This window comes from Mustela lutreola, chromosome 2, assembly GCF_030435805.1.
Source record: "Mustela lutreola isolate mMusLut2 chromosome 2, mMusLut2.pri, whole genome shotgun sequence".
NCBI classification, from domain to species: Eukaryota; Metazoa; Chordata; class Mammalia; order Carnivora; family Mustelidae; genus Mustela; species Mustela lutreola.
In genome coordinates this window covers 130660945-130780324 of record NC_081291.1, presented here as the reverse complement: position 1 = coordinate 130780324, position 119380 = coordinate 130660945, and the positions used below count along the sequence as shown (strand labels likewise).

The following is a 119380-nucleotide window of genomic DNA, read 5'->3' as shown; positions in this document are numbered from 1 at the left end:
CCTGTTGTCTCCTGAGCATTCTTTGTATTACAAGTTATTTAATTTTCCATTAGTTCTCCCCTTCAGATTGCAAATTCCCCTAAACGCCAAGAGACCATATATCACTCATACTATGCATAGTTGGTGTCACGCTTAACACCTGGTAGACTCATAACTATTTCTACTGAAAAGGGTTCCGACAAAATATAAAAGAAATAAGAAAGATGAAATCAAGAACCCAACTCAGCTTTTTCCTGTTATAAAAATAATGATAGTGACTTTATCCACAGATATGATTTTTACAGACGAGAGAAAAGAAGCTAAAGAGGAAACAATGTAATTGGAAAAATCTCGGAAGAAACGAATAAATTCCAGTTGCTGTCCTTTAAAACGAAATCATAAGTAAATATCCTAAAGTCCTGACACTACTTTTTTTTTTTTTTTTTAGTATTTTATTTATTTGGCAGAGAAACAGCCAGGACAGGAACAGGAGCTGGGGGAGTAGAAGAGGGAATGCAGGTTTCCCGCCGGGCAGGAAGCCCGATGCGGAGCTCGATCCCAGGACCCTGGGACCAGGACTTGAGCTGAAGGCAGACGCCTAACGACTGAGTCACCTAGGCGCCCCTGACACAACTTTTAACAAGAAAAAATGAAGTTTTGTTTTTCCGAGGCTTATGACGCCCACCAAAAACTAGGGAAAAATTCACCCTAACATATTAACATATTAACTAACATATTAACGTTTGTATGTTACGCAGATATCTGGCATCCTTTTCCTTCACTGTACAAAATCTGCATCCGATGTAAATCACTATATTAAAATTTTCCTGGTCCAGACGCAGAACCTCTTCCGGTATAAAGCCCACCTTCCTGCAATGTTGCGCGTGCCCAGTGTACCCTACTGCTTTGCTCCGCTTTGCTGCATCTCAGACTTGTAACAGGTAAGGATATCCTGGAAACTAAGCTGCAGTCGGCTGATGCAAACCAAACCCAGGGGGGTCCCAAGAGCTTTCGGGTACGTAAACTGAAAAGGGGTGATCTGTCTCAGCTTGAAAATCTCCCATGGCCAGGAGCCTAAGTACACAAGCTGCCTGCACTCGCGGGGTCCCGAGGAAGGGGAGGATGATGGGAGAAGAAGAGGAACTACAAGCCCCAGCATGCAGTGCACACTCTGGCTCCTGGAAAGAGGGCCTCGGAGAGGTGCAGCCCAACCGCGGGCCGTCGAAGAGATGCCGACGGCCGACCACAATGTTCAGAATGAGGAAGACAAGCGCGGCGCTGTGAAAAAGCCTTAAGTCCCGATTCATGACGTTTGCGGTTTCGCCGGGGGCCCTACTATGCTGAGGAGTGGAATTTCCGGACCACACTGGCCGGTCCTCGCCAGGCTCGGACCTCCACAGTCCCAGAGCCTCCTGCGTTTCCGTGGAATGCCCGGGCCGGATATGATGTCTCCGTAGAGAAAAAAGGAAGAGGCGGAGCGGGGCGCGGTGACGTCCTTCCAAGATGGCGGAGAGAGCGTGAAGAAACTGTTCCCCTTTGGTTTGCTTTAGGTGAGTTCTTTTTTCACCCCTTAGATTGCCAGTCCCACTCTCTAGACCCTGGGCCATCGGAGGGCACTCTTTTTGGAGTTCCAGTTCAGGTCGGGGAGAAGGTATTAACGTGGAAAGCTCGAGGAGGCAGCCCGATGTTGGCCTTGGCCACAACCTCTGCTGTGGGAACTGGAGGTAGTGGGAGCTGGGCGAAGGGCAGTGCGGCACAAGCCGGGAGACGTTGGCTTTGGTTGTCACTCTCCGTTGCGGTCGGGAATGGAGAAGTGGGAAGAAAGGGGGTGTGGCTTCCTCCGGGCGAGTGACGGAACCTTGACAACTCTTGGCTCTGCTCATTCTCCGCGCCTGGGTACCCACTTGGCGTTTTAAAGCAGCTGTGCACTAGGGAAACTAACTGCTTTAGTGATTTGAGAGCAATTTTAAAGAACTCGTACCGTGTTTTTTCGCCATCTGTTCAAAGGGGGTCATTTCTTAGTGGTTTGTTGTCTTTTTTCCCCAGCATGTGCGTGCGAACTGAGCTTGAAAGTCTGAAGGTTCTATTTCTGCAAAAGCGTGAAATTTTGCGGTGCTTTTTTTCAGGTCATGCAAGTGTTTTCATATATCGCCATTTATTTATGTGACCCAAGGATTGTGTTAGTTGTCCAAGATGTAACATAGACAGGAACTTACCCTTCAGCATTTTAAACTATTCTGTTTGATAAGAATTTTCGTTGGGGGAGGCAGTAAATGAGAACTGACTTTGTTTTTGTCCATGTTCTGTCCCATGTCCCTTCTCCCCTTACCAATTGCTTGGGTGAGATGTTTGATGAAAACTTAGGGTTACTGACTTGCTATTTCTTTTTGTCTTTTAGAACAAGGGTAAAATTCCATTCTGATACCAAAATGCAGTATTCGCACCACTGTGAGCACCTTTTAGAGAGACTGAACAAACAGCGGGAAGCAGGTTTTCTTTGTGACTGCACTGTGGTGATTGGGGAATTCCAGTTTAAAGCTCATAGGAATGTGCTTGCCTCATTTAGTGAGTATTTTGGTGCAATCTACAGAAGCACTTCTGAGAACAATGTGTTCCTTGATCAGAGTCAGGTGAAGGCTGATGGATTTCAGAAACTGTTGGAGTTCATATACACAGGAACTTTAAATCTTGACAGGTAAAGTACACATTTTATTTTCACTTATAAAAGCTAGTCAGCATTCTGTGGGGATAAAGTAGACTTGTATTTTTTCCATTCAGTCCCTTAACTTGGAGTCTTCTTATAGTCATGTGTACAATACTATTGTTGTTTTTAATAAAGAAGTCAGTATTACTGATTTGGGGTGAACAGACTGCATTTCTTAAGCACAAAAGGCACAGGCGTTAATAAGATTAAAGCTTTGTTTCTGACACATTTGATTTATCTACTGAAATAAAGCCTGTGATTTCAGTTATGAAAACATGAGGAACATATACAATGAATTCTAAGTGAATTCCAGTTTCTTTGGTCTTTATGTACCTCTGCTCTTTTCCCTCTCTCACTCTATCCCCTACCTCTTATGGTGGTGGAGGTAAGGGAGTATAGATGAAGAAAGAAGGATAAGCCTCTGTTCATTTGGTAATACTCCCATTTCTAACCATAGATAGCAATGTGCAGGACCTCTTCCTGATCTTGTTTCAGGAAAATAATTTCCTTGGAGCGTAAATGGCAGTGGTTCCTGTTATCTCTGTAAAGCTATCAGTGCTAATGCTTAAATCAGATCTGAGGTGCTAGAATGCTTTTTTGAAATGTTTAATGCTCTCACTGCACTAATAAGAAGTAGATTCTGAGGAATTTGATAATGTAGGTGCTGTGTGTCTCCCATGCATAGTGAACTACATAATTAAGTTTAATACTAATGCATTTATTAGTTGTGGAGGGAAATGTGGAGGTGGAAGAGAAACCTATCAAATTACTCCTGTTTTCTTTATCTCTTATGAAAGTGTGAACATGACTAGATCATAATCTGACGTGAAAATATTATGGGCTTTAGAGTTAGGTCTATCCTGTCAGTCACTGTGTCTCTGAGCAAGATACAACCTCTGAAGGCCTCAGTTTCCCCATCTGTAAAAGTGAGATGGTAATAACTACCTTGGTGTTACTGTAAAGATCAAGGATTTACTTGAAGGCCCTCCTCCTGATGAACATTAGTTTCATTTATCTACCCTTTTCTACTCTCCTCTTCCTTTAACTCCACAATTTTTGGAGAATTAGGAAAGAAGCCAAAAGGAAACACCTGAAATTCTGCCACCCACTGATAATCATTGTTAACATTTCGATTAAATATTCATTCATTCTTTTCTAGATGATCTCTCTCTATATATATATACAGTATATATATACACATAACACAGTAAGCAGAATCCCTCTCTCTGTTTTACACTGCAGCTTATTCTTTAAAAAGCTAGAAGCAGGATGTTCCTTAATCCTTTTGAAAAGAAAACATTTGTACTGTTTGGAATTATTTTTAAATTTTGGGGTGATGACATCTTTGAGTCAGTTCTATATGAATTGATTAAAGGAACAGACCAGTGTCATAGATTAACCCACATGACAGATTATTTAAACTTACTGAATAGTTGACTCTACAGGTGCCTCTTACTTAAATATTTAGAATATGTAATATAAAATAACCATAAAACTAGTGAATTTGGGTTGATCTTCAATTTAGTAGTTTCCCTTTCTCAATTAACTTTTCCAGAACAATCTTGAATTGATTTGAACACACTGAAGAGCATCTTACTTTGAGCCTTCATGCAAAGGACCAATGTGAAAAGAGCCAGATTTTTGCTCTTGGCAAATGGATAGAGATCTATAGATATTGTAGTATATGTTTGAAGATCTGAGTGATTTATGACACTAGTTAATTTTTAATTTCAAATTAAGAATTTTTGGTACATACCTTTCCTGGGAACTAGTTGTTTGAGCCCAGCCACAGATGTGAGAAGGCTTACATCAAAAGTAGAAAGTCTGTATATAACTTAGTGATTAAATTTAGTGGAAAAAAAAATAAAGAATTAAGTGGACTCATGAGCCAGATTTCCTTGATCAAATCGTAGTTTTAACACACTGTGATCTTGTACAAGTTAGCTTTTTTGGGACCTCTTAGCCTTCATTTGTATGTAAAATGAATTATTACGGATTGCATAGACATGTCCTAAGAATTAAATGAACTGTTCATGTAAAGTGTTTAGCCATATATCTGGCACTGTGTAGTTAAATGACTTTCAGTGACTGTTTAAAAGATGAAAGCAAGTTTGCAAGCACTGTAACTTCATGCTTGTAAACAAAAGCAGTTATTGATGTGAACAGATGCTGATTGGTTCTCTTAACCGTAACTGAGATTATAGGCTGTCTATGAAATAGATGAATAATTGGTATGAAATACTGTATCAGTACTGAACAATTAATGTGCCAATTTGTATTGGGCTTAAATGCTACCAGACCTTGTTATGTGTTTGGTGGTTCATTTTATGGAACACTAAGTCACAATTATAATTGGAGGCCTTAGTATAATGAGTGATAAATTTGGTTTTGTTCTAGTGGTATTTCTCATTTATTATAATTTAATAATAGACTGTAACAAAATTAATAAACATGCTTAAGGAAAAGCATAACATTTTTAGAAAGTGTTAATGCTATTGTATATGTGGCAAAAACAAAATACTTTGTATAAAAGATGAACAAGATTGTGTTTATATTTGGAGCATTTGTGCTTTATCTTTGCAAATAAAGAATTAACTTCATTATAAAGATCATTTGTTATATATTCCAAAATTATAACTGAGGGACATAAGAAGTCTTTAGGTAATGTTTTCTTATCTAGGGAAAAGACTCCATTTGCAAGTAGGTTATATTCCAAGAGTTTATAGTATGTTTAGGAACTCAGGGTATATTTTCCCAGAAAATAAAATGTTCCCTAAACTTGTGATTAGGTTTCCAAACTGGCCTATCAACCTACTTAATCTGTAATGAGCTGAAAAATGATTATATATATAACGAAAGGCAATTTTTAAAAAGCCAGTGTAATGTTAAATTAAAAAAGAAGAAACAGGGACACCCAGGTCCTGGAACCGAGCTCTACATTGGGCTCTTTGCTCAGCAGGGAGCCTGCTTTTGCCTGCCTCTCCTGCTTGTTCTCACTCTCTGACAAATTTCTTAAATAAAAAAAAAAAAGAAGAAACATACAGGTGGCACTTGAAAGAAAGAAGTTTTCATTAGATGATGAGAAAATGGATAGAGATCTATAGATATTGTAGTATATGTTCGAAGACCTGAGTGATTTATGACACTAGTTAATTTTTAATTTCAAATTTTACTCTTTTTTTAAAGATGTATTAATAGCACTATATATTAATCAGCTGTGACTAAAACCGTTTTCTGGTTTATATGTATAATGAAGAGGGGACAGGGAAAATACATTTTTTTTCTGAAGAGTTTAATATTATTTGGGGGAAATGGCAAGTAGTAAGTTTGCTTGGAGGGTGTGTTTCTGTGTGTGTATGTATGTTTATTTGCAGATACTTAAAAGGGTCATATTTTTATATTAGTAGTTACTCAATTCTCAGATTTTTTTTTTTAAGATTTTATTTATTTATTTGACAGAGCTCACAAGCAGGCAGAGAGGCAGGCGGTGGGGGAGGGGGTGGTGAAGCAGGCTTGCCGCTGAGCAAAGAACCCAATGCAGGGCTCAACCCAGGACCCTGGGATCATGACCTGAGTCGAAGGCAGAGGCCTTAACCCACTGAGCCACCCAGGTGCCCCAACTCTCAAATTTTTTTTAAATGAAGGTTTTGTTTATTTATTTGAGGGATGGAAGGAGAGAGCACAGAGGAAGAGGGAGAAGCAGGCTCCCTGCTGAGCAGGGAGCCATATGTGGGGCTCTCTTCCAGGTTTTCAGGATCATGACCTGAGCTGAAGGCAGACATTTAACCAACTGAGCCACCCAGGCACCCCTCAACTCTCAGATTTTATAGCTAAGAAAATCAAAGTGCCTAAATGTCCTGACTTACCGTGATGAATTCACCTTGTAATGCCAGAGCCAGTACTAGAGAAATTAAACAATTTTTCTTTGCAATATAAACTTCTGAAGGGCAGGGACTATCTGATATTTCTAAATATTCCTCTTAGTGGACCACACATGATAGATGCTTAGTAAATATTGACTGGAATGTTGAACTGGGTGAACTTAAGTCTTTTTATATAATTCTAGTAATGACAGACTCTCCAACTAACATGAGTTGAGTCACACACACACACGAGGATTGTTAGAGCTGAGTGCATTCTAAATCCTTGTTCCTTCCAAGTATAATCAGTAAACCAGCAGCATTGGCATCACCAGCAGGTATATTAGAAACGCAGACACTTAGGTCCCACCAGAGACCTCCCCACAGAATCTGAATCTACATTTAACAAGATACCTGGGTGACTCACAGGCATGAGAAAGTTTCAGAAGCACAGTTAAGGTCCCTCACAGGGGAGCATAGAAAGATGACAGGAAGTAATTTTTTAGACTCGCTGTTGTCAGTCCACAAAAGATGGTTGTATCTGAATATGCCTCAGGATGAATGAGAGGAGGCAATAAGTTGCCAACAGCTACTTTTTGTGTTGCCAGTATTTTTTAAAACACACAGTTATTATTTAACATCTTATTTTCTCATAGTGGTACATAATGTAGTATGTAACGAATTGTTTACATCTTTTCAAGTTGCAAAACTGGAGATTTTTGCCTACACGTTATTCTGAATGAGTGAATGAATTTTTGTAAATTTGTTCTTTTAGTTATGCCTTTTTCATCATTTTGCTGCATTAGGTTTTTAAAAGACATTGAAATTTATGTGCAGCTCTGTTTTCACAAGTAGCTTTTCTTTGTTCAGAATATTGTCATTTAGCCTTGTTTCCTTACAGTTGGAATGTTAAAGAAATTCACCAGGCTGCTGACTATCTCAAGGTGGAAGAGGTGGTCACTAAATGTAAAATAAAGATGGAAGATTTTGCTTTTATTGCTAATCCTTCTTCTACAGAGATATCTAGTATTACTGGAAACATTGAATTGAATCAACAGACTTGTCTCCTTACTTTACGAGATTATAACAGTCGGGAAAAATCAGAACTGTCTACAGATTTAGTTCAGGCCAATCCTAAACAAGGGGCTTTAGCAAAGAAGTCATCTCAAACTAAAAAGAAGAAGAAGGCCTTCAACTCCCAGAAAACAGGACAGAATAAAACAGTGCAATATCCCAGTGACATTTTAGAGAACGCGTCTGTTGAATTATTCTTAGATGCAAATAAAGTATCCACACCTGTAATAGATCAAGTTTCACAAAGAAATGATAATTCAGAACTCGAGTTGACGTCAGTTGTGGAAAATACTTTTCCAGCACAAGATATTGTGCAGACTGTTACAGTGAAACGGAAACGTGGAAAATCACAACCCAACTGTGCTCTAAAGGAACACTCTATGTCTAACATAGCCAGTGTCAAGAATTCTTACGAGCTGGAGAGCTCTGGGGAAGAGCTGGATCAGAGGTATTCCAAGGCCAAGCCAATGTGTAACACATGTGGGAAAATGTTCTCAGAAGCCAGCAGCTTGAGAAGGCATATGAGAATACATAAAGGAGTTAAACCTTATGTCTGCCACTTGTGTGGAAAGGCATTTACCCAGTGTAACCAGCTGAAAACGCATGTAAGAACTCATACAGGTAAGACTGGTTTGTGGGAGATAAAATTGCTTTTATATTGAAATAACATCTTTGTACAGAACATATTAATAAGCAGTGTTGACTGTTTTTGACCAACATTTGGTATATACTTGCACTCACAAATGCATGTTAGATTGTTGAAAATTTATTTGTAATTGTGACCAAGTATTTAATGGTTATTTGTTTTATTGCTGCTGATCACTCTGAAGTCCTAATGTTTGAGGTCTTTGTGCCATTTTCTCTCATAGTTACAATAAACACAAACTTGATTCTAGCGTGCTAAGTATTTAACAAACAGATTAAGAGAACTGATAAAAAGTAGTTACAACTCAGGACAATTCTCAGACTTCGCCAACCATCTTACCTTCTGCTTCCTAGAGTGTCGACTTCTGAACATGTTTCTTAGAATTACACACACATTCATTCCTCAGCCCCTGTGTTAACCTTTGTCAGTACACTTAGATTTGTACATTTTAAGATTCAATTCTCTCATTGATCACCTTTCACTATTATGAAATGAGAACACTGATTTCTTTTAATTCTACTAATGTTTTCAATAGACAATCCGGAAAAAAATCCCATTTGTTTTTTTTACTATTAGCAGTTAACATTTTCTGAATACTGAAAATAGTACTGTTGATGAACTCTTTTGAAAGCTTATGTGGTTCAAGCAGCTCAAACAATATCTCCTTTTAAATATAAATTTTATTTGCTTGTTCTTTTAGGTGAGAAGCCATACAAATGTGAATTGTGTGATAAAGGATTTGCTCAGAAATGCCAGCTGGTCTTCCATAGTCGTATGCATCATGGTGAGGAAAAACCTTATAAATGTGATGTATGCAATTTACAGTTTGCAACTTCTAGCAATCTCAAGATTCATGCAAGGTAAAAAACAAAACAATGAGTTGTTTGGTCTTTGAGTCTGTTATTCACCGTAGTCTTTGGAATAGCCTACTTTATTAGCACTCAGGACAGAGTTCTAATTGTGGCTCCACCATTAAATTTTCTTAACATAGTCAAGGAACCAGAAGGAAGCCATAGTGACTGGAGAGGAATAAATAAGGGAGAGACATAAGATTAGAATGGTGATAGGGCATCTAGATTGTATAAGATTTTGTAGGTCATTATAAAGCTTTTACTCTTGAGATTGAAAAGTAAGTAATATATCTTATTTACATTTGACGGATATGACTCTGGCTGCAATATTAGAAAAAGAATGTAAGATTGCAAGAATGGGAGCAAAGTTACCAGTTAAGAAGCTATAGATAAAATCCAAGTCAGAGTGATAATGATACAGGCCAAAGTGGTAACTGTGGAAGAGATAAGTAATTGTCAGATTCTAGACATACCTTTAAAGGTAGAACAACAGATTTTGCTGCAGATTGGATGTTGGGTATGAAAGGAGGAAAGAAGAGTGGAATCAAAGATAATTCTGAGGCTTACAGACCCAAGCCTTAGATAGAATTAATATTAACTGAAATGGAAATTTGTGGCTAGAGCAGTTTAGGAGGGACTGGAGATCCAAACATGTTAAATTTGAGGTGATTATTAGACATCTGAATGGAGATATACATTGGTTATGTAAATCTGTAGCTCAGGGGACTGGTTTGAGCTGAAGGTACAAATTTGGGAGTCTTCAGTGTATTGATAGTATTTAGGGCTATAACATGAATGAGGTCACCAGGGGAATGAATGTGGATAGAAAAGATACCAGAGGACTGAGTCAGAGTCACCCAGAGGTGACTAGGAAGGAACAGCCAGTCTGGGAGGAAAACCAAGAGTAGACTTCCCTGGAATCCAAGTGAAGGAAATTATTCCAGAAGGGAGCAGTCAGCTCTGTCAAATTCTGAGGATAGGGAGGTAAAGACTAAGAATTCAGTTGAATTTAGTAGAGTGAGAGGTCAGCAGTGCTCTTAACAAAAGCAATGTTAGCAGAGACTAGTAGAAAATAGTAGATAAGAAAGTGGAAACAGTTGGAGACTCAAATTTTTGATAAAGGGGAGCAGAGAAATGGAGGAGCAAAAGAGGTCAGGGGTCTTTTTTTTTTTTTTTTTTTAAAGATTGAAGACTTCAGTATATTTATGCTGTGATACAATGGGATGGGAAAACTGAATGGTGGAGGAAAATACAGGAGTGATACTGAGTAGGAATGGGGGATAGGATAGTATCTTCATTATGCAAATAGGAGTAATTGAGTTCAGATGAAGGGTCACCTTCATGTTAGAGTTAAGAAAAGAACAGCAAATACATGAGTACCTCTATAGGTGGAGAGTTGGGATGGTGGAAATTTTCTTCTGATTGCTTAAACTTTCTCAGTAAAACAGGAAGCAAGGACATCGGCTAAGGAAAGAGTTTTAAAGAGTGAGTGAGTGGCGGCTGGACGGTTCAGTTGTTAAGTGATTGCCTTCAGCTCAGGTCATGATCTTGGGGTGCTGGAATTGAGACCTGCTGCTTCTCCCTCTCCCATTCCCCATGCTTGTGTTCCCTCTTTAACTCTGTCAAATAAATAAATAAAATCTATTAAAAAAAAAAAGGCATGAATGGACAAGTGAAAATAATTGCCTGTGGTATTAGGGGCATACTTGACAACCATATAAAGATGATGACAATTTTTTTTTATTAACATATAATGTATTATTTGCCCCAGGGGTACAGGTCTGTGAATCATCAGGCTTACACAATTCACAGCACTCAACATAGCACATACCCTCCCCAATGTCCATAACCCAGCCACCCTATCTGTCCCCCACCCAGTTTGTTTCCTAAGAGTCTCTTATGGTTTGTCTCCCTCCCCGGTCCCATCCTGTTTCATTTTTTTCCCCTCCCTACCCCCCAAGACTCTGCCGTGCCTCTCAAATTCCTTATATCAGGGAGATCATATGATAATTGTCTTTCTTTGATTGACTTATTTTACTTAACATAATACCCTTTAGTTCATCCATGTCGTTGCAAATGGCAGGACTTCAGATTTTTTGATGGCTACAGAGTATTGTGTATATATATATACACCACATCTTCTTTATCCATTCATCTGTTGATGGACATCTAGGCTCTTTTCATAGTTTGGCTATTGTGGACATTGCTGCTATGAACATTTGGGTGCACGTGCCCCTTCGGATAACTACATTTGTATCTTTGGGGTAAATACCCAGTAGTATGATTGCTGGGTCGTAGAGTAGCTCTATTTTCAACTTTTTGAGGAACCTCCATACTGTTTTCCAGAGTGGCTGCACCAGCTTGCATTCCCACCAACAGCGTGGGAGGGTTCCCCTTTATCCGCGTCCTCGCCAACATCTGTTGTTTCCTGACTTGTTAATTTTAGCCATTCTGACTGGTGTGAGGTGATACCTCATTGCTTGGCACAATTTTTGTTAACTAATTTTAGAACAGGTTTTTTGATAACAACCAAAACATTTATTTTTGACAGTTTACATTGAAACTATTAATTTTAAATAATATTTTTGGTCTGTTAAGATGAAATAAAATACTGCGTGAAAACTGTATGAAAGATGTTTATTGCAGAGACTGGCCCAAATTGTTTTACTTACCAGCCTATAACTTTATATTTATTTATGAATAGGAAGCATAGTGGAGAGAAGCCATATGTCTGTGATAGGTGCGGACAGAGATTTGCTCAAGCCAGCACACTGACCTATCATGTTCGTAGGCATACTGGAGAAAAGCCTTATGTGTGTGATACTTGTGGGAAGGCATTTGCTGTCTCTAGTTCTCTTATCACTCATTCTCGAAAACATACAGGTAAGAATTTGACAGATGTTTAAAATAAGGAAAAGCTGTAAATAAAAGAAAGAAAAAGGGAAATTGAGCCCTTAAGGAAAATAGATTATAGACTTTGTGTTGTATATCTGTTGCGTTTGTGCTTGTTGAAGCTTTTTGTGTTTGTGGTTTTCACATAAATACTAGCTATTAAAGCAGATTTATTTTTTAGAGTAATAATGGTGGTTGGAATTGTTTTTATCATTTAACTTGTGTACATTAAAATCAGATAGTTTTGACAGTATATAAACTTGAGTTATATTTTATGACCTTAGAAAAACTCCTTAGCCTCTGTTTTACTTTTCTTGGGTAAAACTGTAGAGTGAAATTATGGGGTGAGGGTGGGTTTAGGTAGAACATAGATTTTTATGACTTCTTAGGACTTTTCCTATGCAGACATTCTATGATTTGCAAATTAAATGGATACTTCAGAGGCAGAGTATCAGTTTTGAAGCAAATCATACTCAAAGTTTATTTTCAGTTTTGATAGGGTACCTTTAAAAACAGATCTTTCCTAAATAATCTTACTCTTCTTAATATAGTAGATAGCAAGAATGAAAGTAATGGATTGATGAATTTTTAATCATATGTTTGTAATCATATAAAAATTGAACTTCTTGCCCAACTCTAGTCTACTGGAAGAATTTTGCAGAAATCAAGTTTTATTATATGAAAAGCATCAGGTTACATGAACAGTGTAAAATAATTACTAATGTTCATCTAAGTAGGTTCACACTGAAGATACCTCTAAAATACAATATATAAAGAGGTTTTAATTTAAATTCAGGTTACTTTAGATTATTGTAATTGATAAATATTATATTGGTATAGTACACCACTTCGCTATCTTTTATTTTCCATCTAGGTGAAAAACCATACATATGTGGTATTTGTGGGAAAAGTTTTATTTCCTCAGGAGAGCTCAACAAACACTTTCGATCCCATACAGGTCTGTGTTTAGGGAGAACGTATTATTTTTGGTTCTCTCTAATTTCTTTTTATGTAAACCTTGACTTTTAAACCATTATGGACTATATGGTATCTAGTCATACTCTACCTATAGTAATGTATAAATATTAACTTTACTTGCTTTGGTTTTTTTTTTTAGTTATTTGAAGTAGTATTAATTAAATTTGGTCTAGAATTGTATAGACTTTCTAATATGCCAGATAATAATAGTTTTTAGATTAATTTGGATTAAGTTGCACAGGTATACCAAAAAATGAAAAGGAATAGATAATATCAAGATAATATATTTTCTTATCAAATAGCGTTCAGTAAGCAGGTTTTCAGAATGAACTTAGCATTGATATGTTTTTTGTAATAGTATTGTGTAGTATGAAGAAAATATGGAACAAATTAACTTAAAGGAAAATGCCATTTTGAAATGAAATCAAAAGTGAAAATATACTGTTGTGATTTTTTATTTTTAAAATTATTCCTCATGATTCCTATCTAGAGTAATGTGAGCACCTAGTAGACATTTAATAAGCATCTATTTTCTCACGCTCTTTGTTTATAAAGCATTGAACAGTTCTTATTTCAGAGGAATTACAATTTTGTAGCATTTTATTCTGTCACCGTTTTTAAAGGATTTTCTAATTTGTAAGCTGCCAGAAAGCAGAAACCATAATTACACTTTTTTCCCTTAGCTGTTCCTCTTAGGGTCTGGCAGATAACTCGCACTCACTAAATGTCTAATAGAATTAAAAGCGTAATTAAATTTCTGTTAATAAACATGCTCCATTTTCCCAGAAATGGGGATGCTTTGTGTAATAAAGTAAAGGAGTGCCTAGTATGTATAGAAGTTTTCATTTCACTGTATTATAACCAAGTGATTAAAAAGATCATTTAAAACTAAATTTAAACAGTATAGTAGTGTTTGCACTTTGTTCATAGGCATTGATATTTTTGTCTTAGCAGCTTCTAAGATATTGAGCTTAAACTTTTTAACTTGCTTTTCAGGAGAAAGGCCATTTATCTGCGAATTATGTGGAAATTCTTACACAGATATTAAAAATTTAAAGAAGCACAAAACAAAAGTCCATTCCGGTAAATGTTTGTGTTTTATAAAAATTTGGTGCTCTCATATTGGTGCTATTCCTAAAATTTTGAGATGCACATTTTGACAGCTTAAATTAGGTATATATTTTTGAAAATTAGGTATACCCATATTAGGAAGGGAGCTTCATAATTTGTAGATAAGTTCACTAAGAATTTCTTTCCAAATTGACTTTCTAATAAACAATACTTGAGATATTTCCTCTTAAAAACCTGATTTATGGAGTTTCAAGAGTGAAAGAATATAAAAAACATATATATATGTATGTATCACTATTCTCCATACTAGAGTCTGGGTTACCTGGGAATAACTATAGTTATGTGAAGAAAAGGGCATCATGAGCCCTAATCCAGAGACCTATAAGAAGGAATATAATAGAAAGATATAAATAGGGGAATAGGTAGCCCCAAATTGTTACATAGAAATGGAAGGATAGACTATAAAACTTTAAGTCTGTTGCTTAAAATAAATCTTTGAAAAAGTTTTACTGTGTTTGTCATGATTAGAAACAAAATACTAGGCTTCTTCAGTGTGTAGAGATGTTAACAAGTCTGATGGTGAATAGAAATATAATAAGGATTAAGTCAGTAACTTCTGAAAACTGCAGTGTTGTTAATTGAACAAACACAAAATGCCTCTACCTCCAAAGTACACATTACTGCAAGATACATGAAGTTGAACAAGGCACATTCTTAGTCCTCAAAGAATTTGCAGTCTAGTGTGGGAGACCAGAAAGCTAAATAACTGTGATTACAAGATAAAATGTAGGGTATTATAGAGATACAAAAGTGTCAAAGAAGAGATAAAGTCTTTCTGTGATAAGTTTTGGAAAGGCTTAATTCTAGGGAACTTGAAGGTTGAAGGATGGAGATAGGAAAAAGAGCATTTGTCTCAGGCAGAGAGAGCATTGTAAGAGGAGTCGTTGGGAAGTGCAGGTTACATTCTTGGCTGGTTGAACTGAAGAGTGGTTTGGCAAGAACAGAGAAGTACAGTTTTATGAAAGTTAATAGGCAGTTTTGTCTAATGAAGACCGGGAGATTGAAATCATGTAAGTACTTTGGAGTGACAGGAGTATGATAAAGCTGATGGAAAATTTGAAGTCAAAAGTGTATCATGGTCAGGGTGATAATCACTCCCTAAGTGGAGCTAAATTTCTCACTTCTGGAAATAAACAAAAGTGCCATACCTCTGAACTTGAACTCAGAGAATAGTATGAACTAATTAATATGTTCAGCAAACAAATTTATTATGTATATAGCACTATTATTAAGTACTTTTAAGGAATTAGGGAAGCATAACTTGATCTATACCCTTAAGGAATTTATAGTCTGGTTGAGAATTCAGGGCATACTGAAGTAGAATGATCAGTAGCAGTAAGAGAGGTATCGCAAGGTGGCACATGAAAAATTGACAAGCGAGTGATAAAATAGATAACAGCTCACCCTAGTCTAGAACAGTTAAGTCCATTTTAATTTCAAGTTTGTGCTTGAACCTAGGCTTGAGGCCCCTATTGGATTTGAATAGATGATGAATGTGAATCAGTGTAAGAGAAACAGCATGAGTAAAAGGTGTGGAGGTTGGAATGCAGTGTTCTGAAATGGTAAGCAGATTTAGTCTGTGGGGTTTTGTTTTGTTTTCAAAGATAGCCTAAATTTGTTTCCCTCTATTTTAGGTGCAGATAAAGTTCTGGATTCTAGTATAGAGGATCATCCCTTGAGTGAACAAGATTCTATACAAAAAAGTCCGTTATCAGAAACATTGGATGTGAAACCTTCTGATATGACTTTACCACTATCTCTTCCACTTGGAACTGAGGACCACCACATCCTTCTGCCTGTCACAGATAATCAGTCTCCTACATCAGATACATTGTTGAGATCAACTGTGAATGGGTATTCAGAACCACAGTTGATTTTTTTACAGCAGTTATACTGACTTTGTGAGGAATATGGAATTGCTAAGACGTCTCTGGTAGTAAACATAAACATCTCTGGTAAGGTGCATATGTTCATATTAAATTACCATTCATTTGAGTTGTGACCATTATTTTTCATTCACTGAAGTAAACACCTGATGCTGCATCGTAACTGCAACGCTTGTTTTGATTTTTAGCTTTTATGTCTAGATTATAAACACAGCGTGTTAAGGAGTGAATTATACTGTAGTAGTACTATTTTGCATGGGTAAGTTATATTTTCTTTTAGAGCTGCCTTAATTCATGTTTATTTTGCATTTTTAAATTGCCTTTCATTTATTGAAGTGGAGTCTTTCCATTTATATGAGTCAGTTTTGACCTGTGGGATTTTTTAGTTTTTTTTTTTTCCCTCAAAATTTTAAGCAAAATCCAGGATAGTATCCGGCCAAGAATGTTGCAGTCACCCAGCCCCATAGATCAATACATAAATTCTGGGGGGGAAGTAAATTTTCATATTTCTACTTAAGAGAGTTTAGGTACTGAAAGACTTGTGCTATTTAATATATTCCATTGGAGGTAACTTTTCTAATGAATTTTAAAAAGTGTTTTTCTTAAAAGCTAGAAAACTGTATGTACGTTTTTGTTCTTTTAGAATTCAGTATTCTGGAGAAAAGCAAGCTTCAGTACTTTCGACTCAATAACTGAGTTATCCTAGACTACTTTTGCAAAATGAGTTTTGAATAGATCATTTGATTTTTTTACCTTGTTAAAAGACAGTTTAAAAATGTGATTCAGGTTATGTTTTAATAGGTTTCTAGATTACTGGCGATGAGGAAAATATACTGAGTTTTGAAAATTTTTGATAAGCCTCTCTTACACCTGTTATAATCTTTTTAAAATACTAAGCTCTAAAAGGAATTTTTTTTTTTTTTTTTTTTTTTTTTTTTTTTTTTTAGATTTTATTTATTTATCAGAGAGAGAGGGGGGAGAGAGCGAGCACAGGCAGACAGAATGGCAGGCAGAGGCAGAGGCAGAAGCAGGCTCCCTGCCGAGCAAGGAGCCCGATGTGGGACTCGATCCCAGGACGCTGGGATCATGACCCGAGCCGAAGGCAGCTGCTCAACCAACTGAGCCACCCAGGCGTCCCTAAAAGGAATTTTTTAAATATAAACTTAATGCATACTCTAAATCACTTGGCCTCTGAATTGACACATAATAATTACAAAGAGAGTTAAGAAACCAGCTTCAATTATAAGTAAACATTTGAGTTACCAGAAAGCCAGTTTATTAACTATTTTATATTTAAGTTTTCTGTGAGTTTTGAGTTTTAAAATTTTATAAATTAAACCATAACATTTGGCTGTTGTCATAATTTCACAGTAGTCTCTTTCCTTCCTGCTGAATGTAGAAAATAGAATATCATTCTAATATTCACTACCAGTCTTCCCCATTCCACTTTTCCCACATAATTGATTTATTTTATTGCCTAATCTTTGGACATTAAATTATCAGTTCCACAGAGTCAATTCCTATACTGCCGATCAAACACCATGGTGACATTATTTCTTATTTCTGCCATTGCTTTAGCTGTGGCTTATTTGTTTTCTGACTTTAAATTACACCTATAATAAATTTAATGTGAGGTTTTGGGTATTGATTTCTTTAATTGTATTTTCTCTGGCATCTTAGTCAGAGGAACCAACTAGAAGAGGATATAGTAAAACTCCTTAATTCTTGTGGAGATTGTGACCATTTCCCAACACAGTCAGCATTTTCACAATGGATTGCCACCAGTGGGACTGACTTAACTGAATAGACTTTGAACTGTTGCCTTTGTATAATAGACATCAAGCTTAGTATTTAATAATTTATCAAAGAAATCTAATTATGCTTGTGTATTAATATACTGGTTTAAATACAATTTACAAAGTTACAAAATGTTCAACTAATCTATTCTGGCTTAAATTCAATAGGAATTTCTTGGAATGTGAAGAAATTAAAGAAAATTAAAAGACTCAGCCTCTTTAAGAAGTCTGCTGAAATGGAGAGGTTATATTTAATTCACATCTTCATTAATCCAAGCATCTAATGAATAAAATTTCAAAATCTACAGTGATTTCAAAATTTTATGAGAGCAGTAGTTACCAAATTTCCACTAATATGATGGTAGTTAGCATTTACATAGACTAGTCTTCAAACTTATTATTTTTAATATTACTGGATTGGAATGGCTAAGGTTGATTTATTGTGCTTTTTCTTCATCACGCTATCTGCTTCATAGCTAAAATAATTCTATTTTAAATTGACATGGCTTGGTGTTCTTCCATAGTTACATATAGTAAGTCTCAAAGGCTGAGGTTCCTGTCTTTTCATTCTTCTCATAATGCTATACTCTTCTTTATCATAATGTGGATATATTTCAGTTGTATCTGGTATCATCCTAACACTCATAATTACCATTTTAATTATGCCCATTTTTAAATATATTTGTTACAATACAGTTTGTGGAAGTCTATTCTTAATTAAATATGACTACATTTTTGAAAGTCTGTTTAGGATGTTGAAGATCTTACTGAGAAATTATTTTCTAAAATAATTTTGTATGTATTAGATTATTTCTACTGTATTGTTAGACTGTAGAATTTTAAAAAAGAAACCATAGATTATATATAAATGATTTTTTGCTGTTTTTAAATGGTATTTGTTTTATGTTTAATTTTATAGATTGATTTTGATAGACAACTTTTAGAAAAAATTTTTTTAAAGAAAAGGTTCCATCTGTTCTCTTGTAAAAGTTTATTACTTCTGTATGTTTCAGTTCTGCTGAAATTGTACAAATGAGAGTAGTTGAAATGTACATTTATAAAGACAATGTACATGTTCTTGTTTTTTAAAATTATCCTAGAATAACTGTTCTGACATTTGATGCATAGCAGAAACATTTTAAAAATAATACTAGCCAAGCCCCACCCCTCCTTAGGCCTTTGGGATGTACATGCTAGAAAATCTCCACGGGTCTTTTAATGTAACCAGATTTTGAGAACTGATAGCCTAAATGTTTCTTGGTTTTCTTTTGGGAAGCATTTAAAATTGAAGCTCTTGATAGAAATTTCCATTTTATACTCAGATTTTTGAGTCTTTAGAATTTACCTAGAAATACCGCCTAGTAAATTCTACATTTTTACTCATTATTTATGAACAGTATGGAGATTTAGTTACTGGAACATTAATTTCTTGAGACAGTGATATGGTTACTCTTTGATTCTCTGCGACCCCTGCTCCATTCATTCAAGAGAGATTTGGTATATTTGCTTAAGGAATTTGGTGATTATCAGGTAGACATAATAACGATCTAGAAATAGGGTGTTTAATTTCAAGAAGAATATACTAAAGTAAACATCATGGATGTGAACATCTATTTGGATTAAAATGTCTGGCCAGTATTTCAGATACTGGAAAATTGAGATCAGGATACATAAACCTAACAAAGATAAGATAAATGCCACCTTTAAGTCAAATGGGAAAGACAGACGTGACTATAATGGCAGTAAAACAAGGCAGAATGTCAAGTGTTAATGGGGGAAGACAAGGAAGGAACTACGGAGCAGTCAGTGAGAGTTGAATGGACAGAAAAAGGACCATTGTTCCCCTGCATAGACAAACCAGAAGAGATGGATGATGGTGATGGGAAGGAATGTGCACACAGCTAACTGAAATAGGCCAAATGAAGAAAGTATGAAACCGGGAGGAGATAGGAGTCAAAGACATATCCAGCGCTATGCCTACACCATCTTACATGAAATAGTCCTCTGTCCTTAACCTGTGCTGAAGGAGTAGGATTGAACAACTAGGTTTGTAACTCCTATAATCTCACACACCCAAGCACAGTTAACTGCTGAAGGGCAGGGATTAGAGGATTAGACAGCCACATTTATAATATATGACTCCATATCAATGTCCAGAGCTTAATTGAACACCTTACCAGGGAGAAACAGTTCTTAAGTCTGACTGAGCTAGTTAGATTCTCAATAATTTGAGCTCTGAAATTCAGAGACTGTTATGTTTTGGCATACGTGTAAGTGAAAAGATAATTTAGAACTGGACCAGTGTGAAGCTAATCGAAATATAAAGGAAATGATGAATAAGCAGAGAAAGCTAATCTATAGAGTGAAGCAAGGGAATGAAATAGGTTCACAGAACCAAGCCACTGATTGCCTGTGAGAGATTGGTGTGGCCTTGGTGTCTGGCTTTGCAGTCCCATTCTTGAGCTGGCATAGCTTTATGCTTTATTTCCTTATCCCCTGGGTGCCAGTTATTTTTTCCTGTTACATCCACACAGTAAATCCCCCTTTTCTTAGACAGTCTTGAATCTGTTTCTTTTCCTTGCGGTTAACCCTGACTTAGACACCTTAAATTTTGTTTTGTTTTGTTTTAACATTTTTATTTGTTTATTTGACAGACAGAGATCACAAGTAGACAGAGAGGCAGGCAGAGGAAGAGTGGAGGAAGCAGGCTCCCCCCGGAGCAGAGAGCCCAATGTGGGGCTCGATTCCAGGACTCTGGGATCATGACCTGAGCCGAAGGCAGAGGGTTTAAAACCCATTGAGCCACCCAGGTGCCCCGAGACACCTTAAGTTTTGATCCTTAATGATTAAGAAGGTGGTGATGCCATTAACTGTGATAGGGAAGATAAGGAAGAGGTTTATGGCAGAGAAGACTTTATTTTAAACCACTGAGCCACCCAGGCGCCCCGAGAAGACTTTATTTTAGATGCACTGAATTTGGTTGGTGGTACAATAGCCTTGTGAAAATGTCTAGCAGTACTTGGAAATGGAGCCCCAAATCTAGGAGAGGTTAAAGCTAGGGATACGGATCTTGTAACATAAGGCTAATAATTACTGCAATAGAAATGATTAAGGCAGCCCTGGGATATGGTAAAGAACAAAAGCTAAAAAAATCTTTGGGGAAATACATTTAAAGAACGAGCAGAAGATAGGAGTGCCTGGGTGGCTCAGTTAAGCATCTCACTTTTGATCTCAGTTCAGGCCTTGATCTCAGGGTTGTAAGTTTTAAGACCCGCTTTGGCTCCACACTGGGTGTGGACCCTCCTTTTAAAAAATGAGCAAAAGATGAAAAAGGAGATTAAAAAGTAGAAGAACACCAGGGTAGTGCAAGTTTTAAGAAGGCAAGTGTTTTGTACTGGTCATACAGTACAGAGAAATGAAATAGGCTGCAAATCAAAGACAACTTTGGGTTGGGTAATGGGGGCATGATGACCCTTGGAGAAGGCAGTTGTATTAATAGCAGGAGTAGAAGTTAGGTGGATATGGTTTGAGTAGTTAAGACATTGAATACTACTATTTAGCTGAAAAGCAGTGTGGTGCAGGATCATTTTTTGTCAAATATGTAAAAAATACAAAGCACATTATTATTTGTTTTCACATCTCAAACACTAAAATGATCAGCATAATATGATTTGCAACACTGTAATCAGAGGCTGTATTTTCGAGCCTGATCTTGAAAGTGGAAGGAAACTTTATATGGTTGCAGATTTACTCACTACAGTTCAGGTGTGCAGAGGAAGTGGAGTTTCTGACAACTTGAATTTCTTTCCTCTTGAGCTCATACCCCATGGGAAGTCAGGAAAAAATTAACTTTTGAGCCAGTTTAAAACTTAGTTTGATAAAAAGGAGATACAATTTATAAGATTTTGAGGTAATGCTTAAACTTTTGGGAAAATGCTCTTATTTCTATCCTTCGTCTCCTCTTTAAACTGGTGTCCAGGTATATGAAGGGGACTTAACGTGATACAATGTTATCAGGGAAGACAACGTCTTCAGTTCTTCATACTCTGGGCATCCTACTGGCCTCTGATGCAGTAGGCCACAGCTTGTGAAATATGCGATCAGGTTTTTCCTAGCTTGGTCAAATACCGGTAGTTCTTGACTGAGTTGGCCTCATCTTAGTTCCAAGAAATGTGGAGAACTCTCACACTTCTGCAGCTCTGTCTCAAGCAGGCCGGTATAGATCAGGATGCAGGTTTCGCCTGTGCTACCTTCCTGCAGGCTCAAAATAAGTCCCCCCCTTTTTTTTTTTCCCATTCATGAGCTTTCTTCCTACTCAGCTACCTTCTGAGTTTCCCTTTGAGAGAATATAGAAACTCTTGGGTCCCCTCCATACCACAGAAGAACAAAGATTAGCTTGGACAAACAAATCTCATTACCAAGATTTACTTTCATGCGACTGTGCCCTGCTTAGCCTGATGAGAGGCCATCTCATTCCAGAATCCTATAAACTCCTCTACTACCCAGCATATTACAGATACTTCAAAGCAATAAAAGATGGACTGTTGCTACATTAAACATGAATGAATCCCGTTAATGTTGTTCAAAAGAAGTCAGCCAGTGTATTCTGTTAAGATTCAGTTTATATAAAATTCAAAAGCAGGCAAAACTACTTGTGATGTTAGAAGGCAAGAGAGTGGTGTTTTTTGGAAGAAGTTTGGAAGAGCTTCTTTAAACATGTGGCATTTACTATCTTTATCTAGGTCATGGCTGACATGGGTGGGTTAGCTTTGTGGTAACTCGTTTACCTGTTCAGTTAAGATTTGTGTACTTTTCAAGGGGTGCCTGAGTGGGTCATTCGTTTAAACACCCAACTCTTGATCTCAGCTTGGGCCCTGAGCACAGGCTCTGATGTCTGAGTAGTGAGTTCAAGTCGAATATTGGGCTCCACGCTGGGCATGGAGGCTTCTTAAAAAAGATTTGTGTACTTTTTGTACGTACATTTAAAAAAGTACATATTAAAAAATGAATTTGAAGAATGAAGAAAACTAGAGTATTGATTTTTAAACTTTAATAAGCCTAAAGACCTGGATTGTAAAAATGCAGATTCCCCAGACTGTCACCTGAAGTTCTGATTCAGTAGGTCTGACTCTATGAATCTGTAATTTTAACATTTGCCTGAGTGGTTCTGATGTTCCATGCTTTAAAAATGCCGACTTAGCATCTGTAGTTTAACAAATTCTCCTTAACTCTCTGGACAGATATTTAAGTATAAGAAGTTTGTCATATTAATTGTTACTTGAATCTGAATTAATTGGATCTCTAATGTCTAGGAGTAACATTTCCTCACCACCTTAATGTCTTACAAATGTAATGACAGTTGTTTAAAATGTTCCTTTTTTTTTTTTTCTATAGCGTGGTTTTATTGCATCCATTGAATTCTGCAGATTTTCAAATTTGATTAAAAGAAAAAATTTTATTCATTTCCTATTGCAATTTTTACGGTACAAAGACATTTGATTTTCCTGGGATATATTGCCTTTTTAGATACAGATATTTAGTTCTAGACTACTCAACATGTGATAATGTAAAAGAACTCTCTAAAAAACAACCAGTCTTTATATCTGCAAAGCAGAGATCTTAAAATGGAAATAAAATAAGATTTGAACACATAGAATGTTGCCAAGTAAGGTTTGGTAAAACCTAATAAGTAAAATCAGTAACTAGTAAAATCAGTCAGTTTAAGTGTCAGGATACATAATGTCATTTATAGAATTCCATAGTCTATAAAGTATAGCTTTGTTAGTTCCACTGTAAACAATGGCAGATCTTTATGTGATTTTCACATCAGTGGAAGGTCGTATTATTTGTAAAATTCCATGATCAGATTGTGGTAATTTTCTTTGATATAACATATAAACTATATTTATCTAAAAAAATACCAACAACTTGAAATCCATTTCACACATAGTTAATATGAACTGTAGAGTATGTATTTTTCAGCCAATTCCAGATGTTTTAAGATTTTGTTTTTCAGCACAGACTCATCCTGATAGCAACCATCTGTCCTGTCCTGGGTGATTCACATTCATCTCTGAAAGCATGAGAATGGATTTGGTAAGGCATTTAGGTCTTTTCTGGCTCAGTAACTCTATAACATTAAGTGAAAATAATGCCTGAACAGTTTATTAGATGTTCTTCCCCTTATGTAACCACCACTACCCTCTGTGCCCACCCTTCATTCCCCCCAGGGAGTATAGGAACATGGTGTTAGGTGCCAAATACAAGGAAATACCTGTAAACCTTCAAAACTCATTAAATAGTGGGTAGGGGTTACTGATCTTAAGTGTTTAATCTACTAAAGGAGTGGACAGATGTGATTTTTTTTTGATATGCTAATTAAAAAAAAAATAAATACAGCTTGAAGAATTCACAGTACTTTTAAGTGAAGGCTGGTATTTTGACAACTATGTAAAGTTGACCACCACCTTTATTCCACCTCCTCCCTGTAGACCTTTAGAGATAGATGGTAGTTTCTTTTAGACTGTAGGACCTAAGCATAATTTAAAGTAACCTTTTAAAACTGTCCACATGTCTTTTTTTCACACTTTGACGAGTAAATCATTCAGGTGAAGCATCATCTTGGCATGTGTGAATAAATTTGTGAATATAGGTCTGTAATCAAAGCATCATAGTGTTTGTTGCCTCCTCATAGGAATCTTAATTTGAAAACAAGATTGGCCATAGACAACAGTAATTTGCCATCAAATCATTAAAATCTTACTGGCATCTTCTAAAAGAGAGTGATCTTAAAAAGTTCACTGGCATTACTGACTTGTTTAAAAAGCATACATTTAGGGACACTAGGTGGCTCAGTGCGTTAAGCCTCTGCCTTCGGATCAGGTCATGATCCCGGGTTCTGGGATTGAGCCCCACTTCGGGCTCTCTGCTTGGCAGGGAGCCTGCTTCCCTTCCTCTCTCTCTCTGCCTGCCTCTCTGCCTGCTTGTGATCTCTGTCAAATAAATAAATAAAATCTTAAAAAAAAAAAAAAAAGCATGCATTTATATGTGTTTCTATATATTTCCCTGTGTTTGCAAAATTGTATCAACAATCATTATTATCTAAATAAGTTATATAAAATACCTTTTCAACTCTGAACCGCCTGAAATTCCCTTGGATTCTGCCACCTGAGCCTTTTTTACCACTTCATGACAACTGTCAGTTAGGATACCTATAATGGCTTTTTCTTTTTATGCTATTTTACTACTTAATGATATTTTGTTTTTAAAAGCATATTGGTTTAATTCCTTGATTCTTTTTTTTTTTTCTCCATGGCTAAAATTTTAGCCTCTACTCTTACCCCCCCCCCAGTCTTTTTTTTATTTTTTAATTGATATGTAGTTGACATAGTAGTTTCAGAGTTACAACACAGTAATCCAACAATTATATACATTACAGAGTGCTCACTATGATAAGTATGATTATCATCTGTCACTGTACCATGTTACTAAAATATTAATATGTTCTCTGTGCTGTAGTTTTTCATTTTCTTCACTTATTTTAATAAGTTTGGAAATTTTTACTTCTTAATCCCTTTCACCTATTTTGTCTAAACTCTCATCTCCCTCCCCTCTGGCAACCGCTAGTTTGTCTTCTTTGAATCTGTTTTAACATTTTAACAATATTACATCTTCTAATCCTTGAGCACAGGATATCTTTCCATTTGTGTTGTCCTCAGTTTCATTCATCAGTTGTGTTTTTTTTTTTTTTAACTTTATTAATGTTTTTAAGAAAGCTCTACATTCAGCATGGTGCTCAAACTCACAACCCCAAGATCAAGAGTCACATGTTTTTCTGAGCTAAACAGGCATCTCAGTATTTTACTCTTTTTGATACAGTTTTACATAGGGTTGTTAATTTCCCTTTCTGCTGTTTTGTTATTAGTGTACAGGAATGCAGCAGATCTTTGTATTTTGTATCCTGCAACTTACTGAATTCATTTATTCTAATAATTTTTTTGGTGGAGTCTTTAGAGTTTTCTATATATAGCCTGTGTCTCTGCAAACAGTGATGGTTTACTTCTTCCTTACCAATTTGGGCACCTTTTATTTTTCTTGTCTGAGTGCTATACCTAGGACCTCTGGTACAATATTGAATAAAAGTAGTGAAAGTTTGGACATCCTTATTTCTGACCTTAAGGGCAGAGCTTTCAGCTTTTTTACCATTGTGATGTTAGCTTTGGGCTTATCATATATGTCTTTCATTATGTTGAGGGATGTTCCTTTTGTGCCCACTTTGATAGTTTTTATCAGTGGATGTTCAATTTTGTCATTCTTTTTCTGCATCTACTGCAGTGGTCATAACACTTTTATCCATTTTGTAAATGTAGATCACATCAGTGATTTGCAGGTATTAAACCGTCTTTGCATCCCTGGAATAAATATGACTTGAGTATAGTGAATGATCCTTTTAATGTATTTTTGAATTCTGTTCACTAATACTTTGTTGAGTTTTATGCTTTTATGTTCATCAAGGATAATTGGCCTATAGATTTGTTTGTTTGTTTTGTAGTTTGTTTTGGTATCAAGGTAATGCTGGCCTTGTAAAATGAATTTTGAAGAATTTCTCCCTCTTCTGTTTTTTGGGATAGCTTGAGGATAGGTATTAACTCTTCTTTAAATGTCTGGTAGAGTTCATCTGTGAAGCTCTCTGATTCTAGCTTTATTGGGAGTTTTTTATTATTGGTCCAATTTTGTTACTAGTAATTGGTCTGTCCAGATTTTCTGTTTCCTCCTGACTCAGAAGATTGTTTCTAGGAATTAATCTCTTTTGGGTTGTGCATTTTGTTGGCTTTTAGTTTTTTTGTAATTGTTTATAATTTTTTATATTTTTATGGTGTCAGTTTTAACTCGTCTTTCATTTCTGATTTTGAGTTCTTGATTAAAACTTCTGGCTGAAGTTTTACCAATTTTGTTTATCTTTTCAGAGAAACAGCTCTTGGTCTCATTCATCTTCTCTGTTGTTTTTTTAGTCTCTATTTCATTTATTTGGGCTTTGTTGATTCTTTTTTTTCTGGTTCCTTAGATATAAGGTTAGATTGTTTAAAATGTTCTTGTTTCTTGAAGTAGGCCTATATCATTATAAATTTCCCTCTTGGAAATACTTTTGCTGTGTGCTGAAGATTTTGAACTGTAGTGTTTCCATTTCTGTTTGTCTCCAAGTATGTTTTGATTTCCTCTTTGTTTCTTTGTTGATCCATTGGTTGCTTTAGTAATCTGTTATTTAGCTTCCAGTTATTTTGTTTTTCATTCAGTTTTCTTATAATTGATCTCTTTCTAGTTTCATACTCTTATAGTGGTAAAAGATGCTTGATAGGATTTCATTGTTCTTAGACTTGTTTTATGGTCTGCCCTGTGATCTGTTCTGGAGAATATACCATGTGCACTTGAATAGACATTCTGCTGTTTTGGGGTGGAAAATTCTGTGTGTATCTGTTAAGTCTACCTGGTCTAGTGTGACATTCAAAGCCACGGTTTGATTTACTGTCTGAGTGATCTATCCATTGACGTAAGCATGTGTTAAAGCCCCCTACTATTACTGTGTTATTGTCAATTTCTCTCTTTATGTCTGTTAATATTTGCTTTATATATCTATATGGTGCTCCTATGTTGGATGCATAGTATTTGTAATTATTATATACTCTTAATGAACTGATCCTTTTATCATTATTCAATGACCTTGTCTCCTTACAGTCTTTTTTTTAAAGTCTATTTTACCTAATAATTAGTATTGGTATCCCATCCCCCCCCTCCGCTTCATTTGCATGGAATATCTTTTTCCATCTCTTCTTTTTTTTTTTTTTTTTAGGATTTTATTTTTTCATTTGAGAGAGAACATGTACAAGCAGAGGGAAGGGATGGTGGGAGAGGGAGAAGCAGACTCCCCGCTGAGCAGGGGGCCCAATGTGGGGCTCTATCCTAGGACCCTGGGATCATGATCTGAGCTGAAGGCAGACACTTAATCTACTGAGTCACCCAGGCACCCCTCCATCCCTTCACTTTCAGTCTGTATGCATGTTTAGGGCTGATGTCTCTTGTAGGCAGTATATAGATGGGCCTTGCTATTTTATCCTTTCAGTCACCTTATATCTTTTCCTTGGAGCATTTAGTCCATTTACATTTATTCATTCATTTATTTACTTAAGATTTTATTTATTTATTTGACAGTGAGCACAAGTATGGGGAGCAGCAGGCAGAGGGAGAGGGAGAAAGCAGGGTCCTTACTGAGCAGAGAGCCTTGTGAGGGGTTGGATCCCAGGACCCTGGGATCATGACCTGAGCCAAAGGCAGATGCCTAATGACTGAGCCATCCAGTCATTTATTTTTTAATTTTTTTTAAGATTTTATTTATTTATTTGACAGAGAAATCACAAGTAGTCGGAAAGGCAGGCAGAGAGAGAGAGGGAAGCAGGCTCCCTGCTGAGCAGAGAGCCCGATGGGGGGCTCGATCCCAGGACCCTGAGATCATGACCTGAGCCGAAGGCAGCGGCTTAACCCACTGAACCACCCAGGCGCCCCCATCCAGTCATTTAAACATCCAACATTTAAAGTTAATTATTGATAGGTATGTACTTACTAGCATTTTGTTGTTTACTGGTTGTTTCTGTAATTCTCTCTTCCCTTGTGATTGATGGTTTTCTTTAGTGTCCTGCTTGAATTCCTTTCTCTTCTTGTGTATCTGTTAGAGGTTTTTGCTTTGTTGTTACCCTGGGGTTCATATAGAACACCCTGTGTATAGCAGTCTATTTTGAGATCATGGTCTCTTAAGTTCTCTAAGAGCACCTAAGTTTGATTCCCCCCTCCATGTTTTAAGTATATGAGGTCATATTTTACCTCTTTTTGTGTATCCCTTGACTAGTTTTTATAGATAAAATTGATTTTACTACTTTTATTTTAACCTCCTTACTAGGTTTCTAAGTGATTGATCTACTACCTTAACTATATGTTTGCTTTTACTGTGAAATTTTCTCCTAATTTTCTTCCACTGTGGCCTTTTCTTTCCACTTAGATAATCTCCTTTAACATTTCTTGTAAAGCTAGTTTAGGGGTGATGAACTCCTTTAACTTTTGTTTGTCTGGGACACACTCTTCCCTTCAATTCTGAGTGATAATCTTGCTGGATAAAGTATTCTTGGTTGCAGAGGTTTTGTTTTGCTTTTTTCTTTCAGCGCTTTGATGATGCCATGCCCTTCTGGTCTATAGCGTCCTGCTGAAAATGAGCTGATAGCCTTATGGGGTTTCCCATGTATATATGTAATTGCTTTTCTCTTGCTTTTGGGACTTTCTCTTTAATTTTTGTCATTTTAATTATGTGTCTTGGTGTGGACCTCCCTGGGTTCATTTTAAGACTCTTCTTGCCTCTTGCACCTAGAGGTCAGTTTCCTCCCCAGATTAAGGAAGTTTTCAGCTGTTATTTCTTCAAATAAGCTTTCTGTCCCCCTTCTCTCATCTCCTTCTGGGATCCCATAATGCAAATGTTCATGTACTTGATAAGTCACAGAGATACTTTAACCTATTCTCATTTTTTATTTTTACTGTTGAGCTTGAATGTTTTCCATTACCCTGTCTTCCAGATCACTGATTGATTCTTCTGTATCTTCTAATCCACTGATTTCCTCTAGCCCATTTTTAATTTTAGTTATTACATTCTTCACCTCTGACTAGTTCTGAGTTCAGCCACTCTTTTCTCAAGTCTGGTGAGTATCTTTCTGACCATTACCTTGAACTCTATCAGGCATATTGCTGATCTCTTTTTCTGTGGTTTTGCCTTCTTTCATTTGGAACGTATTCCTGTGTCTCCTCATTATGTGTTTCTGTGAATTACATAAGTCAGCTGCTTCTCTTGGTCTTGAAAGTAGTGGCCTTGTGTGGAACGTGTCCTGTAGTTACCTGTAACATGGCCCTCTCTGGTCACCAGAATTTATTGAGGTTGAGCTATGATGGATGCTGGCATGCTGGTGGATGATGCTAGCCCTCTGCCCAACCGTCTACAGTGATCATCCTGTAGTGTTGAGGGCACACTGGTGGGCAGGGCTTGTCTGCTGCACAGCTGGCTAATAAGCCTTAGTCATCTCTACATCATGCAGACTGGGCCAGCACTCAGCCTGTCTGCGGTGGTCCACATTGCCTGCTCTGGGCTCACTTGTAGGCAGTGCTGATTTCCTGTGTGGGTGGCTGTGAGACCTGGTTGCAGCCCTTGTGGGCTTGCTGTCTGGAATGAGAGTCTGTAACTGCTGCAGACACACTGAGGGGTAGGGCTCTAGAGGCAGCTGAGAAGCACAGCTACAGCATCTGCATGTGCACTGGTATATGGGGTTAGCTCCTCACTCCCTAGGGCAGGAAATGTGCCTATCACAGTGGGCAGGTTGGAAGGGCAGGGCACACAGTGCTAGCAAGGTAGGGGGAGAATGTCAGAACTCGCTTCTACAAGTGTCTGACTGTCTAGGCTGGGAGAGGACAAGAAAAATGGCACCTACCAGCACTTTCAAGCCTGGGGAAAGCTCCTGTTTATCTCCTATAGATTCCTGCCCCTCCTGTACACATCCTAAAACTAGTTGATAAATCTCTCTCAGATGTACCCCAGGCACTTTTCAAACTGCTGCTTCTATGCTCTGTCTTGGGCCAAGTTATTTAATGTGTTGACTTCTAAAGACTTGATTTCTTGCAGCCCTCCAGCTCTTCTGGAGTTAAGCCACACTGATTTTCAAAGCCAGACATTATGGAGACTGGTCTTACTAGTGCAAGTTCTCAGGGCCAAGGGTGTCCATTGTGGGGTCGCTCCTTGCCTGTGATGTCCCTCACCTTTATGAGTAGTCACTCCAGGAGTTTCATTACCAATGGCAGATGGCAGCTCTGTACCTCCTGCGCTTTTGATGTGACCTTGCTACACCTAGCTGTGGATGATCTTCACCTAGCTGTAGATGATCTGTTCTGCCACCCGTCAGGTAGTTTTCAGAGTGAGTAGCAGTACATGCAGCAGTTGCCACCATGTGTGGCCGGGGTGGAGGGAGGCGGTGAATTTAGGATTCTCCTACTCTGCCATCTTCCCTCTCCTGTAAAATTTCTTTTAAAACAATGATACTGTTTTTCCACAGTGGACAGTTATACAAAGTCATTTTAATATAATCATTTTTTTTCAAATGTATAAAAGGTAAGATGTTCTAATTTAAGAATTTAATAGGCAATAAAATATTAACATAAGACAAGTAATGTGAAAATTTCAGAGCTTGTTTTTCATAGATGTCCACCTACTGGTACAAGAGCAAAACCTGCATTAGGTGAGTTTGTGCAAGCTTCTCCATAAATTGGTCTCCAGTAGTAATGCTTTTTAAGGCCATTGGAGACTTCTGCAAGATACATATGTCCATCCACCACAAATGGCTCCACATCTGTATTGTCTGGTTTTAGACGGCCCGTTTGAATTAAGTCTGAATAAGCCTATGATTTTTAAGAAAAGAGAGACCTGTCATTAAGAAAATTGTCTAATTTCCATAAAATGAATAAGCTAATTGCAATTTTCAGATTAGCTGTGCTGATTTTCAGTTTAAAATATTCTGAGTAAATACTAAATTTTAGTATTTTTTACATACAATTTTTATTCACTTAATTTCACATAATTATAATTTTGAAAAAGTTACTTCTAAGTTTTGAAGTATTTTGTTTTATGGCTCCCAGAATTAACAGTTCTCTGTATTACAGATTTTGTGGGCCAAAGGTCTCATTGTCAAAATTTTCAAGTCCTGCAGGGGTTTGTAAGTGAGGGAGGAAGGGGTTGTGTATGCCTTGAAAATTTGATGATAGCCAGGGACCCATTTCACAGGAAAATATGCAACCAGATTTTGGCATATGGCTGTATGGAGTTCATGAACTCCCTGAAGCTAATTTATAGATTGAGGCTAAGACAATTTCTGTAGTATCAGATGCTGACCTGGCTGTAGCCTAATTCTGTCTTCACTGTAGAATTTTCTTTGTATATCACTAATGGATCATTGGTATCTTTGTAAGGGTATCATACAAACATGTTAAAATGGTTGGTTAATAAGATTGTGAGTATAGAGAAAGATATATAGACAGTAAAAAATTTAAAATTTTAGCTGTTTTCTGCTTAGGCTTATTATTCCAAACTCATTCTAGTGTGTAGAATATGATCTTTTTCTGAAATCAAGGGTTTAAATAGTATATTTTATTACTCTTTTTGGAGGTGGAATTTTGGATAGTCTTTTTGCAAATTGAGAATTTTAGCATCTTCATTCTTTCCAAATAAAAACTATTTGTTACAATGCTTTTTGTTTTGCAAGTGGTATCAAGGGCTGTGTTTACATAAGCAACCTAAAAGCAACATAAAAGACTAGGTCTCCAAATTCCATGTCTTGGTTTAATTATTGGGCAACAGACTGGAGATTGTGCTACATCAAATTTAGAATAAATTTGGGACACCTGGGTGGCTCAGTTGGTTAAGCGGCTGCCTTCAGCTCAGGTCATGATCCCAGCGTCCTGGGATCGAGTCCCACATCAGGCTCCTTGCTCAGCGGGGAGCCTGCTTCTCCCTCTGCCTCTGCCTACCATTCTGCCTGCCTGTGCTTGCTCTCTCCCCCCCTCTCTCTGATAAATAAATAAAAAAAACCTTTAAAAAAAAATTTAGAATAAATCAATAGTTCTGGTTTTTAAAATATTTTTTTAGAGGAATTGGGATTGCATAATTCATTGATCTCTATATTAATATATGGTATTCGTTGCCTTCTATTTAAACCACAAAACTTTCCAGTGCTTAGTTTTTAGGACTTACGTTAAAATTTATCAAAACTGAAGTGTTTTACTACATTTTGGAATAATTTCCAAGGCCACCTGTAAATGCCCGATACTATAGAGAAGACCCCAGGAAAAGCCTTTAGTGAAGGAAGAAAAAAAAAAAAACTTACCACACATGTAGCCTCATCAAATTTGTTTCCCCAAATGTAAACATTCGAGAGTGTGGGATTTGTTTTCATTGACTGTGAAAGTGCAACCAGTCCTTCTCCCTGTATGTTGTTGCTGACTACTGACAACCTATCAGAAACAAGAAGTAATAACCCTGGAAACCAATACATACTTACACAAAGAAGATACATAAGTTAGCCAACAACATTTATTTTATTGTGTAAAATCTTAGAAAGTAAAGATACTAAAGAAGAATGCTAACTGGGGCGCCTGGGTGGCTCAGTGGGTTAAAGCCTCTGCCTTCTGCTCAGGTCATGATCCCAGGGTCCTGGAGCCCCACATCGGGCTCTCTGCTCAGCAGGGAGCCTGCTTCCCCCCACCCCTCTGCCTGTCTCTCTGCCTACTTGTGATCTCTGTTTGTCAAATAAATAAATAAAAATCTTTAAAAAAAAATAATAATGCTACGGTGCTTGGGTGGCTCAGTTGGTTAAGCAACTGCCTTTGGCTCAGGTCATGATCCGGAGTCCCGGGATCAAGTCCCACATCGGGCTCCCTGCTCTGCAGGGAGTCTGCTTCTCCCGCTGACCTCTCTCCTCTCGTTCTCTTTCTCTCTCATTCTCTCTCTCAAATGTCAATATGTCAGCTTAGAAATTTTTCATATTTCATCATGAATCTTGGGTTTTAAGGGGATTGATGTCAGTTTTTTTTTTTTTTTTAAGATTTATTTATTTGACAGAGATCACAAGTAGGCAGAGAGGAAGCAGGCTCCCCACTGAGCAGAGAGCCCGATGTGGGGCTCGATCCCAGGACCCTGGGATCACGACCTGAGCCGAAGGCAGAAGCTTTAACCCACTGAGCCACCCAGGTGCCCCTTGAAGTTAGTATTTTAAAAGTTTAAGTTTTTCTCTTGATTAAATACAAAACCATACTAACGCTCTAAGACTCCTGTTGTGTGAAGCAAGAGTTTCACTGAGATGCTTTGCTCCTGCATTTTCTATTCTGTTAAAAGAAAGATCCAGTACTTCCAGGGTAGTATTGCTTTTCAGTACGTCAGCCAAAAACACCGTTCCGTCACAAGTTATTTTATTGCTGGGAAGGGAAGAATACATGGTTACATTTGAAAATATGAAGTATTCTTTTATTCATAGAGATTAACATGCCTCAGAATTGTTGTATAGAACATTATTTTTCTAGGTTAGTAAAAGATTTTAATCACTCAGTTTCCAAAAAGGTAATGAAAATTTGCTATAAAATGTTGCTCCATTCTGGTTTACTCATGATTAAATGCTCCATTCACACTGTTGAGATAAAATAATCAGTATAAACTAGATACTAAAGCTTAGTACAAAAAGTTGACAACAATGATTGTATCTTCTGATCTTAGGAATTACTGTCTTAACAATATAGCCTCTGTATCATGAATATTTACATAGATTATTCCCAGGACTTCTAATGTATTATCACTTACCAGCTGACATCAAGGTAGCGTAGGCTTCTGTTCAGATACAGTGCGTCACATAACTGTTTTATACCACAGTTTTTTATATTATGCTTACACACATGTAGTTCAACAAGGCAGTGATTTTCTTTCAACATGTGGCCTAGATGAACTGTGGATTCTTCCTAAAAATAGGTAAAATCTTCTAAAATACAGTTTTGAAGCTGTACATTTGAAGCTGTACCAAATATATGCTAAGTTACTTAAATTAGCTTTTTCTTTTTTTTTTAAGATTTTATTTATTTGACAGAGCTCACAAATAGGTAGAGAGGCAGGCAGAGAGAGAAGGGGGAAGCAGGTTCTCCACTGAGCAGAGCCTGACATGGGGCTCGATCAGGACCCTGAGACCATGACCCGAGCCGAAGGCAGACGCTTAACCCACTGAGCTACCCAGGCGCCCCCTTAAATTAGCATTTTAAAAAGATACCAGTTGAGACTATTAGCCTATAATTTGTATTTGCTTTGGCTCGGTTTTTAAGAAAAATCACTTTTGCCACAAATGATACTTTATCATTTTAAAAACCAGCAGCAGGCACTTGGAAAGTACGGTGACTAAGTGAGGTAAATAGGCTGGTGTAAAAAAGTCTGTTCTAAACAATCACTCCAGAAGGGTTGGGTGGGGGTGATTGGCCCCATGATATATTGCACATATTAAGCTCCCTTACTGTTGTCCTTTCAAGAATCTCCAGATGTTTCTTATACCCATATGTTCCTGAACTTTACTCTTGATCTCCACTCTTTATGGATAAAATACAAAGCCATTTCTCGGGGTGCCTGGGTAGCTCAGTGGGTTAAAGCCTCTGCCCTCGGCTCAGGTCATGATCCCAGGGTCCTGGGATCAAGCCCCCTATCGGGCTCTCTGCTCAGCAGGGAGCCTGCATCCTCCTCTCTCTGCCTGCTTCTCTGCCTACTTGGGATCTCCGTCTGTCAAATAAATAAAATCTTAAAAAATACAAAGCCATTTCTCAAATGTTGGTTCTATTTTAAAAATACACTCAGTCCTGTGATATCCAATTCTTCCTTTTTATAATCATCCCAAATCTCTAAATACATTTTCCAGTCACTGGAAGACTTATTTTTAATTCCAAACTCTAGCTCCTTCCAAGGCAAAAAGTATATAACATCAATGAGGATTTGAATACCAAGCACTTTTTTTTTTTTTTTTAACAAAGTCAAAGTAGGTCTTAAAATGAATGGGTCAGTATTTTATGGTAAGAAGTCCTCTTACTTGATTGCTGCTTTTTTTCTTTGTAAGTAAGCTCCATGCCCAGCAAGGAGCCCAATGCAGGGCTTGAACTCATGACCCTGAGATTAAGACCTTAGCTGAGATGAAGAGTCTGATGTTTAACCGACTGAGCCACCCAGGCGTCCACAGATTGCTGTATTTGTAAGTTTTACAGTCACTGGAAATGCTGATCACGAACATGGATATCTATGTATGCTCAAATTATGTACTTCTACATAATAACTGAGAAAAACTACAAAAGTTAAATCATGTAGCAGTAGCAGATAGTACATGAGTTGTAATAAAAGTATATGAGCTTTATGAGAAAACTGTCCAAATACTAGCTCTATACTAGCTGCCTGCCTTTGGGCAAATGATTTCATCCAGCTAAGTCTGTTTCCTTTTCTGTAAGGTAGGTAAAATTATACTTCCCTCACAATTAACAAAAAAGTACCTAGCATAAAATAACTGATCTATAGGACACTATAAAGCATTTTTTATTGTTCAGTAGTCTATAATCCTGTATCTGATTTATTTAAATTATTGCTGACACTGAAAAAGGCCCAAAGGGAAGCTATAGTTTGGGATCTTAACAAATGCAAACTGACCACTTAGGGGGTCCAGTGTTGCTCTGCATGGTGCCTGGAACCAGGATACATGTTTGTGTTTTATGCTTTGATTGTGTTTTTTTTTTTTAGATCAAGAAATTTGGTTGAGGGACCACCCTTATTAAGGAAGGGAACTAAAATAAGAAATAGTGTTTTTAGATCATTTATCAACTTTGACAGTTTGCTTAGGATGGCACCTGGCATCAGTATCTTTCCATGCTCCCCAGATAGTGAAATGGAATAGGTTTGCAGGCTTATGTTTGGGAACAGCAAAGTATGAAGAAACCCAGGAGGACTCTACTCCACAGCCACTGAAGAAACTAGGACTCAGAGGGACAGAGAGTGCCTGCCTCGGAGAGGAAAAGAAAGCAGCCTGGAGTTTAGCTGACTGCTAGAAGCACTGGGCTAAGAGCAAGAGCCTGCACCTGAGAAAGACCTTGGGCTTTTCTTAACTATTCTCCGATTTGGGAAAAATGACACCACTCAACACACTTAAAAGAGGAATGGTGTTTCTTTTTTTTTTTTTTTTTTTTTTTTAATTTTTTATAAACATATATTTTTATCCCCAGGGGTACAGGTCTGTGAATCACCAGGTTTACACACTTCACAGCACTCACCAAATCACATACCCTCCCCAATGTCCATAATCCCACCCCCTTCTCCCAAACCCCCTCCCCCCGGCAACCCTCAGTTTGTTTCGTGAGATTAAGAGTCACTTATGGTTTGTCTCCCTCCCAATCCCATCTTGTTTCATTTATTCTTCTTCTACCCACTTAAGCCTCCATGTTGTATCACCACTTCCTCATATCAGGGAGATCATATGATAGTTGTCTTTCTCTGCTTGACTTATTTCGCTAAGCATGATACGCTCTAGTTCCATCCATGTTGTTGCAAATGGCAAGATTTCATTTCTTTTGATGGCTGCATAGTATTCCATTGTGTATATATACCACATCTTCTTGATCCATTCATCTGTTGATGGACATCTAGGTTCTTTCCATAGTTTGGCTATTGTGGACATTGCTGCTATAAACATTCGGGTGCACGTGCCCCTTCGGATCACTACGTTTGTATCTTTAGGGTAAATACCCAGTAGTGCAATTGCTGGGTCATAGGGCAGTTCTATTTTCAACATTTTGAGGAACCTCCATGCTGTTTTCCAGAGTGGCTGCACCAGCTTGCATTCCCACCAACAGTGTAGGAGGGTTCCCCTTTCTCCGCATCCTCGCCAGCATCTGTCATTTCCTGATTTGTTGATTTTAGCCATTCTGACTGGTGTGAGGTGATATCTCATTGTGGTTTTGATTTGTATTTCCCTGATGCCGAGTGATATGGAGCACTTTTTCATGTGTCTGTTCGCCATCTGGATGTCTTCTTTGCAGAAATGTCTGTTCATGTCTTCTGCCCATTTCTTGATTGGATTATTTGTTCTTTGGGTGTTGAGTTTGCTAAGTTCTTTATAGATTCTGGACACTAGTCCTTTATCTGATATGTCGTTTGCAAATATCTTCTCCCATTCTGTCAGTTGTCTTTTGATTTTGTTAACTGTAGGAATGGTGTTTCTAATGTGATTTCACATAGTTTAACATACTTATTTCCTCAAGGCTTTAATCAGAACATTTTAATTTAGCCTTCAGATCTCATGTCCTCAATCTGAGAACCTTGTCTGCCACTTCTAAAAGAATGTTAAAGAACAAGGAGAAGCCTTGAAAGCAACTACCATCTTGTCTCCAGAGTGCAGCTTACCTATAGGATCAAGTCCAGACTTCCCAGGCTGCTCTTCATACACATTCTGCCATTGTTACTCATGATTTCAAAGCAGTTTAGTGATAGTAATATAACAAAATTCACAGCCTTTAAAACTTTAATAATTGTTTCCGTCTTGACTACTCTGCCTCTTTACAGGTTTACTCACCGTTAATCTGAGTTTACAAGAAAGAAAAAAAAGACCTGTTTACTGCTTAAATAAACAACTAAAATCATAATTTAACTCAGTTTTTCTTCAAATAAGTTCTTTGTAAATACAGTAAATTCTAAAAATATTAACCTTGAAATAACCTTCAGTAAATAGTGCCTTCGTTTTTTTCACATGTAATAATATTAGCTGTCATCACTTTGAATACATACCTGTTCACCATACAGTATAGGTCGGTTTAGGTTTATTCCCTTAATTGTTTGGTTTTGCGTTAGGACTGTAGCAAATGCTATCACACTTTGCATTCCCTAGAAATAGTAAATTCGTTAAGGAGCTGACAAAGTATATAATCTCCCTATTTCAAAACCAGTAATCTAGATTCAGAGAAATAAACTATTTTAAGATTTTATTTATCTGTCAGAACTGTAAACCCTGAATTATAGTTTGGTCAAACTCAGAAGTAAATTGTTACTATGTTCTTTTCTCTCTGCCCTAAAATCTATAACATGCACAGGGAGTTTCTTAAAGTTTCAGTATCTATTTCTTAGGACATTCACCTCTTGGTTTGCTCCTGAGTCCTTAAGTTTCTGTGTGTTTCTGACCTCGGATACCCAGACACACAAGCAGATCTCAGCTAGGGTTCTACACTACTTAGAACAGACCTTGTGAAAGCATTCTTTTATGTGCATACTTGTTACTTTCAGTGCGTGTGTGCAGTGGAAATACCTTATTGGAAGGGCCGAATTCTCCCTGATTTCTGTGTTGGACACCACCACACACCCCCCAGCTGTAACACTAGGAAACCTGGGCCTCCACTTCACCAGTCTACTCACCGTCCCATCCAATTAATCAGTAAGTCTTAGAGATGGTCTCTAAAAGACATCTCAGATTAACCCATCTGTGTGCCACCACCCATCCCCAGTCCTTTTAACCCACCTGGACCATAACTTGAAGTGGTCAGCAAGCTTCTTGCTACCCTCTAATTCCCCACAGAAACCAGAGTGATCTTTTTTTTTTTTTTTTTTTTAAGGACAAATCAAATCACATCACCCCTCAAAGCCTTAAATACATCTCATAGATGTATTTAGAACTCAATTCCTTTTTCCCCTGGCCTTGACCCACAACCCATACAGCACTGCTTGATCTGGCCTCTGCACACCTCTCACCCACACTTTGAGATACTCTGACTAGCCACTCTGGCTTTTCAGGTCCTAAACCTGCCAGACTCAGCCTTTCATTATTCATGTACCACTCATGATTTTTGCCATATTATAATACCAGTTTTACTGTTTACTTAATAGTTTTCTATTAAGTCAATTTACTTTTCCCACTTTAAAGTTCTATTACTACCATAAATGGAAAACTAATTCCTCAAAATAGAGCATCTGCAAAAATAAATACATGAGTAGTAAAATTACCTCTATCTGTAATAGCTGTGCTACCCGTACCGTAGTCAGGGTACCACTATCTTAGAGTCTGTGTGTGCTGGACCCCTGCCTGGGATGTTCTGCCATGGACCCTCTCCAAGGTAGTTCCTCAGATATTAGACGACTGTGCTATTATGCAGATTACCTCCTATCAGACAGAGTACTTAGCTATCTTTGTAGCGCTTTTCTTTTTGATGTTTTACCAACTAGAATATAGGCTTTCTAATGAAGTAGTGTTTTTCAATTAAATTTTTTTTCTCAAAAACTCCTGTATAGGTTAAGAAGTGTTATAGATAGAAGCTTAGGAAGAATTTTATTCTAGTTATTCCTCTATAGTATTATTTAATACAATCTTATTAATAACACTGATATGCCTAATAGTAAAAGCAAAGCAAAACAAACAAAAAAAATTCCCTGATATTAGATATTAGGGACAAGCTTAATCAGTCATAAGACTCTCATTTAGCTGATCTCTTCAACAATTCCTTATCCTATTTCCAAAAAGATTGATGCAGTACATGGGTGATTTTTCTCAACCATTTTACTTACCAGGTCACAGTCACCCAAATCTAATTTTTCTAAAGATGAATTAATTTGTAGCATTGCAGCAAAAAACATTCCACCTTTATTTTCAATCTTGTTTCCAGTCATTCTTAGGTATTTCAGAGTTGTATTCTTCTGAAAAGAAAAAGAATAAAAACTTCATTAAATTTGTATTCCACAAATTTTTTTCTTGATTACAGCAGACTTTTACTATTTGCAGACTCAAGTTTTCATGGTTTCATGGAGATAGAATAGGATATTCCTTAAAGGTAACATTTAGTTTCCCAATAAGATAAAAATCTGGTTTAATTTTTTACTGGAAAGAATGCCCAGGAAACATGCTCAGTAAACGAAGCAGATTTTATAAGTTTTCCTTTCATTGAGAAATCTATAGATTCGTTTTTAAGAAAATTATACCACCTTTTTTTTTTTTTTTAAAAGATTTTATTTATTTATTTATTTGACAGAGAGAAATCACAAGTAGGCAGAGAGGCAGGCAGAGAGAGAGAGGAGGAAGCAGGCTCCCCGCTGAGCAGAGAGCCCGACGCGGGACTCGATCCCAGGACCCTGAGATCATGACCTGAGCCGAAGGCAGCGGCTCAACCCACTGAGCCACCCAGGCGCCCCTATACCACCTTTTTTTTGAGGTAAAATTCACATAACCCAAAGTAAACCATTTTAAAATATACAATTCACTGGTTTTTAATAAATTCACCATGTTATACAACCATCACCTGGGCTCTGTGTTTCGAAAGTGTTTCGAAAACACTTCAACCCCCCTCACCCCCAACAAAGGAGACCCTATACCTATTAAGCAATCACTTTATATTCTCCCTGTATCACTTTTAAAGGAATGTAATTCTTCAGACACTTGCGAAGTTTAACTGCTCTCATTCCACTCTTGATAATCCTTTCACAAAGAAAATTAGACATTTCAGTGTCCTAATAAATCGTAGAGGACATAGCTGCAAATAACTGAAACCCCTTAAGAACAGGAAGAAGGCAAGGAGGTCCACTGTTAATACTGCCATTTAACAGTGTACTGCAGGTTCTAGATGAGGCAGTTAGGCAAGGAAAAGAAAAAAAGGCACCCACATTGGAGAAGAAAACTATGTCTGCATGTAACAGGATATCATATATGGAAAATTCTAAGGAATCTACCTAAAAAAGTTGTTAGAACTAATGTGTTCAGCAAGACTACAGGACACAACACCAATATATAAAATCAATTGTATTTCTACACACTAGCAATGAACAATCCAAAACTGAAATTAAGACTCCCATTTAGGGGCACCTGGGTGCCTCAGTCAGTTAAGCATCTGCCTTCGGCTTAGGTCATGATGCTGTTGTCCTGGGATTGAGCCCCGCATGGGGCTCCTTGCTCAGCGGGAAGCTTGCTTTTCCCTCTCCCACTCCCCCTGCTTGTGTTCCCTCTTTTGTTGTATCTGTCAAATAAATAAAATATTAAAAAAAGAAGACTGTCCCATTTGTAGTAGCATCAAAAAGAATAAAGTATTAGAAATAATTTAGCAAAATCAAGACCTGTACATTAAAAACAAACCACTGTGGGGGGCGCCTGGGTGGCTCAGCAGGTTAAAGCCTCTGCCTTTGGCTCAGGTCATGATCCCAGGGTCCTGGAATCGAGCCCCAAATCATCAGGCTCTCTGCACCGCAGGGAACCTGCTTCCTCCTCTCTCTCTGTCTGCCTCTCTGCCTACTTGTGATCTCTGTCAAGTAAATAAAATCTTTAAAAAAAAATTAAAAAACCACTGTTGAAGGAAGTGAAAGATACAAATAAATGAAAACACATCCCACGTCATGAATCAGAAGACAATACTGTTAGGATGACAGTACTCCCCAAATTTTCTAAAGATTGAAAGCAACTCTCTCAAAATCCTTGTTTTGGGGGGCACCTGGGTAGCTCAGTGGGTTAAAGCCTCTGCCTTCAGCTCAGGTCATGATCTCAGGATCCTGGGATCGAGCCCAGCATCGGGCTCTCTGCTCAGCAGGGAGACTACTTCTCCCTCTCTCTGCCTACTTGTGATTTGTCAAATAAATAAAATCTTTAAAAAAAAAAATCCTTGTTTTTCTTGCAGAAATTGATAAACTGGTCTTAAAATTCATATGAAAATGCAAAGGACCCAGAAGATCCAACACATCTTGAAACAACAAAAAGGACTCACTTCTTGACTTCAAAACTTGACTACAAACTACAGTAATCAAGACTGTGTGGGACTGACATAAGGACAGACATACAGGTTAAAAGAATAGAATGAAGAGCAGAAAAATAAACTGTTTGTAATAAATTTTTGACAAGGGCATCAAGAAAATTAATGGGGGAGGAATAATCTTAAATAGTGTTGGGACAACTGGATATCCACATGCAAAAGAATGAAATTAGACTCCTACCTCATACCATATACAAAAATTAACTCAAAATGGATCAAAGAACTAAACAAAGGAGCTAAAAACACAGTTAGAATATGCAAATATAAATCTTAATGATTTTTAGATAGGCAAGGCCTTAGATATAACACCAAAAGCACAAAGGAAAAAAGCTGAACTTTATCAAAATTAATTTTGTGCTTCAAAGGATGCCATGAAGGAAGTGAAAAGGCAATCCACAGAATGACAGAAAACATTTGCAGATCATGTATGAGAGACTTTATATCCAGAACATACAGACTACTCTTAGCATTTAAAAAGACAACTAGACATGGGCTTTGAACAGACATTTTTTCAAAACAATGCCATATGAAAAGATGCTAAGCATCATTATTCATGATGGGAATGCAAATCAAATCCAAAAAACCTCTGCATATCTACTAGGATGGCTAAAATCAAGAAGACAGTAACAAGTGCTGGATGTAGAGAAACGAGGACACTCCTACAGTGCTGGACTTGTAAAAAGGCAGTTTGGAAAACAGTTGAACAGTTGCCAAATGATCTCGCAGTTACATTTCTAGGTATACACCCAAGAAAACTGAAAACATGCACACAAAAAATGTGCAAATATTCATAGTACATTATTGTAGACAAAAAGTGGAAACCTAAATGTCCTTAACTGATGGATGAATAGGATATATCTAAACAATGGAATATTATTTGGCAATAAGAATCAAGTATGTTACAATACAGATGAACCTTGAAAGCATTAAGCCAGTCATAGGAGACCACATATTTTAAGATTCCATTTATGTGAAATGTCCAGAATAGGCAATCTATTAGATGGAACACAGATTAGTGACTGCCAGGGGCTGGGAGGGTGAAAGAAGCATAGAGAAGGACTGCTAATATGTACACGGTTTCTTTCGGGGATGAAATGTTCTAAAAACAGTGATGGTCATGCCGTTCTGAATGTACAAAAACCCACTGAACAAAAATCTTAAAGGTAAATTTTGATGGAGAAAAAGTAAGTTCTTATGTATGCTAAGTATCTTAAAGCTTTTTAAAAATGAATTTAAAAATGCTCATGTAATATTACATTTTAATAAATTAAAGTGTAATAAAAACAGACATTTGCACAATGAGTTCACAATAACATTTTGGTTAATTACAAGCTATCAGAAGTTAAAATGCCAAAAGAAAATGTCTGAGGTATATAAATGCTTACATGTAGTGCTTTAGCAATCAGTTCTCCACCTTCTGGCCCAATATCGTTAAACATAAGGTTTAAGTAAACGAGTTTATGTTGCTTCTATAATAAGAGAAAAGAAGCTATTACATATGTAATTATTAGGGGGAAAAAAATACAGACACTGCTTTATTTAAGTAAAAGAATTTACCTCCAAAGAAAATCTTTGTAACAGAAAATCTCAAAGTCCAACAAAAGAAGCTACAATTGGGGTGGGGTGGGCTGTGGGAAACATCATGCTCATTTAAACATAATTGCAATGTAAGTGAAAGAAAAAGACTATTCTATTTTGATCAATTATTCAAAGTATGAATGCCCTTTATTTAACCACAGTGTACAAGTTTGCAAAAGATGACTTAGAAGCTCTAGTTACCAGCAATCTACCAATAACAAATACACAAGTGGGTTTTCAGTTTATTTCAAGTGTTGTAAATATAGTGCAAGGTCAGGACCCTGGACATTTTGCAAGACTAGCATTTTGTGTGTGCCGCTAGACTAGGTGGTTTCACTGCAAAGAGAATTAAGAAAACTTAAGAACATTTTGGTGATTTTTGCAATATTTTTGTAATTGCTGAGAATTAGTTCATATTTCTTAATCTTCACTCTGTCCTTGTGCTGTGTGCCATCTCATGGATAGGAGAAATTTTTTTTTATGATTTTATTTATTTAACAGAGGGATACACAGCAAGAGAAGGAACACAAGGGCAGAGGGAGAGGGAGAAGTAGGCTTCCTGCCAAGCAGTGAGCCCAATGCCGGGCTCTATCCAGGACACAGGAATCATGACCTGAGCTGAAGGCAGATGCTTAAGGACGGAGCCACTCAGGTGCCCCTCATGGAAATGAGAATTTTAAGATCATTTTTAAGCTCATTAGAAGCATATTTAGCGATTGGGGAAAGTAGTTAGGAACTTAAAAAGCCAATTTAAACAATAATGATAATGCTGCTTTAAACATTTTAACTGAAAATACAAACATACACCTATATTTGCCAATCTTCTGAGGTTGAAACAAAGCCTTTTCTTAAAGTACACCTACTCTGATTGGTGGACCACACTTTTTTTCTTTTTTCTTTCTTTCTTTTTTTTTTTTTTTTTTTTTGGACCCCACTGTCTCTCTTAAATGAAATGCAGCCACAAGGCAGCATTTTAGCATGGGCATCTTCAAAGAAGTCTGCAATAAAGGGTTATTAATTTAGCGGACTTGAGGTACTCAAACCACGTACATTTTCAAAGAAAAAGTACTGGCTCTTAACTGACTCCTGGAAGAAAACAAAAAGAACTAACAAGATTTTGTAGTAAAATACCTGAAGCAGTCTTGCAGCATAGTATGCACCAACATCACTTATGAGGTTATATCTAACATCCAAACCTGAAGAACACAAGAACAGATGAATAGAGGCTGATATTCCTTATATTGAATAATTAAAATCAGGAAAATTAAGAGGTAATGATTTTTAAGGAGACATATACCACTGATATATGGACTCTTCTTTAAAATTCTGAAAAGAATCCAAAAATCTTTGCCTGTTACTCTTTCTTCTGGCATTAAGCGACTGTTACCAGCAATATTTAATGTGATTCCTTCTGACCTATTAAAATGCAAAAAAGAAACCCACTAAAGAAATAGAAGTATTTTCCCCCTATATAAACAGTAACATCATGAATAGCATTTACTGAAACCAAGTATGTATCACAATATAGATTTATATCAAGTAACTTAAGACGACTGAATATTCAATAGATTTTGTAAACACTTCTATAGTATATAATTTTATTCTCTCTCTCTCTCTCTCACACACACACACACACATACACACACTCCTCCTGATAGGTAATCACATCAAAGACTTCAATATTTTCACAAATAAATCCAGCTCCCAGGAGCTCAGGACAAATCTGAAGGCTAGACTTGGAGGCCACTGGTCTACTGTTTTTCCTTGTGTACTCTGCTACCTCCAAGACCAGCTAACAGTGTCCATCAGACACTGTTCTAAATCAAAAGGTAGATCTGTTTTAAAAGCCATGTACAAATCGCTTTAAACAAATCACTCAGTATTCCAGGATTCTCATACAGAAGGAGGTCAGTGAATACTACTTTGTAATCAAGTATTTGTCTTCCTTACCCCTTTTCGAGTTCTTCATCGACTTCTTGGAGTATATGCAATATAAAAGTATTAATTTTCTGGGACTTTTCCATACAGAGATTATAGTAAGTTTCCTGCAGATGGCCAGTAACTTCTGGAGCTTTTGAAAAATAAGTGCATTACTCTTCATCACATATAAATGATATCAGGACCTTTCCTGTCCCCACTCCTTCCCCTCCCTAAAAATTACACTTCTTCAAAGATACGAATGTGTATGTATAGAGTCAGGAGTGAGGAAGAAAGGGCAAAAGAATTAAGACTAGAGAAAGGAAGAAAATAGAAGGAATTAGGGGGAATAAAAATGCTGTTTGTTTGGAGAAGCAGGGCCATAGAAACACCCACTGAGGCTAGGCAGACACTAACTTGCAAGTGACACAAAGAAGAACTAACATCCTGGTAGCAGAGGAAAAGGATATTGAGAGAAATTAAAGATTTTGCCAAAATCATACAGCTAATAAGGGTAGAGTATAAAAACAGACAGACTCCAAAGCCTCTTTCCACTCTACCACACTGGGTTAGGAGACTCACATTTTCTTATCAGGACGTCAAATAAAAAAATTTTATTTTTATTTTATTAAAAATAAAAATTATTAAAAATATTAAAATATAAAAATATTTAAAATAAAATTTTATTTAAATTTTATTTTTTATTTTAATCAAATAAAAACATTTTAATCAGAGGATCTAAACTCAAAAAGGATCTGAAAAATCCGTGAGTCCCCAAGGCTCCCTGGATACCCTCTACACATGCACGTTGATGGCATCTTTGACTACAGCTCTGTTGGTTCCTCCTAAAACTGAGTTGAGGCCAGACTCAGAGAAGCTCTTCACCTACCCTGGCCTTTCACTTCCTCTTTGTAAAGGTTGATTTTTCTCTGTTCAGTCCTTAATAAAGATGATAGAAACAAAGCAGGAGTTGAAATCTCCTTCCTCTGTTACACCTGAAGCTTTCCTTAATGGTCTTACTGTTTTGGATATTAATTTACAAGGATCTTTGGAAGACCCAAGCCTTCTGGGGGTAGAAGTGATGTTGTTCCTCTTCTTAGAAGCACCTACCACTATCTTTGTTTTCTGTCTTATCTTTTGTATAGGTCTTTTTTTTTTTTTTTAAGATTTTATTTATTTATTTGACAGAGATCACAAGCAGGCAGAAAGGCAGGCAGAGAGAGAAGGAAAAGCAAACTCCCCACCGAGCAGAGAGCCCGATGCAGTGCTTGATCCCAGGACCCTGAGATTATGACCTGAGCCGAAGGCAGATGCTTAAGCCACTGAGCCACCCAGGTGCCCCTGTACAGGTCTCTTAAAAAAAAAAAAAAAAAAAAAAAACAATAAAATAAAAAAATAAAAATAAAAATCTGTGCTCAGAGATCTCACTACTCAACCAACTTGGGGTCTTCAGGAGCCAGCCTCTTGAGTTTCTGCATCTCAAGAGATGTACTTGGCTGAGATTTCTGCACTGTATGAACTCAAGAGTTTGCTAAACAAACTTGCAGAAAAAGATTTAAAATGAGGAACATTACATTGAAAATGGAAGCACTAAACTTTTCTTAATAGTTTTCTTTTAAATCAGCTTTTAAAAAATTAATTTAACCCACTTATTCCAGACAAGTTGAAATTTCAATATCGAAAGGAAATAAATATCAGCAATCCCATGTTAAAGAACCATTACAATTAAGGTCTCTGGGTATTTCCTTCTTATTGTTTTTCTCAACTATGTACATATTACCCTTTTTTTTTAAATCGGAATTTTTCAGTACAGTTCTATATCTTTTCAGTTAACATTGAGTTTTCCCATGTCAGTCTCAGAAAAATTTTAATGTCAACAGAATTTCCTGTCTTATGGGTTGATGCATATAAAAAACCCTTCCTTATTTTAGGAAATTTCCATGAATCTAAATAACATTTTAGCACAGTATTTCCCAAACTGTGTTCTTCAGAATACAAATCTTTCGTGAGATGATCAAACATGTTCTAAATAGAATAGATTTTATTGTCAAATACATTTGGGAAGTTCTAACTTAAAGCTAAACAAACCTCTATAACACTTCTCAGGACATTTACAACACTCAAGGGCACAAAAACTTCAAATTGTTGGGCCTGGAGAGAAGAGAGAATAAAAATATTCCGTTTCCCAGACTTATGTGACCATGGTTCACATGGAGTTCAAGCTACAAAATGCTACTTTAGCATTCTCCACAGACAACACAGCAAATTGATCTGTAACAAATTTACTTGTTGGAGCTGGGCTCCCAGGAGGCTTCTTTTCTCCCTTCTGGCTACTACCTTCCTTAGTATTAAAAAGTGAAGACTGGCCTGAGAATCTGAGTCAGGGCCTGCCCTCAGCTGGCTACACCACACCCAAGATGTACCCAAGAAATGTGTCAAGACTTAGAACTCATGTTTCTCTGAGGGAAGGAATCTTAGACTACAAGCTAAATATAGCTAAAGAAAGTTACAGGAAAATTCTTAAGAGCTCCTGGGTGGCTCAGTGGGTTAAGCATCTGACTGTACCTCAGGTCACAATCCTGGGGTCCGGCCCCACTTTGGGGTCCCTGCTCAGCTAGGAGTCTGTTTCCTCCCTCTGTCTCTCTCCTCAGCTTGTGCTCTCTCTTGCAAATAAATAGATAAAACCTTTTTTAAAGGGGGGGGGGGGGAATAGGAAAGGAAAAGGAAAGAAAAGAAAATTCTTATTACCTAACCATGGATTTAAAGTACTTAAAATTTTTTGCTATGCTCTTTCATGTTGTATGTCAGGATTTTATGGTACCAAAAATTTATTTCCTGTATTCATCTTAGGGGAGAATAATAAATCCATCTTCAAATTGTAAAGCTAAAACTAAGACTAACCAGTTACACAAGAAAATATAAAGAATCTAACTCAAATGTCATTTTTCTTGTATTCCAAGTATTTTTTTACCTGGCAGCACGTTTTAAATTTTCTAAAGAAAAGGCTCATTTTGGAGGTGGTCCCCTATGCCCTTCTGTACTGGAACAGCCAAATACCAGAAAATCCAAGGGTTGGGAGTGAGTCAGACTGGGGTGGTTGCCCAGGATCAGCTGTGTGACTTTGAACAAGTTATCCTAATTCTCCCATCTTAAATTTCCTCTTATGCTAAAAGCAGAGCACGGCGCGCATCTCAAGGATGCAGTGAGGAATAGGTAAGTGTTCTAGCGCAGTTCCGTATCTACAGGCACATTAACACAAGCATCCACAATGGAAATGGTGGCCAGACGAGGGACGTGCAGGCTATGCTTAATTTGCTCGAGATCATTCACGGTTGCAGAAATACTTAAAACGGAGGGGATATAGAGATGCCAAGTCAGAACGGTCTCAAGGCCCTCTGGCCCACCTAGGCCCTGCTTTCTGGAACTTCCACCAATAAAGGGCCCCAGAACTTTCCCGGAGACTCTGATGAGGGTAAAGCAACAGACACACCTTCCTCCAGGACGATGGCTAGTGTGAAGGGCGGACTCATCGGGGGAACTTGGGCTCCCTTCCCACCCACATTTGGGGGCCCCAAAGTTCTGGCCGCAGCTGAGGTTCCCGGGGGCGCCCGCCGGCCACACCGCCTCGAGCCGGCGGCCCGCTGGGAGGAACGGGCTGTGCCGGCGACCCTGCCGCAGGGGCCGGAGCCGCCTCCCGCACTTCCCGTGGGCCCGGCGGGCGCCGGAGGACATCCGATTTCTTACCACTACCGTCCGCGGGGGCCGAGAACGGATTAGGGGTTGTAGTGGGTACGGGAGTGGGGAACCCAGGCCCGGCCCCCGCGGCCTCCTTCCCCGGGTCCCACATATTCCTCTTCACCCCTGGGCCGCCGCGGAAGCGTTGGCATGACGACGGCGCGCATGCGCCTGCGCAGTCCCCGGCCACACACCTGCTGCTTCTGGGCTGGGCTGAGCGCCAGACCCTGAGCGCCACCTCCCGCCGGCTGCGCATCCCCTGCCATTGCCCATGTGGGCCTCAGGGCAGGCTGCGATTGCCAAAGCAACGGAAGTTCCTTGGTCACCCCCTCTGGCTCCGGATCCCCTAGACCTGGGTTAAAAACACACAGAGGGAGGGTGCTCTGGCTCCTCTGCAGAGGGACGTTCTTGAGGTTTCAGGGAGCACGGCTGATGGGCTAGGGGCCGGGCTACAAAGACGATTATGACACAGTCTCCTCCCCAAAGTGTGTACATACCTGCGGCGGTCACGGGCAGTAGCAGAGAGTAGCACCAGCACGGATTAGGCACGGAGCTAAGGGAGCTTAAAGGGGTATGTAGATAGTCTTGGTGGGGGAGTGGCGGGGCGAGGGGCAGGGATATCAGGGAGGGCTTTCTGTAAGAGGTAACTTCCTAAGTAGTCCCAGTGAATCCGCCCCAGGGCGGAACAGCTTGGTAGGTGCTGGAGACGCGCTGGTACTTGGGGCCGCCCAGAGGAGTACAGGGTGGGAGGCAGGCAGGCAGGGTCGGACCCACGTGAAGCCCTTGCGCATCCTCTGAGCGGCAAGCTGTTATGGGACAAGGATGCCGGAAGCCCTCAGATAGGGAGCAGCAGGTGGAGGCTGGATTTGACAGGACCTGGGGGAGGTGAGGTCTGAAGCAGTTGCAGTATCCCAGCTGAGAGAAGATCCAGCTGAGGCTGGACTTGGGGAAGGGAGGAGGAGGGGACAAAACCCAGCCACAGTTACAGGCAACATGCTCAGGTACTTGGATGTGGGAGAGAGAAAAAGAGGAAGGAGGGAAGGAAAGGTCTTCTGTTTGTGGTTACCACAGACCCCAGAGGAAGCAGCTGAAGGGCCCCTGGAGAGCGCTCTGGAGCCAAGCAGAGACTCCTTGCCTGGGTGAAAGAAGGATGCCCCTCAAGGTGAAACCAAGACATATCTGAACACAGTGAAAACAAAAATGTCCAGAACCTCTGTCCCTGAATCTACCCCACTAGGCAATTCCAGAACACGAGTCCACTGCGAAGAAACTCTGCTAGGCAAGGCGGGGTCTCTTCACACCAAGTGTAGCCCAGATTTTAAGCATCACTTGAATTATTTCAGGTTAAACATGAATAGAAAATATTTTCACTTACCCCATGTTCTACCAACAAAGCCAAGAGGTAGCTTGAAATACTAAAGCATGAGTGTGCGCACAATTCAGCATACCCTCCCAACCCCTTTCAGAGTATTTGGAGTTAAGTGGAGGAAAGTAAAGGAAGGTTCAGGATTTATTAATTACTGCTCTAGGGGAAGGGAGGGATACTCTTCTAAGGGAACAAGAAGTGCCAATCACCCTTTTGTTCTAGAGAGTAACTAGAAAACACGGTCAGAACAGAATAAACAGAAAAGAGCTGCTTTTAGCTAGACAAACAGCACTTAAAACACTGTTCTCCTTATCCACCTTAGCAAAAAACAAAACCAAAAAATAATAGCATCTGTGCTGCGAACTACAGCTCTTCAAACGGCATATCACATAGGATGGTCAAAAAAACAGCAACAACAAAAAACTGACCATATGTACAACTCCTTTCCATCAGCACATTTTTTCATTAATCCAATGATTTCCAGATGGAGAAGGGATATAATTTTTTAAAACCCTCCCCTTGAGAATCACTGACTGGTGGGGAGGGGATAGGAGGTGGGGAAACATGTTGCTGAGCTGGCTTCAAGGAGACTTAAGTGGATTCACTGGTGCTTAGGTGTCAAGAACCCAGAGTGGAAGTCAAACTTGAACTTCAGCTTTCCAGAAGTCAGAACCAAAGAGAATATATGAGGGTTTGGAGTCCCCATTCCTCTATAAAAGGCAGCATTTATATTTCTCTGGCACCTTATAGTAGGAAGGTTTAGTAGGTGTATCTTTATATAAGTAACTTAATAGGTCTTTGATTATAGTTTTATTTAAAAAAATCTGGAAGTATTTTTCAAATGTTTCTTTTATTGTAACTATTTAAAAAGCCAACAGCACGAGTTTTCATAATTACAATCCTCCTGTCTTGAGGAAACACAGATAATAGGGTCTAGGTAAGTTGTTTCCTGCTAACATGGAGACAACTCCAAGGATCTGGGAGAATTAATATTTAACACATTCATTAGTTATTTTTCCCCAGGTACCAGAAGGCTCAACTGAGCTGCTAGAAAGTGTTAGAGCAAATTCCTGGTTGAATTTTCTGACGAGTATCTGAAGTGCTGGCTTCCGGTGTTGCTCACACATGTGTGCTGCTTAGGTACTAAATATGCAGGCGGAAAAAATAGTGTTATTAAAAAATTATTTGGCCCATGGATAAAAGAGTGAGTGGTCTGAAAAGTTTACATTTTTATTACCTGATGAGACAAAAAGGTATCTGATTAGTAATAGATAGGACCTCAAACCTCCTTCATTGTGCAAGACAATAATTCGAAAAACCACATTCTAAAAGAAAAGAAAAAAAAGGTTTTGCCTAGGAATTACTAGATCTATAGCTTGGTGGTACCTGTAGGGGAATGAAGGGTAGAAACATTTTTGAAAATGGGTAAAATACCCGTCTGAGCCTATTTAAAGAAAACAAGTCCCAAGAAGCTATTTCAGATCAATAATTTGGTGACAGCAGGGATGGGGGGACACCATGAACACGACTAACAATTCTGGCAGACGAATGTTTCTCTAAGGTCTCTTTTACCTGCGGGTGGACCCGTGCTTGGAAGACTTCACTCTACAAGACTTTCAGAGCTCATTATCAGATTATAGACTTTTTCCCTTCTATTTCTCTTAACATACCAAACATCTCCGTATCCTAGTACTAATTTGGAAGTTTCTACTTACCAAACACCTGACACCAACTGCGGGTTTTCCAAACAAGCCAGTCTCCAGTTCTCTGCAGACGCCAAGTAGGTGTCCTAAGGTTTGGTTCTGACACTACACACGCAGAGTTAGTGCCCACCATACACCTTGAGAGCTCAGTCCCATAAGACTGCTTCCCGTCTCAGATACCAGCCACAGTCCCAGGTTGTCACCAGTACCAGTGGACTACAGATTGGGGGTACCCACAGCTCTCTCCTGAATTTCAACAATTTGCTTTAAAGGTTCATAGAACCCAAACAATTTACTTACTGTTATTGCTATGTTCTAAAAACTACGGTTCACGAACAGCCAAATAGAAGAGATGCATGTGGGGAAGAGAGGGTATGAGGAGAGGGCACAGAGCTTCTATACCTTCTCTGGACACATTACCCTTCCTGCACCTTGATGTGCTCACCAACTCAAAAGCTCTCCCAACCCCGTTGTTTAGGGTTATAGAGGTTCCATTCTGGAAGCACGGTTGATTAAATCAAAGGTCATTGGTGATTAACCCAACCTCCAGCCTCTCTCCCAGTCGCCTCTTCTTGAGGTCCTGGACTGGGACTGAAAGTTCCACCCCTCTCATCACATGGATGGTTCCTCTGGCAGCCAGGCCCCCTCCCGAGGCAATCTGGGGGCCTAAGGAGAGTGACCTCATTAGTATGGACTCAAGTGGGTTGAATGGGGCTTATTATGAATAACAAGAGACGCTTCTCTCCAACCCCTCAGAAAACACTAAAGGTTTTAGAAGCTCGTGTATCAGGAACTTGGGAACAAAGACCAAATATGTATTTATTATTATATCACAACATCACACCTAGAATCTTGCCTTTATTATGGTCTGAGTTGTTTAAGATTCTCCCTTGCCCGGGCCAAAAATCTAAAGTTGCTTGCTTATGAAAGTTTTCCACTCAAGTCTGAAGTTTATATGGATCTTCATCTCGTATTACTTGAGAGGAGACTTAAACATTTTTCCTGGGATTTGGGTTTCCCAGAAATTTTTATCAAAGCAAAGGGTGTTACCCTTACCATTACATGGTAAATCTTGTCCCTTCTTTAAATAACAGAGAACAGCACTGTCCCAGAACTCTGTTGGAGGCTAGGCATATAGTAATGAGAATCTAAACCACATATTTTATGTTGCAAGGCGCAGTGATTGTAAGTGTGGGGCTCGAAGCACATCCCCTCCATCTAGGGCCTAGGCCCCTGTGTGGGAGGAGAAGCCCAGTACTCAGCCGGAAAGCCCCCAGCCTAGAAGGCAAGTCAAAGATGCTACTATCAACCAGGCCATCATCATCTCCTCATCTTTTCTGCCTTTCTTCTTAGGCTTTGGGGGTGGTGTGCATAGGTTAATGACCAAGTACTTAGTCTTCTGTAATATAATATTAACACCTTAGGTTTATAAGACTTATAAATCCAGTAGTGCAAGTCTGCCAATTTTATTATTATTCAAGTTTGTCTTCTGCAATTCTACGTTCTTTGCATTTTCATATAAATTTTAGAATCAGCCTATTCCACCAAAAAAGAAAAAAAAAAGCCCATTAATATTTTTAAAAATTAAATATTTTATTTATTTATTTGACAGAGAGAGATCACAAGTAGGCAGAAGGAGGAAGAGAAGCAGACTCCCTGCTGAGCAGAGAGCCCGAAGCAGGGCTTGATCCTAGGACCCTGAGATCATGATGTGAGCAGAAGGCAGTGGCTTTAACCCACTGGGCTACCCAGGTACCCTGCCTATTGAGATTTTTTTTTTTAATTTTTTAAAAAAGATTTTATTTATTTATTTCTCAGACAGAGATCACAAGCAGGCAGAGAGGCAGGCAGAGAGAGAGAGAGGGGGAAGCAGGCTCCCTGCTGAGCAGAGAGCCCAATGTGGGGCTTGATCCCAGGACCCTGAGATCATGACCCCACTGAGCCACCCAGGCGCCCCACCTATTGAGATTTTGATTGAGATTGTACTGAAACAAAAGATCAACTTGGGGAATACATTAACATTTTAACACTGAGTGTTTTAATCTACGGACATGATATACTTCTCATTTAATTTCTTTCTAGATTGCTGCTGTAGTTCCTTTCAATTTGAGGCAATTTCAGATATCTTGCTCAAGGATTTAAGTCCCTACCCGCCAGCCAGGCTTAGGGATCTAAGACCATAAAGTGTCTCCACTTCTCCTTGTCTCAAGAAGTTCCTTTGTCTGTGAATATGGAAGACTGGCTTCTCTGTCTGCCGGTCCCCAAAGTTGAAAATGCCACCAGGCATCAAAGTGCCCACTGGTCTCTCCTTCCTTAGGAAGGGGTAGTCCATCTCTAGAATTTAATTCTTTTGGTCTTCTTTGCGTCCACAATTCTCTGGTGGCTTTGCGGGGGGGGGGGGGGGGGGGGAGTAAGCAACATTTAAAAATATTATTTTTTCCTAGTGTTCTCTCTGTGTTTATGGTAGGAGAAAACTTTTTACAATCTTCTCCATTCTACCTGAAAATAGAGTCAAGATAGGGATTTTTTTAAATGAGACTATCTTTTTTCTTTTCATGTAAGTCAACCTGTTAGAAGGAATGTCTACTTGAATTCGTCTCCCAACATGAAACACAGAAACCTACATTTTATGCCACGTTAGAATGTCAAGCCCATTAACTAAACTTAACTAAACTTAATCTGTCTTAAGGATATGGAATCCCCTGGCAGTAAACGGATCTTTTCATTCTTTTCCCAGTATTTCGGATTTTGACTACTTGAACTTCCCTCAGCACAATGTCAAATGACATCATAAAATCAGTAGGTGGCGCATCTAGAATTCATCCGAAAGATGATCCACAACAGGCCTCTGCTAGAACATTTTTTATTGATGCTTCGAATCGGAGCCTGACTACCATCCCATCAGAGATCTTGCAGTTAGAAGAATTAGAAGAAGCGCATCTGGAAAACAACCAGATTGAAGCAATCCCCCCGGGCATCCAGGGTTTAAGGAACGTCCGGATCCTCTATCTGAACAGGAACAAGCTGAGCGAGCTGTGCCCCGAGCTGGGCAAGCTGGGCAGCTTGGAGGGCCTGGACCTGAGCCACAACCCGCTCCTGTCCTCGTCTCTTCCGGTCCTCCGCGGCCTGCGCCGCCTGCGCGAGCTGCGCCTCTACCACACTGGCCTGGCCGAGATCCCCATCGTCATCTGCAAATTCCTGCACCACCTCGAGCTGCTCGGGCTGAGCGGCAACCACCTCCGCTCTCTGCCCAAGGAACTGGTGAACCAGACCAAACTGAGGGAGATCTACCTGAAGCAAAACCAGCTGGAGGTGTTTCCCGCGGAGCTCTGTGTTCTCACCAGCCTGGAGATCATTGACCTGGACGAGAACAAACTCGCCGTCGTCCCCGAAGAGATTGGGAACCTGAAGAGGTTGCAGAAGTTCTACCTAGCTTATAACAGCCTAACCGTTCTCCCCGAGGCGCTGGGCCACTGCAGCCAGCTGTCGGTGCTGGATTTGTCCTACAACCACCTCCACTCGATCCCGCACACCCTGGCGGAGCTGGTGGGGATGACGGAGATCGGGCTGAGCGGCAACCACCTGGAGAAGGTGCCGCGCCTCGTCTGCAAGTGGACCTCGATGCACCTGCTCTACCTGTGCAACACCGGCCTGCGGGGGCTGCGGCGCTCCTTCCGGCGCCTGGTCAGCCTGCGCTTCCTGGATCTCAGCCAGAACCATCTGGAACGCTGTCCGGCGGAGATCGCGGCGCTCAAGAACCTGGAAGTCCTGGCGCTGGATGATAATAAAATATGGCAGGTACTGAGTCCCTTCGTGGCTGTCACTGCGCTTCCGCAAGGGCTTTTCCCGCCCGTGGGCCGGTGCTCGTGTCCTCATTTTGACGTGGGCGCTGTTATCCTCAGTGACACGCGGGGAGGGCGAGGCACAGGCGGCGGTAACTACTTTGCCGAGGCCACACCCCTGCACGAGACAGAGCCGAGTTTCAACCCAGAGCGGCTGGGTCCCGGGGGCTGTGTTCTGAACCAAGACCACCCCCTAACTGGGGTTCCTCACAGGGCAGGGTTTTTTCCGGCACGTACAACCTCAGGCCTTGATGCTCCCCTCATGGTGAACTGCAGAACAGTCCCCAAAGAAACTCTCTCCCACGTGTGCAGGGTGGCACGTTCACAAAGGTCGGGCAGAGCACTGTTGACAGTAAGGAAGCACGGGAGTCAATCTAAATCTGTCGCTAGAGCCGTGAGCACACAGATTGTGCTATATTCGTAAATTTAAAAACTATACAATAATCTAACCCATGTGCCAGGGCAGATCTCAAAATTGTGACGTTTCTTAAGCAGGAAAACAAACTGCAGAACCTGACGCTATTTATAAATTCTTAATCACACAAACTCCATACATACACACACAACACATACGTTGTGGATCTGTATATATGCAATAAAAGGGTAAAACATATGAGCTAGAAAAAAACACACTGAATTCTTTTTTTTCTTTTTTCTTTTAAGATTTTATTTATTTATTTGACAGAGAGAGATCACAAGTAGGCAGAGAGGCAGCAGAGAGAGAGAGAGGAGGAAGCAGGCTCTCCGCGGAGCAGAGAGCCCGATGTGGGGCTCTATTCCAGGACCCTGGGATCATGACCTGAGCCAAAGGCAGAGGCTTTAACCCACTGAGCCACCCAGGTGCCCCCAGGCTGAATTCTTAATAGTGGCTGCCTCTAGGAAGAGGAAGGAAGTCAAGGAAATGAGGAGGGGATCTCAGGGGAGCTCTGTTTTAATTGCAGAATTTCATTTTGTTTCCTTAAAAATTCTTATTTGAGTCTAGTTGATGCACATTTCATCTTATTAACAAATGGTTTGGATGGTGCATGCACAGGTATTTGTTTTGTTATTTTTAATATTTGAAAATTAAGAAGAACAGTGAGTTCTGCTACAACTGTGGAGGGAGAAAGCAAGAGATTTGGAAATCCACGACTGTATCAAATAATAGGTCTGCTTTTCCTGGCCGTGGGCACAGATCTCCTGTGCTCACCATACTTTATACTAGTCCTAGGTCTTAAGTGTTTGTTGGGGGTGTTTTTGTTTAAGCTCTTACTCGCTTTTTAATTTAGAACTTTGTGGGGAGTGCTGTTGTTGTTTTTCCTAGTTGCTATAGTTTTAAAACAGCCTTTCCGGAAGTAACAATTCTGATGCTAATTTAGGATTTATGAAGAGAATCTAGGGCTTAATCTCTACTTCGGTAGCAACCCACTTTGGAGGATTTTAGAGGTTTTTTAGAGGCCATCTCCCCACCCCCCCCACCCCCCAGCTATTCCAACACTGGGGTAAGAAGTTCCTTTTACAGTGGAAAAAGTCTGTCCAGTTCTACGTGGGAGTGAAAGGCTCAATATATGAAGTACCCTTGGGAAGTATAATGTACAGACTTAATTCCTGCTGAGTCCTGAATGATACCTAATCCTTTCCTGGGAAACATTTTCAGAGGTCAGAATAGAAGAGGGAATCACACACAAACGGCACCTTAACAAACATAAGCCTCATCCGACACCATGTTTTACCTCAAGTCAAGTTGGCTGAAATGTGGATGTGTTCAATATTATCATATTGAATGTGAAAATCTCTGTGTCCCATTGCTTGTTATTCTTCAGTTCTTATGATGGTATTTCTGTGGTTTTTGGTCTTCTCTCAGTTCCTATTATGCTAATTCCTGCAGTAATTACCCTCCCAGTCCATTTCTCTTTAAAATGACACATGGGGGCGCCTGGGTGGCTCAGTGGGTTAAGCTGCTGCCTTCCGCTCAGGTCATGATCTCAGGGTCCTGGGATCGAGTCCCGCATCGGGCTCTCTGCTCAGAGGGAGCCTGCTTCGCTCTCTCTCTCTCTGCCTGCCTCTCTGTCTACTTGTGATTTATCTCTGTCAAATGGATAAATAAAATCTTTAAAATAAATAAATAAATAAATAAATAAATAAATAAAATGACACATGACTTTTAAGCCAGCTGCTTACCTCTCCTCCCCCGAAGACTTTCCTGATGGGTTGCTTGCTCTTGGAGCCTGGCCAGTAGTTTTTTCTTGTCTAGGTGGATGCAAAAGTAGCTGACTTTCAGTGTGTATCTAGATGGATTTTATTTGTCTGGTCCATCTTCTGTTAAGGGACAACTCAACGTCAAAATGACAAAAGCTTGGTTAGAGCATCCCTAATGATTGTCCTCATTTGACACTCTGTAGGTTTTCTGTACATCCAGATTTATTCCCACTACACTTTAATGTGACTATGACGGGATTAATTATTGGATCTTGAGTATGTTAAAAAAAAAATCTTTAAACATTCAGTGTGCTTTGAAAAAGAAAAACTAAACATATGAGCTAACTGAACAGCACTAAGAGGGAAATTACTAGGCTATAATAAAGGGGCTAGATTGAAAACCTTTTTCCTATTATTTTGAACTGCATTGATGCTGATGCTTTGTATTAAAGGGATCTAAGTGCCTGATGAAGAATCTTGAAACAACCAAGAAGGATAGCTTAAACGACCGTTTCTCGGGAGATTGACTTCCTCTGATTGAAAAATAAATAAAACTATGAACATTTTATAGCATTTTTAGGAAAATGAGCACTCACCCTACACAATAAAGAGAAAAATATAAAAGATTGCAGGTGTGTGAGACTTACTATTATGTGATTCTTCTAGGACGTTTCTTTTGACCTACTTCCCAATTATTTGTCTGTCTCCCCATCTATGGAAAGAGCAGGCTGACTTGAACTGTAAATTCTTATCATTCTCATGAAGAAGAGAAGAATGAGGGGAGGAGAAACCAGGGCTCAGGACAGGCAAATGTGAGGAATGATTTCCCCATTAGGAGTAAAGCCAGATGAAGGTGGTTCAAAGTGAGTGAAGAAAGCTGTTGATACATATAGCTGGGCTTTTTTTTTCCTATAAGAAAGTAGGTGTCTCTGTAATGTAATCAATAGGCAGACTGTCACATTTTAAGAATGAGATTTTTCCATGTGGTTCCAGGGGGCCAGAAAGAGACCAATAAGTGAACATAATAGTGACACAAATTTTGGCTTGACAGGAGAAGGAAATCTGATGATTAGAGGTCTCCATCCAAGTAATGAGTTTTTCATTCCAGGAGGTGGTCTTTGAATGTATGTTGGATGGCTAGCTGTGAAATATATTCAACCATCCTATTAAAGGATTGGAATAGATGACCTTTGGAAAGCCTTCCAAGCCTGACAGTCTGGGAGTCTGGAAAGTGGTTACCTAATACCTACAAAGGGCACATAAGCCTTGGTGTTCATTGGGGGGCAGAATATGACAAGATAAAATCTCGACAGTCTTTGTTGTTTGCTTCCAATTGAGATTTCTTTTCTTTTAAGATTTTATTTATTTATTTGAGAGGGAGAGAGTAAGAGAGAGAGAGAGAGAAGGAGCAGGGGAGGGGGAGAGGGAGAGGGAGAAGCAGACTCCCCACTGAGCAGGCAGCCTGACATGGGGCTCCACCCCAGGACTCTGAGATCACCACCTGAGCTAAAAGGAGACACTTAACCAACTGAGCCTCCCAAGTACCCCACACTGAGATCTCAGCTGAAGTTTCTAAATTGCTGACTTAAAGCCTTTCAGGATGAGAGGTCATGTTCTTCAACTGAACAGATGTAATAACTGAACTTACTCAGATTATAGTTGCAATATTACACTAAAAACTTCAGTACTTTTTCAGGAGTGTCAAGCTACATTGCAGTTCAAAAATTTGCAATGAATTAGGTTAAAAATTGCTTCAATTTCAAGCAGTGCCTAAAAGTGAGGAGCAGAGAGGCTCGGGGAAAGAGTGGGACTCCAGACATTAGATCTACCCATATAAATACTCTATATGCAGACACGTGTGCCGACTTCTCTTCTGCAGGAATTGCTAAATTGCTCTGCTTTATGTTTATCAATGGGCCTCAAAACTAAAAACCCCATTTATTATCTTACTGTTGAAAATAATCTTGACATGAAACTTACCTTTTTGGAATACTTCTAGTTACCGCCAGACTTCGGCTCACTTTCAAAGCTGAAGATGCTTGGATTAACAGGAAATCAGTTCCTTTCATTTCCAGAAGAAATCTTTTCTTTAGAGTCTTTAGAGAAATTATACATCGGGCAAGACCAAGGAGCCAAGTTCACCTCTTTGCCAGAACACATTAGTAAACTACAGGTAAGCCTCTTCCCCAGACGAGTAGGCAAAGCTGTTCCTGCCCACTGATTCCTTAAGTTGGCCGAGACTGAGAAAACACGGTGGTGTCCCCACATAGGCTGCCTGTGGAATCATCCCGACTAGATTTCCAACCGTGAACAAGTAGTCACTCTAACACTGTTTTCCTGAGCTGCTGGGTCCATCCTCAAAGAACATAGCCAAGAAGTTTTGCCATGCCATACTCCTCTCCACTGTGCTGTTTGGCATGTTTTATTTGCAGCAATTGAGCCATGGAACCACTTTCCATTTGATTACTACCTTGTTGTAAGAGGCCCCTGAAAATTGTACTTTTTTAAGTTAAAGTGTCATACAGATGACATGTCTAGGTGCCTGCATTTTGGATGGGTCAAGGTGACCTCCCTTTCTGCATGGTGGCCAGCCAATCAGGGTATATTTAACATTGTCCTGGGTTCCTGTGGAGATGGGTCCGCAGCCCTGTGCTAAATCCTGACAAAGCAACAAGGTAACTTCATTCAAGGTAGCCTTACCCTGTGTCTTAATGTATGCATAAAGAATTGAGAATTTTTTTTCCATGTTTGTGGTACTGAACTCTTACTAAGGATAAAGTAGATGCCGGCCACAGCATGACCTCCCATCCTGGACCTGAATGACAGCGTGTGTAGCCCAGGTACTTCTCACCTGTGACACGGAGGTCCTGTTCCTGATTCTCCATTACTTTGTCCTGTGTTCAGAATTCTTCTCATCATCTGGCTCCTTGACAGGCCACATAACACTCCCTGAAATCTTCGGGTGAGATGCAAACATTACATTTTTGCCCAGAGGATTTCAAAATAGCTAACTCATTACCTGTACATTTGGCTACTTCAAACCTGGGCAATGTTAGATTGATACTTGACACAACTTCAGTTCGTTATCAACTGCTGCAGATAATTAGCTGTTGAAAGGGAGCAAATGATATATATAGTTAAATTATCACAACTATCTCTCCATAAAGTTTGTGCGAAACAAACTCTTATCCCTGCAAAACTGGGAACCATGTCTAACGGTTTTACTCAAAAATAATTTTTTGTTTAGGTGATGGTTCTTTAAATAAATATGTTTTTCCCTTGATCCCAATGCATAGTATCCCCCATTGAAAGAGTATGGGAACTCTCCAGTGATTGTGGTTATTTTCATTCTTTCATCAGTGTAAAGATCATCATGGTGTACTCTCATGTTTTTCAGAGTCTTAAAGAGCTGTATATAGAGAACAATCATCTGGAGTACCTGCCCACATCCTTGGGAACAATGCCTAACCTGGAAGTTCTCGACTGCCGTCACAACTGCCTTAAACAACTTCCGGATTCCATTTGCCAGGCACAAGGTGAGGAGTCTTGGTAGATGCCCAGCCTGGTGGACTGTGAGGCCAGCATGTCCCATAATGACGCAGTTTCCATTTCCTCCATTCACTAAAGACCAATCTCAGTTTAGAGAGCTTAGCCCGACCCCATCACCTCCTCTCAGGTCTCCCTAGCCAGACAGGGAAGGCCAGGCTCCTGATTAGTACAGCTAAGAACCTCACAAAGGTTTATTGGGAACTGAACAGAGAAGTAAATAGCAATGGCTAAGAAAATTAGCATTCGCCCATATAGTCATCATACCAATGACCATACTTTATTGCCTACCTACTACATGCTAGAATTTGGAGTTTGCTTTAGGTCACTAAGTCACTTAAAGGAAAAGCGTTGACCCAGAGTGGTGAAATCATCAAGGAAGGACTTTTGGAGCTGTATGACTGGCATGAAGAATCAGTTATGACCCATATTTAAACACCCAAACATTTCACGCTAGGCTAAATCATTCTTTATCTTACGAGTGTCCATTTATCCATCCATTTAACAGCCTTTTGCTGAGCTTTTCGTAGGACCAAATTTAAAAAAATGTTTTTTGCCATAGTTTAAAGTCAGGGATGAGCATGCAGTACTCCTTAGTAATGCACCTGACCATGCATTTTCATCCTGTCCTTGGTCCCTGGAGGACTGAAACATTGTCACCTTTTTTGTGTGTGTACTGTTTCTGTCTCTCATACTTATATACACTGGCTCTAACAACTTTGAATTGTTATAAGGAAGAGAACTTGGTTTGCCTCATTAAATGTGTCTTTTGTTAGATGACACAGCAGGAGACACACATTTCAAAGTAACTGGACTAAAGAATGCACAGGTTGACTTTGCCTCTTCTTAAGACAAATCTGTCATTAAAAACAAATTGTTTCAGCTTTGAAAGAATTACTGCTTGAGGACAACTTGATCACCTGTCTTCCAGAGAATTTGGATAATCTAGCAAATCTAAAGGTTTTGACACTGGTGGACAACCCCCTAGAGGACCCCCCAAAAGAAGTGTATACTGAAGGCATCCAGGCTATATGGGCACACTTTAAGAAAAAAAGAAACATGAAGATAATGGCAACCAAGGTAAAAAACTCTGGATAGCACATTCACAGCTGCTTTGGAGAAGGGCCAGTGGTAAAGATATTACATACCATGCCGGGGCTGCTCTTTACACATCTATACCTTGTCCTTGTCAAGAGTAAACCCTCTTATTTCCTTTATATCCTCAGAATTAAGCAAGAGGATCTTTGAACATCTTCTTGGCATTTTTGCATTTTCGTTCTTCATCTCTTTGCCAGTTAAGACAGCAAAGAGGTGGAAAAACCCAAACTTCCAATCCCTAAAATTCTTGGATTGTTCACTGGACTGAAAAGCTTATATTCACAAAGTTGCTAAGATAAGGCTTGAAAAATTAGAAATGAAAGTATTTGTGGAGCAGGGCTGTGGGAACCAGAGTTCTGCTCTGGATCAAAGGGCAAAGAGCCTTTAAAGTGGGGGATGGGGGAATGAGGGTGACGGGGTCAAAGGACATTGTCATCTCCTCCTTGCCCCTCTAGCCGACGGAGATAATAGGCTACCCCCGGCTAGGCCAGGCCTGTGTCCGTCAGGATTCAGTATACATTATGCATTTGATCCAAGCCCCCATTGTCTCACACCTCGATGACCACCCTAGTCCTCCAACTAGTATCCCCACTTTCACACCTGCTCCCCTTACAGTATACCTTCCACTCAGTTGTCAGACCAGTGCAGTTAAAACACAGGTGAGATCTTATCACTACTCTACTGAAGTCCATGATTCTCTTTTTCACCTGAAGCAAGAGTCAGTCTTTACTTTGCAAGACCCTCTTCTGGCAAAGGCTCTCAACCATATCAAACCTAACACCCTCTCTTTTATGCTAAATAGTATGTGATACCTTCTTTACTCTTCTGAAATTTAACTCAGATAATATGACCTACCAAAACCTGTAATTTTGACAAATGAAAATAATGCCTGAGCGGCAAGGTAAAGAAGAAAGGAAAATAATTTATATTAAAATATTTATTTTAATATGTATATACTCAAGAATGGCTACACTGGAAGAATGAATATAATACTTTTTGGATACTTCCCAAAAGTGTTTTGAAAAATCATGTACCCTCTTGCACATTTTGAAATTGATGTTTAAATTCTTTTGCCACTAAGTTTAAATTATTGCAAAGGATTTACTTTTTAGCGAGTTTTAAATATTGACATCTTAAAATAGAGCTCTTAGATCAGTATTTTAAACGTACCCAGTGGAATCTAAATACCATTATGATTCGATATGTCAGTCACATCAATTTACAAAATTCACGAGCGAGCTCTTATAGCCAGAATTTTTTTTAGGATCCCGCGCGTGCACGTGCATACACACACACACACACACACACACACACACACACACACACACACGTGCGTGCATGCACATGCGCACTGAGTGGGGGTGGGGCAGAGGAAGAGGGAGAAAGAATCTCTTAAGCAGACTTCATGCTGGGTTCCCAGCCCAGAACCAGTGGCTGGGCTTAGTCCCACAACCCATGAGATGGTGACCTGGGCCAAAACCCCCAGTCAGGCTTGAGCCACCCAGGTGTCCCATAGGCAGAAATTTTATATTCTTTCTTTTTCTTCTTGAACATGTATTTCTATTTCACTTTCCCTTAAGAATTGAGCTTAGGGGCATGTGGGTGGCTCAGTGGGTTAAAGCCTCTGCCTTCAGCTCAGGTCATGATCTCAGGGTCCTGCAATTGAGCCCCGCATCAGGCTCTCTGAGGAGCCTGCTTCCCCCTCTCTCTCTGCCTGCCTCTCTGCCCACTTGTGATTTCTGTCTGTCAAATAAATAAATAAAATCTTTAAAAAAACAAAGAATTGAGCTTAATGTTTTATATATATAACTTTAAGTCATTTATAGATCTCCTTTCATACTTTTAGGCAGCACAAATATTTATACTAATTAAGTTTTAAAATTAAAATATTTTTATTTGATCATAGGGTTGTTAATGTCCTGATTAAGTCATATTACAATTATTAGTGGTATAAAATTGACCAAAACACTATAAAATCCATTACAAATTTTGGTATTTAATTATTTGACCTAGAGGATTTGGGGAAAATACATACACAAATGTGAGACTTCTCTGATATAGTTTATATATCCCTGTATAATTGTTAGTTATTGCTAGAATGAGACAGGATTGATATCAGTTCTATTCCTATTTTTCATTTTGCAGATGAAACGCTGAGAAACCTTATTTACATAGATTAGTTACAAGAATGGAAGAATTTTTTTTGTATGTGCCTATATTATTTCATTTTAAATGGTAATGCTTCACACATCTCTGAACTTCTTCCAGATTTATATCCCCAAAAATCAGATAGTGGGCTCTTGGCTGGCAAATCAACAGGTCTTTCAATTTCCTTGAAGGCAAAGAGCTGGGAACCATTTGCCTTAGAAAAGAATTGGTTACCTAGTCCCTAGGGCCAACATCAATACTGCTAGTCTTTTATTATTGAAATATAATTGACATACAATGTTATTTTAGTTTCAGGTGCATAACATACTGACTTGAGAATTCTGTGCATTGCACAACGCTTACCCCAAGTGTAGTCCCCATCTGTCACCATATGACATCATTACAGTATTATTGACTGTGTTCCTGTACGCTGTACTTTTCATCTCCATGACTTCCTTTATAACTGGAAGTTTGTACTTCTTTTTTTTTTTAATGAAATATTTCATAACTGCAAAGACTTCAGGTAGATTACTCAAGAGGGAGTTACTTTTTTTTTTTTTTTAAAGATTGTGTTTATTTATTTGACAGACAGACATTACATGTAGGCAGAGAGGCAGGCAGAGAGAGAGGAGGAAGCAGGCTCCCTGCTGAGCAGAGAGCCCCATGTGGGGCTCAATCCCAGGACCCTGAGATCATGACCCAAGCCGAAGGCAGAGGCTTAACCCACTGAGCCACCCAGGTGCCCCTGGAAGTTTGTACTTCTTCAGCCCATCAGCTCTTCCACTCATCTAACCATCCCTCCCCACCACAACCAACAGTTCTTTATAAGAGTCTGTTTTATGTTATTGTTGTTTGTTCGTATGTTTTGTTTTTCCGATACTACTATTTTGTATTGTCTGGTTTTTGTGGTGTCCCAGAGGTTTTTGGAGTCCAGGGCCACACACCCCAGTCAGATTCGGGTGGCCGAGAGGTGTGCCAGAGGGGCAGCCAGGAAGCAGGGTGGGAATGGAGAACCAGCAGCCTAGTTCCTAGGCAGATACATTGTGGGCAGGGGTGGAAGTTGAAGCTCTGGAAATGGACTGCCGCTGGACTATCCAAGTGTTCACACCCTGGGAAAGTGTGCCCTGGGGCGTGTGTCAGACCATTGAAGATGGCTAAACCTCAAGACATCAAAAAGCCCGGAAAATGCCTAGAATGCCTCTAGAGGGCAATACTGTTCCCCTGGAAAATCACCCCCTGAACTCCTGTGTGGCTGCTCTCACTCTCCCATATCCTCCAACCCATTTTCACATCATAAACAGATTCTTGGTGTTTTCCCAAAGTCCAAGCCTGCTCCTCCCTCTGCCCAGAGATGCGTCTCCCGAATATGGACAAGACCCCGGCCCTCACTTAGTTCAGTCCTTGCTCAAATATCCTCATACCTGCCCTTGATCCATCTTATATAGAACAGCATCCCCCAACCACCTCATTCATTCATTTAGAAAATACTTACCGAGCTTCTGCTAGGTGCCAGGCACTTTTTTAGGTACTGGAAATACATCAGTGAACAAAACAAATTTTTCTTTCCTCATATTGCTTAAAGTCTAATATCATGAAAATAAAAACATGAAATATAAAACAGAAAATTATATAGTCTGTTAGAAAGTGATATGTGGCATTGGAAAAAGCTCAAGCTAAGGGGAACTGAGGTTGCCAGAAGTCATGTGTGTGTTGAGTGGGCTGGGGGGGCGGGGAGGAGGGTTCGATTTAAATGAGATGGTCAGAGCAGGCCTCTGTCTTAGTCAGCTCTGGCTACCATAACAATATACCATACACTGGATGGCTCAAACAACAGACATTTTCTCACAGTGCTAGAGGTGGGAAGTCCAGGATTAGGGGGCCAGTGTGGTCGTGATGAAGTTCTAGAACCTAGGTGAGGTTTGGTGGGCTGAGGTCCGGAGCCGATGACCAAGAAAGAATTCTTGAGACATCTTTGGTGCAAAATGGTGGTTTATTAAAGCAGGGGACAGGACCCGTGGGCAGGAAGAGCTGCTGCCCCGGGTTGTGAGGGATGGCAGGTTATGTACCCTGCTGTTGGGGGAAGGTGAGGGGAAGGGAGGTGTCAGTGGAGTTTTCATATGCTAAAGAGGGCCTACAAGGTGCCAGGATGTTCCAGGCCTGCCGGAGGCCTTGCCCTTGCTGCTGGATCAAGGTTGTCTTTAGACCAGCCATTAACATTAAGATCTTTGGGAGACTTTTTGGTGGGGTCTCACAATCCTGCTATCAATCGTTTTTGTTAGTGAGATTTAGAACATTTGTAAGCCAAGGGAGACTCCGGGTCTAGCAGGATTGTGAGCTCTGCAAGTTAACTATTTGCTTATTGTTCATGGCAGTCAGGGCTGCCTGAGGGATGCTACACTTATGGAGGGGAAAGGGTGGAGAGGGGGTGCAAGGCGCCAGCTTTTGCTTTGTCCTCAACCAGCCTCCTGCTCCCTCATCAGTCGGACGGACACTGGTGAGAGCTCTCTTTCCTCACATGTGGCAGTCTTCTTGCTGTGCCTTCATGAGACAGAAGACTAAGTTGTGTGTTGTCTCTCATAAGAGCATTAATCCTGTTTTGAAGACCCCATAATGACCACATCAAGCCTAATTACCTCCAAAAGGCCCACCTCCAAAGACAATGACATTGGGGGTTAGGACTTTCTTTCTTTTTCTTTTTCTTTCTTTCTTTTTTTTTTTTTTTTAAGATTTTATTTATTTGAAAGACAGAGATCACAAGTAGGCAGAGAGGCAGGCAGAGAGTGAGGAAGGGAAGCAGGCTCTCGGCTGAGCAGAGAGCCCGATGTGGGGCTCGATCCCAGGACCCTGGGTTTAACCCCCTGAGCCACCCAGGCACCCCACGGCGGGGGTTAGGACTTTCAATATGAGCTGCGGATGGAAAGAGACATTCAGTCCACAGCCATGATGACAATTGAGGAAATACTTGGAGAACTGGAGATTAAGCCATCTGAGTATTGGAAAGAGCTTTCCAGGCAGAAGCAGCAGCAAAAGCAAGAGCCGGGAGGTGGGGTTGTGTGGGGTGTGGCTGACTGTGAGCCAGCCCGCCGGAGCTGAGCGAGCAAGGGGAAGGAGAGAGAGAGGTCCTTTCAGTTAAGAGGAAGGGATCAGATCCGAGTGGCCCTTGTAAGCCCGTTGTAAGGACTTGAGCTTTTATCCTGGGAGAAGTGGGGAGGCCCGGGGAGGTTCAGAGCCTACCGAGGGGAGGGATGTTTCTGAGTAGGTGGGAGGGCACAGGACCTTGGAAGGAATGGGTGCTGGCTGTAGGCAGGAGCCCGGCAGTCCAGTGAGGAGAGGGAGGGCGGGTGCAGGCACTCCCGACTCCCCATACTGTGCACTGTTGTCTCTGTGGCGTCTACTGGCATCTACGAAATCATACCTTCCTGGTTTATTGTCTCTTCTCGCTGCAAGGTGAGGTCGGGGACATTGGCATTTAACTGCTGTTCCCTGAAGGTCTACAGCAGTGCCTGGGGCATAAAAGCACTGATTTGTTGTTGTTGTTTTTACGTTTGCCAGAATGGCCACTTAAAAGAGAAAATAAGGTGTGGCATTCTAATGACATTCCATTCTTCACATCTTTAAAACTACATACCGGAATGAAGAGCTAACCATCCCCGGTCTTGAGTGATACCAGCTGATGCTTTCTGGGTTTATCTTGTTTTCAGATTCAGGCATGGTGGCGTGGCATAAGGGTCCGGAAAGGATTGGGGAGGTTTGAAGAACTGCAAAAAGGGCTGAAGAAAGGAAAGAATTCTCCAAAAGATAAGAAAGGAAAAAAGGATGTAAAAGGAAAAACTGCAAAGAAAAACAGGAAATAATTCTATAACGAACTGAGGTAATGAACTCTGTTGGATTAAGAAAGCAACATGTGTAGGAATTAGATGGCCTACCACACTAAAATTATTCATAGAAACATGACTATGTGCAAAAATAAAGGTTCTCACTTTGTTGAAATATTTATGGATGAAATGATATGGTGCCTGGGAACTGCCCCAGAATAATACCAGGGAGAGGTCAGTGTAGGGGATCCCAATGAAACAGGATTGGCATTAAGTTGTTAATTGTAGATGCATGTGATAGGTAAATGGAGGCTCATTGTACCATCCTGTCTACCTTTAAAAAAACTTTTTAAGTTTATTTATTTAAGTAATCTTCACCTCCAACATGGGGCTCAAACTCATGACCCCGAGATCAAGAGTCGGATATGCTTTGGACTGAGCCAGCCAGGCAGCCCTAAAACTTTTAATTTTGAAATAGAGACTTACAGGAAGTTCCAAAGAAATAGGCAGGGAGGTCCATGCACGCTTCACCCTCCCTCAGTGTTGACATCTTGCATAACTCTAATAGGATACCAAAACCAGAAAACTCGGGACGCCTGGGTGGCTCAGTTGGTTAAGCGGCTGCCTTCGGCTCAGGTCATGATCCCAGCATCCTGGGATCGAGTCCCACATCGGGCTCCTTGCTCGGCAGGGAGCCTGCTTCTCCCTCTGCCTCTGCCTGCCTCTCTGTCTGCCTGTGCTTGCTCGCTTTCTCTCCCTCTATCACTGGCAAATAAATAAATAATCTAAAAAAAAAAAAAAAAAAAACCAGAAAACTGATATTGGTGCCATAAACTGAGCTTATTCAGATTCTATGGGTTGTAGGTAAACTTGTGTGTGTGCATGTGTATGTGTGTGTAGTTCAGTATTGTTAATGTCACATGTAAGCTTTACATAGTCATCACCACAAATCTCCAGGTGTTACTCCTTTTGATGAAGTCCAGAACCTAAGTCAGGTTCGGTGGGGTGAGGTTCGGAGCTGACGACTAAAGAAAGAATTCTTAAGACATCTTTGGTGCAAAATGGTGGTTTATTAAAGCACGGGGACAGGACCCGTGGGCAGGAAGAGCTGCTGCCCCGGGTTGTGAGGAGTGGCTGGTTATATACACAGGAGTTGGGTAGGTGAGGACAAAGGGGTGTCCAGAAGGGCTATTGGGGCAAAGAATACTATCAGGATATTGAAGGCTTAGTTGCTATCAAGTATAGACAATTGGAAGTCTGGTGGAATGTTACATTCCTGCTATCAAGCATCCTTGTTAATGAGATTTAGGTTTAGAAGAAATTTAACTTTATTTACTTTTCCTTCTACCTCCGCCTCCTTCGGTTTTTTATGGAGGGGAGGGTGACATTAGGGCTTGAGGAACTGAGTTCTGTGTCTTTGGAAATTGGGCTATTGATAAGGTAACTTCTTTGTTGTAATCTCAAGGACATTTGCAAACCAAGGTTGTTGTAATCTCAAGGACATTTGCAAACCGAGGGAGACTCCTGTCTTGCAGGATTGTGATCTCAGCAAGTTAACTATTTATCATTTTATGGCAGTCAGGGGTGCCTGAGGAATGCTACACAAATGGAGGGGAGCGGATGAGGGGGGGGTGCAAGGCACCAGCTTTTGCTTTGTCCTCAGCCAGCCTCCTGCTCCCTCATCACTTTGAGTCACACTTACTGTCTACCCCATCTCTGGATCCCTCACCCTGTTTTCAGCTGTACAGTTTTATTTCAAGGATGTCATGTAAATGGAATCACATAGTATGTAACACTTTTTTTTTTTTTTAAAGATTTTATTTATTTATTTGACAGAGAGAAATCACAAGTAGTCGGAAAGGCAGGCAGAGAGAGAGAGAGGGAAGCAGGCTCCCTGCTGAGCAGAGAGCCCGATGCGGGACTCGATCCCAGGACCCTGAGATCATGACCTGAGCCGAAGGCAGTGGCTTAACCCACTGAGCCACCCAGGTGCCCCGTATGTAACACTTTTTTACTTTTACTTTTACTGGCTTTTTTACTCTGCGTAAGTCAAAGTCCATCCACATTGTTGCATGAATCAATTTACTGCTGAGTGGTATCGCCTAGTATCATAGTTTGTCTAACTATTCACCCTTTGAAGGATATTGGTCTGTTTCCGGTTTTGGGCTAGTTGTACATAGGTTTTGCATATGTTCATGAAAATACATGAGCACAGGTGCTCATGGAATTCATAGAAATGCCCAGAAAATGAAGAATACCATGATTGCCTAAAACATCCCCATCTATACCACCCAAAGTCTCCTCGTTCCTGATGACTTCCTTGACTGATTTCAAATTCTACATATCGGGGGCGCCTGCATGGCTCAGTGTGTTAAGCCTCTGTCTTCGACTCAGGCCATGATCTCAAGGTCCTGGGATCGAGCCCCGCATTGGGCTCTCTGCTCAGTGGGGAGCCTGCTTCCTCCTCTTTCTCTGCCTGCCTCTCTGCCTACTTGTGATCTCTCTCCATCAAATAAATAAATAAAATCTCAAAAAAAGAAATTCTACATGTCCTTCAAGCAATAATTGCAATAAGTTACTAGTGTAGCAACAAGAAACCAAGCATAATTTGCTTAGAGTGATTCAGAATAGAAGTGTGTAAGCAGACAAACACTTCTGCTGTGTAATGGGTTTCATACTCCTGCAAAAAAATAACCAAAAATTTCAAAAATCATTTAGAGCAAGACAAAAACTGTATTTAACAAATTAAATAGATTTTACATAGAATAGTCCTTATCAAAAAGTACCCAGAGCTAATGTTATTTTATTTTAGCAATAAAAGATTTTACTTTATTTTATTAAGATGTGTTTTTGATACTGGTTTTCAAAGTTTTGACCACTTTTTACTAAGATTTATGTGTCTGTGACCATTATTAGTGTTCATGGTTTATATCTGAGATAAAAAGCACCAGAACATAAAATAATAAACCAGGGAAGAGTATACTTTCTGACAAAAATGCAAATAGATTACATTAAGACACATATAATAGTAAAGATAGCATGAAACTATCATAGCCAGTGCCTTTCACATTAGAATTTCACGCACACACTTACACATACACACACTCACACGCACTTGTATTTAGAATATTTATCACGTGGGAAAAGAAGACAGAGAAAATTCTAGGTCAAGAAGAAAGGTATTACCAGAATCTAAACATTTTTGGCAGGACTTCTAAACTATGAACTATATATCCAGAATAAATGAAACTCCATGGAAACACATAATCTTTGCCATTGGAACGTAAAGTTGTACTTACCTCAGATTACCATATACATATTTACAAAACCTTCATTAACATGAATCCCATTAAACAGCCCAGAAGCTGATATTCCTTTAATTACACTAAGATTCATTCTTGCTCTTTTCCTCCTCCAGATAATGGTTTATAGCTTAGTTAAGCCTTGGGAAATCAGCTTCCTGAACCTCACCGAGGTCAAAGTGAATGTTGTGTCTGTGATCGTGGTAAAAATGTTCTAGTTCTTCCTTCTGTGAGGGGAGGAGGATCCATCTTCTCATTCCTATCTCCGTGATCTCGGAAAGTTTGGTGATAGCATTTAACAAGTGTCCAAACCATTGTCCACAATCTCGAGAAATTGACGGCCGAAGGCTAATATCCAACTCGGTCAGCTCTTTGACGAACCACACGTTTTGGCAGAAGATGGCCCATCCTGCATCACAGATGCCGTCATTATAGCTCAGGTCGAGCTCCTGTAACTTGGCCAGGTGACCTGTATGTATTACCGATGCTGAAAAATAAAGTCACAGTAAATGCTAAAATACAAGAAAACTGTCTCCCGTGGCTGTTTGCCAGTTCCAAGATCAGTAATGATTGGTGATTAGAAATGATTTGTTATTTAGCTAGCAGCTTTATTCGGGGCATCTGAAATCAGGTTAATACCAAATCTGTTCTCTGTACATCCCAAGTACAGCTTGAAAGTTTTTTTTTTTCCTCTCTCTTTCCAAATCCCAACCCAAAGAATATCTTTTGTGTCAAGTTCTTGCTCTTGGCTCCACTAAAGTCCCAGCTCTTCTACAGACTCTAATTAAATGTGAGGAGTGATGGCTCTCACTTAACTGAGGACCATTTATAAATTGTCATCTTGCTGTTTAATACCGTTTAGTTGGTCACTGCTCATTCAGTCATTCTTCATTCAGCAAATATTTAACTGAGCACTTTTTTTTTTTTTTTTTTTTTTTTTTTTTAAAGATTTTATTTATTTATTTGACAGACAGAGATCACAAGTAGGCAGAGAGGCAGGCAGAGAGAGAGGGGGAGGCAGGCTCCCTGCTGAGCAGAGAGCCCGATGTGGGGCTCGATCCCAGGACCCTGGGATCACGACCTGAGCTGAAGGCAGAGGCTTTAACCCACTGAGCCACCCAGGCGCCCCATAACTGAGCACTTTTCATGGCCAAATACACATGGGTGATTTCTAAGTCGCCTTAGGGACCTCCAATTCATAGAATAGTTTTCCCTTTGAAGAGCACATATCACAGTACGACCTAAAATGGCACTTGATAATAGTTTGTGATGAAGCTAAGAAAAGATAGTAACACTAGATAGTAACTAGCTTAGTTAACAAGAGTGTAACACTTGAGTAACACTCAAGATAGTAACTTGAGATAGGAGAGCTTCCCAGAGCAGCCAGCATGTGCTTCCCCTTGCCAGCCAAATGCAGTGATGGACCACAGAGGTCCCATGAGTAGCATGGGATCTCAGAGTTGGCAGGGACCCACCCTGGAGGCATCCTTATTCAGCCTCTGGATCAATGATCAGAAATGACTCTCTCTCCGGCTTCTCTACTGGTCACCAGCCAGCTCCTGCCTGAGGCACCCTTGCCGGTTGCCCCTGCGGAGTGGGGTGGCTCTCAGCAGGAGGAAGCCCCCCCTCCTTCAGGTCCCTTTCTGCGTTCCGGTGATGTTCACTGATCGCTCCGCAGCCAGCCAGACGCTTTGGCTCCTTCCTCACACCAGCCTTGAGGTGTTGGACGACAGTCTGTTCCCCTCGTATTCTCTCCCTTTAGGAGTAAGTGTGTCCCGGTCTTTCAGTAGTTCTTCATGTGTCCTGGCTCCCAGAGCAAGCAGGTTGCTCCATCCCCATTGTTTTCACTTGCCCAAGGTCTGGGTCCACTGTGCATTTGAAAGCTTAGCATTCCATACATTCGAGAGCCGCACTCTGTTCGTGGGTGTCCGTATTGATGTGGGTCTCTTCCTCTCTCTGCAACATTACTCACCATATTCTCAAGACCTAACTGTTAGAGACAATGTGCATGCTTTTCTGTTTTATAATTTTTTCTATTATGTAATTGTGGCAATTTTAAAAGGTATAAAAAAACAGACTGACCCTCCTACACTGTTGGTGGGAATGCAAACTGGTGCAGCCACTCTGGAAAACAGCATGGAGGTTCCTCAAAATGTTGAAAATAGAACTGCCCTATGACCCAGCAATTGCACTATTGGGTATTTACCCTAAAGATACAAATGTAGTGATCCAAAGGGACACATGCACCCGAATGTTTATAGCAGCAATGTCCACAATAGCCAAACTATGGAAAGAACCTAGATGTCCATCAACAGATGAATGGATCAAGAAGATGTGGTATATATACACAATGGAATACTATGCAGCCATCAAAAGAAATGAAATCTTGCCATTTGCAACAACATGGATGGAACTAGAGGGTATCATGCTTAGCGAAATAAGTCAAGCAGAGAAAGACAACTATCATATGATCTCCCTGATATGAGGAAGTGGTGATGCAACATGGAGGCTTAAGTGGGTAGAAGAAGAATAAATGAAACAAGCTGGGATTGGGAGGGAGACAAACCATAAGTGACTCTTAATCTCACAAAACAAACTGAGGGTTGCCGGGGGGAGGGGGTTTGGGAGAAGGGGGTTGGATTATGGACATTGGGGAGGGTATGTGATTTGGTGAGTGCTGTGAAGTGTGTAAACCTGGTGATTCACAGACCTGTACCCCTGGGGATAAAAATATATGTTTATAAAAAATAAAAAATTTATAAAAAAAAAAAAAAAACAGACTGAATAGGAGCATAAACTCCCATGTCCCTGTCATTCAGATTCAACACTTACCTTCATTACAACGATCTTGTTTCACCTAATCCTTCCCTTCTGTTTACCTATTTATTTTTTTAGTACTGACATTCCTCCTTTTACCGTACTTCACTTTACTGTGCTTCACAGATAGTGCTTTTATTAAATTAACAAAATGAAGGTTTGGGTCAACTCTGCATCAAGCACCATTTTTCCAACAGCATTTGCTCACTCTGTGTCTTTATGTCACATTTTGTAATTCTCACAATATTTGAATTTTTTGCCTAATTTGTTACGGTGATCTGTGGTAGGATTTGCTGAAAGCTCAGATGATGGTTAGCTCTTTTAAGCAAACAAGTATTTTTTTAGGGGCAGTAGGATCAGAGGGAAAGGGAGGGAGATGATCCTAGGCAGGCTCCATGCCCAGTGGGGCTCGATCTCATAACCCTGACATCATCACCTGAGCTGAAGTCATGAGTCAGATACTGAACAGACTGAGCCACCCAGGTACCCCACAATAAAGTATTTTTTAACTAAGGTACATTATTTTTTTAGACATAATGTATGGCATGCTTAATAAACCACAGTATAGTGTACACATAACTTTGTATGTATTGGGAAACCGGAAAATGTACTCGACTTGACTTTTTGCATTATTTGCTCTATTGTGGTAGTGTTGAACCAAACCCACAATATCTCTAAGATATAACTGTACTTTATTTTTCTTATTTATCCTGTAGTATTGTTGACTGCATTCCCTATGCTATACTTCTCATCTGCATGACTTATTAAGTTTTTATACCATTTGGTTCTCTTGATCTATTTCACCCATTTTCCACCTCCTCTGGTAACTAATGATAAGTTTGTTCTCTGCATTTAAGAGTCTGCTTTTTGTCATTTGTTTTGCATTTGAGATTCTGCACATAAAGGAAACCATATAGTATTTGTCTTTCTCTGACTTATTTCACTTAGGATTATACCCTCTAGGTCCAACATGTTCTTGCAAATGGAGGATCTCATGCTTGGGGCATCTGGATGGCTCAGTCTGTAGAACACAAGGCTCTGCAGAAGTTCAAGATTGTTGAGCCATTGATCCCATTGTTGGGTCATGAGTTCAAGCCCCATGTTGGGCATAAAACTTACTTTAAAAATAAATAAATAAAATGTATGTATCTTAAAAAACAGATCTCATTCTTTTTTATGGTTGAGTAATATTCGTGTGTGTGTGTGTGTGTGTGTACCACTCTTTTCTACCCATTTATCCATCTGCGGACACTTGGGTTGCTTCCATATCTTAGATATTATAATTAATGCTGGTATAAACATAGGGGGTGTATATATTTTCAAATTAGTGTTTTTGTTTTCTTTGGGTAAGAACCCAATGGTAGGATTACTGGATCGTGTGCTATTTCTATTCTTAATTTTTTGAGGAACCTCCATATGGTTTTCCAGGGTGGTTGCACCAACTTACATTTCCATCAACTATGCAGGAGGGTTCCTTTTCCTCCACATCCTCTCCAAGACTTTCTATTTCTTGTCTTTTTGATTTTAGCCATTCTGACAGGTGTAAGTTGATATTCATATTGTTGTGGTTTTTAAGATTTTATTTTTAAGTATTTTCTATGCGCAATGTGGTGCTCAAACATACAACCCTAAGATCGAGAGTCCCTCTACTTACTGAGCCAGCCAGGCCCTCCCTCATTGTGGTTTTGATTTGCATTCCCCTGATGATTAGTGATGCTGAGCATCTTTTCCTGTGGCTGGTTGACCATCTGCATGTCGTCTTCAGAAAAATGTCTCTCTGGTTCCTCTGTGCATCTTTAAATTGGATTTTTTGGTTTTGGAATTGTTTGAATTCTTTAAATATTTTGGACATTAATGCCTTACTGAATCTATCACTTGCAAATATTTTCTCCCATTCAGTAAGTTGCCTTTTCATGTTTTTTGGTGTTTTCCTTCATTGTGCAAAAGTTTTTCATTTTGTGTAGTCCCAAGAGTTTAATTTTGCTTTGGTTTTCCTTGTCTGAGGAGACATATCTAGAAAAATGTTGTTAAGGTCAGTGTCAAAAAGATCACTGCCTATGTTTTCTTCCATGAGTTTTATGGTTCCTGGTCTCACATTTAGGTCTCTAATCCATTCTGAGCTTTCGTGTGTGGTGTTAGAGAGTGGGTCTAGTTTCATTTTTCTGCATGTAGTTGTTCAGCTTTCCCAGCACCAGTTATTGAGAGACTGCCTTTTCCCCATTGTATATTCTTATTTCCTTTGTTGTAGATTACTTGACCACATAAGCAAAGATTTTTTTTTTCCTGCCCTGGGTCTTTGCTCTGTTCCATTGATCTATATGTCTGTCTGTATCTGTGCCAGGGCCAAACTGTTTAAATTACTACAACTCTGTAGTGTATCTTAAAATCTGGGATTATGATATCTCCAGTTGTGTTCTTCTTCATGATTGTTTTGGCTACTTGGGATCTTCTGTAATTCTATACACATTTTAGGATTATTCTAGTTCTGTGAAAAATGCTGTTGATATTTTGATAGGGGTTACATTAAATCTGTAGATTGCTTTGGATAGTATGGACATTTAACAATATTTGTTCTCCCAGTCCATGAGCATGGAGTATCTTTTCATTTGTTTATGTCATCTTCAATTTCTTTGATCAGTCTCCTATAGTTTTCAGAGTACGGGTCTTTCTCCTCCTTGGTTAAGTTACTCCTTGGTATTTTATTATTTTGGGTACAATTGGAAATTGTTTTCTCAAATTTCTCTTTCTGTTGCTTTATTATTAGATATAGAAATGCAACAGAATTCTGCAAATTGACTTTGTATCTTGTAGCTTTACTGAGTTCATTTAGCAGTTCTAATAGTTTGTGGGGGAGCCTTTAGGGTTTTCTAGACATAGTTTTATGTCATCATGCATCATAGAGAAAGCTTTACTTCTCCTTACCAATTTGGATGCCTTTTATTCCCTGACTGCTGTGGCTGGGACTCCAGTACCATGTTGAATAAAAGTGGCGAGAGTGAACATCCTTCTCTTGTTCCTGACTTCAGAGAAAAACTCTCCATTTATCACCATTGAGTATGACGTTAGCCGTAGGATTGACATAGATGACATTTATCATGTTGAGGTATATTCCCTCCAATCCCACTTTTCTTGGAGTTTTTATCACATATGGATATTGACTCTTGTCAGATGCTTTTTTTGTATGTCTGAGATAACTATATGATTTTTGAGATGATCATATTACTGTATTTTAAACCAAATCGCACGCATCATTTTAACTTACTTGTATTGTTTGAATTTTCCAATCATGCAAGTATCCTAATTATTATATTTCACTATTTTATACTTATTAGATATTTTAAAAATCTGGGTAATAGGATCATAAGTTATGGAAATATTTTTGTAGTTTTCTCTGAGAAACTGTTATTATTTATAAAAGAAAAAAAGCTATAAGTGATTAAGTATTTCTTAAAGAACATTTGTTAAAGTAATCCAAGTAATCCATTTGTTAAAGTAATCCAATATGAAAGTGGCAATAGCTAACCAGATATAGTAAAACTTGTTATTCACAAAAAAAAAATTTTGGAGGGGTGCTCATCACTTAAGAGATCTGGGGACGGATGGCTGCTTGGTCCTGGGGATGTGGGCACAAGGGTAGAGGAGAGACACAGATGTACTCTCCAATTCATTATTTCCCAGTGGGAAGTGGACATAACAGAGGCGATTTTAGGGGAGATTTGGGAAAGGTATTATATTATATACCCTGGAATCCTGCAGTGCAAAACTTATTCCTTATTCAACTCTCTTTCCATCTTTCTAAATTGACATGGAGAAATCATCAGATTGATGTTCTTAAAGACCTCTCTTCCCCTTTTTCTAACAGAGAGAGGATGAACCTCTATTCAAAGCCTTCAGCTGGCAACAGTGTACTAATGTCTATGAGAGGTGATTCCTGTATTTCAGTTATGGTGATGATGAGTTTCCTGTTTAAATGAAAGCATTTAGGTTAAAGACTCAGTATAAAGGAAAAATTAAGTAACAGTGCAGGTACCACGTGGACAGGGAAAACTTTGTGAAGGCAGACTGGAGGGAACTGAAGTTTGAATAAGAGACCAGGACAGTCCTTCCCCTCCCTGTGCGGGGAAGACAGGGAGCAGAAGTTGGAACGCCCCACCGCCATGTCTATGCCCATCTGTCCCTTTGTGAAACGCCCTCCTCTGTCTTCCTGGCTTGGGAATGGCCCTTGTTGGTTTCCACCAGCTCTCTCCTAAGCAGATGTCCAAGAGAAAGAAGGGAAGAGGCAAAGAGGGTCCACCACAGGCCTGGCCCGGCTCCCTGCCACCCTTCCCCTGCAGCAGGCGCCCTGGGCTCCAAGGGCTGAGACTGCCGTGGGACCAGTGGATACCAACCCAGGAGTGCCATGTCCTCTGTCACCAAGCCACAGCTGCTCAGTCTCAGCACGCGAAGGGACGCTAAGAACTTCAGTGTTTCCAGAAGCAGCTTCAGGTTGCCACCAATACATTTATTCCAAGAGAGGTCGAATATTTCCAGAGCAGGGAGGTAAGCGGAGGCTTCAGCTAAAATTGATAACAGAACAGCAATCCTTTAGGATTTCCTCTGCAACTGAGGAACCTGGGGCAGCATAGTAACGTAACTGAGATAAGAAAGTTACAGGAACTGTTGTCTTCTGCCCGAAATTCATGACCACAACTTATGCTGTCTATTTTTATTTGGGAGAAATGTTGGAAATTTAGAAAAGTAAGACTTGATTAAGTGAAATTCACTATCAACTGGGATTTTTCTCCTTTAGTTCCCATCTAGGAAGGAGAAAGCAGCAGAGGATTTGGACAGCTAGTTGAGATTTCCAGAGCACATCCTCATTTTACATATTCTTGTGTTCAGTCACAGCAGAAGCTCAGAAATGGGGCCAAGCCTCCTCCAGACTCTGAAGCACCCAAATGTGTTTGTGTCGACCTTCCTGCAGTTTCAGAGACGAGGAAGAGAACTAGTGGATTTGGGAGAGATTTTAAAATGAGGTTGAAAAGGTTCTGCTTAATTCTCAGCTGCCCCTAATGTTGAAATTAACCCAAACAACTATTCCTAAGATATAGTTAATTACACTTTAATTCCACTCTTCTTTCTAAAGAATAACAGGCATCTAAGGAGCAAGTATATGTCCTTTTATGATATCTAATAAGAAAATCCCTCCCACCTGCATGGTACAGAGACCTATCAATAAGAAATGGAACTTTTTCTTCTAATAAAAGTGTTGTGGAGAATTATATGTTTACTTGACTTCTTTTTTTGGGAAGCCAGGGGGAGAAAACATGAGAATGTAAGGAGGGGAGGGGCAGAGAGCAAGGGAGAGAGAGAATCCGCCGGGATGGAGCCTGACACAGGTCTTGATCTCATGACCCTGAGATCATGACCTAAGCCAAAAAGATACAGAGGTTCCTCATTTAGTAAGAGATGGTATCTTAACAGGGAGCCTTTATGCTGAAATCTGAAGTTAGAGCTCCCCAGGAAAGAGAAGGAGGCCAGTGGGGGTGGGGGGCATTCCATCCAGAGAACAGGAAGGTCTGGAGACAAGGGAGAGCTCAGTGACAGGAAGGAACTGAAAGAAACCAGCTGAAATTGGTTCCGGGAGTAAGGGGGAGACGGGCCAGTGGCCCGAGGTACTAGGGCCGGATCACCTGGGTCTCTTAGACACCGTGAAGGATGTGGATTTTAACTGAGGTGCTGTGGGCTGCCATTGTGTCTTTTTAAATTGGGTAGTGGTAAGATCTAATTTACTTTGTAAATGAAATTTATAGTTTCTCTCCCCACAATATTAACAACTAACATTCACCGGGCATTTACAATATGCCAGGCACCTTTCCAAGGACTTTACATGTATCAACATATTTAATTTTTTTAAAAAGATTTTTATTTATTTATTTAACAGAGAGTGAGAGAGAGAGCACAAGCAGGGGGAACAGCAGGCAGAGCAGGCAGAGGGAGAAGCAGGTTCCCTGCTGGGTTAGGGGCCCGATGCGGGACTCGATCCTAGGACCCTAGGATCATGACCTGAGCCAAAGGCAGCCACTTAACTGACGGAGCCATCCAGGTGTCCCAACACATTTAATTCTTACAACCCCATGAAGTATGTACTATTATTCCACTTTACATTTTACAGACAAGGAGACTGAAACACAGAGATGTTAACTATCTCAGGTCACAAGAGCTAGAGCCAGAATTTGATTTTAGGCAGCCTAGTCCCAGGTGCTTTGAAGCCAGAAAATGTACCACATATTTCCCCACAAAATAATTGCAATCAGTTTTCAGGAGTTCACAGCCCCCTCCCCCAGGCACAACTCTAGACTGACTTGCTGACCCAGGTTAAGAACTCCAGATCTGCTATTTCGCCCATCCAGACATGGGGACAAGGAGATGAGCGATGCTGGGAGGGGTGGGCACAGTTCACAGCAAGAACCAAATCTATGTGGGCCGAACAAAGTACTGGGCTGAAAGGCCGCAAGTGTGCCCTAAACGTAGAGGTCTTAGAATTTGGGGTGGATTACATGCATTCATTTCTGTTAACAGACATTAATAAATAGCTTATTTTCTTACTAGAATATGTTTATTTCATTAATTGTAACTCCTGTTTAGTCCATGGTACAATTCATTTTCCTAGAAATGTCAACGGACATAGAACCCTTGGGGGCCAGAGAGAAGGACTCTGTTTTCCTCCTTGTCCAGGAAGCACCGCAGTGTAAGCTCTCTAGTCCGTGCGTGTGTGCAGAGCAAGAGTTAACCTGCCAGGCCTGAGGCTGCCACCCACTAAAGACTTCCTGGCAAGGCTGGCCGGCGTGTGGGCACTTGTAGTTGGATGTGTTCCACCCCTTCCTCACCTAATAAGAGTGGCTCGCTGCGCCTCCCCTGTGTGTCTGCAAATTCTATGACTTACGCTGAACACCAGCTTTCCTTCTGTGCTCTGGAATTCCTAGATGTGCCAGTAGAGGGTGCCTGTGTGGTCAACAACCAATAAAAGCCCCAGATGGAAGGTTCAAGTGAGCTTCCCTGGAAGGCATCACTTCACATGTGTTGTCAGAAGCCAGTGGGCGAAGGAAGCGTGTCCTGTGTGACTCCACAGATGGAGGGCTCTTGGAAGCTTGTACTTGGTTTCCTCTTTGTGCCACATGCCTCTCCCTTTGCCAATTTTGACCTGTATCCTTCTGTTGTAATAAATCCCAACAGTGAATCCAACTCTAGGCTGAAACCTGTGAGTCCTCCTAGTGAATCACTGAACCTAAAGGTGGCGTTGGGGACCCCCATCCAGCAATGTATGCCCAAAGTGCTCTGCCTGGGTGGCGGATTCTGCAGAATGATGCCATGTGAATTTGCCTCAAAGTATCTCCCTCTAGGGGCGCCTGGGTGGCTCAGTCGTTAAGCATCTGCCTTCAGTTTGGGTCATGATCCCAGGGTCCTGGGATCGGGCCTCACATCAGGATCCCTGCTCTGTGGGAAGCCTGCTTCTCCCTCTCCCACTCCCCCTGTCTATGTTCCCTCTTTCTCACTGTCTCTCTATGTGTCATATAAATAAATAAAATCTTAAAAAAGTATCTCCCTCTATCTTGTAGACAATATTCTTGCCCCCGAAGAGGCAGACATTCCAGATTCTGTAGACCCTTGATCTAGGCTGGACAGTATTTATGACCTTTAAGCAGGCCCAGATTCCTAGAGAGGCAATGAATTCTGTTGGAAAGTGGGTGCTGGGCCATCAATTACTCACACACCAGGAATTACCTCACTTTCCCCATTAGACTCCCAGCAATCCAGTTTATATTGGCACCTTGGTGAAATCCCAAGTTACCACGGATATGGACCTCCAGAGTTGGCTACGTACACTTTAGCTTTTAAAAATGTTAAATTTGCGAATCAGCCAGAATCATTCATCTGGCCTTCAGAAAGATACTTTTAAGAGAACACATTTCCTGAAAGAAGACAAATTATTAATTCACAGCCTTGCCTCTGGCAAAGGCTTGCCGTGAGAGTTCCATGTAGGGAGTATGTGTTCTCATGTGTTACTGCACATGCTTGCAGGGATCTGGGGAATTCTCTTACCCAGGGCGGTAAACGTCTCACTCTCCAGAGCACAGCTGTTGATGAGTAAGGACTTCAGTGCTGGTAAAAATCGGAGCCGGCTGAGGAGGTTTTCGGAAGAGCTGCCCATCTTCTTGTTGGCAGATAAATCCAACTCTTGAAGACTGGAGAGTAAAGGGATTACCTGGGCTGTGGAAATGTCAGCAGTGACATTGTTTTAGGCACCATCTCATGAAGAGTCTGCTGGATATTTGGGTCCCACAGTCCCACAGTCTCCCTCCCTTACGCACACGCACACCAGCCACGCTCCCCAAGTGTGCAGGGCTCTCGCCAGGCTAGACATTAGGAGCAAAGACCTTGGAGACAGAACTGGGTCCTAATTATGCCTCTGTGGCTAAAGAACTGTGTGATTTTAGGAAAGTTACTTAACTTCTCTGAACCTCAGTTACCACCATAGTAAGAACGACAACAGAACTTCACAGGGTCACTGGGAAGATGAGATAACTCGGTATATGTCAGTATGGTGGGATCTCTGTGGGGCTGCCTCACCTCCGCAGAGCCTTCCAGGGCCCCCTAAGCTACCGAAGCCCTTGGTCACTATTATGTCACCCTATTCATTTTTGCTTATGTGTTTTTCTGTCCCCCCTCAGTGAAGATGAGCTTGTCTGTAGCCCTGCTTCCTCCCCAGAGTATGCGGAAGAATCTAGAACACTGGAGGCACAGACGTTGGTGGAAGGAGGGAAAGAGGATAGGAAGGAAAGGCAGGCAGGCAGGTGGGGTCCCAACAGATGTCACAGTGTCTTCCTCTTCACTGTGTGGGTGGTTGATTCCTGTCCCTGCCGGATGGAGGCTCCTGGACTATGAATTTCCCTTAGCCCATGGCACAGTGCCTCGTACAACTAGATGATTTGAATCAAAATTTGTTGGCTAAACGACCTGTAATTCTATTCCTTTGGAGTATCTAGAATGATCAGATAAAAGAACGGTGAGCTATTTAACCTCCTAAGATATAAATGGAATGTATTTTCATTTCCATCTCTTTCAAATTAGACAGTAGGAGAACGATGCACTTTGTTACAGTTCTTCTATAATCATTAGCTTTCCAGGGCCGTTCACCTGTGCTGGTGGCGGCACATTTGGTAAGAGAAGCGGAACCCCTGTTAGGCTTGCGGTAACAACTGAGGTCCCTCTAGCCCTGGAACCTTCTTCTGAGTAAGAAGACCTGAGGTGATATTCATTTATTTTGGCTGTAACAAGGAAAATTCATTCTTTGGAATCTGGCTGTTAATAATTCAGGGGTATCTCCTCCAGGTATGAGGCTCAGAAGGAAAGGGGATGGTGATACCCCATTCGCCCCACCTGGAGCTCAGAAACAGATTTGTTTTGTTTCTTTAAAATCTTTATGAAAGGGGCACCTGGGTGGCTCAGTGGGTTAAAGCCTCTGCCTTCGCCTCAGGTCATGATCTCAGGGTCATGGGATTGAGCCCCACATTGGGCTCCCTGCTCAGTGGGGAGCTGCTTCCCTTCCTCTCGCTCTGCCTGCCTTTCTGCCTACTTGTGATCGCTGTCTGTCAAATAAATAAAATAAAACCTTTTTTTTTTTAATTTTTAAATTTTTAAAAAGATTTTATTTAATTATTTGACAGAGAAAGATCACAAGTAGGCAGAGAGGCAGGCAGAGAGAGAGGAGGAAGCAGGCTCCCTGCTGAGCAGAGAGCCTGATGCGGGACTCGATCCCAGGATCCTGAGATCATGACCTGAGCCGAAGGCAGAGGCTCTAACCCACTGAGCCACCCAGGCACCCCCTAAATAAATAAAATCTTAAAAAAAAAAATCTTTATGAAAGCCTTGAACTTTTCTCTGTTTTCCAAATTGAGGCATGAGACCCAAATGTAATTTAGCAGGTCTAAAATATAGATGTTAGACCTAAGAACCTGTTTTAGTCTTTTCCTTCCCAAATTGTACTAAAGAAAGCTAAAAAATTCTTTTTATTCTTGTTTTCTTTTTTAAATGCTGTTTTTAAAAGATTTAGTTTATTTGTTTATTTGAGAGAGTGAGAGAGAATGAGAGCAAGTGAACATGAGAGGGGAAAGGTCAGGGGGAGAGGAGATGCAGAGCCCCCACTGAGCAGGGAGCCCAATGTGGGACTTGATCCCAGGACTCCAGGATTGTGACCTGAGCTGAAGGCAGACACTCAACCAACTGAGCCACCCAGGTGCCCTTATTCTTGTTTTCAATTGATTCATTCATTCGATCATATTCCACAAGAATTTCCTGGTGCCAACTCTGTGCCAGACCTCTGTACCTAATGAAGGAGAGACGCAAAAGGGGCTCCCAACACAGGAGGGGCCATGATCTGGAGAAAGAGCAAGGACAAAGGCCCCAGGACAGGAGGTCAGCACAGAAAAGTGGCTGGGGTAGAATCGAGGAGGGGAAGGCTAGGTAACAAAGTCAGAATGACAGAGGAGGAAAAGGGAGACCACTTGGACTCGCAGTAGTCTGGGCACAAGATAACAGTGGCCTGAACCAGCCCGGTCCAGGTCTAGACGGTAGACCTTGGTGATGAGATCCTGGAGGTGTTTTGGAAGTTTACTGTGGCCACAGATGGAATAAACCCCTTAATGGCAAGGCTGCGCTTGGCGCTGTTTGTTATGGGAAACTGCATTTATATATTATGTGTTATAATTACAGGATTATGTCTACAGTGGAAAGAGTGTAGGCACCTAAAGTTATAATGTATACCCGTGATGCACCACCCTAAATTCTTGTGTAATTTCATTGTATCCAAGGGGCTTAACTTCACTTGTTGGTCAGAAAGCCGCTTAACTTCACTTGTTAGTCAGAAAGCCGCAGTGCCCTCTTTTGGGCCTTCTCTCTACATCCTGTTCGAAACAAACTTTGTAACTAACAGAGTCATTTCTAAACAGTAACACATATTCAAAATTTTCTCCACCAAGTGCCATATCCATCATTTACAAACGTGTATAGGAGGAATTTAGATTCACTCATATTTACTGAGCACATAATAAAATATTGGGGCATTCAAAGAAGTTTTATGGTTTGGTGCTTTTGTTAAGTTTAAGTAAGTTTAAGGAGACACCTCAAATTTGCCAAGTTCCAAACATATACTGAGGTTCCAAAAGTCCTTCCTTGACTCTCTTGTTCACACTTACTCAGAGACACCACGTCATTGGCCGTGAGAGAGCACTGGTGAAGATCCAAAACTTCTAGATGCTCCAGCGTGGCCAGCAGAGCTGATGAGTCTTCAAAACCTCCACCCAGATCCCTGTTGCAGGAAAGGTCTAATTTCCTCAGTCCACCCAAGTACCTAAAAGCAGCATCTAAAAGAGAAAATCAAAAGTCCCATTCTGACAGGCTAGAAGGTGGAAGGCAGGTGTAGGGCAGGCAAGGGGGCAGGTGTATAGAAGGGAGATGGTGAAAATACACCAGGTTGAGAAAAGACAAAATGAGGGAAGAACTTTAGACTTCCTACCATCTGGCCCTCTCTGGACTTGACAGTGGCTTCAAACACACCCCCCCCCAACCAACACCCCGTGATCTGCGTTGACTGCCAATGGCTTCAGTGGAACCCTCCAATGGCTCATTCTCGTCCTCCTACACTGGCGCATTGGCATTTCACAGAATTTTAGACTTATTCAAACTGCCAGTGAAAAGGATATTATAGGCTCTGTAAGTCGAAGGGGAACACAAAATTTCATGTCATGTTCTCCCTACAGATGCCACTGAAGCTTTCTTTTTATCAGTACCAATTCCTTCCTACTACCGAGCATAAAATAATGTTGACATTTTCAAAAGAGAAAAATGGAGAACTTTCTTAGCACATAACTTTTCTTTTGCCCAGTGTCTCTCCCAAACCCGGAATATCCTGGCCTTTTCAGAGTCAGCCATCTTAAGAGGTTATCTTTAGACTCATGAAAGTATATGCTTATTGTAAAAGAGTTAGAAAAGAATAAAACAAAGAAGATTTAAATTACCTATAATCTCCTGCCCCAACATAACCTCTGTGTATATTTAGTTGAATTTCCTAACAACTTAAAAAAATTAAATATAAACTAAAATTACGTATGTACAGAAAAATCCCAGTCATTGCTAACTCACCCAGCAGTTTGACACCCTCTTGTGATAGCCCACATGAGTGCAACTTCAGTACTTTCAGATTTGAGGTACTTCGTAATCCCTGAGCAATACTGTTCAGACTGGCACCGATATTTCTGTTAAGGGAAAGGTCAAGGACTTCGAGATTTTGCATCATGGGTAGCAACTGACCTAGAGGGAAGTGAATCCAAATGAGAAGAGCAACTCAATAAAAATGCAGGGTGTGACTGTTGGGGCAGGAGGGGGAGGGCGGCCTCATGTGATCCCAGGGGTATAATGAGCCCTTCTTCCAATTTAGAGAGAGATAAAGCACAGCCAACTTTGACCCTTTGACCCTCAGACTGTCTGCTCATGGGCATCTTCACATTTGTTTTCTGGGAAGGACCCTTCCAAATTCCACTTACCCACAAATGCCCCATCTTCAGATGTGAGGTCACAATCCACAAGCTCAAGCGTTTGTATCTTGCTCCCTTCTTGGAAATTCTGGAGGGTCAGAGGCAAGTTCCCCCCCACTTCACTGTTCCAGGACAAGTTCAGCTCCTGCAGGTCAGTTATGCCCCCGAGTGCTTCTCCTGTTACAAAACAGCCCAAATATTGGGTCGATTGCTAATCTGAAAAGCAGGGAGTCTGCCTCAAAATCAGCACAAATGTTATTTATGGAATGATAATGGCTGAGCCAGGGACTGGTCAGGTGCCAAAGAACAGAGTAGACCCAGTTCTTGCCTGGTCCCAGCAGGCTGAGCCCCTGTATTTAGAGGCTCAGTGATTCTAGTCCCTCCAAGGTTCCGAAGCCGGACCTCTGTACAAAAATCATTGTCCAGAAAATCCCACCTGTCAGTAGGGTGGTTTCGTGGAGTTGGTTTTGTGGTAGTAAATACGTGTACTATTCCAACTGCTTTCTCTCATCCACCTTGTCTGGCGTCAGCATCACTGGGAAGCTGGACCAGAGGATGAGGAGAGGCCAAGCAGGGCACCTGCCACCGTGGGGGCAAAGCTCAATTAGACATCAAGAATATACAACTGAACCGAGCCCTAGAGAGAATCAGTAATTAAGCACAAGATGCTAGCAGCTCGTAATAGCCGTGCAGCCCTGGAGAGTGGAGGAGGGTGCAGTGAGAAAAGGGTGGAAAGCATCTAAGGGCTGGAATGGAGGCTGGCGGAGAGCAGGGAAGCGACCAGGTAAAGCAGCCTTAGGAATGACTTCTACTGTTCCGGGTAGAACAGGGCAGAGAGGCACACACATGGAAAACGCACTTCCTCGATGTGCGGAGTCAATCTCCACACTGAATGATTAAGAGTAATGGAAAGTCCCCTGTGTCTAGAAGCCTCTCCTCCACGGTCCACTACTGGCCTTGGACTTCTGCCACTGACCATTCTTTGTGTGGACTGAGGTTTTGGGAGTCCAGGAGCCTCATGTTAAAATGCATGTTCTCTCAGCCCAGGTGCCATTGTGTGTGCCATCGCCAGTCAGCTGGGGTGGCTTTCTATACCTGGAAGCCCTCCTCAGCATCAGGGACAGAGAGTGCAGGACTGATCAGCCATGTCTGCTGTGTACATGGTACGGGGGAGCCATCATCGATCATCCTACACTCAGCAATTGTAACAGGTATGATAACATTGGCGTGCCCCCTGATTTATGGTCTCTTTTCATTAAACCGTTTATTCTCCCTGTACCACATCTGCCCTCAATACTAAGGAAGGTCCCTTCTTATGGGAGAAGATGCAGAAGCCCTTCCAGAGAGGAGAAGGAGTCTGGGAGAGGGAGCGGGTTATAAAACATCACGGCAACAAGGATGTAGCTTCTCTCCTGAACCAGGTAAGTTTGGAATGAGTTCCAGGGCAGAAATTCCCATTTCCCCATTTCTTTTTTTTTTTTATTTTATTTTATTTATTTATTTATTTGACAGACAGATCACAAGTAGGCAGAGAGGCAGGCAGAAAGAGAGAGGAGAAAGCAGGCTCCCCACTGAGCAGAGAGCCCGATGTGGGGCTTGATCCCAGGACCCTGGGATCATGACTTGAGCCGAAGGCAGAGGCTTTAACCCACTGAGCCACCCAGGTGCCCCCCCATTTCCCCATTTCTTAATGTTGGAAGATCATGAACAAAATTTAAATAAATCACAGAAAATAGAGAAACTACATTTTCTTTTCACCCCTGAGTAGCAGTGAGTTAAATTTGCAGCCTGCTACATAATAATCAGCTGCTAACCAGTGGGGCTCAACTCATCACATCAAACCACTGAAAGTTAATTTCGAATGAGGGAGTACTGAAAGGAGGACCTCTCCATTACTGAGCATGTACTATGCGCCAGGCATGTAGTAAGTGCTTCATAGAAATTATTTAATCCTCACAATAGTTTTTTGAGGTAGATATCCAACCCATTTCAGAGAAAAGAAAGCTAGAAAGCTGAGGCTTAGGAAGTTTAAATAATTGTCCATGGTCACAAGACTAGTTAGATGGGGGGCTAGAATGTGAACTAACACTTGGCCACTTATGTGGTGTTTCTCAGCTAAAGGAAGGGTGGGCCAGGGGGCGTCAAATGACCCTCATTTCCTACAGAGGGATTAGAGAGAGGACATTTGACGTGAACTGTGTTGTTTTTACAGAGATTTTTTGCAGAGATGTAAATTATCAAAACAGTCGCTGAAATAAGAAACTTCAGACCAAAAGAATATTTAAAAATCTGAATGGCATCTGAAACCAGCAAGGATCGTATAAAGAGTTGGGTTAATAGAGTGACAAATTTTATCCTACATTCTGTGTCCAGTATATAAATTAACTTAATTGAGGTCCTAGTTCTATTTAAACCATTGCTTTTAGTTTAAAGATCTTGTTTTGATCCATTTTTTAAAGATGGGAATGGAAAAATAGAAGAGATTATTTTGGGATCGGAAAATAATCATTATCTACTCCAACTCCTCAATTTTACAGACAATTAGCAGACTGAGAGTAAGCAAATTTGACAAACTATCTCCGTTGAGAGCAGATGTCTTTCTGGCCAGCCTTGTTCCCTACTCTGTCCTGGGGCTTACTACAGTGCTAGTAGGTACAGGCTGCAAGTGTACTGGAGTTTTGCAAGTGCTAGATCATCCAGGCGCTCTCATTCACAAGCACCTGGGGGGTGGGGGTGACCCAGGGAGTTTGCCCTTGACACTTCAGAGCCGCTTCCAGTGAAACATTGACCATACCCAGGGCTTGCACATCATCCGTGGTAAGTCTGCAACTTCCCAGCCTCAGGATTTTTAACTTGCTGAGGAGATGCAGGTGCTGTGTAACTGAATGGAGGTTTCCGCCTACAGAATCATTCCAGGAAATATCCAGTTTTTCCAAGTCTGGGAGAAGAGGCAGCAAAGCAACTGGAAATGAACAAGAGGATATACAGGGTTGCATACGTAATTACACGAAGGAGCGGTGGCCATACTGGCCTTCAGCAAAGCAGGGGTCCCTCAGCCATGCAATTGGGAAGAATGACTTTTGTATTTCCTATTTCCTAGGATATTTCCTATTTCTGCCAAATAAATGCGCTCCAAAAATGTAGTGGTATCTTCATAAGATTTCATAGCATAGAAGCTCCTTTATTGTAGCAGAAATGGTAATTCTACTGTTAACTACCACTGCCGCTGTGATATGCATACTAGTCCTTTATTTTGCAAAAATAATTCCTCACCCCTTCATCCTATTGGATCCTTGGGCTGAAAGCTGGAGGACTGCTCCGTCGGCCAGGATTGCCGAGATTGGGGGTCCATGTTACCCCTTCTTTTAGATCATGACTTCCTGGGTGTCACCACCTTAGAAAGCTCCCATTATATTTAAATAGACCAATATGTGGAGGTTTAGACTGGCACAAAGCCTGACCAGAACCTTCTCTGAGTATCTGCCATTGCCCATTAACAGTGACCTTACTGTCTGTGATAAAGATTCGCTAAGGCTGTCTCTGTGTCCTGAAGCAACGATACTCAAGAGTAGAAATGCCAACCTGGAGCAGGCAAAGAATCTTTGAGTATTTGCTTTTAAATATCTATCTTGAAGGTTCAGGGCAGCAGTCAGAAGTAGCAAGCTGAGCTCTTACAGTTTAAGGCACAGCAGTGTCCAATATTCTGAAGCCAGGCTTAGGAGTGAAATTTGTTTTTGCTTTTTTTCTACTAGCCTTCAATTTCAACTTGTTTACCCAAATCCTAACTTTATCGAGCAGAGAAGTCACTGAACACACGAAGAAGGAAAAAAAAAATTAAAAACAAGATTGCTGGGGCCCGCTCTCCGAGACTCCAGGTCAGTGGTCTGGGTTGAAACCAAGTGAACACAAACTCTGCGAGTGATTCTGACACACGGGCATCTGGAAACACAGACAAGGGTAGGTTCTCGCTGAAGACAGTGGCCAAAATGTAATGACATGGATTTCCGTTAAAATGGTCAAGGACCGCTCACTCACGATCCAGTTCTTTTGATACCTCTGTGCTGGGAGACACATCTAGTTTGAGGGAAGGCTGGGCTTAAGGTCTCTAAGAAAAAGGGAAAGAAAGGTGGTCATAATTGTGTGGGGAGGGGCACCTTTGCAACCAGACTGCTGCTTCCGTGTGGCAGCTGCCGCTCACGCTGCTGAGCGTGTAGGTTGTGAGCAAAGACTGCTGGCGGCTCCTCTCTCATAACTACGCACCCAGCAGGGCTCGGGCTTCACGGACGGGCTGCAAGAGTTTATATCTCATGCTGTGGGCGAGACAAATATTTTTCAGGGAGTAAGGAGCCAGCAGTAGGGGAGGTGAAATGCTCAGGGAGAACTGACAGACAAAGGAACCTTCCTCCTACACTTGGCTCAAATCTTTGAAGCTTGAGGAAGGATCAATTAACTTGTTTAAAAAAAAAAAAAAAAGTGGTGCAGCTGCTATTCCCGAGTTGTCTGGGGCCACCCTGAGACCCGGGGTTGCCAGGTGAGTAATGAGCGTGTTTTGCCCGCCGGTGGCAACCCGAGGGCACCCGTGGCCCTCCGTGCGTGCCGGCTCTTACAGACCCGCTTCCCTCAAGTCGGCCGCCGTCAGCCTGCAGTTGTTCAGATCTAGACACTTGTCCACGGCTGTTCTGCCCAGCTTCTGCAGGAACTGCTCCTTTTCCTCCATGCTGGGTCCACATTCCATTTCTGAAGTGAGAGGCTGAGCTACATGGTGAGAATAAAGAAGAACGTGCCCTGAGTGAGACCGTGATAAAGAGGCACAGTGATGGCAATAAGACAAGTCAACAAGACTAACAACAGTCCTGAGCAAACCTCCGCCCAGAAGGGAAGCGCTAAGCAGAGACAGAACTTCACCACTGTCCTGCCTCCAGGTGCTGGACACTGATCACTGCAGTGACCCTCTTCTGGCAAGGAAACTGAGGACTCAGGCGCTTTTCCTTTACCGCCTGACAGGAGCTTGTCAGCATGTAGAAACGGTTGTCTTCCTGGACAAAGTAGCGAACTTGTTAGCACACCCTTTAAGGGACGGGCAGCCTGGTGCACGCCAGGTGGGGAATACAGGTATTTGACCAAACCAGTGAGGAAAGGGAAGCATTGCAGTCACCTGCCCTCACCCACCTGGAGCTTCATTGGCTACGGGAGCCAATGAAATGCGGCTCCTAGACCATTCAATTGACAGATCCAGAGGGCGGAGTGGCTGGGAGAGCTTTTCTCCACCCCTGCCAGCGAATACACCCCAAAAGCCTCATTTGTCCTTCTTGTTATGAGAGACGACTTATGTGGCCCTCTTATCAAGTTCCTCTGTACTAATGCTGGGCTAAGGCGAACATTAAGCTAAGAAAAACTTTAGTTTCATTGAAGCCTCTGCCTTCGGCCCGGGTCATGATCCCAGGACCCTGGGATCGAGCCCTGCATCGGGCTCTCTGCTCAGTGCAGAGCCTGCCTCTCTCTCTCTCTCTCTCTCTGCCTGCCTTTCTGCCTACTTGTGTTCTCTGTCAAATAAATAAATAAAATCTTAAAAAAAAAAAAAAAGACACATATAAAACACATCATACTTTTGTAAGGAAAAACAAATATGCAGGTACTGACAGTGACTTTAAGGAGGTTTTGTAGATGAAAATGTAAAATTTAAAACATAAAAAGAGTACACTGGAATCCACAATGAAAGTGTAAGTTCCAAATATGCAGTGATACTCTTCTAACCTTTACGAAGTACAAAACCACATAGCTAAAGAGAAATGTATTGGTACCAGTGAAAATTAATAGTAGGATTTCAGTAGTAATCAGCCTAGACTTAAATATTAGGAGAGGAGCACAAACTCTACTTCTCCTCTGCAGTGTGTTTGCTGGCTGGCTATGATTTTTTATTGACACGTAATATATTATTTGTTTCATGGGTACAGGTCTGTGAATCACCAGTCTTACACAATTTATAGCACTCACCATAGTACATACCCTCCCCAATGTCTCTCATTCACTGGCTGTTTTTTTTTTTTTTTTTAAGGCAACTTGAATTTTATTTTTATTTATTTATTTTTATTGACATATAAGGTATTATCTGCTTCAGGGGTACAGGTCTGTGTACAGGCTTACACCATTCACAGTACTCACCTTAGTACATACCCTCCCCAACATCCATCATCCAGCCACTCTATCCCCCCTCCACCCTCCAGCAACCCTATATATGTTTTGTGAGATTAAGAGTTTCTTATGGTTTGTCTCCCTCCCAATCCCATCTTGTTTCATTTTTTCCCTCCTTATCCCCCAAGACCCCTCGCCCTGCCTCTCAAATTCCTCATATCAGGGAGATCATATGATAATTGTCTTTCTCTGACTTATTTTGCTTAGCCTGATACCCTCTAGTTCCATCCACATCGTGGCAAATGGGAAGATTTCATTTCTTTTGATGGCTGCATAGTATTCCATTGTGTATATATACCACATCTTCTTGATCCATTCATCTGTTGATGGACATTTATGTTCTTTCCATAGTTTGGCTATTGTGGACATTGCTATTATAAACATTTGGGTGCAGGTGTCCCTTCAGATCACTACGTTTGTATCTTTAGGGTAAACACCCATTAGTGTGATTCCTGGGTCATAGGGTAGCTCTATTTTCAACTTTTTGAGGAATCTCCATACTGTTTTCCAGAGTGGCTGCACCAGTTTGCATTCCCACCAACAGTGTAGGAGGGTTCCCCTTTCTCTGCATCCTCGCCAACATCTGTTGTTTCCTGACATTAATTTTAGCCATTTTGGCTGCTGTGAGGTGGTATCTCATTGTGGTTCTGGTTTGTATTTCCCTGATGCTGAATGATGCTGAGCACTTTTTCATGTGTCTGTTGGCCATTTGGATATCTTCCTTACAGAAATGTCTGTTCATGTCTTCTGCCCTTTTCTTAACTGGATTATTTGTTCTTTGGGTGTTGAGTTTGATAAGTTTTTTATAGATTTTGGATACTAACCTTTTATCTGATATGTCATTTGTAAATATCTTCTCCTAGTCTGTCAGTTGTCTTTTGGTGTTGTTGACTCTTTCTTTTGCTGTGCAAAAGCTTTTGATCTTGATGAAATCCCAATAGTTCATTTTTGCCCTTACTTCCCTTGCCTTTGGCGATGTTTCTAGAAAGAAGTTGCTGCGGCTGAGGTCGAAGAGGTCACTGTCTGTGTTCTCCTTAAGGATTTTGATGGATTCCTTTCTCACATTGAGGTCTTTCATCCATTTTGAGTCTATTTTGTGTCTGGTATAAGGAAATGGTCCAGTTTCATTCTTCGGCATGTGGCTGTCCAATTTTCCCAACACCATTTGCTGAAGAGACTGTCTTTCTTCCACTGGACATTCTTTCCTGCTTTGTCGAAGATTAGTTGTCCAGAGTTGAGGGTTCATTTCTGGGTTCTCTATTCTGTTCCACTGGTCTATGTGTCAGTTTTTGTGCCAGTACCATACTGTCTTGATTATTACAGCTTTTTTTTTTAATTTTTTTTTAAAAGATTTTATTTATTTATTTGACAGAGAGAGATCACAAGTAAGCAGAGAGGCAGGCAGAGAGAGAGGAGGAAGCAGGCTCCCTGCCGAGCAGAGAGCCCGATGTGGGACTCGATCCCAGGACCCTGAGATCATGACCTGAGCCGAAGGCAGCGGCTTAACCCACTGAGCCACCCAGGCGCCCCTTATTACAGCTTTTTAATAGAGCTTGAAGTCTGGAATCATGATGCTGCCAACTTTGGTTTTCCTTTTCAACATTCCTCTGGCTATTTGGGGTCTTTTCTGGTTCCATACAAATCTTAGGATTATTTGTTCCATTTCTTTGAAAAAAATTGATGGTATTTTGATAGGGATTGTGTTAAATGTGTAGATTGCTTTAGGTAGCAAAGACACTTTCTCAATATTTTTTTTCTAATCCATGAGCATGGAATGATTTTTCATTTCTTTGTGTCTTTCTCAATTTCTTTCATGAGTACTTTATAGTTTCCTGAGTACAGATTCTTTGCCTCTTTGGTTAAGTTTTTTTCTAGGTATCTTGTGGTTTTGGGTGCAATTGTAAATGCGATTGACTCCTTAATTTCTCTTTCTTCTGTCTTGCTGTTGGTGCATAGAAATGCAACTGATTTCTGTGCATTGATTTTTATATCCTGACACTTTACTGAATTTGTATATGAGTTCTAGCAGTTTTGGAGTGGAGTTTTGGGTTTTACACATAAAGTTTCATATCATCTCCAAAGAGTGAGAATTTGACTTCTTCTTTGCCAACTTGGATGCTTTTTACTTCTTTTTGTTGTCTGATTGCTGAGGCTAGGACTTCTAATACTATGATAGAAAACCAGAACAGGGGGCGCCTGGGTGGCTCAGTGGGTTAAAGCCTCTGCCTTCAGTTCAGGTCATGATCCCAGCATCCTGGGATGGAGCCCCACATAGGGCTCTCTGCTCGGCAGGGAGCCTGCTTCCTCCTCTCTCTCTGCCTGCCTCTCTGCCTACTTATGATCTCAGTCTGTCAAATAAATAAATAAAATGTTAAAAAAAAAAAAAGAAAGAAAGAAAGAAAGAAAAAGAAAACCTGAACAGACCCATAACCAGGAAGCAGATTGAAGCAGCCATCAAAGATCTCCCAACAAACAAGAGTCTAGGGCCAGATGGCTTCCCAAGGGAATTCTACCAAATGTTTAAAGAAGAATTAATACCTATTCCCCTGAAACGGTTCCAAAAAATAGAAATGGAAGGAAAACTTCCAAACTCATTTTATGAGGCCAGCATTACCTTGATCCCGAACCCACACAAAGACCTCATGAAAAAGGAGAGTTATAAACCAATATCCTTGATGAACGCAGATGCAAAAATTCTCACCAAAGTAACTAGCCAATAGGATCAGACAGTATATTAAAAGAATTATTCACTATGACCAAGTGGGATTTATTCCTGGGTGCAAGTTTGGTTCAACATCCGCAAACCAATCAATGTGATACAATACATTAATAAAAGAAAGAAAAAGAACCATGTGATACTTTCAATAAATGCTGAAAAAGCATTTGACAAAGTACAGCATCCTTTCTTTTTTTTTAAAGATTTTATTTATTTATTTGACAGAGAGAAACCACAAGTAGATGGAGAGGCAGGCAGAGAGAGAGAGAGGGAAGCAGGCTCCCCGCTGAGCAGAGAGCCCGATGCAGGACTTGATCCCAGGACCCCGAGATCATGACCTGAGCCGAAGGCAGCGGCTTAACCCACTGAGCCACCCAGGCGCCCCCAGCATCCTTTCTTGATCAAAACTCTTCACAGTGTAGGGATAGAGGGTACATACCTCAATATCATCAAAGCCATCTATGAAAAACCCACAGCAAATATAATTTTCAATGGGGAAAAACTGAGAGCTTTTCCGCTGAGGTCAGGAACCCGGCTGGGATGTCCACCATCACCACTGGCTGGCTGTTTTTAAGAGAACACCTATACTGCGTTCATCTTTGCAGGATGGTTGGTGTTACCACACTATGCCAGTAGGAGGCAGCACCATCCACCATTTTGCGATTCACTCTGGCCTTCCAGTTGCATTGTGCATTGATTGGATAGATCCGCATTTTATTTTGGGCAGGATTGCCAGATTTAGGAAAAACAGAAACAGCCTTTCCAATAAAATTTAAACTTCAAGTAAACAAGGAATCATTGCTCAGTAAAGGTATGTCCCAAATATTGCATGTATTCTACCTGGCAATTCTAATTTGGGGTGGAGCAGAAGAGAGTGGTGAGTGGGGGACTAACATTTTTTTTTTTAAGATTTTATTTATTTGACAGAGATCACAAGTAGACAGAGAGGCAGGCAGAGAGAGGGGAGGAAGCAGGCTCCCTGCAGAGCAGAGAGCCCGATGTGGGGCTCGATCCCAGGACCCTGGGATCATGACCCAAGCCGAAGGCAGAGGCTTTAACCCACTGAGCCACCCAGGCACCCTGGGAGACTAACATTTATGTGCCAATGGGTACAGGATGTTTTGTGTAAACTTCATGCAAGGAGTCACAATCACACTATTTCATAGGTTTGGAACACGAGACACAGAGAGCCTGTCAATTAGTAAGTAGCAAGTCAGAATTTGAACCCAGAACGGTCTGTTCCAAAGTCCATTATATGAATGTTTGTGTTAGAGTTTCTATGTTAAAAAAATCTCTGTGTGTGCTATCTGATGCTTTCTCCCTTCTGTTTTTGAGCTTTTTATCTCCATAGGCTCAACCTACAATCATGCTCAAGTTCCAGCTTAACCAAAGCTTCTGTTTTCTCAAGCTACTGTTTGGTCCATCATTAGGAAATGATTACTGTCAAATGTTTGGAAAGGGTGGTTTGGGCTTGCTGGTCCCACGTCACCCCATTTGCCAATTAACCCTCTATGTTCTGGTGACCACAATCACCTATCCCAACAAATTGTTTCTCAAAGGTCACCAGCAGTGACCTACCAATTGACAGTTTCAGGAATCTCTTCTCATACCGCATCCTACTTGGGCACTCTGTAATCCTGGATATGACTGGCAGGTCTAAGATAGCATGAATGGAAGACCTGGTTCAAATCATGGGTCCCTCAGGTGAGCAAGTCACTGAACTTCTCTGAGCCTCGGTTTACTCGTCTGGAAAGAGATACTATAATTCCTACCTGGTTCACTTCTCATTTACTGGGGCCTCCCAAGGGAGATGGGACTCTGCAGTGCCTGTTATGTGAGAGGTATTCTATTAATATTTGTTGAATGCACAGATAATTGAATGAATGAATGAATATTAGCTTTAAACTCCTTAATGACCAAAATAAGTCAACATGATAAATCTTTATCAAACTCCCAAGTATAAATACAAGTACCAATTTGTGAGGTCCTTGGACATGTCCTTGCAGACCACACATATCATTTTTTTAATACATAAACCCATTTCCTTAAAGGATAGCAAATGTCACAGCTCAAGACATAAAACAGTTGAGTCAGAACTGCTCCCCATTGGCTAAGGTAGGATGACTGACATGCCATGAGGAGGACAAAGTTGTCACATGTGAGCAGTTCTGTGGAGTGATTCAGAGACTTTTCCTGGCTGTTTTACTGCTGAACCAAGATTTTGCCTTCTCCACGTGATCTTGTGAGCTAAGCAGTATCTTCACATTAAGTTCTTTCCGACCTACATCTGTAAGGGTTGGTTTCTTGCTTATGAACAACCAAGAATCCCAGTGGTTTCATAAAACAGATTACACATTTGTAACATGGGTGGCACTGTATAGGGAACCAAGATAACAAGTTCCTGTTTTTAAGGAGCTACCTGTCTAATGGAAGAGATAAACACGAAAGCCATGCCCACCGCACAGAGGAGACATGCAATGGTGGAGGTGTGTGGAGGGTACCTGGGAACACATGGTATGACAATAAGTACCTCAGGTCCCAGGACAGGTCTTGGCAAGCTTTCAAGAGGAAGGGATACATGAATTACACCTTAAGGGAGAGGGAGAGTCAACCAGGTGGGTGGACATGAGGGAGAGATAAGTGGAGGAGGGGTGCAGAAGCAGCATGGTGACATAAGGGAAGGTCTTTATAAGCCCAGGGAACCCCTTTGAAAGAATATGTATGGCCAGTTCAGGAAACTGCAAGTGAATCTCAATGTCAGGAGTAGAGGATGAACATGAGGTTCGGGGAAGGCAGAGGACACGAAGAGAGGTCCATCTGATCATAAGCACACTGAAGACCGTGCTTGGGAGTGTAGACTCTCTCCAAGGCAAGAGAGACTTGGGGAAAGATTTGAAGCAGGTGAAAGACATCATGTCTGTGATTTAGAGAGAGCAAGCCGTGGCAGAGTGGAGGACAAGCTGGCCAGAGAGCTGGACCAGAAATAGGAAAACTAGTTAGGAAGCTGTCCCAGCAGTCTGGGCAAAAAACAGTGAAAGCCAGAACAGCAATAGAGAGGAGGAACCAGTTCTCAGAGCCATTTGAGGGCAGAATTGACATGACTGCAGGAGCCACTGAATTTGGGGAGAAATGGAAATGGAGAAGCCATGCAAGGTTGAGTGGCCAGTGTTGCACAGCCAGGATAACCAGTGCCTGGCCTTGCACGGTCAATTTCATCATGGTTGTGGCATTCATGACCCAGGTTCCCGAAGCTTTGTTTCCTATTTTAGAACAAGTATCAACAATCTTGTGATACAGGTTGTCCTTTTTTTTTTTTTTTAAGTAGACTTTAACTTCCTATTTCCAAAATATATTTAAATATAAACTTAATTGACTTTCACATAAATTGATATTATTTTTGGTATTTGATGCAAATAACTGGATAGAATTAAAGGTAGGTATAAATGAAAGATTGGCCATGGGTTGATCACTGATGGGGGAAGTGATCATGGGGACTCCTTCGAGACTTGTTTTAGACTATTCTCTCTACTGCTGTGTATGTTTGCATAAGAAGTTTAAGATGTTTAAAAAATACACTTAATCTAATAATATGCCAATGGTATTGTGTATGACATATAGCTTTAGGGAGAGATTTGGCACTATTTATTTTCATAACCCTTGAATCTATAATCTCTGTTCTAAGAATTTATATTTTTTAAAAAGGCTGAAGGGCACCTGGGTGGTTCAGTGGGTTAAGCCTCTGCCTTCGGCTCAGGTCATGATCTCAGGGTCCTGGGATCAAGCCCTGCATCAGGCTCTCTGCTCAGTGGGGAGCATGCTTCCTCCTCTCTCTCTGCTTGCTTCTCTGCCTACTTGTGATCTCTCTCTCTGTCAAATAAAATCTTAAAAAAAAAAAAAAAGGCTGAAATACAATGAAGCCAGGTATAAGCAAGAGGGAAAGACAAAAATAGTCACTGAAGGACAAAAAAGGAGCTTAAGTAGTTATGGCATATGCGTGGAATAGCTGTTAAAGGTGGCATATGAACATCATTTTATGCATGTCTGCCATGCTAGGCTTAAGCAATATAATCGTATGTTGCAGAAGTAATATCACAGATCCATGTAAGCTCAAGAGGGATTTGTAAGCTATTATAAGTGTAAAAATTGCCTGCTCTGGCCCCCAGGCACCTCCATGACCGTCCTCCTGCTCTTGTCCTCTCTCCTCACTCCTCTTGCTTCAGCACCCCCGACCTTGGGCTCACTCTCAAGCATGCCAGGCCCAGTCCCACCTTGGGCCGTTGCATTTACAGGTCCCTTTGCCTGGGAACCTGTTGCCATTGACGTCCACGTGACTGGCTTTATTCCTCCATTTTCCTTGGCTTACTTTATCCAGACCTCTGCTCAAATGCCACCAAATCCGAGACTCTTTCCCCACAATCCCATCTAAAGTAGGACCCCATCCATCCTCTGTCTCCTTAGCCTGCCGTATTTTTCTTCCGGTCACTTATCACACTGAAAGTGTGTGCATTCGGTTCTTTGTGTACACAAGGTCCTGTTTCTCTGTGGCCGCATTTGTAACACAACAGTAGCTGTCATACAAAAGGTAGTGACTCCAGGTTTGTTGACTGCCTGACTGGCCATAAATGCATGCATATGAACAAAAGACTAAAAGAATCTTGAAGAAAGAATCCTTTGTGTTAGAATGAAAGGAAACAAGGTATCTTCTCTATACCTTCCAGTAGTGTTACTTTTGATCATTAAAAGTCAAATTAGCAAAATATTTAAAGCATTTAAGTCACGTAGTAAACGCTTAGAATAGAGACTCAGATTAGTTTTAGTTTAACCCATACAGTCTCTTTAGGAGAAAGCATTATTCTAAAAATTAAAGAAGTAAGAGCAGTCAGAAGTTTACCAGTATCTAAGGTGGCTGTTTTCTGTGCCTCATTGCCGGGTTGGAAATCAGTTGTTTCAAGGTCATTGCTCTCTGTTCGGCTTTCAGGTTTGGAGGACATGAATTTTGAGCTCCTAAGGAATCTGTTGAGAAATGAGGTCCGGGGTTTAGTTTCTCCATTTGAGGAATTCTTCTTCTGTGTTTGACTCATGGTCAAGTTGAAGGGGGCCTGTCTCAGTAAGACATCTTCCTGTTGTTTTCTGTTTCTAGGATTACTGAGAAGAAAAAGACTCTGTCAAGCCTGTGTGAAATCAGAATTTCCCTGCATGAGTTTTTATTTCCCCCTTTCCTTTGTTTTTACTACTGGTAATGTTTAATGTAAAAATAAGAATGACGTAACCCAGGATCCGGGAACCAACAGATGGTGGCAGATACAAATCTAAAGCAAACTTGGTTTTTAACTTTGCCCTATTTTATTATGTGAGATACGGGTCATTAAAAACCACTTGGGCAAATGCATCAGATGTGTCAATACAGTTGAAATTTCAGCTGTCAATTACAGTTACCTTCAAAGGGACGACAGTAAAAGAGGATTTAGCACACCTCTCAACTGTTTGGCCCTTTGCAGAATTGCTGCCCAGGAAGAGTTTGCCTTCAGTGAGCCCAGGCTCCTTTCTCCGCACACTGCTGCTTTTTCTTCTGGCATCTTCCCTTTTTCCACTCCAGCCCCCCTCGGTTCCCCCATGGAAAACACATTGGCAGTAAAACTTTCACTCACTCCATAAACAGAGCCTACTCTGGGTCAGATGCAGCTCTAGATGGGAGAGTCCATGAGGAGCAAGACATAGCTCCTGTCTTTGATGGAGGCTTAACCTGTAAGTCAGAGAACACACTGGGCTAAGGGCTGCCCGGGAGGAGGGACCAAGGAAGTCAGGGAAGGCTCTGATGGACTGCGCCTGCCTCCTAGAACAGACTTGGAGCCCAGGTTTTTAGCCTGGGGAGTTAGCTAAAAAGAGAAGAGAGGGAAGAGTGGTCCAGGCAGAAAAAAACAAGCTCAAAAGTCTCCAAAAATAAAGGCTGGGAAAAGCTTGGGGTTGGCTCCAGCAGTGAATTCTGATCTTCCTGGAGCAAAAGATGTGGAGATGGAGGTAAGGAGTGGGTCTGGTGTGATTTGAGGCTAAAGAGTCATAAGGGTCTATCTATTGTCCCTCCTGGGATTTGCCTACATTTTAAGAGAGGGTTAAATACTTGAACTGCCAATGGCATTTTAGATTTTGGGGGACATTTAAAAAAATTTAAATTCAATTAATTACCATATAGTATATTATTAGTTTTGTAGAGTTCAGTGATTCATCAGTCTCATACAACACCCGGTGCTCATTACATCCTGTGCCCTCCTTAATGTCCAGCACCCAGTTACCCCATCCCTATCCCACTCCTAGAATTTTAGATTTCGTTAATAAAATTTAGATCCTGTCCTTGGGACAGGACCTATTTTTTTTTTTTTTTAAGATTTTATTATTTATTTGACAGAGAGAGAGATTGACAGCAAGAGAGGGAATATAAGCAGGGGGAGTGGGAGAGAGAGAAGCAGGCTTCCTGCTAGGTAGGGAGCCCAATGTGGGGCTCCATATAGGGCTCCATGCAGGGCTCGATCCCAGGGACCCTGGGACCATGACCCAAGCCAAAGGCAGATGCTTAATGACTGAGCCACCCAGGCACTCCCCTAATAGGTATTTTTGAAATTACAATGTTCATGGCTTCTTCCTATAAAATAGGTCTTTCTGTAATAGTATGTTCTAGAAGGACTCAAGAACATTTTGCACAGGGGCTTCAAAAAATGACCTTGGAGAGCCCCCCTCCATGCTAGGGAATCTCAATATTCTATAGACCTGGAGCACTAAAATTTTAGAAGTCACAATTGGGCATCTTTTGCTTTTTGCATTTTCTTTTCAAATGAGAGCAGGGGGCAGCCCAGGTTTACCCAGGAACACAGCAATGGAACCAAACAGTAGCCCCCCGCTGCAGGCCCACAGCTGACCTAGCCTCAGTGGGTTGGGTGGGAAAGAAAAAGAGACCTCTGGCAATGAACCCAGCCACAACCAGCAGCCCTGGCCATCCCATCCTGATTCCACCGTCACCTCAGGGGCCCTTGTCCTTTGGTTGGTCCTCTGGCCTCCCCCTCCAAGATTTACCTCCATGGTCATTGTCATGCAATTGCTGATTTTGGTGGACACAGCCCTTCTCTGGAGTGTCATCCCACTAAATGGTTTCACTTTTTCTTCCACTAAATAAGCTGACTTCAATTCCCAAGTCTTAAGAAAACACTGCTGGATGGTGTTCCAGGATGTGGTAATTTACCCAAGTGAAACCCCACCCAGCTTGGGAGGCCCCTCCAGGTCCTCTGAGGAGGAGCACACTTGTGAGCAGAATGGGAAGGGCGGTGTTGGGGGGTGGGGGAGGCAAGATACAACCCAGGATACAGGATTCAGGACTCTGGGGACAGAAGAGGAAACAGAAGTTGGAGGGGATGGGGGAGGGGAAGGCAGAAAGAAGAGAAAGGCAAGGGTAAGAAACAACAGACAGGAAGCCGGGGAGGTAGAAAAGGACCAAGTATAAGGAAGGCAGACGTGTGAGTGCCAAGCAGAAAGCATTTGCACATTACTTAACATACAGTGGGTAAGAAGTAGGTTACCATGCTCACTCTAAAAACATCTTTTTGCTTTTTCTTTTTTTCCAGAATGTGTTCCGGAAATTCCTCTTTATATACAAACTTGAACAAGTACTCCAGCTTCCCGTACCAACTCAGGCTTACACAACCTTCCATTTTCCCCTTGTCCCTGCACTGGGTTTTACAGTGTGAAGGCAAAGCCTGGAAGCAGAATTGGGAAATTTGCAGATCACAACACAACAACCAGACTACAGCCGCTGAAAACTGGGCTTTGTCTCTTTTTCTAGGATCAGACACATTCATTTAAGAGGCCTTTAGGAAAACTGGGCTGGCACTTCAATTTGACTTAACAACATTAATTGAGCAGTTATTATTTGGATGTGTACTATATTATCACTAGATAAGGTTATTTGCCATGAAACTCCAAGGATAATATGCAGTTGGCATGTTGTTTTCTTGCATCTAAGCTGTATTTATTTATTTATATTTAAAATGAGAAATGCCTTTTCTTCCTTTTCCATCCTCAGGTTTGGGCTTAACATTACTTAACGTTTCTGACCCAGTGTTTCAGAGTGAATCATATTTTCCCTGATGCTTGTTAAAGGGAAATGCATCATTCTTTCTCGACAAAAGGTGCTTCACTAAGAGGGAAGTCCTGACACATGCAACAACATGAATAAATCTTAAAGACATTATACTAAGTGAAATAAACCAGTCGCAAAAAGACAAAGGCAGTGTGATTCCACTTATGGGGTGGGGGTGGGGGGGAATATAGTCAAATTCATAGAGACAGAAAATAGAACGGTGGTTACCATGGACAGAGTGGAGGGGAAAATGAAAAGTTGTTTAATGGGTACAGAGTTTTATAAGATGACAAAGTTCTGGAGATGGGTTGCACAACAATATGAATATATTTAAAACTACTGAACTGTACCTTTAAAAATGGTTAAGATGAGGGGCACTTGGCTGATTCAGTTGGTAGAGCATGCAACTCTTGATCTTGGAGTTGTGGGTTCAAGCCCCTCATTGGATATAGAGATTGCTTTAAAATAAAATCTTTAAAAAATGGTTAATACGGTAAACTTTACGTAATAAGGGGGTTTTAAACTTTACGTAATAATATATATATTTTATATATATGATACAGAGAACTAGAACACTAAATGTAAGGAAGTTTTAGACGTACCTTAATTTCAGCTTTTATTTTCCTTATGTATGTACAAGTGTGATATGATATGATTTTTTAATATCCATGCCTAAATATATTTTCATGAGTATAAAGTAAAAATCCTAGGTAATTGTTTCAAAAGTATTATGGTGGCATGCAGGGTCTTGAGTTATATATCTGATGGTCTTAGTTGAGACTTACTCAGAACTCTTCTCTAGAAAACACATTATTGTAAATATATTTCTAGCATTATTGTTAGTACTACTATTCTCAGTTTAAGCAGAAATGGAATTTATTAAAAGTATGGCAGAGATAAATAGTATTTGCCTGCACTCCTTTTGAACCCCACTTAAATAATAATTAAGCGATTTTTTTTTTTCTAAACCACTTCATAAATCTCTAAGGATGAAGACAACAGGCTAGATGTCAACAAAATTTTGGAATCTAGAGAGGGTAAGGAAGAATTTAACTGATTTTATAGTTAAGTGCATGTAAGTGCTGAGGAACAAATTTTTTAAAAATTTCAGTATACCAACAGACTCAGTAAATGAACCAATAATTGTACCAGGTAACTCTGAAGGAAGAGGTGAGTATGGGTGGACTGAGAACAGAATGATTAGTTAAAAATTGTAAGAAGTTTTTTTTTTTTTTTTTTTCTTTTTAAGAGTTTACTTTTAAGTAATCTCTACATTGATCCCATAAACCCGGGATCAAGAATTGCATGCTCTGCTGACCGAGCAGCCTGGTGTCCCCACCTAAACAATTAAATTTTATTTCTGCCCGGGTGGCTCAGTCCACTAAGCATCTGTCTTTAGCTCAGGTCATGATCCCAGGGTCCTGGGACTGAGTCCCACATCGGGTCTCTGCTCACCAGGGAATCTGCTTCTCCTTCTGCACCTCCCCCTTTCACCCCCACCCCCACTCGTGCTCGCATGCTTTCTCACCTTCTCTCCCACTCTCAAGAATAAATAAATAAATTTTATTTCTCACACCAGGGCAGACAGAGATGACCTCTTCCCCACCCTGGCAGAAGATAGAAAGTTTATTTTCAGGACAGTTTGAAACATTGAAGATCTGGACTCAGACACTGGTCATGTTTTGAGTACCTTTTTGGATAGGGAAGTTGAGTAAGGTCTGTGTATTGAACAGTGACAACTTCCCCTTCGGTTCCTCTAATAACACACTGGCAACCAAGCTTGAACCTCCCCTTCCCCCACCCCATAGCAGCATATGGGAGGACACCAATCTAAGGAAACCAATACTGACTGTGCGGTGTCCTTTAACTACATAAATTTGCCTCTACCAAGCAATTACAGAGATGTTCACTTACTGAGAAGTCCTACATATATACACAGAGCTCCTAAAAAAATGCCCAATTCTATATATGCTTCAAGGGCCAAAGATCTCAAGATAGTGGAGGGAAGACTGTCATGAAAATGAGATGCAGAAACAATAAGAAAAAGGGAAATTAGAATAAGGACAATGTAGGGAGAATAAAAGATTTTTTAAAACTCACTATTGTACTTAGAGAGTGAAGTGTTGATGGAGGGTCCATAAACCAAGAACCAGATGTAAGAAAGGGAAAATCCAGAGAAGAGAAGACCTTCTAGAAATTAAGAAAGTGATACTTTCTGTGCAAGAATAAAGTGGTATCATTTTGAATCTACCTAATCCTCCAGCAATAGCCACCACCACCACAAGTGCATAAGAGTGACCTACTATGAAACTAATAAGGTATCCTGTGAATTCCCAAGTACAAGGAGAGGGCTGATTAACTGACAGCAGCAAGACCCACATGATATCAGCAAGTGGGAGGAGATAGTAGAAAGCAGGCAAAGCTAGGATCTTCTGGTGGCACTGAGTGCCCATAAACTCATTATCAAAACTGCCAAAGGTATTTATCCCAAAATCTAAATGTCCACACTCAGCATTGAAAGCTAATTGAACTTTTTGGGGAGTGGTGCTAGAACTGGAAAGGGGTTCCTAGGGGTGAAGGCAAAAGAAAGGTTAGATTATATGGGGCTGTTTGGCCCTATTAAGCCTCAGCACTAACCAATGGAATCTCTTTTGCAGAACAGAGTCCCTCTCAGAGGAGAGTCTGCTGGGGTGGAATCTAAATGAAGCAGCACAGAGACATTGTGGGCAAAGGCAAGAGAAGATCCAGGTAAAGTGGGGGAGGAGGCAGAAAAACTAGTTTCAGAAAGCACAAGGCAATATTGTTTAACTCTTTATTTTTTTTGTAAAGACTTTATTTATTTATTTGACAGAAAGGGAGGGAGAGAGCAGCAGAGGGAGAGGGGGATGCAGACTCTCTACCAGGCAGGGAGCCCGATGTGGGACTCGATCCCAGGACCCCAGGATCATGGCCTGAGCTGAAGGCAAAAGCTTCACTGCCTGAGTCACCCAAGCGTCCATGTCTAACTCTAAAATAATAATAGACTAGCCACAGAGCTAGGGAAGCAGTCCTGGCCCACTCTCTCTCCTAAGGTACACCATGCGGGCCCCTTCATGGGGCTGGCTTGATGTGTTCTCACAAAATGGCAGCTGGCTTGCCAGAGCACATGACTCGTGAATGAGAGCAAGGAGAAAGCTGTGAGGCCTGTGGTGACCCAGTCCGCTCATCATGCACTCTAACATATTCTATTCGTTAAAAGTGAGTCACTAAGTCCAGCCCTCACACAAGGTAAGGGAAACTAGGTTCTACCCCTTAAAGGGAGGAATACAAAAGAATTTGCAGACATTTAAAATGTCCTACAAAAAAAATTAGAAAGTGGGAGATATAAATAGATGATAGGCAAAGATAAACCAACATGTTTGGGATTCCCTGAAGAAAGGGGATTTCTTGAAGAAGAAACTCAAAGCAAATACTAAAACCTTTAGTTCATAAAACTACTACTTTTTTTTTTAAGATCTTATTTATTTATTTGAGAGAGAGAGAGAGAAAGAGTACAAACAGGGGGAGCAGTGGAGGGGGGAAGCAGGCTCCCTGCTGAGCCGGGATGTGGGACTCAATCCCAGGACCCTGGGATCATGACCCAAGCTGAAGGCAGACACTTATCCATCTGAGCCACCCAGGCACCCTGTGAAACTACATCTGAAGGAAGACTTAAACCGGCATATTTAAATGGCATAGAGCATACCTAGGACAAGTTACCTGGAATGGATAACACCAAGACATATACCAGTAAGACAAATGAGCTTTAAAAAGAAAGAAAGAAAAGGCAAAAAGATGAGGTCATTCGTAAGGGAAAATAATCAGACTGTCGGCAGACTTTTCAACAGTAGTTTACTATTTTTCCCAGACAGTGGGATACATATTTAAAACACTCAAGGAAGAAAATGAGCCAAGGATTTAATAATTAGCCAAGTTGAACTCTGTAGGCATACGGCTATGAGCATTTAAGAATAAGGAAATGTGGTTGCCATGAACTCTTCCTGAGAAATCCTAATCTAAAGATTTATCTTTGGACAACAAAAATAATGAAAATGACATCAGCATAAGGCCTAACTGATGTTGATCACTGAATATATACTTACATGTGGTTCTAAGAATAATTGATATATTTAAGGAAGACCAAGTATTTAATGGTTGTATGCTCTGACAGTATGAATATTAAATTATGAAACCTATGAAAAAGTAATAGCCCTATAGTATAACAGACTATCATTTCTGTATTATGGAAAAAACTAAAAGAAATAGCTGCAAGTAAAATGATCAATAATAGTCTATTCTCTCCAGAAAGACAGAGAAAAAAAGCAAAGAAATTATATAAGAAAACTTCCCGGAACTGGAAAGTGTGAGTTTCTACATTGAAATAGCCTCCCAAGTAGTCATCAAAAGAATGAAGAAGAGAACACCTGTATCAAAGCACCCGTTCCTGACATTTCTAAACAATGACTAATAGAGGATGCTAAAAGCTGCTATAGAGGAAAAACTTAGATGCATAAAGAAGATCAGGACTCAAACTGACGTTGGACTTTCAGCATTAACTTTAAAAGCTAGAAGACTGAAGGGACGCCTGGGTGGCTCAGTCAGTTAAATGTCTGCCTTTGAAGATATGGTCCATATATATAATGGAATATTATGCCTCCATCAGAAAGGATGAATATCCAACTTTTGTATCAATTGGATGGGTCTGGAGGAGATTATGCTGAGTGAAATAAGTCAAGCAGAGAGAGTCAATTATCATATGGTCTCACTTACTTGTGGAGCATAAGGAATACCATGGAGGACATTGGGAGAAGGAGAGGAGAAGTGAGTTGGTGAAAATAGGAGGGGAAGACAAACCATAAGAAACTGTGAACACTGAGAAACAAACTGAGGGATTTGGAGGGGCGTGGGGTGGGGGGTTGGGTGAGCCTGGTGGTGGGTATTAGGAAGCACTGGATGTGGTGCATAAACAATGAGTCTTGGAACATTGAAAAAAAAAAAAGTCTCCCTTTGGCTCAGGTCATGATCCCAGGGCCTTGGGACGGAGTCCTACCCTGGGCTCCTTGCTCAGTGGAGAGCCTGCTTCTCCCTCTGTCTGCCACTCCCTCTGCTTGTGCTCTCTGTCTCTCTCTCTCTCTCTCTCTGACAAATAAAACCTTTTTTAAAAAAAGGCTAAAAGACTATAGAATAGTGTCTTCAAAATTCTATGGGAAGTTATTTCCAATGTAGAATTTTACATTCCCAAGTAACCTGTCTTGTGGAAGGTAAGAGATAGAGATTTTGAACAAATTGAGTCTCAAAAAAATTTCCCTCTCATGTATACTTTCTCAGGAGGCCAATGGATTATGTACTGCACACCAAATGAGGCAATTAGCCAAGATAAAGAAAACATAGGATCCAAAAAGGAAAAAGTCCCAAGATATTTACAAAGGGAAATCCCCGAATGACAGGTACTAGGGTTAGGGTCACCCAAGCCATTAGTGGTCAAAACCAGGGATATTTCAGTAAAAACAAAACAAAACTGGGGCAAGAGTGATTTCTGATTTATCTGGCCATATTAGAGGGAGTTTTGAAGCTCTACCAGAATCTGTGCATGAATTAGTAATAAGTACAACAGAAAGCAAATTTTAAACTGCAGTGATTCTGAACTATACAGAACACACTAGGGTTGTTGGAGGAGAGGTGGGTGAGGGATAGGCTAAATGGGTGATGTGTATTGAGGAGGGCACTTGTGATGAACACTGGGTGTTATAGGTAACTGATGACTCATGAAATCCCACTCCTGAAACTAATATTATACTATCTGTTCACTAAATACTTAAAAAAAAAATAAACTGCAGCAATAATTAGAAACTATTAGAAGTATTAAACAAGTTTGTCAAAGTTGTACAATCAATATAAAATATCAATTGAATTTCTATACACTTATCGATGAACAATCCAAAAGTGGAATTAAGAGAACAATTCCATTTATAATAGTACCAGAAGAATAAAACACTTGGGAATAAATCTAACAAAAGAAGTGTAAGACCTATGCTTTAAAAATTATAATACATTGTTTGAAACAACTAAAGAACCTCTAAATAAATGGAAGAATATTCCATTTCCAAGAAGCAGAAGACCTAATATGTTAAGATGGTAGTACTCCCCAAATTGACCTACAGATTAACATAATCACCATCAGAATCCCAGTTGGCTTCTTTGTAGAAATTGATAAGCTGATCCTAAAACTCACATGGAACCCTAAAGAGCCAAAAAAGAACAAAGTTGGAGGACTCGCGCTTCCCCTGTTCAAAATTTGCTACAGAGTAGCAATAATCAAGCCAGTGTGGTCCAGCATTATAATAGACACATAGATGAATGGAACAGAATTGAGAGTCCAGATATAAACCCACTTATTTATGGTCAAATAATTTTCAACAAGGTGCTGACACTATTCAATGGGAAAGAGAGCTTCTTTCAACAAATAGTTCTGGAACAATAGTACCCACATGCAAAAGAATGAGATTGGACCCTAATCTCACATCATTACAAAAATTAACTTCAATAAATCAAAGACCTAAAGTGGTTTGGGCGTTTGTTTGTATGTTTGTGGTTCAGTTAGGTGTTTTTTTTTTTTTTTTAAACTTTATTTTATTTATTTATTTACTGGAAGCAACTAAGATATCCTTTATTTTTTTATTTTTTTATTATTTGCTTCAGGGATACAGGTCTGTGAATCATCAGTCTTACACAATTCACAGCATTCACCATAGTACAAACCCTCCCCAATATCCATAACCCAGCCACCCTAACCCTCCCCTTCCCAACTCCACAGCAACCCTGTTTGTTTCCTGAGATTAAGAATATCTTATGGTTTGTCTCCCTCCCAATATCATCTTGTTTCATTTCCCCCCCCCCCACCTGCCATGACCCCTGCCCTGCCTCTCAAATTCCTCATATCTTTGAGATCACATGATAATTGTCTTTCTCTGATTGACTTATTTCACTTAGCATAATACCCTTTAGTTCCATCCATGTCATTGCAAATGGCAAGACTTCAGGGTTTTCCACAGCTTCATAGTATCCCATTGTGTATATATGCCACATCTTTATCCATTCATCTGTTGATGGGCATCTAGATTCTTTCCATAGTTTGGCTATTGTGGACATTGCTATTATAAACATTTGGGTGCACGTGCCCCTTCAGATCACTACATTTGTATCTTTAGGGTAAATACCCAGTAGTGCAATTCCTGGGTCATAGGGTAGTTCTACTTTCAACATTTTGAGGATCCTCCAGACTGTTTTCCAGAGTGGCTACACCAGCTTGCATTCCCACCAACAGTGTAGGAAGGTTCCCCTTTCTCTGCATCCTTGCCAACATCTGTCATTTCCTGACTTACTAATTTTAGCCATTTTGGCTGCTGTGAAGTGGTATCTCATTGTGGTTCTGATTTGTATTTCCCTGATGCTGAGTGACGTTGAGCACTTTTTCATGTGTCTATTGGCCATTTGGATGTCTTCCTTGCAGAAATGTCTGTTCAGGTCTCCTGCCCTTTTCTTGATTGGATTATTTGTTCTTTGGGTGTTGAGTTTGATGAGTTCTTTACAGATTTTTGGATACCAGCCTTTTATCTGATATGTCATTTGTAAATATCTTCTCCCATTCTGTCAGCTGTCTTTTGGTGTTGTTGACTATTTCCTTTGCTGTGCAAAAGCTTTGATCTTGATGAAGTCCCAATAGTTCATTTTTGCCCTTGCTTCCCTTGCCTTTGGCAATGTTTCTAAGAAGAAGTTGCTGAGGCTGAGGTTGAAGAGGTCATTGCCTATGTTCTCCTCAAGGATTTTGATGGATTCCTTTCTCACATTGAGGTCTTTCATCCATTTTGAGTCTATTTTGTGTGTGGTATAAGGAAATGGTCCATAAAACTTTATTTTATTTAAATCCAATTAATTAACATGCAGTGTATTATTAGTTTCAGAAGTAGACTTCAGTGATTCACCAGTTATATATAATACCCAGGGCTCATTATATCATGTGACCTCCTTAATGCCCCATTTACCCCATCTCCCCAACCCCCTCCCCTCCAGCAACCCTGTTTGTTTCCTATGATTAAGAGTTTTTTTATGGTTTGTCTCCCTCCCTGATTTCATCTTGTTTTTTTTTTTCCCTCCCTTCCCCTATGTGCCTCTGTTTTGTTTCTTAAATTCCACATGAGTGAGATCATATGATAATTGTCTTTCTCTGATTGACTTGTTTCACTTAGCATAATGTCCTCTAGTTCCATCCACATCAAAGACCTAAAATGTAAGAGGTGGGGTGCATGGTTGTCTCAGTTGGTAGAGCATGTGACTCTTGATCTCAGGTTTTAAAATTTGAGACCCTTGTTGGGGGTAAAGATTACATAAGGATAAAATCTTTAGGGGCACCTGGGTGGCTCAGTGGGTTAGGCCTCTGCCTTCAGCTCAGGTTGTGATCTCAAGGTCCTGGGATCGAGCCCCGCATCTGGCTCTCTGCTCTTCGGGGAGCCTGCTTCCCCCTCTCTCTCTGCCTGCCTCTCTGCCTACTTGTGATTTCTCTGTCTGTCAAATAAATAAATAAAATATTTTAAAAAAAAGAATAAAATCTTTAAAAAATGTAAGAGACAAAACTATAAAATTCTTAAAAGGTAACATAGGAGTAAATCTTTGTGACTTTTGACTTGCCAGTTCTTAGATATGATACCAAAACCCTGAGTAACAAAAGCAGCAAAGAGAAGAAATAGATCAATTGGCGTTTATCAAAATTTAAAACTTTTGAGCCTTGAGGGATATTATCAGGAAAATGAAAAAACTCACAGAATGGAGAAAATATTTATAAATCATTTATGTGATTAAAAAAAACTTGCATCTAGGGGCGCCAGGGTGGCTCAGTGTGTTAAGCCTCTGCCTACGGCTCAGGTCATGATCTCAGGGTCTTCGGATCAGGCCCTGAATCGGGCTCTCTGCTCAGCAGGGAGCCTGCTTCCCCCCTCTCTCTGCCTGCCTCACTCTGCCTAATTATGATCTCTCTCTCTGTGTCAAATAAATAATTTTAAAAATCCTTAGATCTAGAACATGTAAAGAACTTTTACAAGTCAATACTAAAAAGACTAACCCAACTCATAACTTAAAATGGGCAAATGATATGAATATACGTTTTTCCAAAGAAAACAGACAGATGGCCAATAAGCTCATGAAAAGACACTCAACATCATTAGTCACCAAGGAAATGCAAATCTACACTAGGATGAGATACCACTTCATATCCAGTAGGATGGTTAGAATAAAAAAGTCAGATAACAATGTGGAGAATTTAAAACACTGCATGTACTGCTGGCTGGAACAGAAAATGGCAAAACTGGCAAAATGGCACTTTGCTTTTTTTGTTTTTGTTTGGGTTTATTTTGTTTTGTTTTGTTTTTGAGGGGGTGCACAATCACTTTGGACAACAGTCTGGGGGTTCCCCTGTGCCCTGCACCAGGAAAACATTAAAACTCAGACAAAATCCCAAGCCTCAGAGGTCTATCTAGACAAATCCTGATCGTGAAATCAGCTTAAGGTAAAGAAAGTCCAAAGATAATTAGAGAGCTGTAATTAGCTGTTCAGTTAGTCACAGAAAATAATAAAGGTCCAGGGAGGTTTGAAACATCTACTCCCCTCTGGTCCTTAAGCTAGATGCTCAATGTAGCTCATTCCAGCTGCATTTCTTTCTTTCTTTCTTTTTTTTTTTTTTCTAAAGGACCCTGAGATTACAACCTGAGCAGAAGGCAGAGGCCTAACCCACTGAGCCACCCAGGCGCCCCCCAGCTGCATTTCTTATGCTCCCTTTTAAACCTCTTCAAAGCAGTCTGGAGCGACTGCCTGACAGAGGAACTCAATGAGAAAAACATTTGTATGATAAGCATGTGTATGTACGTTACACAGCCCTGAGTTCTGACAAAGCTCACCTTTGATGAACTTGTCCTTATATAGCTTCTATATTCCTAACATAGAGAACAGATAAACAGAAGGGAACATGCTTTGATGAAATGCGGAAGAAATGGAGAAATACGGTGGTTTCACTCTTGGCAGAGAAAAGACCAAAGACAAGAAATGCAGCACTAGATACATACAGGGTTTTCAGCTTCCCCTAAGTGGCCTCAGGTGATCTCTGAAAATGGTTTGCCAGTCACTTGACCCAGAAAACCCTACAAAATCATGCAAATCAAGAGGTTCAAATCTTCGTGCTCACTTTAAGAACTCACATGAAACTGCCCAGGCCATCAAGGGCATGCATATCTGAGAAGCCACCAGGTATCTGAAAGATGTCACTTTGCAGAAGCCACGTGTACCATTCCATTGCTATAGTGGTGGACCTGGCAGGTGTGTCTGGGCCAAACAGTGGGACTGGGCACAGGCTTGGAAGGCTCAAAAGTAGTGCTGGATTTTTACCACGTGTGCTTAAAAATGCATAGCGTAATGCTGAACTTAAGGATTTAGAGGCAGATTCTCTAGTCACTGAGCACATCCAAGTGCACAAAGCCCCAAAGTTGCGTAGAACTTATGGGGCTCCTGGTCAAATGAACCCAGCCATGAGCTCTTCCTGCCATGCTGAGATGATGATCCTTACTGAAAAAGAGAAGGTTTTTCCCAAACCAGAAGAGGAGCTCACCCAGAAGAAAAAGATATTTTAGAAGAAACTAAAGAAACAAAAGCTTGTGGCCTGGGAGTCGATTCTGCACAAAATAAATACAGAAAGTACAGGGTTTGCGAAAGCTGAAGTGAGAGCTGGAAGGCTTTTGAAAGCGCGGCTCTCATTTAAATCTGGCTCCTCTGAGACGTGGTGTGATGAGCACCACGACTTGCACATTCAAAATCTCCTTCAACCCTCTTCCAGCAGCTTTTCCGTATTGCAGGGACTACAAGCCTTTTTCTTTTTCTTTTTCAAAAAAGGTTTATTTATCTATTCATTTTCTTTGAGAGAGAGAGAGATGTGCAAGCTGGAGGAGGGATTGAGGGAGGGAGAGTCTCGTGCCGACTTCATGCTGAGTGTGGAGCCCCACTCTGGGCTGGATCTCATGACGTGGAGATCGTGACCTGAGCCAAAACCAAGAGTCAGACACTTAACCAACGGAGTCACCCAGGCGCCCTGAGACTACAAATTTAAGGATTTTTCCCAGCCTCCCCGAAAGCTAGGTTCTGGATGTGATCTAAGTCTGGCTGATCTCTCACGTTGGTGCAAGCCTTGAATCTGTAAGCAGGGTACTTGGGGACAGGGGCAGGTCACGTGACACCCAATTTCCTGATGTATGTGGTCTCAAGCCAGCAGCTGTGACAGCTGCTTCCAGTTTCACAGGCACATCTTTTTTTTTTTTTTTTAAGATTTTATTTATTTATTCGACAGAGATCACAACTAGGCAGAAAGGCAGGCAGAGAGAGTGAGAGGGGGGAAGCAGGCTCCCTGCTGAGCAGAGAGCCCAATGTCGGGCTCGATCCCAGGACCCTGAGATCATGACCTGAGCCAAAGGCAGAGGCTTAACCCACTGAGCCACCCAGGTGCCCCACAGGCAGCATCCTTAATGTCACCCCGGCAGCAGTGTTCTTGCTGGGCCATTTCCGTGAGGGTGGCTCTAGGTTCTTCCTGGAAACATAGTGTAGAATCCATTTCTCCATGATTCCGTAAGCCATTTAATACCTGTAATAAATGCCTTTCTACCAAGCTAGCCAGAGCTGATCCTAGATCAGGCTGAATATCTCCAATGGCAGGAGGCGATGATAACTTCTGAAGGAGTGGGAGACACCACTGGGAAAACTTAAGACAGGAGGACCTGCTCAATCTTTCAACTTGGTTCAGTGCCTCCCAACAAGAAGGAGCTCAGTGCCCACTCCACACGGGCTGCTGGGGTAAAGAGAAGGATTATAGAAGGGTGATGCATGACCGCTGTTTGTTTAAAGAAAACCCAAATAAATTTAGAACAACTTATTGAGGTCTTTAATGAAGCCCAGAAGGCCCATCCAGTGTGGCTTCTCTGTGTTTCACAAGCCCGGTAGACAATTCCCCTACTTTTTCTTGTCCAGCCATGCTGGCCTTTCCTTTTTTGGATTGACTATGCCCTTTTCTGTTCCCAGCCTGGAACATTCTTTAACTGATGACTCCTACGTGTTCTCAAGTCAATCCTCCCATCAAATCTCAGACTTTGGGTTGTTCATGTTATGTGCTCTCTTGACATGTTCTATCTCTCTTCGTAATGAGTCACAGCCAGAATTAAATACTGATTTATGGAAGTTAAAAATAGAGGTCTGCCCTGCAGACAAAGTTCAGGAGAGCAGAGTCTGCCTTATGGGCTAGCATATTCCTGACGTCTCACAGGGCTTGGTGCGTGGCTGGTATTCAGTAAGTGTAGTTTGAGTCAAGGCGCTCCATCTTCCTGGTTCAGTTTTGTTGCATCTCTGAATACGTGCCCCCAGATTGTGGCAGCAAGGGAAGATAGCCTGCAGAATCAGCCACAGGTTCCTAAATACTTCTGCGTGAGAGTGACCTGCTTCCCTTCCTACTAACATTTTATTGGCCAAAGCAAGTCCCGAGGTCATCTACATTCAAAAGGGTGATCAGGAATGGGAGAAGGACTGGAAATTTTGACCTCTTGCAGCTCCCCACCTGAGAGGCTAACCTAAACATTAAGGTTGGGATGGGGGAAGTACTGATTAGTCTATAAGTAGTGGCTTGAGTTTTACTTCCTAAAGCAAGCACATTGCATTCTTTGTTCTAAGGCACATTTTTCCCCTTTCAGTTTTATTTTTAGGTTCTCTCCTGGCTAATGAGCATTCATATCTTGGCAGTCCTAAGCTCAGGGCTTTACCAGAAATGTCCCTGTGAAAATGAACTTTAGGTCAATAGCAGAATTTGCTTACCCAAGCTGGCTCATCATCTATTCATTGCCTTAATGAGGACAAGCAGATTTAGTCCCTTTGTTACACATGAACCATGGGTGTACTGTTGCTTTCATTCATTTGTTTTGAAATTAGCTGTTCTTGGGTCTTTGCAGAATGGTGACTGCAGATTGCATCAACAACCACACATTTATTGAACATCTGTTACCTATAATTCCTTTACTAGGTATTGAGAGGTAAAAATACAATTTATGGCACTTGTCCTCAAGGAACTAACTCCAGCTGGGAAAACAAGATGTATCCCACCCCCACCCAAATATCACCTAAACTCATGACCATGTAAATTTAAACACAGACTCAGTGGTGGGGCAATAAAAAGGATTTCAGAGGCAAGAAAATTCTACATAGTGTTGTATAGTTAGGGTCTCTGGGGGTATGTGGAAGGTGATCTGTGCCCGGGGGGTGGTAGATCTCAGCAAGTAAAATATGGGTCTCCCCCTGCCCAACCCCAGGCCTAGGCTGCCTTAGAGAGAGCTTGAGAGAGCAGAGAGAGGAGCATGATCAACAAGTGATAGGGAGGGAACATTTACCATCCATGGTTGGAGAGAGGAGGCTGTCAAAGCAGCAGGGAGAAATATTGAAAGCAGGGGACTTAGCCCAGTGGGGACCTCCAGTTGGTCCAGACATCTCAGTCCTGAGGTTGGGTTGTCCTCGGGTCATAATTGCAAGTGAGAATCCAGAAATTCTAGGTCATCTAGGAAACCCAGGATTGGGATTAACATCCAAATACCATGTCATGTCAAACATCTTTGTGTTGTGTCTGACATCCTCTCAGCCCACGGTTGCCCTGCCCATTATTGCAACAAGCAGGCCTGTGTAGGCCTAACCTGACAGCACGCCTAGGCTGAACCCAAGGACTCTTCCCGGCTCTGGAGCTCTGCCGCCATTTTGAAAGATGCTGAGGAAGCTGCCCAGACATTCTTCTGTGGCCACAAGTCTCAAGTACCAGGGACTTAACACCCCTGGGGCAAACCTTAGCCAAGAAGGGACTTGTGAGGGGCATGCAACCAGATACGTGCTCCCCTCCTCCCAGGCTGACAATTCTGAGGGTGTTTTACATATTTCCACAGGGGTTCCCCAGAGAGAGTGAACCACCGTTGCCTTCTTTAACACACTTTGGACTAGCTTTTCCTCCTCCTGTTTCATCTTCCGGGTCCCCAGAGAAGTAAGTCCTCATGCCCAAATAAGGAAAGAAAACTCTTTTTAAACTTGTTCACTTCTTTCATCATTACAGTATTTACCCCTTTGCCTCAGGGTTATTTATTGAGGTTAAAAAAAGCAAATTCTTTGCTCCTTGATCTTATAGTTTAATAAGTTATATTGGAGATCTTTTCATATTAGTACATATACATCTAATTTTTGAAATAGTATCCACTCTGTGGAATATCATAATTTATATAATCAGTTCTCTATTCACTCTTGTGATAAATACTTCAATGGACATCTTTTGGGGGGATCATCAAAGATCCTTTACTGAACTATTTTCCTTTGTCGTTCTTAACTAGTGGGGCATTCCATGGCACCAGTGTTGAGGTTATCAGCCATCAGCGTGGCAGCCCACAGATTGGGCAGTCCCCAGGATCTTT

The 119380-nt window shown here is 40.7% G+C and overlaps 4 protein-coding genes and 1 pseudogene across 12 annotated transcripts; 3 read left to right on the top strand and 2 right to left on the bottom strand.

Annotated features, from left to right (window-relative positions):
* The first annotated feature begins 879 nt into the window (after positions 1-879).
* Positions 880-43520, top strand: MYNN (myoneurin). 5 transcript variants are annotated; one of them, XR_009351021.1, is made up of 10 exons: positions 880-1529; positions 2378-2674; positions 7445-8238; positions 8964-9123; positions 11819-11997; positions 12881-12964; positions 13981-14067; positions 15750-16070; positions 23814-23893; positions 42065-43520. XR_009351021.1 is itself a non-coding variant. In XM_059163519.1 (8 exons), the coding sequence occupies exons 2-8, from the start codon at positions 2409-2411 to the stop codon at positions 16010-16012; spliced, it is 1833 nt and encodes a 610-aa protein (XP_059019502.1). In that variant the 5' UTR covers positions 881-1529; positions 2378-2408; the 3' UTR covers positions 16013-16164. The 5 variants fall into 5 exon arrangements, 2 of the variants coding, with proteins under 2 accessions (XP_059019503.1, XP_059019502.1); XR_009351022.1 differs by lacking the exon at positions 42065-43520 and having other exon boundaries at positions 23814-32118; XR_009351023.1 differs by lacking the exons at positions 23814-23893; positions 42065-43520 and adding an exon at positions 17966-18891.
* Positions 23225-49576, bottom strand: LRRC34 (leucine rich repeat containing 34). Of its 5 annotated transcripts, XM_059163522.1 has the most exons (12): positions 49436-49576; positions 45725-45845; positions 45072-45190; positions 44906-44970; positions 43582-43665; positions 39975-40103; positions 38211-38306; positions 34221-34375; positions 33686-33841; positions 32755-32881; positions 31088-31273; positions 23225-23870 (listed from the first exon to the last, which is right to left on the bottom strand). In XM_059163522.1, the coding sequence occupies exons 1-12, from the start codon at positions 49536-49538 to the stop codon at positions 23865-23867; spliced, it is 1347 nt and encodes a 448-aa protein (XP_059019505.1). In that variant the 5' UTR covers positions 49539-49576; the 3' UTR covers positions 23225-23864. The 5 variants fall into 5 exon arrangements, with proteins under 5 accessions (XP_059019505.1, XP_059019509.1, XP_059019504.1 ...); XM_059163526.1 differs by lacking the exon at positions 31088-31273; XM_059163521.1 differs by lacking the exon at positions 23225-23870 and having other exon boundaries at positions 31070-31273.
* A 360-nt stretch (positions 49577-49936) lies between these two features.
* Positions 49937-69218, top strand: LRRIQ4 (leucine rich repeats and IQ motif containing 4). The gene is made up of 6 exons (XM_059165229.1): positions 49937-49997; positions 55233-56293; positions 60515-60688; positions 61913-62051; positions 62945-63141; positions 69009-69218. The coding sequence occupies exons 2-6, from the start codon at positions 55271-55273 to the stop codon at positions 69159-69161; spliced, it is 1686 nt and encodes a 561-aa protein (XP_059021212.1). The 5' UTR covers positions 49937-49997; positions 55233-55270; the 3' UTR covers positions 69162-69218.
* A 1955-nt stretch (positions 69219-71173) lies between these two features.
* LRRC31 (leucine rich repeat containing 31) lies at positions 71174-101901 on the bottom strand. The gene is made up of 9 exons (XM_059163518.1): positions 101613-101901; positions 92425-92568; positions 90608-90775; positions 87823-87990; positions 87422-87589; positions 86476-86643; positions 83324-83491; positions 79630-79797; positions 71174-72911 (listed from the first exon to the last, which is right to left on the bottom strand). The coding sequence occupies exons 1-9, from the start codon at positions 101800-101802 to the stop codon at positions 72556-72558; spliced, it is 1698 nt and encodes a 565-aa protein (XP_059019501.1). The 5' UTR covers positions 101803-101901; the 3' UTR covers positions 71174-72555.
* A 13119-nt stretch (positions 101902-115020) lies between these two features.
* LOC131825590 (large ribosomal subunit protein uL22-like) lies at positions 115021-115537 on the top strand (annotated as a pseudogene).
* Positions 115538-119380: the final 3843 nt, after the last annotated feature.

Coding starts and splice junctions, on each gene's coding strand:
- MYNN (XM_059163519.1), top strand. CDS start 2,409: ATGCAGTATTCGCACCACTGTGAGCACCTTTTAGAGAGACTGAACAAA. Junction 8,239..8,963: donor GCATGTAAGAACTCATACAG/GTAAGACTGGTT, acceptor TTGTTCTTTTAG/GTGAGAAGCCATACAAATGT. Junction 9,124..11,818: donor AATCTCAAGATTCATGCAAG/GTAAAAAACAAA, acceptor ATTTATGAATAG/GAAGCATAGTGGAGAGAAGC.
- LRRC34 (XM_059163521.1), bottom strand. CDS start 49,538: ATGTGGGACCCGGGGAAGGAGGCCGCGGGGGCCGGGCCTGGGTTCCCC. Junction 45,846..49,435: donor GGCCCCCGCGGACGGTAGTG/GTAAGAAATCGG, acceptor ATTTTTCAAAAG/CTCCAGAAGTTACTGGCCAT. Junction 45,191..45,724: donor GATGAAGAACTCGAAAAGGG/GTAAGGAAGACA, acceptor GCATTTTAATAG/GTCAGAAGGAATCACATTAA.
- LRRIQ4 (XM_059165229.1), top strand. CDS start 55,271: ATGTCAAATGACATCATAAAATCAGTAGGTGGCGCATCTAGAATTCAT. Junction 56,294..60,514: donor ATGATAATAAAATATGGCAG/GTACTGAGTCCC, acceptor GAATACTTCTAG/TTACCGCCAGACTTCGGCTC. Junction 60,689..61,912: donor AACACATTAGTAAACTACAG/GTAAGCCTCTTC, acceptor CATGTTTTTCAG/AGTCTTAAAGAGCTGTATAT.
- LRRC31 (XM_059163518.1), bottom strand. CDS start 101,802: ATGAGTCAAACACAGAAGAAGAATTCCTCAAATGGAGAAACTAAACCC. Junction 90,776..92,424: donor GGCCGACTTGAGGGAAGCGG/GTCTGTAAGAGC, acceptor GTTCATTTCCAG/TTGCTTTGCTGCCTCTTCTC. Junction 87,991..90,607: donor GGATGATGTGCAAGCCCTGG/GTATGGTCAATG, acceptor GTTTTGTAACAG/GAGAAGCACTCGGGGGCATA.